The sequence below is a fragment of the Salarias fasciatus genome, chromosome 3, assembly GCF_902148845.1.
Source record: "Salarias fasciatus chromosome 3, fSalaFa1.1, whole genome shotgun sequence".
In the NCBI taxonomy this organism is placed as follows: Eukaryota; Metazoa; Chordata; class Actinopteri; order Blenniiformes; family Blenniidae; genus Salarias; species Salarias fasciatus.
The window spans coordinates 8,037,747-8,170,660 of record NC_043747.1 but is presented as its reverse complement, the minus strand read 5'-3'; the positions used below and the strand labels follow the sequence as shown (position 1 = coordinate 8,170,660).

General features: G+C 45.7%; 7 protein-coding genes and 2 non-coding genes across 12 annotated transcripts in view; 2 read left to right on the top strand and 7 right to left on the bottom strand.

Annotated features, from left to right (window-relative positions):
* Positions 1-22,206: 22,206 nt before the first annotated feature.
* LOC115385661 (protein Dok-7-like) lies at positions 22,207-46,810 on the bottom strand. Its single transcript, XM_030087740.1, has 12 exons — positions 46,720-46,810; positions 46,541-46,586; positions 45,081-45,311; positions 43,747-43,947; positions 39,475-39,594; positions 34,739-34,837; positions 33,872-34,638; positions 32,114-32,162; positions 31,056-31,144; positions 29,741-29,807; positions 24,759-24,944; positions 22,207-22,941 (listed from the first exon to the last, which is right to left on the bottom strand). Exons 1-12 carry the CDS (start codon positions 46,771-46,773, stop codon positions 22,805-22,807), a joined length of 2,046 nt encoding a protein of 681 aa, XP_029943600.1. The 5' UTR covers positions 46,774-46,810; the 3' UTR covers positions 22,207-22,804.
* Positions 46,811-47,393: 583 nt separating this feature from the next.
* Positions 47,394-59,715, bottom strand: hgfac (HGF activator). The gene is made up of 14 exons (XM_030086846.1): positions 59,470-59,715; positions 59,315-59,378; positions 58,161-58,254; positions 56,623-56,696; positions 56,410-56,523; positions 55,079-55,210; positions 53,458-53,568; positions 53,103-53,277; positions 51,896-51,993; positions 50,700-50,961; positions 50,206-50,345; positions 49,729-49,869; positions 49,490-49,632; positions 47,394-48,102 (listed from the first exon to the last, which is right to left on the bottom strand). The coding sequence occupies exons 1-14, from the start codon at positions 59,518-59,520 to the stop codon at positions 47,929-47,931; spliced, it is 1,773 nt and encodes a 590-aa protein (XP_029942706.1). The 5' UTR covers positions 59,521-59,715; the 3' UTR covers positions 47,394-47,928.
* A 1,456-nt stretch (positions 59,716-61,171) lies between these two features.
* On the bottom strand, positions 61,172-94,028 carry rgs12a (regulator of G protein signaling 12a). The gene is given in 20 exon segments (XM_030086836.1): positions 61,172-61,980; positions 66,913-67,473; positions 67,634-67,745; positions 68,330-68,388; positions 68,492-68,588; positions 68,953-69,079; positions 69,167-69,240; positions 70,169-70,360; positions 70,522-70,619; positions 71,644-71,794; positions 71,878-72,060; positions 72,480-72,623; positions 73,599-73,691; positions 74,721-74,890; positions 75,525-75,557; positions 76,371-76,392; positions 89,127-89,219; positions 90,401-90,721; positions 90,723-92,250; positions 93,950-94,028. Coding segments are annotated over 19 exon segments (4,218 nt in total). The 5' UTR covers positions 92,190-92,250; positions 93,950-94,028; the 3' UTR covers positions 61,172-61,759.
* A 1,482-nt stretch (positions 94,029-95,510) lies between these two features.
* On the bottom strand, positions 95,511-98,266 carry msantd1 (Myb/SANT-like DNA-binding domain containing 1). The gene is made up of 3 exons (XM_030087263.1): positions 97,654-98,266; positions 97,281-97,574; positions 95,511-96,135 (listed from the first exon to the last, which is right to left on the bottom strand). The coding sequence occupies exons 1-3, from the start codon at positions 97,905-97,907 to the stop codon at positions 95,841-95,843; spliced, it is 843 nt and encodes a 280-aa protein (XP_029943123.1). The 5' UTR covers positions 97,908-98,266; the 3' UTR covers positions 95,511-95,840.
* Positions 98,267-102,184: 3,918 nt separating this feature from the next.
* Positions 102,185-113,542, bottom strand: dtx4a (deltex 4, E3 ubiquitin ligase a). The gene is made up of 9 exons (XM_030087253.1): positions 113,383-113,542; positions 112,945-113,159; positions 110,705-111,920; positions 105,457-105,518; positions 105,081-105,242; positions 104,805-104,866; positions 104,112-104,432; positions 103,943-104,032; positions 102,185-103,865 (listed from the first exon to the last, which is right to left on the bottom strand). Exons 2-9 carry the CDS (start codon positions 113,150-113,152, stop codon positions 103,635-103,637), a joined length of 2,352 nt encoding a protein of 783 aa, XP_029943113.1. The 5' UTR covers positions 113,153-113,159; positions 113,383-113,542; the 3' UTR covers positions 102,185-103,634.
* Positions 113,543-114,149: 607 nt separating this feature from the next.
* trnaa-cgc (transfer RNA alanine (anticodon CGC)) lies at positions 114,150-114,221 on the bottom strand. Its single transcript has one exon. It is a non-coding gene; the product is annotated as a tRNA-Ala (tRNA).
* Positions 114,222-118,184: 3,963 nt separating this feature from the next.
* On the bottom strand, positions 118,185-124,527 carry coro1b (coronin, actin binding protein, 1B). 3 transcript variants are annotated; one of them, XM_030121019.1, is made up of 12 exons: positions 124,398-124,527; positions 124,091-124,242; positions 122,682-122,905; positions 122,478-122,600; positions 121,710-121,839; positions 120,996-121,177; positions 120,781-120,900; positions 120,573-120,677; positions 120,352-120,497; positions 120,210-120,267; positions 119,810-120,133; positions 118,185-119,731 (listed from the first exon to the last, which is right to left on the bottom strand). In XM_030121019.1, exons 3-12 carry the CDS (start codon positions 122,883-122,885, stop codon positions 119,609-119,611), a joined length of 1,515 nt encoding a protein of 504 aa, XP_029976879.1. In that variant the 5' UTR covers positions 122,886-122,905; positions 124,091-124,242; positions 124,398-124,527; the 3' UTR covers positions 118,185-119,608. The 3 variants fall into 3 exon arrangements, with proteins under 3 accessions (XP_029976879.1, XP_029976893.1, XP_029976887.1); XM_030121033.1 differs by having other exon boundaries at positions 122,682-122,887; XM_030121027.1 differs by lacking the exon at positions 124,398-124,527 and having other exon boundaries at positions 124,091-124,343.
* A 1,145-nt stretch (positions 124,528-125,672) lies between these two features.
* trnar-ucu (transfer RNA arginine (anticodon UCU)) lies at positions 125,673-125,765 on the top strand. Its single transcript has 2 exons — positions 125,673-125,709; positions 125,730-125,765. It is a non-coding gene; the product is annotated as a tRNA-Arg (tRNA).
* Positions 125,766-126,251: 486 nt separating this feature from the next.
* Positions 126,252-132,914, top strand: part of LOC115409725 (oxysterol-binding protein 1-like) — a 10,694-nt gene continuing 4,031 nt past the window's right edge. For both annotated transcript variants that reach the window (XM_030121008.1, XM_030121000.1), the window contains exons 1-9: positions 126,252-126,557; positions 127,250-127,422; positions 128,461-128,669; positions 128,749-128,932; positions 131,311-131,422; positions 131,504-131,687; positions 131,863-131,980; positions 132,235-132,292; positions 132,383-132,547. In XM_030121008.1, the coding sequence (XP_029976868.1) occupies positions 127,286-127,422; positions 128,461-128,669; positions 128,749-128,932; positions 131,311-131,422; positions 131,504-131,687; positions 131,863-131,980; positions 132,235-132,292; positions 132,383-132,547 (1,167 nt within the window). In that variant the 5' untranslated portion in view covers positions 126,252-126,557; positions 127,250-127,285. The remainder of the gene's footprint in view (positions 126,558-127,249; positions 127,423-128,460; positions 128,670-128,748; positions 128,933-131,310; positions 131,423-131,503; positions 131,688-131,862; positions 131,981-132,234; positions 132,293-132,382; positions 132,548-132,914) is intronic.

Below are 132,914 nucleotides of genomic sequence, written 5' to 3'. Positions count from 1 at the left end.
GCGTTACTTTCTCATCACTGTAACGAGAAGGCTGGACCTCTGTCTTCATGAGCTCCAATCTAAAATGAAGAACTCTTTGTTAAGTCTCTCAGCCACAGAGTTATGAATCAATATCAGAGGGAAAACAGTAACTGACTTTACCACGGTGTGAAAATGAAGCGCACTCACTGGAGGTCAGTGTTGCTGCGCCATGGGCGCATCCACGGAATTTCAGGGGTTTGGGATGAAGTCTAGTGGCACTGAAACTCAAGAAGCCAGCTCAAAGTGGCAGAAAATAAATAAACTGAACGAATCAGCCCGCCATGGACCTGTCATCTCACTGTTCTTGCTCTATCCTATTAAAGTTTAATTCCATTTAATTCAGTTTTATTGACGTGGTGCCGCCCTGGCTCACAGGTGGCTGCTCTCTGGTTTCAAAAACTTTTCCAGGCACGCTTGATAACACCCAAACACATCTGGAGACACTCTGAACGGCCACATGGATTCAAGTAAATAAATACTGCACATTTGGCATGAGGGCATTATGGAACCCGTGACAGACCGGCTCAGATTTATCCCAAATCTTCCGGTGCTGATTGGGATTTCTTCTTTCCCCTTTAGCTGTGAGCGTGCAGAGCCGATGACAGCGGCGTTCAGAGATCAGAGGGAGTGTGTTGGTGGATCGGGGTGTTTTGAGGGGAGCCGGAGACGCGAGACCGGCTGGGATTTTTGGAGGGTTTTAGCTCCTCGGCTTAGAGGCAGGCGGCGTGCGCAGACCCACCGCTGTGTAAATCGGGCATTGAGCAGGGATTTGCACCTCAGCCAGGCGGCTTCTAACACACCTTCACACACCCCTGCCTGTTTCTTGCAGCAACGCATTCTGTCTACACGCCTCCTGGGAAGATTGTGTTTCCTGCAGACTCACACTGAGCTCCTTCCCCTCACTCTGACCTTCCCCCAACCCCAAACAGATTCTGCACGTTGAGCGTGTTTTCACCTGAACTCGACTCATCCGACTGTGCTGTTTGTGGTGCGGCCTGTTCGGGCAGCCTGGGAAAGGTTGATCTTGTTTTGCTTCATTTCGGTCAGGAGTGCCAAACACATTTCCCTTCATGGGCCACATGCTGCCCAATTCCATCTCCACTGGGTCGGACCAGCACAATACTGCTGTAATTATAAGTTTGTGAAGTTTACATAATGAAAATGTAGATATTTCCATAAAAAACAAACAATTTCTACTGAAAATGACGACAGTATCAGCATAAAGCCAACTTTAAAGAAACCTTCTGGTGCAGAAGTCTCAGTGTTGAGTCCACTAATCTGAAGAAATTAGCTAAAAATGCAATAACTGTGCAGCAATTATCAACGTATCTGACATGTAGAGCAGAGTTTCAGTCCTAAATTAGTGTATTGAAAGACCAGGACAAGCAGGGATGTGCACCATGAGGGCGTCGGATCACAGCGAGGCGCTGGAGGAAACAACAAGAGCTCAACCGAGACGGAAAACTGGGTCAAGATCCTGACTGCCCGGACAGAAAACTGTGAGGCAAACAGCTAAATAACAGGCGGCGGCGGTCTGGAGACAGGAGCTTTAATAAGGAGGCCAGAGGGCGAGACGACACACCTGGAACAAGAGGAAGAGCGTGAGCAGACGTGTGAAAATATGCGACGAAAGCAAAGGACCTGAACCGAGCTGACACTCTGACGGCAGCAAACAGCTGCTTCACATGTCGACACGGCCCTTCAGTCCCGCCGGTCTCAGGCACATTACTCACTTCTTAGATACACATTTAAATATGTATGTATTGATTTTGCTCTGCCAGCTGGGGCTGCTCAATGGAAACAGTGACAGTCAATTCCAGCGCGATTCTGCCACATCAGAAGTAAGAGGTGAAGCTGAGCGTTGCATCAGTTCACCTGATTAGAGAGCCAGAGGCCTCTCCCACCGTCTGACCTCATCCCGACGGCCTCTCCGGGGAGTCGAACCGCTGACCCCCCCCAGTCACAGGGCCCTGTCCCTGTCAGCTTCCTCCAGCAGCAGGCCCAAGTTCACCTCCACAGATCAGAACCGGCCACACGCTCGGCATTTCCTGACGAATATGACAGCAGTTCACCTGCTTCACTCCTCAATTATTGACGTTATCAGTGTTTTCATGGTTGAACAAAGACAAGCAGACAAGACTTGAAGGGGAAAAAGAAAAGAAGAAGAAGAAAAAAAAGATCCACCCGCTTGATTTTCAAAACATATGACTCACACTCCACTCAAGGTGGTGTGTGTGTTATTATCTGCGCTGGAGCGGAGAGGAGGGCGACGGAGCAGCGCTGACCTGCAGGCCTGGAGATGTGCTGAGTGTATGGGCGGAGAGATGAGCTGACAGCGTGTGTGTGTGTGTGTGTGTGTGTGTGAGAGACGCCGCTGCTCTCATATATAATTACAGCTCAGCTCTGACTGATCCCGACCGTCAGGAAGCATCAACACAGGATCCCTTCAGAAAGGCCATCACAGCCATTTAAAACCTGAAATTAAGCAGAGGAGAATGTGTCTTTATCGGCCAGTGTGTCCTTGTTACTGATGTTGTTCTGAGGAGTTTCCCCGTTCTGCTCATCCGTCCCCGCCGTGCTGAGTTATTTCTACTCCAGAGGGGACAGAAGCATCACTCCATCCTGGTGTCTCCAGCCCACGGCGCCACATCAGGCCTTCTCACGCTCCCTCCAGTCCAGTGTGGCACTCTGGTTTTTCTCGTGAGCGTTATTCACACCTTTATCTGACTTTGCTGTATTCAAAGATCACATTTTCAATCAAACAAAACGTGCAAAGAAGCAGAAGCATCATCGATGCCATGAAAGTTAGAAAAATCTAATAATGGAGCAGGAAGAGCAGAAATTACAGCACAGCTCCTCAAAGTTTATTGAAAGTTCTGCTTTTTGTTCTGAAGGTCATGTAACAGAAACAAAGTGGCGTTTGCAGAGCTGCACAGGAGTCGTGCACGGCTTCTAGATGCACCACAATAACACTTTATTTCATCTCCAGAAACATTTTTCCATGACAGATGAAATAAGCGATGAAGAGAAACTTCACCTCGATGAAAATGTAATCACGGAGCAGGTCTCTCAGCCATCGTAATTTATATTCATGGCCTTATTTAGCAGAAATGTTAAAAGCTGCTGAAAGGAACAAAGGCGGCGTGCTGAAAGGATTTCTGAAGCAAGGTTATTCAGTCTGTGTCGCAGAGCGTCAGTGAAACATCGTCAAACGGAGGAAAACGTTCGCTTTTCCACGACCGGGTTCCACACATGGGAGTCCTGAGCGCATCCTCACAAACAAGCCGGGGAAACAGGTTTACTGCTGGAACAATGGCTTCCAGGGCCAAGGGTACGTCCCATCATGCTCTCTGGGGGCTTCGCGGGGCGTGGTCGGCGCCGCCGTTCGGACGTGACAGGAAGGCAGCGGCAGGAGGAGACAGGAAGTGCTCCGTGGAGAGCGCCGCTCGGGAGGCGGCGGCCGCACATTGTTAGAGGGGCGAACAAAAAAACAACTTGTGCGACAAGAAGCTGCAGGACGGAGTGAAGACTCAGCGTGATCGCTGCGGTTCTCAAGCCTCACGGGGAAAATTAGACCTTTACTCCCAGGTCGTGATTCCAAATTCCTTTCATTTGCTTGTTTGGGGTCTCAGAGGGAGTTTTGACACTCGTTGCTTCAGAATTCATCACATTAACGAAAAACTCTGGTGACTGTCGAAAGAGACGCGTCCTCCTCTGTCTCCAGCTCTTGTCTTCAGTACATCACTCGTTGTGCGGGATGTGGGTGATATAATTAATTATTAAAGCTACTAAATACTAAACACCCACACCAGAGTGGTTTTGGTCAGTAGAGCAAACACAAAAATAACACAAGCAACTAATAGTCCCTTTAAAATCTGTCCCAGCAAGCTGCTGGCTGTCCAGACTGACACTTCCTCCTGGACGGATGAGTATTAGTGTAAAAACAATTTTTCTTTTTGTATATATTTACATTTTTCTGTATGCTTTAACAGTCTGGAACACAATAAATCAGAATAAATAAAAGTAAATGTTTGGTGAGGGTGAATAATGCTGAGAGGTTGAATCACCCCTGATTTACGGTTTCATTCCTGATGATGTGTGTTTTACATCCTTCCCAAAGCGCCACTCTCTGCACCAAGGTGAACCTGCTGTGAAAACCATTTATCGGCACAAAGGACAATTTTCCATCACGTCCCGTGTTTATTGATTCCAGTCGTCTCCTTCTAGGAGTGGAGAATGTTTCTCCCAGGGCCGCTGGGAAGGTGACCACGCCGCCGCACAGCCTCCATACCCGTCTGGAGATACGGAGGAACATGTCTTCCTTTCTTCTGCGGCGCTCGGACCGGCTGGACATGCTCATTTTGGAACGTCCAAAAAAACTGGGGAATGATTTAACTGTCATTTGCTGCCACCCAGTCAGCGGCGCTGAGCGAAAGATGGCCGCTCTGCAGCGTCGTTTGGCTTCAGTGGCGCCATTTGTCGGCTCTACCTCTCGGTCAGGAGCGCAACCGTAACGTGAGAAAAACAAACGTTACGCCGGTGAAACCAGGAGAGCTCAGTGATTTCTATGCAGCGGGGTGAACTGACTGCGTTACTGTTTTTCACTCTGCAAATACACACACACAAAAAAAACCCCAGAATGCAGTGGAAAGTCTGAGATCAGGTTGTGCATGAGGTGAAGCCTGCAGGTGTGTTCATGCTGGGATTGAGAGTTTGAGACTCTGAGGCCCTTCAAGCCTCACAGCTGAGCAGAAATGTATTTTTTTTTTTAATGCAGCAGGTTCACTCAGCAAGATTCGTCATTTTGTTTTTATTTTGCGCATTACTGTAATCTTAGTCAAACACTGAAAACACGGAGTTCTCCGCGGAGTTTGTTGCCCTGCAGATGTTGAACACAGTGAGCTCGTCGCTCCGCAGTCAGACTGAAGCACATCCACTGCAAACATAATGCTGCAGATTTGAATGAAACATGAGTCCCCCAGCTGACAAAGTCCTCCTGGAAGACGCTCCATTCTCCGCTGGATGTTTACCGGCTCTATTAGCCGCTGACCCCGCACTCTGATGAAGAGCACTGCAGCTCTTCCTCTCTGAATTTCAAGCAGCCGAGTGGCGTAGGAGGCTCGGGCTCTCACTTAAAACATGATGCGAACAGGGTTTTAATCACATTCACTCATTCATATCAACACACTAATGCTCCAAAAGTCATTGAATAAAACTTTCACGCTCAAATCAGAGACATTTCCCAACATGACAGCCTGTCTTCACTTTAATCAAGTGTCTCTGGTGCCAAATAGTGTTCCGGTTTATGAAGAGCTTCAGTGACTGAGAGTCCGGTGCGTTCGACAGTAAAGCCAGCCGTAATGATCAGCGAGACCAGCAGTCTCATAAAACTAATCAGCAATGAGCAATTTACTGCGCTGTTTCAGGGCATTCAGCGTCATTCGGTATTTAACGAGACTCGTGCCAAACTTGGGCCTCGGCCAGCCCGAACCTGCTTCTGGGCTCCAGCTGTTAGACTTTAGTTTTACTGCTTCAGTCAAATATAAGTCGAGAATGAAGCCCACTTTTCTCATTTTTTTGAGTGTGAAATTTAAGATTTATTATCACCAGTCACTCATGTGGGCCTTTTTTGGTCCACGAACCTTGTGTTTGACACACCTGGTCTACCGTGAATGTTGGACACTGCTCTATTAAATTGACTGACTTCAAGCAGTCTGAATAACAGATACCTCTACTCTTCTCTGTCAGAGCTATAATAATAATAACTTTAATACAAAGTTTTTAGGAAATGCTGTGAAAAGAACATCAATTTTATTTTATATGTAATGCAACAGATTATAAGAAACAGGTTATTTTCCTCCATGGCTGCTGCTAATCACATTTTTCAGTTAATTAAACAGCTGGTTGTATGCAGGATATCAGGCCGATGCTTCGCAGCATTTAACATAAATTATAATAAATTTACAGTCTGAACTGTTCAGAGCCCAGAAATGACCATCGTGTCCAGAACTGCTGCAAAGAAAAAAAAATAATTGCTAATATGGAAGAAGTGATGTAAAACTATGACTATTCCAGGAATAATGAGCTGCTAATGAGGAGCTGGTCTGATAATGAAGTGATTAACTGTTTAATCCGCTGACTCTCACAAACAGAGCAGTTATTAACCTCTTTTTTAACGCAGCAGACTGTCTGTCAAGATATATTCTAGAGTTCTTCACTTATTTTTGAGGTTTATTTTTTATTTGTAAATAAATAATAATGACTACCTGATGGGCTGCAGATGTTTCACCTCGTCAATTTAAAGCAAATGAATTTGACATAATTTCCAAAATCATAGTTTTTTTGTATGTTGAACAAATTTTTCATTTCAACAGATGAATTTGTTGAAGGATACTAACTTGAATATTTATCATTGATTTGAATTTAATTCCCCTCAGATCTGTTTTTCTCATACGTCTATAATCTTTTGATCGTGGCGGGAATCCAGAGAACGGCGAAATCCCACCAAGGCACAGGAAGAACATGCAAGTTCAGCATCGATTAACAGATTAGAACTGTTAATCACAGCAACATGTTTCAGTGTAACTCACAGTCTAACATTCCAGCAACTCTTTCCCGAGGCCACAATGTTTAGTTTCAACTGACTTCATGACAAATCATCAAAAAAAAAAAAACTCCAACACTCTGTTTATGTTTTCAGAAAGGTTTACATAATAAGGTTCATGGCTGAGTCAGTTTTTTAATTTTCATTTCAGCTAATATGCGTACACAGAGCAATTAATCCAGCAAATTACAATGAATGCGCTCTACCACTTTAACCGTGGTTTGGACAGCTCTCTGCTTTGTTAGGATGAATTTCATCATATTTGTGAATAAATCTCATGAACAGAAGTGCTGATGGTTCGCGGCTGTGTCGGCCCGTCGTTCCTCTCGTTGTTCTGAAGTGGACCAGTTCAAGCTGGCTGAGTTGGATAAATTAATTCATGAGCTTTCCTCTCTTTCCCGGGCTCCTGTTTTTTTTTTTTTTTTTTTTTTTTAATACAAAAGATTAACCCGACCACGATCATGTGCATATTATGCATGTCTTTTCTAATTCAATCAAACAGATACAGACTGTCCTCTTCACAGTGAGTCATGCTGTGCAGTGGAGGGGAGTGGAGGGGAACCCTCGGGCCTCACTGTTCACAGGCAAAAAAAAAAAAAATCAGCTCTCACTGGGTTTTCTCGGTAATCTCCTGGATAATATCCAGAGAAATCCATTGATCAGGATGCTAAAACCTTGTTTCCTTTAATTTTTTTTGCACTAACAAAACACTCTAGCATAACTCTGTTCATTTGAAATAAATCATATTTTGGATGTTTGTTTGGATAATCTTAGTTGTATTCGACACATGAATCATTGTTCCAACCTGTTTTCATCAGCTGTGTAGACTTTCCAAGATCAACCCTCTGCTGTCGCCCAAAAAAACGTCAAACCCGAGCTTCTGTCCATCCAGATCAAACATCGACAGACTTTCACCTGCCAGATCACCGCTGGCGGACTGGTCAGTAATACTAACAGAGCTAATTTTAGCCTCATGGCTCTGACTACTGGTTCATGTTAGAATTGATCTGAAGGTCTTAGTCGTTACTTTTAAAGGTAAAGGATCGGACTGAACTCCGATTACAGTAGTAATTGTAGAAACGGTGCTGTATGTGGTGTTGCATGGCAGTTATGGAGGGTTCATGCAAGAGAGAATCAAACTCATTTCACCTTCCAGGGGAAACCAAAAAGTCCCCGTCCCAAAAGACGACAAGTTCACAAAGAGCAGCGAGAAGCTGCAAAGTACAACAAGCACAGAAACACTGAGGCGGAAAACAGAAACCAGAAAACACCAGAGCAGATCCTTACGTTCCCAAAGAAACAGGTGACGACAATCACACACTGACACACAGGTGAAAGACATCAAGGAGCAGCCATCATCAAAATCTTAGCATCATGACTCCAACCAGGCTCCTTTTGCACCATCGGTTGTAAACCAGGCTTTACACGAGCGCTGTACTAAAGAAATCAATCAGTGCGGGGTTCGACATGGAAAGATGTTGCTTGGTGAACTTCCATAATAATCCTTATTTCTCCTCAATCTGAACACATCAAACACTCCGGATTACTAATCAGCGGAGAAATCACTCCAGTAAAGTTCAGGCTCGCCCACACTCAGACCTCAGCCTCACACTCTCTGGAGTGTCGCTCCATCGGTTTCAGCTGACAGGCGGGAAAGTGATTAATGAGCTGCGGATTCTGTAAACGTTAGCATGTTAAACAGACGTAAGGTTCATTTACAGTTACACAGAGTTGACCGTCAATCCACACTACTCAGCATCAGAGAACTTCACCCGGCTGGAAATGGGAATGTCTTTGTCTTTTACTGTTTAATATACTTACTGTTACCTGTGTCAAAAGGTAATAATGGATCTGAGCATGTGAAAATGACGTGTGGGGATCCTCAGGGCTAAGTCCTGGGGCCTCGTTAATTTAACATGTACAGGCTCCCTCCAGCTCAGGTCATGTAATTTTACATTTTACATCTCCTATCTTAAATATGCAGATGACACACGAGTCTATATACCGGCATCATAATTTTAGACCAGAGATTTACACTTACATTTATGGTAATTTATAATTAAAAAAAGCTTATTTATTAAACTTTGCCACAAAATAAAGTTTAATTTCATCACCATCCGAAGGGAAGCAATCTTCAGACTCGTTTTATTTACCGAAGACATCTTAGCACATTGACCGACAAAACCGTGGCTCGAACCGCCAACCCCTGAGATTCTAATTAGAGGGAAACACGCTGTTCCAGCTGGAGCGCAGACACATTGATTCTAAAGCTGTGAGGGCGCCGAGTTCCTTCTCCTTCAGCGGCGGCCTAGAAGTGGCAAAAACACCTTGTTTACATCAGTCGCAAAAAAAGATCCTCGCTTTAAAAGTCAGTCCAAACCCTTCCAAGCTGGCTAATTAATGAACATTTCATGTGCCCTTTAAACCTTCCTCAATCATGAAAAAAATAAAAGATAGACGAGGATTAGAGGGAACATGGCGTGGCGTTCGCTGATCGCGTTCTCTGACCAGAAACATGCAAACAAGGCCGACTGCACTCATCAGTTCACTGAGCCGCGCTATACATCAGTGGATCTCCGCAACCATCTGTGTAAATAACGTCCGGCGCCCGCATGAGAATGAAGTAATGAATCACCGCCGCGCCTCTGATGTCTCACCGCTCTATCTGCTCACCCGCGGCGAGCCGCCGGCTCCCGTCACGTGCCCCCGAAAGGCCGTCCAGTCCCTCCATAAATTGAATTCCCCTTTGCAACAATAGCTCTCCATGATTATAATAAAACGGTCAGAAAGTGAAGGCTAATAGATCTCCGAGTCCGTCGCCTGGCGCCTGTTTTTAGCGGCGTTGCCGCTTCGCCGTCTAAATTTGAATTTGATTGCGTTGCGTCACTGAACAACTCACCAGTGTAGGTTAGGTTAAAAGGTCTTTTAATTGACTCCCAGAGGCTAATAAATTTGTGATTAGAGCCAGCGAGACCTATGAATCATATTTATCTGCCGTTACATCGAGAGCCATTACTGAATGGGAAGTCAGGGAGCGGAAGACGTCGTCGTTGTTGTCAGAGACGACGGGCAAAACATCAGTTCTGTCATGTGAAGGTGTTCTGGAATTACTTCAAGCCGTGTAGACAGATGCTTATTGAAGAGCTATTAAATGACTTTATGACTTGTCTTTACGTTTCCTTAGTCCTGACTTCCATTCATTGTTTTTACTAGCTAATTAATACTAGAAACTTTTTCCTTTATCTCTGAGTTCATTGAAAATTCTGAATAGAAAAGCACAGACTGCCTTGAACGTCACTAAATACATTAAATCAGGATCAGAGTGTTGACTAAAAGAGGCAAGTGGGCTCATTTCTCTTCTGATTCCATGTTTATCAAAACTCCTTGATAGCAAATGTATTCCTCGCGCCTCTGGGCTGATAAGCGCGACGCACTCGGCTGATTATGAGCTGATTAGGCCTGATATGAGTCATCACACATTCTGCACAGGATCCATCCCGTCTCCCCCGAATCTCATTTAAAAGGAAACACACCAACGAGCCCGACGGTTCAATTCCCATGTCAGCGGTGTCGTACAGTTTGCTTGATTTGCTAAAAGTGCGTGCGACCGCCCGCCGAAGGCCCTTCATGCCGGCGCAAAATGCCACCAATTGAAAAAAGTGTGGCCTTTGCGGGGCTTTGAAGCCTCGGAGGGATTTCTCGGCAGCCTTCAGGGCGAAGTCCTTAATTGAAAGAGACAAGGAGAGCGAGGAAAAGGTGGCCGCTGCAGAAGGAGGCTGGAGTGCTTCCTCTTCCTCCGCCGGTGGAGAGCGGGATAAATGTCAAGCCCGAGAAAGGCCAGGCTGAGAGACAATGACCACTGGTTCCTCCCCCGAATGTCAGCTGATGTTTGCATCGTCGGGAAAGCAGATCAAAAGAAGCCCACAGCACCAATCGCCTGTTGATCGGTGTGTCGTGTGTTTTTGGGGATGATCATGAACTCTCAGTACTTAGAAATGTAAAGAGGCTAAACGGCAGAAGCCTCTCCTGGAGAATTTAAGAAGAATCAGGAGTTTTGTCCTTCCTGTTTGCAATGAAGAATGTTCCCTTCACTACCAGGAAATTGATATTCCTGCCTGCAACTAGTGTTATTTTCAATTCTTGTCACGCAAGTTGGGTCAAGTGGTCCTAGGTAGTGTCGGAGAGGAGCCGGACCTGCAAAGGAGGACAAAAAAACTGCGAGAAACTGCAGGTAAAGAGAATCCCTCCACTGATTCACCCCACAAAACACACACATCTGAGCGAATGAACGTCCAGCAGAAATTCACATTTGAAGGTTTTATTAAACAGTTACCAGCTTGGGATCTCAAGTGTCTGTCCATCTCATGATCTCCTCTTCACTGCTCAGACCAGTTGCTAAAGGTTTGTACTCGTCTTTTAAAAAAGTATCAGTGCATTACTAATATCCACCATGTTTCTGATACCAGAGGGACAAAATATTGACTGTTGACACAGGTAGAAAAAGCGGTGTGTTCTCGCGATCGCTGACAAGCCGCCATTTATAAACTAGTGAAGATGTGTTGGAAAAATAGACGAGTGTTCGGGGTTTTCTACAAGGTATCAAAGTGTTTCTGGTGGTTCACGCTCACAGTGAGACGATCACAGGTTCAAGACCGGTTCAGGGCCTTTCTGTGTGGACTTGATGCTCCTACATATGAATGTGTGTGTGACCGTCTCCAGGGTGTGTCCTGCCTTCAGCGATGACCTTACAGGATCAGATGGAGCTATAGATAAATCCACGTGTAGAGAAGAGGATAGATTTTGAGGTTCCGTGTGCGTTTTCCCTTCAGTGATCAGTGTTCATCTCATCTTTGGCTTCAGACAGACACGCTGCTTCTCCTCGCAGGTTTTTGGCTCATATTTTCACCGACAGTCACAATTTCCAGATTAGTAAACTCCTCCAGCGAGCTTTGTGATTCCTACTAGACATCAGCTCTTCTTCTCAGTATTTTCTCCCACGTCTCTTGTCTTGACTGTGTTGCTTTCATTTCTGCCTCAAGGACTTCCCGTGAGACGGGGGGGGGGGGGGGGGGTCAAAGGCCTTTTTTTTTTAAGCGAAGGTACATCTGTGCCTGTCCGCTGATTGTCGCCTTGAAAGCTCCCCTGCTGTTTCACTGTGATCACTTCCTGCTCCACAGAGGGCAGCAGGAGGAGTCATTTCTCTGGTAATTAGTGAATTTTAAATGTGAGGAAAGATGGTGAAAAGAACTTCAAATCATTCTGGGTTTGTTAAGATTAAAGTGTGATAGTACTTAGAAAAGAAGTAATATAAACTCTCCATCCACAGCATTTGTTGTCAGGGTTTAATCAGAGGAAGACCTGCGAAGCGTTCTGATTGGACGGCAGGCGGCTGTGATGAAAGTACGTCTCCGGAAGTAAACAAACCATGTTACTGGAGATTTGTCTCTTCTTTTGCGATTAATTTTGATGCCACAGCTTTGAAAAGGCCCGCGTTGCTAAGCTCCCATCCACCCGCTCTTTTCATTCTATCCAATTCTTCTAAAGCTCCCGTTGAATAAATCGTCGCGGAGCGAGTGGAACCGCGGGCCGCCATCTTGGAATATTGCGTCATCACAACAAAACGACCAGAATGAAGTCAAGTCTTATTTACACATAATTAAACTTAATTCCAAATACATATTTCAGGTGTTTACAGTGTCATTTAACAGCAGAATTAACTGAAAATTTCCAATAAATCTGGAAACTTTCTATGGGAATTATGGGAATTGTTGGCAATTAACAGGAAACAAGGAGTAATTTAAACCAACTGTATAAAATACAAATAAAGATGTAAATATTTTATCATGAGCAAACATCCATGACAAACAATACAAATACAATTTCCAAAGATTTATTTCAGTAGAACTTTAGTTTTGATTCTTGAACGATGAAGAATCAATTATTCTAATGAGCAAAAATATAAACATGAACTCCCCCACCCAATCAGAAAAAAATATTAAAATCTGAAATGGTCAATGAAATTTAAAAAAAAAAAAAAACAAAAAACTTACATTTAGGATCTAACTTACCAGAAAACTCGCTTCTGTAGGAATACATTTTTATTTAATTTTTGCAAGTTAAACAGTATCATTATCAATCAAATATATTATAAAGTTTCCAACTTTGGAAAGTCCCAGAATTTTTTATGTGTTCTTATTATCCCCCAGTTTTTTCTTTCTCTCCCTTCATCTCCTGGTGACAAAGGAGAGCCTGAACTCTTCATTCCGTTGGTGACCTCCGGTCGGCCCGGCTGCAGTCAGACGGCTCATTATCAGCGATCGCTAACCGACCGGCTCAAGCTGTGATTATGACAACGAGAACCAGTAATGAGAGCAGCCGATCATTATAATCACGGACGCTGAACCGAGGGGGCTGACGTAGATGGCTGGAAATTCCTTTGTATTTTTGATGGTAAATCTGTATATTCAGAAGTTTCAAAGTAGTAAAAGTAAAACATAGATATATGAAAAGACTCGCTAGAGAGGATATGGCGGGTTGAGTACAGTCTGCGATCGCTGGCGGTCTCTGCGCCCGGAGTGGGGACGGCCCTATTGATCCCGTCCAACTCTTCAATCCATTATCAGGCCTGGATGAAGACAGTCGGGAAGCCTGCGGTCGTCTGGCTTCGCTTTTTCATAAGAATATCAGGAAACAGCCGGAAAAATTTCACAATTATTACACAGCAGCAGTTGCCTCACACACACTCACACACACACACACCTCATGAGGAGGCTCTGATACTGGTGGAGCTGCCGGCTGATGGTGGACAGCGGTAGCTGAGTCCTGTACGCCTGCAGCCTGCCGTCTTAATTACACAGCCCGGTCTGATAATTACTTTATAATGACTTTGCTTTCCCGGTGCTCTCTTTGTCGTTATATTTCTCAGATGAAGAGCTTTTCAAAGCTCGCCGTTTCCCAGGAGCGTAACCAAACAAGCCTTCCTGAACCCTTGTTTCCACCGCCGTCACACACTCCGCCGCTGCGCTTTATTTAAGCCGGAGACACGCTTCCTTTGTGTTTCGCGCTCAGCTATCAGAGACATAAAAGAAACCGGCACTTCTTGTGAGAGTGTGTTAAATATCGGCCTTGCGCGCCATTAACTCGTCCATTATTTCCAGCGCTGATAGGTAACGGCGTGTGTTATTGAAGGGACAGGAATAGAAGCAAACTCGCGCCGAAGCAAGGCTGCAGCGGCGCCGCCATGCTGCCGGCTGCATGAACACGGTCTGAAAAACGCCGCTTGAGAGTCAAGGAGACGCCGCTCGGCCGTCAGCGACGCTCTCAGACAAAAGCAGAGCGTGAAGCGGTGACGTCTGACGTGACGTAGCTCCGAGCAGGGGTTTTATTCTGCCATTCACTGCTTCGCGTCAAGGACTGGTTTGTTGACTGCATCTTCTTTAAATTGGTTTCAATGAGCTGCTCGTCTTTTTTTAGAAAAGGCTGAATTTCATCAAACGCCCATTTCGCATGAGAGGCGACATCGTGCTCGATTGCTCTCCTACTTTATTAAAAACAACAGAGAAATTCAATTTAAAAGAAAAGCTATGTTTTGGAAGTTTTGGCCTTTAGGAAGGTTCACATTTCTAAAATCTGTCTTTCAGCACAGCATCGCCTTGGTTGGTTTTTTTTTCTAGGGATGCATCGATACTAACTGGTGTCTCTAATTTACCTGTAGGTCTGAATACTGCTGTCTTTCTCTGTGTTTGTCCTGTAAAGACAGAAGTTCATTTCTGTCGATTTAAGGTTTTAACTCTGATAATAAGTTGTTTTCTCTGCTGAAATGTAACATCAGGGTCGTCTGCTCTGCTGTCCCAAGTTTACTTCCATAACTACGTCTTTCAACCGGCAGACGAGTTTAAATTGCTGCAGATTAAGGCCCAATCCTATTTGTCTTTCTAGCCCTCCCCCTTGGCCCTACCCCTTTGAAACGGAGTGCTAAGGGGTAGGGCCGAAAGTAAACCCCTCCGAATTGGAACACCCCTTCCACAATCGCTTACGTCATCAGTAGTTGCCGCTGCCGATGACATAGACAGATGCGACAATTGTCTGCCGAAGAAGAAAGTTTTTCTTACATTTTAAAACTTTATTAATTGAGAAAATACTGACATTTATGAACTTCTTTGGTTGCGGACGCCGCCATCTTGCCGATCTTGGAAGGCTTTCTGGGAAATCTGTCATCCAGTGGCGCCGGTGGTGAGGGGCGCTTGTTTTGTCCGCCTACACCGTGAGTTGCGGGTGGGGTTAGTTCACTTCCACATTGGCGGGAGCGCTCGTTTCCCACCCGCGCATTCCAGGCGGGCGGTGTTGAAGAAACCAGTTTATTGAAAATGGTCATCTATCAGTTGTGTTTGGAATGCGCCTGGAATGCGCGGGTGTGGAAACGAGCGCCCCCGCCAATGTGGAAGTGAATTAACCCCGCCCACCACTCACGGTGTAGCCGGACAAAACAAGCGCCCCCGCCACCGGCCGCCACTGGATCATACCCCTCCGTTTGGAGTGTGATTCGGGAGAATCTCTTTTTGGAGGGGTGACTGGTCCTCCCCCTTGGCCCTACCCCTCCGTCATAATGACAACTGGGACGCTCCTACCCCTCCACGTGAACGCACAAAATGGAGTGGCAGGGCCAAGGGGGAGGGCTAAGGGGTGAAATGGGATTCAGCGTAAAACTCAGACATCTTGTGTGAAAGTTTTTTTTTTTTTTTTTTTTTGAGAAATTCAAGCACTGCAGGAGCGGAAGCCAAAAGAGGCGAGATAAAACGAAACCCGTCTCGCCAACGACCTGTCTTTAGTTCAGGGTTAAGAAGTCTGGCTTGAGAAGCGCAGAGAGTCCATATGGAAATGATTCAACAGCACAAAGGACACGTTAAATAATCCTGGATTACTGTGACAATAACAGAGGAGTATCAGAGTATTAAAGTGTGTCGATATGCAGTAAAGCAGCAAGCTGTGGTTCAGACAGACAGTGGAAGGATCTCTCTTGTAATTCCCATCTGCTGTTATTCTGTCCGTCCACACCTTCACAATCTGCCACAAACAAAACACTAAAACGGTACCCGTCTCTCTTCGGCACGAGTCCAAATAATAAAATTTCACTTTCCAGAGGAAGGTGACTTCCAAAAGTGTCTTTTATTGCGTTATGTATTCCCTTCCATTAAATTTTAATAACACAACATTCCCAGAAAACATGATCATGACTTGCATAAGTATTATAAAGTTATTCTACTGATCCTGGCATCGCTGCTGTGAGGGCCAGAGGTTCTCTCAGAGTAAAATCCCACAGTTGTCCCTAATTTTCAGGCCATCCGGCCCGGGAGTTTCCTTTTTGGTGAAGTCTTCGCAAAAGTCTTCAAGCTAAACTTTTTGAAGACACTCCTGCCTGCAGGAAAGACGGATAATTACGTGGAATTATTTTAATGCTGCTGCTGATCCTGATGACTGGATGCAGCTGACATTAAAATAAAGATGCAGTAATATCAGTCAGCGCATAAAAGGAAGTGAAGGAATGAGACGCTGTGCATCACACTTCCGATTTGGATGCCAGCAAATTAAAAAAAAAAAAAAAAAAGATCCCAATAACTTTCCCAAAAATCAGCAAGTCATTTGCGGGACCATTTGCGTCCCGCTGGGTTGAGTCACACTGTGTCGCACAGCGATGACTGTGATAACTACTTTGCATTAAAGCAACTTTTCTGTCACATTTCCAGAAAAAAGAAAACCCACAGAGAGAGTTCAGCTCAGCTGAGGAGGAGACGAGGACGAGCGAGTTCAAGGAAATCTACGCAAATGTGAAATAATAGGTGTTAAAAATAAAAGCCGTTGGACGCCGTGTCGCCGAGCACACTGCTGTTTGTCGTCCATCGGCAGGCATCGATGGGAAGGTGTTTGTGTTTCGGCTGGACGTCGGCCACCGTCATGGGCGAGCAGATAAAAGAACAGCCTTGCGTAACAAAACTCACACCCAAACAGAGCTTCACGAGCAACGAGCCGCGGAGAGGTCGGCCGCCGAGCTGCTTCTCCACTCTCACCGCAAAAATCAGAGTTTAAATGCTAAAATGTGTCGGCCATGAAACGCTTGGCCGTCATCCCTCCTCTTTTGTTTTGTTTTTTTTTTCTTTTTGAGAGTGAATCATAACCACGAGCTCGTGACACAGCCGGCGGCGGCCGGGGCCGGCGATGTGAAATCGAGGACTGACAGATGAAATCTGTCGGCTGGAGTGATTACACCCAAATGTGCTTCACGCCACATCGCGTTATCCGACACGGCGCGGAGCGTTCAGCCCCGCGGAGACGCTCCTCGAACGCTTTTCTGACCCGACGTCAGTCGTGACGCTTAATTCAACAATTAAAGAACTTTATGGATTGATTTTTATGTAAACCGAGCAGTCTCTGGCTGTGAATGGACACATTATCAGAGCTGCTGTGTGTGCAGAGATAATAATGATGTTTGTATCCTTAAAACCGTCTGGATTATTGGAGTCTTATTAAATTACGGAGTCATCACAGCAGAACGGGACGAAAACCCCGAGAAAGGATGGGGGCGTCAGGAAGCTAGAGAGGGAAGAGAGAGGGTGAGAAAGAAAGAAAAAACACAGATTAAGGCGTTTCCTCTCGTGGGCAGCGGCTGCAGGAGGCTCTCGGCGTGTTTGTGTGAGGCATTAGGAGGTCGTAATCGAGTTGGGCCGAACGAGGCCGGCGACCGGAGCAGAAAGGTCAGCGCTCGCACTTTATTGGGTTGGCGTTTGGAAATGCTACCGAACCCTGGAGGCTCGGACCATTTGCAACAAATCTCTTCCGACAGATAGACCCATCGGCCGCTATTTGCGGATGCATAACATTTACTTAGGAGCTGTGAGGTTGTCGGTTCAGGCATCGGGGATGTTTTGGATCGGTGCTTTATATTTTCCACTACACTTTGTGTCTTTATCTTTGTGTGTTTATGACTGAAGCTGCCCTCTGTGTGGTTTCACATCAGCACCCGCTAGTGGTCCAACATCAGAACTACATCAGCATTTCTGCTGTTTCCATGTAAACAAGTGCAAACGTAAAGCTTTTATAAACCATGTTATCGTGTAAATGAAGCCTTAAACTTTCAAAGATTTCACTATTTAGGTGCTTACGCTCATTTTCTGTTCTCAGAAATCCTTTTCTAAACTATATCGTTAATCATTTCAAAACTTAGCTACGTTGTTCATTGTGATTAATCACAGTTTCCAGTTGTTGCAACAAACAAAACTGAGATTAATCCCAATTTATTGCTGAAGAAGCTAAAACATAATTCAACTTTCACAACGTTTTGAAGCGTCCAGTTGGCCATCATCTGAAGTCAGATCAAATTATTCATTATATAGGTTGGTCCAGTCTTCTCCCCACCCTTCGACTCCTTCATCAGTCATTCACACAGATGGCATATGACAGGAAGAACATGCAAATTCTCACAAACCTGACCTGGAGTGAAACTTGGGGTCACTTCCTGTGAGGCAGCACTGCTACCAGCCTGCAGCCCAGATCAAACCGAGCACATCGTGTCTCAAGGTTAAAACAAAGAAAATAGAAACAAACAACTAATTTAACCTACAATGAGTAATTCCAGTGTCCTTTTACCCGCCTGACACATCTGAGGAGCACGTGAGCTGGAATCTAATCTGCTGCTGTGCAACATCCAAGGAGAACTGGTCGAAACAAAAGAGGGAGAATCGAAAAACCCCCATGAATAAGAACATTATGCAGCGAGAAGGACGATTAGCAGGTGCAGAGTTGGTGGGAAATTACATTTGTATGAACAGATGACATGCTGGAGAGAGATTCATTTATTCCTCTGGTCAATACTGCAAACAATGCAGAGGCGGAGCCGTTTATACCGGTGTTGTTATGGCTGTGGGAAAAAATAAGAGGGATGGCTGCAAAACGGACAAAACCTGATGATTTAGCAACACCAGAGAGAGAAAGACAGCGAGGGAGTCTGGATGGAGACGATGTGCAGATATCAAAGGTCAGAGGACCAGAAGGACAGCTCGAGGCTGCTTTAGTGGTAGAAATTCACTTTACAAGTAAAGTCCATTTAACATTTATAAGATGTTGAACCTTGGCCCAGATGGGTTGTTCCTCCGGTCTCATAAGGAAAGAAAGTAAAATATGCAATCGCATCCAAAAACTGGGCATTAGAGAAATGTGGGGAAAATAAACCACTGTATTTTTCCTTTTTCCCACTGCGTCTGTCTTTGTTTTCTCTTATTGTGAAGGAACTGGTCATTAATGATGAATGAGTGTTGGTAAAGGCTGCAGAGGAGCTGAGCGAAGCTTCCCACAGAGATATAAGGAACTGATTTGTCGTGAAAACACAAATTCAACCGAGCAAAGAGTTCCTACCACATGAACCAGGGTTCGAATTCCTATTGAAATTTAATGTAAAATATAAAACATCACACCTTTTAAAACCTCGAAGTTCTGTCTTCAGTGAAATAAATGAACTCCAGTTGCTCAGACTGTCTCAGCAGAACGGCCCGTGGCTCTAAACGTCGACTGAAAACAGTCGTCATCGGTCTTAATGACATGTAAATAATTTTTACTGGCTCTGGATGGTAATTTACCATCCGCCGCCGCTCGGCGGACCGACGCACCAGAGTCACTTTTATCCGAACCAACAATAATGTATTTAATGTTCCTGGAGAATTATTAATGCACTTTGGGGCAGCAGTTTCCTGTTTGGCCTTAAAGTGCTATTGCCTGAGCATCACCCTTTCTCACAGTTCCTGCATAATTTATGACATCTGAGTCGTTATTTCTTCCGAGTCCTTTGGAAGGCGAGGCGACGTCGCTGATGAGGGACCAGAGGAGTGAGGGGGGGGGGGGGGGGATTACCTCACATGAATAATGGAACACATGGAGTTGTGTGAATTTGTTTTCTGACACCTAAGTGTAAGATTGACAAAGCAAAGCAGACAGTTTGATTTAGAAGTACCAATTACTTATTCACTGGATGTAATTTTCTTTGCGGCGGAGAAGGAGATTTCAGATAATTGAAGCAGTACAGGGCAGATTCCTGTACTCAGCCTTTGTTCCTGCAATGAGAGCATTAGTTTGTACCTAAATATGCTTTTTGCAGACTCTATTTAGATATATTGTGTACTGTTTAATACAGTCCTCCTTCTACAAGCAAAGCGTTGAAATACACAAGCATTAAGTTTCTTAATGCCATCAAAGCTGATTCATCTAAACCATCATAACTTTGAATCATAATAATTTTCATGCATATTTTTACCTATGCATGAAGTATACCACTTTCTAAGTCACACTTCACCGCAGCATATGGCTTTGTTCCAGGTCAGCGACCGTATGACACATCAGTGTGGTGAACGGTTGGCAGATTAAACATTTCCATCTCCAAAAACGCGCCAAACAAGAACAATGCCTATTAATAACCCCGCCGTATGGACGGTTCTGTCTGAAAGCATCATGTTTGAGCTCAAATATAATTCACAGCGAAGATGTTTTCAACACACGTACAGTATTATCTCCATGAATTATAGAAGTACAGACTGTACACACTCTGCATTCACGACCTGCATACTGAGCGGCGCCACTGACGACCTGTAAAATAACAAAGACGACAACGGAACTTGGAAGGAAACCAATAAAAAAACGATGTCTTCGAGGAAAGACTTTCAACTGCGAGCATGAATTCAAGCATATCTACAACCCTGAACATCACCCGTGCATTTCCTTTATTTTATTATTGTATTATCATAATCATGGATCATATGCAGAATTAGGCCATTTTTAGTGTACGATTTGCGCATCACTATTTCACTTTAATAATGATGTAGTACTTGTCTCCACCATTGAAGCGTGGGGGCGCTATGCCTTATACGTCACTTTAAGTCAGACATCAGCTAGCCTGTTCCGAATGAGGTTCATAGAGGATTGGAAATGTTGCCCCACAGGAAAACCAACAACATGCTCTGCCCTCTACTGGTCGAATTTATAAGCAACCGAAAGAAGAACCTCTATTCAGGAAAACCTCATCTGCGCTGTTGCGGAGGGAAACCGCACAGCAGCCGATCGGAACACCGGCGTGTCGTTACGGTGCCGCCGATTCAACGTTGGAAAGCTCTGCAGCCATGTTGCTTTGCTTACAAGTTAGCAGTTAACAAGATATCAGTCGTCTGCCGCGCCACAGCGAGCGGCTTTTAGCAGTCATTTCCATTCAGAGGAAGGCAACAGTATAAATTATGCAGGGACTTGAGAAGCCGTGGCTGAATTGACCATCGTGTGCAGCAGCACAAGTGGAGGAGGTTTCTGAAGCAACTGGCATGAAGGATTATCACATATAATCTGAAGAATTCCCCAGTTTTGATGGTAAAAATCTTTGATTTACCAGATTAAGACCCCATATAATGATGCTTTCAAGTGAAAATTTAACATTTTTAGCATCTGTTTACACGATAACGGCGCTCAGAGCCACTGAAAAGTCCACTTTTTGAAAATCTTTTCCAATGAGGAACTTTTTAGAAACGCTCTGACTTCATAGAAATGGAAGAAAATGCAACTTCGAACGCGGAGGTCTGCACACTGAATAAAAAACCAACACGTCTGAGGTAAGGCTGCTTTATATAGTCTGGTACCAAACTGGTTTCCAACTGTACACAGGGGAAAAGTCCCTTATATCAGCTACCGTCGTTCTAAAAAAGAAATAAACACATCAAAGCAACAGTTATAAATAATTTACTGGAAAAAAAAAAATAGGATAACGAGCAAAAAAAAATATATATATATATATAGTGCCCGAGGAAACAGGCGCTTGAATTCTTTCCATACATCGCTGTGTTTACATACACGTCCCCACATGTATAGTTTATGACAGTCCACATCAGCTGCATACACAGAAAGACGTATTTACAGGGAACCAAAACAAAGTCGGACTATACGACACGAAACAAGATGTTAGAGTTTTTAAATAAATGCGATAAAAAAACTGATGTGCACACACACAACGTGGAATAATATAAATCCATTTTAACATCTTCACAAAGTTGTTTGAAAAAACAATCCTCAGATGTTTTTTTATTCCATATTTTTAAAATCGATGAACAAAAGTCTCTTATTTGAAACAGAATTCAGAGAACTCTCTGCTCAGCTCTGCATTATTTATGAACCCTAGAATAAACTGTTGTGTGTGAACTCGGAGGCAGATAAATATGATGCAAAACACTTGATCATTAAAAGCCAGTATGCTCTTAAAGTCCCACTTCCTGGTTGGTATGACCTCCTCTTCCTCCATGCGAGTCTCAGGACGGCGGGTTTGAAACGCCACCTCTGGACAATGTGGGTGAAAGCTATTCAACCTCAAAGGAGTTGTGGACGATAAACTCACGGCGAGTCTGAGGCCCCGTTTCCAAAAACAAAACAAAAAAGAAAACAAAACACATTTTCAAGTATTATTAGAAAACTTTTGTCTTTTAGTTGTCCGTTTACACGACAGCATTGCCACTGAAAACGCAACTTTTTGAAACCATTATAAAAACAGCCTGCAGCACCCTCTAGTGGCCCAACATGAAAACCACATCATCATCAGCGTTTCTGCTGTTTCCGTGTAGACGGACACTAAATGAAAACACTAAAAACAGTGCGTTGTCATGGAAACGGGGCCTGAAAGCATGACTGATGCTCTCAGTAAGTGAATAACCAACACCCAAACTGACGAAAGCACAAAGTCTCAATGTGTTCTCCGATATATGGCTTTTCCGAGACAGCTGTTGCCGTGGCGAGCTGTGAAATGCCGCCGCTCCGGGCTTCAGCGGCAGCCGGTGACTCAGCTCGGGACTGGCACGTCTCCGTCCCGGTTCGCCCGGGGGCCCCGGCGCTGACATGATGCCATTTAATGAGACGGCGGGGTTCGCAGAGCGCGGCGAGGCTGAAATGCCGTCCCTGATCACGTGCCGAGGCTTTTCTGAAGAGTGACTACAGGACGGCGAGCAGATGGCGCGGTGTGAGATACTTCAAAACTTAAAAAAAACTAAAAAGAATAATAAGAAACGATCTGTATTCAGACAGGAATCCCACAGTTTGAATCTTCTGCGGTTTACATTCTGGGAAAATTCCCCCCCCCCCCCTCCTGAGTTCAGGGTTCCGCTGACGGACGACTCAGTGCGGCGTCGCCTTCCTCCTCAGCTCCAGCGTGTGCAGGCCCTCCTGCCGGCCCAGCGCGTGCTGAGCGCCCACCTTGTGGGCCGTCTCCGTGGCGGCGATGTCGATCTGGACATATTTGGTGGAGCTCTTCCCTGTCAGGACACAAGGAAGACTTTGAACTTCAAGGTCAAGTGTTTAAGCAGACTTTTCTTTAAACTGTAACGGCATGTGGAACAACAGTCTCTGACATTTGATTTAAATAAAAAAAAAATATTGATCAAAAGAGCTAAAGGAGCAAGAGAAAAAAAGCAACATTTATCCAGATATTTGATTCTTTCAGTTTTTAAAAAAGCCAGAATCATGTATTCCAGTGATTCCCAGGCTGAAGAACAGGGTGAGGAGCGGATACAACATAACATAAAAATTTGGGTCCCTAAAGAAAAAAGATGGGAATCTCATCTATTCAATTGCTTTTTATCCCATTTCCACATTATGATCACCATTGAACCCATGCTGATTGTCAAACTGATTAGATAACCCAGAAACTACCAACCGGCTTGATTATTTCAATATCGTCTCATCTCACATTTCCAATATCATTTTCTATCATAAGCAACACGTATGTTCATGTTACTTCATTATTTCAGAAAGAGCATCACTTTTTGATACAGTTTTCATGGACTATGAATGGAGGAACTTGTCTTAGTTGGTCAGATGTTCCACCCGGAAGGAGAAACTAAGCTGCTGAGGCGAGGTCCAGGTACGGATGTTTGGAAAGATGAAGAGAGTTTAATGGAAGCTGAACATTTTGAATGTCAATAAAGGAGGAAGGTGTTTGAATGGAAATCGGCAGTATCTTAGGTTTGAAGCATCATCGCAGCATCTACGGTCATATATAGTCTCAAAATGTTCATGTTATTGCATCTTCAGTTTAATAAAAATCTAAAACGCTAAGGCTATTTTCATTGGACAAGATAAACTAATAAAAAAAAAAAAAAGGAAAATCTGACATGAAAATGAAAACTTCTGTTGAGTTCAGGGTCCAGGTGCAGCCCGATTTCATCTTGACAGGACTGGTAAAGTAGTGCCAAAATAACCTTTAAATTATAGTACACACCATAAAATTGACAATATTTTTGCTGAACAAATACTACAGAAAATTAAATGCATGTTTCACAAACTCACCCTGACAGCGTGACGTTCAGGTTAATGCTAATTTCTTTGCGATGATCTTAGAGTTTTAGCGTTGCATCTGCTCCTCTCAAGGCTTTTTATTTTATTTCATTTTTATTAAGTATGTTTCCTTTGAAATCTTTTACAGTTTGTTTTTTGGGCCAAACCGGAGCCTCTCGCGGGCCGGTTTCGGCCCACGAGCCTCATTTTTGACACCCCTGCTCTACATCAACGGCGTTCAGACAATGTGTGGCTGAGAATCACAACAGAAACCATAAAGACATGCAAATAACTCCCCGGAGCCCTTTAAGACTCCGCTCACGCGTCGCCCTCCACCTGCACATCAGTGAAATTATCATAATTTGGTCGCTCTCCTTTCGCGAAAATCAAATAAGCGAAATGTCAACGGGTTCAATCTGAAAATCAGCCGGCGAACGCATGCAATTGTTTATTTTGAGATCTCATAAGAGGAGACGGGGAGAGGGGACCCCGCCGCCGAGCCGAGGCGTGAGCGACCCCTGACCTCCACGGGCCGGCGCTCCTCCCCGGTGACGGATTAATGAGGACGTGAACTGTACCGCTGACGTGACACATTAACCTCGGCCCGGGTTTTCCGGACGCTAATGGCCCGCTCGCCCGTCAATTACGGCCCACTCCTGCGTCTCCGATGACGAGGACTCAGCTGTCTTTCAGGAAATCATCACGAGGGGGCTTGAGAAGCGATTCCCGTAACTGTTGATGAGGTTAAATACAATTATAGACCAATCAAGAAGCGACGGCGGCGGCGGCGGCTCACTCTGGGCCGGCAGGTGCGCCGCCGTCCCCCTGGCGGCGCCGTGCGGCGGCGGCTCCTGCAGCTCCAGCTCCATGTAGTTCAGCTGCTTCTTGGACGTGGGGCTGATGGGAATATTCACGTAGGTCACGCAGTCGGATCGCGGCCTGTCGAGCAGCGGCGCCTCCGGGGGGAAGACGAACACCGACCCTGAAAGAAAGGAGATACTTGCAACCATCCCTGACTTTATTTTGATATAGTTATGTTCGCAGCTGCGTTCTGAAGACCTTGTGGCCGTGCAGATGGAAATGATCTGCTGGACCTTGCAGGGTTTCTTCAGAATTCTTAGAGAGTTATTCCAACTAATCTTGTTAATTCGGGAAAAAAAACAGGACTTACATCTTAATTACAATATGCAAATATTACTGTTAAGCAGTTTTTAAAATATTCCCCCATTCGGTTAATCTGCCAGACGGAGAAAAGGATTAAAATGAAGCTATGGAGAAATGTCGACTTCAGCCTTTTTAACACGACGGCGTTTCACAGCTCCGATGTTACCTGATGAAGTTCTGGGTCTGATTGATAAAGCTGTCAGTGAGAAAACCCTCCTCGCTTGCTCGCTCTCTCTCTCTCTCTCTCTCTCCCTCTCTCTCTCACACACACACAGGCCGCTTGGTTCAGTGTGTTACGCACACAGTTTCGGCACAACTACTTAAAATATGTGCATATTTCAGCGTCCGTGACACCTTTTTGTCCAAAGCGCCTGTTTTTTTTCTTCTTCTTCTTTTTACGCCTGCATCTGCATTCCTGCGAAGATAGCTGCAACCTTCAGAAACAGGCCACAGTACACTCAAGGATATCTAGAAATTTGCATAACCTGAATGCCTCTCTTCCACTCTGTGAACACAGCAGACCTGTGAGGAGCTGGATAGACTATTCCTCCTGAAATATGATGTGAAGGTGTGTTACGACGCTGCCTGTATGCAAATACATTCCAGACAAAACCTTCATGCCCCTTTGGGTTTGATGGCGAAAGATACATTTCTACATTCGGGTAGCGTGAGTGTGGAGAGACAGTTTTTCAAGCAGATCCACAGACGAGCGTGAGTTGGGGATGTTAATAAAAGAGCAAAATCAGAACTCCGACTTCGTTCCCTCCAACAATCAGCGTTTCATTAAAGTGTCCCGGCTGAGCGTTTCATTGGTTTGACCTCTACAGGTGGAGCTGCAATCACAGCTGATCAGGGTAGACCCGACAGGTTCTGTCCATGTTCAGTCCATTCGGAGCTTGTGAAATATGCAACATTAGAGTTAAGAGAGAAAAAAAAAAAAAAAAATCACCTGCTATTGACTCCTTCTAAATGGCAGCAGGCAGCGGCCATTACCCGCATCCACCCCAGGGGACACTCACACAATCAGCGAGGAGCCATTAGACGCCGGCAGACTCTCGGTGGGTTCGGCCTTCGGCGGCGTCTAACCTAATTGATCAGCGGCAAGTGCACAAGTGCGGTGTTTCGTAATGGCTGCCATTACGGCGGCGGGTTCACCCGCTGCTCGGAGGCTGCGGGGAACTTTCTGATAAATACGAGCTGCAGACCCTCCGGGGGAGGAGTTACGGGTCAGACCTGGTGTCGGTCAAGTCCGAGGGGTAAAGTGCGATACAATGCAATCATTCTTTAATTTTGGAAAGTCAAAATATGAAGTTTGTTTTCCTGAAATATGGTCGTTCTCAGATTGTGTAATATTTCGCAGATGACACACAACTCTATATATCAGTGTCAATGAATGACCTCAGTGAGCTCAATAAACTAAATCAATGAGTGGATGAGTCAAAAATACTTACAATTTAACCTTGAAAAGGTCATCTTGACTCCATGTTACTCAAAACAACGGATCATACATGAAGGGTTTGTCCGCATTCCAGTAGAAATCAGTGCATTTGTATCAATACTTAAATTGTAAATCATCCAAATCGGTGTCAGACTTGTGTAACTTCTGATCTCCTCTCTACACACACATAAATATTAGTATTGATAAAACCATAACTGAAGCGTATCACCAATCTTTCACTTGACAGGCTGCTATTCTTGAGTAAGTCGTCTCCGACCCTGGACTGATTCATGCTTCGTACCCTGAAAGACACTCCCACAGTGTTTACAGTCTGCCTGCGAGGCACCGGCTCCAACACAAAGGCTGCGTCTGTGTCGAGCGTGGCGTGGGAGGAGGTGGTGGGCCGCTCGTCACTTCACATTAACGGGACACATCAGAGGTGAGATGGAGATCCAGAGATTCAGAGGGGAGCGCAGAAGAGTCTTTATATGCTGAAAATCATATTTAATGTTTTTAAATGTGGAGAAATGCCTTCATCCAAAACATAATTTAGTTAGATAATGAAATGAAACCTTTATTATCAGCACACTCGTTCTGTGGTCTCTTGGCAAACTTCATTGTGTGAATTATGGGAAGCTAAACAAATTACAAGACAGATTTAATTTTGACTGACATGAATTAACTTTTCTCTACATTTACTCCATCAAATTCAACCCCTTTCCTGCTGAACATTTTTCACATTTTGGGAGCCTCATCGCATCAAGTCGGCGATGTTTAAACGCCGTGGCCATGGATCCTTCCAGCAGAGGGATGCACCACGTCGCGCAGATCACATCACCTCAGACTGCTCTCCTGAACACCACGGCTTGTGCATCATGCATGCGCAGCTGACAAATCGACGGTAACTGTCAGATGTTTTCATGTCACCGCTGATTAAAATCTCTGAGGAGTATTTCCAGGTTTTTGTTGAATCCATGTCACCACAGTGACAAAAAAAAGAGGCTCCAGTTTGCAAGTTGCAGGATTTAGTTAGTGTGTTGGATCATATTCACATTCCTGTTACCACTACTGGTTTTATCTTCGTTTCGTTGTGGAATAGAGTTCGATGCGAGTGTGGAATTTGTTTGAGCTTTGACAATATCATGGGAAATTCCCATCATTCACAGCTGCTTCAACAAACCAGCCAACCAGAGTCAAAATCAAAAATATTTATTTAATTAAGTAATTCAGGATTATATTCATGAGTTTGGTGTTGCGTTCTGATTGGACGGGGGGGCGGCCGTGACGTACTGACGTCTCCCGGAAGTAAACGGCATTTTTCATTTCTTTCTTTCTCCATTAACTTTGACGCTACAGCTTTGAAAATGTCCGCGTTGTTAAGCGCTCGCCGATCCGCTCGTTTCATTATATCCTATGCTTTTAAAATTGCTTCAAATAAATCGTCTCCATACGAGTTAAAAGGCGGACCGCGGGGCGCCATCTTGGAAAATTGCGTCATCAGCGACGGAGCATGCGCAGATCGATCAAAATGAAGTCGCGCCTAATTAGCATATAATTCTGCTTCCAAAGGTGAATAAACCCGCGGGTCTACAGGCGTTTACATGGTCATTTTAGAGCGGAATTATGCTTTATTTGGATTGATAGAGGAATAAAAAGTCCCATGTAAACGCATGGATTTATGTGTTTATACTAACGGCCACATTCATCTTTATCTTTCCTCCACACTGTGTTAAGACTGATGAAGAAGAACAAACTTTTCCTTTCCAGTGAAACTTGTGTCCTCTGATGACCCCAGCTCCTAGATCTGGGCTCCCCCTGCACGCCACTCGTCCATTAACTGGCTGCTGGAGAAGAGGGGGGACACAAAAGAGGTGTGTGTGTGTGTGTGTGTGTGTGTGTGTGTGTGTGTGTACGTGAACAAGACTGATGGGTTAGTTGCCGCAGCGTGGCAGCTGCTGGGACTCGCCAGAGCAGGTGTGCGTTAGACTGAGGGCATGTTTCTGGGTGTGGGATGCTTAAGTGGCCAAATGTCCCCTGACAAGTGTCCCCTCACCTCACGTCAGGGCAGGTAGCCTGTCACACGCCGCCGCCGCCACCGCCGCGCTCGGCTTGGTTATTCATCTGTGCGTTTCCTCCACGCACAGTTCCTCTTATGTAACGCAACTTTAGGACGCTACTCCAAAAGGAGCAGCTGATCGGAGTGATTATATATAAGATGAAAGAGACGCGGGATAAAAGCACATGGGCTGGAGACGGCTAGTATCAGGAAGACAACAAAACCATGAAAACTACGGATGTTCCTGGCAGCTAAGTTCTCTGGCGATGGAACAAAATTTTCACTAAAGACCAGTTGACTCATGTGAAAATGGAAAACAGGTCTAAATTTAGCACAGCGTATTCCAGCTGGACAAGAAGCACCGGCTTCCTGAAACGTCGACCATCAATGGTGTTAAAAGGAAGAATGCAGTTATTTCTCAATTTTAGAATATCATGAAAATGTTCAATATTTTTTGTCCCTCATTACAGAAAATGACACGCAGTGAAATATTTCCAGGCTTCGATTCTTTAAATTTTGATAATGATGGTTTACGGATAACGAAAACTCAAAATTCAGTGTGTTATCTTTAAAATTTAAAGAAATAAAGGTTTGAAATATTTCAGCCTGTGTGTCATGAGCCGATGTGGGTTTGACTTTCTGAAAAGAGTGAAAAAAAGAATATCGTGATATTGTGAGGAAGTCGTCCTCATATTTAAGGATAAGCAACATTAAACTGGCAGTAGCGCTGCGAGCAGCCGTCCTTCACTGCAGGTCAGATATATTTTGGAGAAAAGGTGACATTTTTCAAAAAGGCTCCGAAGGTGGAGGCAGGGGGAACGTGTGTCTCCCAGCGGATGGTTTGAATGCAGCCGTTCTCGGGCCGGTTGGGGCCGTGTGTTTGACACGACTGCTTTATGGCGTCCTGCTGCTTCCTGCCTGGTGGAGACTGGCTCCTGTCACTGTCACTACCACCGCCCCTGGAATAACAGCCCACCTGTTCCCGACATCGCTCTTATGGATGCTGCGCCTCGTGCCAGTCTGGGCTCGGTTTATTGATTCGCTTCATTACACACACACACACACACACACACACACGCACACGCAAGGTGACGCTTCACAGGGACAAGAACCGACTTACCTTCAGACTCCAGCAGGAGCCTCTGCTGCCCGTAGCTGCCCATGAGCTCGTACTTCTTGTCTTCTGCCTGCAACACACACACACACACACACACACACACAGAGGACTCTGTTGTTCATAACTTCACTGCACCCGCCACATAAGTTCATTACATAAGAGGCGCGACAATAACTTTCTCCTCCAACGCTCGGTGGACACGCCGGGTATTTATAGCGAGGGACTGACGCTTGTGTCTCACATGCAGAGACCGTCTGCACTGTCTCTCCGGTGCGGACGGCCGAGTTCAGATCCCAGATCGACTGCGGCGTGAACTCTGGCGGTGGGGGACGGTCAGTGATTTAAGGCTCGCTGAGGCGGCGTTGTCGGCACAGCGCTCAGAAACACAGATTCCTCAGACGGAACGTTCTCACCATGAGAAACAGTCAGAGGAAAAAAAACATAATTAATGTGTTTCGACTCCGTTTAACACCAAGCTGCCCGACTGAGGACAAGACGAAAGTCAATATTTTACACTTCCTTTGAATATTTGAGCTTGTAATCTCATTACTTTCTGACTTATGGAGCCTTTGATGAAACGTGGAACTGAATCATTTTGAAACTAAATGTTAAGTTAATAATAGTTCTGAAAAAAAAAAATCAGCATATGTGTTGATTAGGAAGAAATAGTAGGATTGTGAATTATTCATGAAGATATCCAGTGGGAATTCAATCCTATTTATAGATTTAATTCAACTAGGAGTCATCATTTTGGTCAGTTTTACACTTTCCAACAGATTATTGTAACATTTAATGGTGTTTTTTTAAGATTTACTCTAGAAAATAGAAAAAAAGTCTTTTCTTTAACACCCCAACATTTCATAGTTTTTTTCATTCTCAGTTCTTTCTTTTGCTGCTGATTGACGCCAGCTGTGACTGACCTGTGGGCTTTTCTTTCTCGCCTCTATCGCTGCATTTTCCACCAGCGGCGTCGCAGCAGCGCTTTGGTTGACTTTGTTATTTCTTATCTCTGTGCTTCTACCTTCCGCCCTGCGGCCACCAGGTGTGAAATCATGACAGTTTTCCTTAGGTGGACTGTTTTTGTGATTTAATCACGATTAATTGCACTTTCCTTACTTTGAATTTGCAGAAACTTTGCAAAATATGCTAAAAATGCTAATTAAGCTTATTTGATTCAACAAACCCCGGGTCGCCAGCCGCTCCGATTCTCATCCACATAAATAACTCCACAAACTACGAACTGTTCATCAACAGTTGGCTGGAAATGTGAAAAACGTTGACGGCGTAAAGCGGATTATAGCGTTTGGGACCGGCCTACCTCCGAGGTCCTCTCCGGCACCCGGCTCTCCATGATCTCATACGCAGGATCCGCTCTGCGCCTCTCGTCTCGGCCGTTCAGCCGTTTGTCTGGTGGAAGAGGAGAAAACATCCACACCTGGATTTACATCCTGGTTTCTTAATGCCAACAGCTGGGAAACAATGAATAAAAGAATAACGGTGAACTCATCCAGCATTTGACAAAACCGTTAAAAATGATTCCAGTAAAGCTGCGTGAGGCACAGGCGTGTTAGCGAAGGGGTTCCAAACTCATCACTGCTGCTTTAATGTAGAAACGGCTCACATTAAAGCTGGACTCAAATCTCAAACTGAGGGTTATTTCACGATTTCGCCACGGAAGTGCTCGAGTTCAGTGAGGCAGGTCTTCCAGCAGCAGAGTGTGTTTTCAGGAGGAAAAGAAGGAAAGAAGAGGAGATCCACTTGAAAAAGGAGGTCTGGAGGCGCCGCTGAGCAGGAGTCTTACCTTCATCCTGCTGTAACCCGACACCGAGGAGCTCCTCCTCCTCATCCTCCTCTTCCTCCTCCTCGCTCCTCTTCAGGTGCGGCAGCGTCGGGAAGGCTTCCGGGGCGTAAAAGTTCCGGTTCACGAAGGTTCTGGCCGGGACGGGCCGAGGCGGAGCGCGGCACTGCGCGCCCCGACACTTGAGGCAGTTCTCATAGATGACGGGCCGGTCGTCCCGTGAAGGCGGCGCCGCCACACTGAGCTCGTCTCCCACGGCGGGGCTCATCGGCTCGTACGGGTTTGCGGTTGGAAAACCCAGCAGATCTGCTAAAAGACTGGCCAGCTTGTCTCTTCCGTTCTTGGGCAGCAGCGTCTCGGAGGCCCGGGGCTTCCCTGTCCGCATGCTTTCACTGCCTGGTGACCTTTCTGCTGGAGTGAAAACACCACGTTTTGGAGGCAAAAACCCTTCAAGAACTCCGATTTAGGCTCCAGAATTAAACCGGGATGGACTGATTTCTCTCTCATCATGCAGAAAACTCATGCAAACAGAGGATCCGAGCAGCGTGCAAACCGGAGCTCCAGCAGACGGCTCTTACCGGGGATGGCCGGGATCGCCGAGGAGCTGGAGGTCGTGTGCGGTGTTCCCTGTTCAACAGCAGAGCAAATGGAAACGCTGACATCATGCAAAATACAAGAAAATGAGGAAACAAGCCTGATTTATATCTGCTATTACCCACAAAACTGTTTCTCAGGCAGAATTTTGAAGCGGATTTGACTCGTCCTTCTGCTGATTACAGTCAAACAATGAAATGTTCACACTCCGAGTCGGAGCAGAAACACAGCAGCTCAACCAGCCACCAGGGTGCAGCAGAAATGAGGCCTTCCCTCCTGCAGCAGAGCAGTCTTCCTTCATCCATATTTCACCCTGAAGCTGCAGGAGAGTCAAACCAAACTGAGAAAACTGGCAAAAATTCAAATAAAAAAAGTGAAAAGAGAGACCCAGGCTTTAGTGCTCGATCTTGAACCTGTGTGTCAAATATATGACCCGTTGGCCCAAAATTCAGCTCATAAAAGGCGGTTTTTAAAAGCCAAAAAGAAGCCATGAGCTGAATTTTTACAGTGACGATGAGTGTGTGTTTTTTTAAATTAAAGCATGACACACACTCCCCCTCATCACAGCGGTAAAGTCTGATGTTTTCCCTTCATGCAGCTCTTCCACTGTGAAGGAATAAACGCCGCAGGGGTGGATTGTGGTGATAAATGCCCTCCCACGGCGTTAATGCCTCCTCCATCAGATAACTCGTCTTTAATTCACTTCGCAGCGGAGGTGAGAGGAAGCACAGAGCCGGTATTTCACACAGAAGGAATCAAAAGGCTGTTTTTGGGGGGATGCTCTACTATGTGCACTGCCAGCAGGTGGAGCTCTATGTTTGAAGGAAAAATGACTGAGAAGTGACCAGTCAAGAGCATCTGGTGAGTTTTTCTCTCAGTACATTCATTAATGCATGTTTGTTCTTTTTCTCACTTCTAAACTCAGAACTCAGACCAGTACATTTATAAACTGATGAACAGTCCAGACGAAATTCAAATATTCAGTATGAATAATGACAGTTACCACAAACCTCTTCAAAAGCACCTATCTTAAAATGCTAAGACTTTTCTGCACTGGCTATTAGATTACCAAGCTTCAGTATAGTCGTCTAAAAACACAATTCTGGTTTCTAACTTTAGGAATGGGACTGACTTCAAAAAATATGCATCATATTGATTATATTTAGGATTTAAATCTGTCAAAAAGTCCCATTTATATGAATGAGACCAAACAAACTCAGTCGAAATAAAACTGACACACACACACAGCAAACTCTGAAAAACAAGAGCTGCGACGATATAACGTGGACAAAAAGCACAAGAATAGACTCAACTGCAAGACTCAGCTGCAAAGCAACAGCTCAGATGTTTATCCTGCATGTCAGATAAATAAACGGACAGTTAGTTTGGAGTTTGACGCTCTGAATCATGGTGAAGTCCGCCTGAAGAGCTGGAACATATCGTAAAATCAAGCATTTCATTGCAGGTTTGTGATGAATAGACGTAGAGGTACGACAGAGACAAGATCGTGTCAAACCGGACCGGGCGGTGAAATGTGAACTTGTTAGACAGACGGGCCGTGGGACCGCTAGCTGTTCTGATAGCGAACACGGAGTGGCGTCACCGTCGCCCGGCATGATGCCGAAAAAGGTCAGGATGACAGCGAGATGCAGAACGGATGATAGCGAGAGAGCGTCTTCACGGGACCAACGAGAACAATTGCGGTTTGTTTTCTGGTAAAGGTGTACGTTTTAGGTACTTACCTTGAATCCGCCGCACACCGAACACACGGTCACTATGGTTTTGGAGACAGACGTGACGGAGCTGCAGGCATGAAAGGAGTCACTAGAGGGCGCCGCCTTGGCCCTCTTACTCTCCTCTGGAGGGTTTCGTAAAGATTTCCCGATGGACTGTCTCTCAGGGTGACCCTCGGGGGGCGCCGTACTGCCTCTGTCCTCTTCGATGGCCTCTGCCGAGACACTTGAAGGAGGAGGAGTGTGTTTGGCGGCGGCGGAGGCTTCGTCGTCCTGCAGGAGACTCCTGGGAGTGTCGTAGAGATACCGGAGGGACGTCGGCACCTGGTAGTCGTGTCCGTGAGCGGCGGGGCAGGAGCAGGGGCTCAGGTCGTGACCCGAGTGAGGGGGCAGGTTGAAGACGGAGCCGAAGTCCTCCCCGGAGGCGGTGTCCAGGCTGCCGGTGTAGGACGAGAAGCTGCCGGAGTACGAGGAATGGCTGCCGGTGGCGATGCCGCTGTCGGACGAACTCTGCCGGCCGATGTCCTGGAGCTGCCGGGGCGGCTTGGCGGCGGGGCGGCTTCCCGCCCCCTGCGCGACGGAGAGCTTCTCCGCCGTCTGCGGCGCCGCCTTGCCGCCCGCGAGGCCGGCGCCCTCGGGCGGGTTGGAGGCCGGCTCGGTCCAAATGGCCAGCCGGCTGCCGACGCTGCCGTCCGACTGGCTGGTGTCCGAAGTGTCGGAGGAACCGGAGATGCTGCGGTCGTCGCCCCCGGGGCCGGGGCAGTACGAGGACGAAGCTGGAGGACGGGAAGTGATTTAGGATGCTGACGTAATGAAGCGTTCGGATCGGGAAGATCTGCGGTTTCCTTTCGAAATGAGGTAATTTTCTCTTCTTACCCGAGCTGCTGCCGTGGGAGAGCATGCTCAGACGCTTCTCCAGCTCCTCGGCCTCGTGGTTCAGCTTCTCCTCCGACACCGTCTGGCTGGCGCTGGGGTCTGGAGAGAGAAACATCCTCGTTACAACACATCCGGGCAATGGAGCAGGAGGTAGAACTGATCTGAGACAGAACCAGGGAGGGCGTTTCTGAGATACTGGGTGTCTGAGGGTACCGGTTTGGATATCAAGATAAAGAAAAGAAACAACAAATGACTGTAGAAGACATCCTCAAAGCCATGCCAGGGTTAGCGTTAGCTGTATTTTGGGTTATCTGGTTTGACTCCAGAACCTTAGGACCAGAAGATGTACAGTCCAGGAGACTGATGGGATACCTAGACTAGAAGGTAGTCGTCCCCCATGAAGGGACATTTTAAACCCGTCTTCACCGTGACCCCACGAAAAACAGCGGCAACAAGCAATTAGCGTCAGCGGCGAGGTGCGAGCGAAGAGCCCAACAGTGAAACAACAAACGCTGTCACCCGAGCGCCGCCGGGCAGAGGGAAGGGTCACGCAGGGGAACACCTTGCAGTATTTTCGCAGCACTACAGGGTCTATTATTAGCGCGCCCACGTGGGTCTGTTGGTACGCGCTCCGCCGCCGCCGGCTCGCAGATTCTTGGTGCTGTGCAAGGATCTAATGTACCTTGAAGCGCCAAGGTCAGCGCTCAACCCACATCGGTTGTTTTTCCCTGTACTCGACCCACCAGAGCGGCAGTAACGTAGTAAATACACCCTTCATGTAGAGTCAGAACTTCAGAAAGATTCTCAAAAAGAGGGACGACTGAAGGAGGTCAACATTTCCTAGAAGTTCATTACTAGATTCTCAGTTTATTCTCCTTTCTACCGTATAATCTGGAATTTAAAACATAATTTTACAGTTTAAAATATGCCTTATCCGCTCATGTTCCAGTATCACAAGGTTTGAGGTGTGTGTGACATTTGAATATAGCTGTGATATTGTCGGTCCGCGCCATAAAAACTCCAGAAGGGACAAACAAAGGATTATATTCAGTAGGAATGTGACGAATGTGAGACCTCTGGGCTGTCTTTGTGTTTCACCTCAACTGAGATTTTATCATCCTTTCAGAGAGCATCACAAACTGCATAAATCCACGAGAGACAGGGCGTCTCACGTCAGACGCACCCTGAGGAAACAAACCCTCCCTTGATACTTACACACTATTATGTGTTTTCAAAAAACGCTGCAAAAATCTTCCAGTAAGTACAAAGTTTTCAATGGCTTGAAAAAAAGCTTCCTGTAACATTATTCCCTTGTAAGAGTGAAGATTATACATGAAACGTTAACTCCTCGTTCATCCAGTGGGATCAGAGAGAAAAGCTGCCAGACTCCAGAGATCAGTGAAACGAAGTATTTTATTACAACCCGAGTATCAAAGTCATGCTGTGGGAAACATGCAGGCGGCTGGCTTCTGAGAACATTGTCCTAAAGACAATGCCATTTCAGATCTTTGAAAGATTTCACTGTTTTTTCCAGTTTGGTCAGGTTTTGTTTAAAAGATACTTAAATAAATGTAATAAATAAATGCTGACATTTGTGTTACTTTATGTGCTATTTGTGAAACATTTGGTAAAAAACACACAGTTCTCAAAACTTACACTTGATGCCAGAGCTGAAAGTTATAGAAAATGACTAAAGTGGATATTTGAGAAAAAAAAAAAAAACCCTCCATCCTTCATTTACATGTGACCTCTGATTACATCTTGACCATTCCCAGTCGATATTGTCTTGTATTTTACTTGTGTTGGACTCTAACGTGATATTTTATAAAGTTTACCGAGTCCTCTGCTTTCTCAGTGGCCTCACTCTGAAGACGCTGGGGCCGGCGATGTATTTGTAGTTTGCGCTTAAGCTCCACGAAGGTCGACTCCCATTCGACCGAGTTTAGATTTTAAAGCCGCAGAAGCCGGTGGAGACGGCGGAGCGCTGTAAACACGTCCGCCGCTGCGCCTACAGCAACCAAAACACCACTCACACACACGCAGAGGCGTTCCAAACTCACAATAACAGACTATAAAATCCATATTTGTTGACCGGGCTTTATAAACACTCATTAACGTGCGCCCTTTACCTCTCTGATGAGGAGGAGGAGGAGGAGGAGGAGGAGGAATCCTGGGGATGAGGTTACACACATGCCCGGAGTGATCAGCAGGCTTTGGCCGCTCGGCCTGTGTGAACTGTGACTTTGAACCTTCCTTCACTGCTATTTATTCTGCGACGCACCACAATAACAGGAACATGAGCTCAACCTGCGACGTGTGAAAAGCAGAATATCCAGGAGCCCGCTCTGCATTTCCTCCTAACTCGCATACTGGGTGTTACTTCGTTTTTTTTTTTTTTTTTTTAATTTTACATAACTGCTTGTGTGGAAAATCAGAGAGTGTCCAAGTGGACAGCACGGGAACAGAAACGCTCAGCAGCTTCAATAACACCAGAACGTGTTAACAAATAGCCATTTTTTACAGGAACAAGACAATCCTTTAAGGTTTTCTGTCCCCGAGACGAACTCGCAACCAGATCAGAAATGAGAGATTTCTTTGAAAAAGTTCGTCCTCACCCGACGATTTGGTGAAAATATGCGAGTTTTTCAACAGGAAGTTAAAGTCTGCAGCTCTTATTAAATCTAACCCTGGAGTCCTAACAAGTTTATCATGAAAATGCTGATATTTTTGCAAAACCAAACAATTAGAATCAAAAATCTCAACATAAAGCCACTTTCAATTAAACCTTCTGATGCTAAAAAAAACTCTTATCACTGTTGCATTATGGGTATTTTTCCCATTTCTTACCCTGACAGCTTGGCTTTGATGCTAATGCTAGCTTTCATAGCAGCTTCCCCATTAATTCAGCTTTGGTCTCAGTGTTGTGTTTTGTCCACGACTCAGACCGGTCTCGAGCCTGTATCGGGCCACAGGCCTTATGTTTAACACCCCTGATCTAAATACATCTTTGGTCACTTGGGGGCAGCAGAAAAACCCGTGACCACATGACTGATCCATTCAGTCACTAATCTACATCAGTTCAAGGTAAATCACCGTTTTCCTGACAGTATCGAGCTTTCCTCGTCTGGATGACTAAACCGTTTTCTTCTCTTCATCTCGTCCATCGAGGCCTCCCTCTCCGACATTTCAACCTGGTGTCAGACTGACTTGTTCCTCCATCTTTCTGTCCATCTGACCCACAGAGTTAGAGCCCAGCAGAGAACCTGACATTCTTCCAGACAGCGATCATCTGTCTTCAGTCCAGCGCAGACATGTGAACACCGACACCGACCAGACCCGCAGCTTAACCAGCCTCGCCCCGCTTGGCTCCTTTGGTTTTCTGATATCAACAAGTTGAATGTTAGAATGTGCAATTCACAGTTTGTTCCTAAATGATCACCCCATAAAAGCTGCATTAACTCTGAAGACAAACGCTCACATGCTGCCTGAAATAATCCCACCAGCTAACAGATGAACAGATCATCAGAGTTCTTCCCTGTGGTCATAATGTTATGGCTGACGTCTGTATGACAAGTGGAAAACTCTCCATCCAAGGTCAACAAAGCAAATTACTGAAGTTATTAACTATTAAGTCCAAACATCCAAATGAATCCGACAGTAATCCTGAATTGGTTTAGCTGTTTGATCAGACATTATCAGTCTAAAGCAGTGTCCAACATGAGGCTCATGGGTCGACACCGGCCCAGAAGAGAGTCGAATAGGGTCAAACCACCAAGCAAACTGGGAAATATTCAAAGATTCATTTTTTTTAATTGAATTTCTGGTAGTGGACACAAACCGATATGTCAGTCATGCCGTCACGGTGAGTTTGTAAAAATCTGCATGATGCAACATCTATAGGAGAATCGTTTGACATTTTACTGTATTTTTCATCATTAAGTATCAACGAAATTGGAATTTATAGAAACACTGTAGCAATTTTTGGAAGTAAGTGTTTAGTTTTGCAAAGATATCAACATTTTCATCATATATTCTCTGCACCACAACATCATGTTTCGATTAAAAAGTTATTTTTGAAGTATTTTGCCAGTCAAGATGAAACTGGACCGTCTTCGACACCCCTGATGTAAAGAGTCGATGGTGAGTAAATATAGACGAGTTTCCATCAACAGATAGTAGCATGAAAACAGGAGTTAGTGGCGGTGTTGCAGTAATCCAGCGTATTACCCCTGAAGCTGTTCATACGGTGTATTTAGCATCCCTGACACTCTGAAACTGGCTGTAATTATAGCTGAAGAATGACCTAATGGCCGTTTGGATCCGGACCAATCCTCCTCAACTATACTTAGATTACTATTGAATTTGTCGCCACAATGAGCCGCGGTCCGTGTTTAAGGTGACCCAGTGCGCTACATCCACCACGGCGCTCCACTAAAGTTATAAACCGCTCCAGAGGATTACTCAATTACACAAAAACAGCTGTGGGATCAAAGCGAGAGATCCAAAAACGGCTGGATTCCAGGAAGGCGGCGTGCCTCGGGGGTTGAAGCGAGCCAGCAGCGGAGAGAGGAGTTTGCTGCGCTGGATCCACGCAAAAACAGAAACCACGTCGCAGCTTTAGGGTTTTTTGTTTTTTTTTCCCCTGAGTTTTAATGGTATTTCTGGCGAAGCCGCCGCCGCCGCCGCTGCCCGCTGCCCTTTCCAGCCATGCAACCGGAGCCGCGGCGGCTACTGACCTGGCAGGACGGGCCGCAGTCCAGACGGGCCCCGGCTGGGGGACAGGCCTCGCACCACGCAGTCCAGCAGAAAGCTGATCTGCTCGCCCTCGGCCGACGCCAGCAGGAACACGCCGGCCCCTGCGGAGAGCGGCGCCCGTTAGAACGCCGTCACGCTGAAAGCACTTCTACAAACCACAACATTTTCACTTCCAGTAATCCGGAGCAGCTGCTGCTCGCGTGACAGCTTTAAAAGGGTCGATTTGCGTTAAATAATTAAATTTGTTCACAGTTTCTGGATTAAAGCGTTTGATTGGGGCTTCAGGAATCAACCTGCCGGGGTTACAGAAACGCTCACCAGGAGTTAAAAAGGACATAAAAACCTACGATAATCGGTTATAAAGGAGAATTGTGAACAGAAACAGTGAGGTTCATCAGGACGACGACCTCCGGAATCTGCTTCCAATTAACTCTCAGCCTGAAGACTCAGTAACTATGGTGTTTTTTTTATATTTCAGCCTCATCAACTAGGCTTATGTCGTAGATATTACGTGAATGTACGTGCATGTGTCTTTATAAATAGTTGATATGATTCAAAAGGGGCTGCGTCTCAATAGGTTGTGGTTATTATCAATAATGCTTCCATCTGGACATTTTTCTTGAGAGCAGAGTGAAGCCACCTCCCTTCAGCTTTAATAAGGTTAATTTTAACAGCAAGGTGAAATAAAGATAATAAAAAAAAAAAAAATCTCTTTTTCTAATGGAAAAAGAGATGCTCTGCTCTGAAGTCTGCCGAGACGTTTGACTGAAGGGCAGGGTTTTTGTTATAAACGATATCAGAGGATCTCTGGCTGGATCCAACGTCACATTTTAAATCCGAGGCTGCCGACAGCAGCCAGCGCTTCCACTGAAGAAGGAATATTAAACTGCTGATCGACTTCCTGCAATGTTCCGTACCAACATGGAAACAGAAGCAGTCTGAACACATACATGTTCTAAGAAGATAAATGTATTTCCTATTAAATATAATGGAGGAGGAAGAAGCAGAGCAGGAAACATGTTAAAGCAGGAAATGAGAAATCTAAGAAAAGACCCCAGTCTGACGCCGTGGGCCCGTCGTGGCTGCCGTCAGGCGTCAGTCGTCGTCAGTTCGTCCGTCACATCAAAGAGGACGCCGATGACGCGGAGGTCAAAGGTCGTGACCTCCCGGCGTCTCCTCCGACAGTATATCTGGCCGATCGTGACAAGGTGCTAACAAAAGGGGGGTCGTCCTGAAGGAGACCACCCACGTGGGCACATACCCAGCACCACCATGAGGGGGTCAAAGGTCAGCAGCAACGCCCCGAGCAGTGGTTATTAGAGCGCCAATATGAATAATGAGTTCCGTCTCTTCCACCACCTCATTTTATTAAGTTCTGAGCGTGTTCATGCGTTCACGTCACAACAGGTGACCCCCACACACACACACACGCACACACGCGCGCACACACACACACGAAACAAAGAGGTGGCAGAGCTCATTTACTGTCTCATCTTTCTGTGTAGGAACTTAGCGGCTGGATTAAAACTCAAACTGAGAATGAGCAGGCAATTAAAAAAAAGCAAGAACTGTAATAAAAAGGTCACTTTACCGTCATTTTCCTGTACAATTTCATTTCCTGGATTTAGATTTATGACACAGGAAGTGAAATAATTCAGTTTTTTTTTTTTTTTTTTTTTTTTTTTTAAAGAAAATAAGTCATATTAGCTCATTTTAACGTCATTTTTCCGGTCTGTCAACCAAGGAGCAAATTTTAAAAATCCTTTCATATTCTAATATATATGACCAGAAGTGAAGAACCAATTATTTTACAAAAAAAAATAACATGCATTCTATGTTGGTGGTGTCAAGTACATTTTAGTTGTTTTGTGTCCAAAATTCTTCATTAAAAAAAATAAATAAAATAAATTTAAAAAAATCAATGTTTTCTTCGAGGTTGAAAGTTTGATGGACCAGACAGGAGCATCCTGCGGCCCAGTTCTGGCCCACGGGCCTTATTTTTGATACCCCTGATCTATACAGTATTTATATAAAACATGACAGAAAAACAGATTTTGATTTGAATCATTAAAACATCAGTTTGATGACTAAGAGCTAAAAAAAGTCGGTTTTTCTTTGATGAGGTGAGTAAATGAGTCACTATCAGTCTGCCTTCAGCTCGGCTCCGCTGGGAGATGAAGGAAGATTTAATTTGACTTCTTTCATCTTGTAATTCATCTAAAGCCGACGCCGTAACGTGATCGAGTGTGTGCGTCCTGGGAAGCGAAAAAGAAACATGGAGTACTGTGAGCGTCCTTCGCAGCGCTGCCGCCGCTTCAGCAACAGAAGGCGTGCAAAGCAAAACATCCACAATTAACTGTTCAAAAGTGCAGATTAAAAGGTTTCAGAGCTGGAACTGGATCTTAGTTTCCCTCATTTTGGGATTATACCCTCAAAATATGAATGTAATTAATAAGGAAAGACAATAGAACTGAGTACTGGACGCTGGATTAAGGGGAAGAAGGAAGTCTTTCAATAAACACTGATTGTTGATATTTTCATCTTATGTACTACTCAGATTGAGACTTTGTTTAAACTCTAAAAAAATATATTCTAAATAAGATTATGAAGGGAAAAAGGTTTCAGGACTAATTTAAATTGAACACGCACTCAGGAGGGACTTCTTACTTCTCTAAGTAGCAAATTCTATTAAATGTACTTGAGATTGAGTGACAGATGGAAAAGTGCACATTGAGGAGCCGAGCAATATGACCTCAGCATCACATCTGGAATTTCAGACTTACAGGAAGGGAAAAGTTCTTATTTTGCATTTGGAATGAAAATGGCGACAAACTGAAGCGAATCATCCGAGACTAAATTCTCCATCCTATGATTTCATCCGGTTTTTAGTGTTATTCAAAAATGCAAAAAAAGATGCGTTTTCACCTGAAACTTTGAATAAACTCAGACTAACGGAATCATACTTTATTTTGTAGGTGCCATGAAGTGTTGTAGTTGTTGCTTAACGTGAGGAAACATGAGGCGTAACTGTCTCCATGTGGGTTAAAGGTCAGGTTCAGGTTGACTCTTAAAGAGGTGCATGATGGGATGCTCCCTCCTCCACTGAAAGCCGTTCAAATCGATCAAGCACCAAATCAAAGAGGAACGTCTGAAAACCCCCACATCTCATTTATAACCTCTGTCTTTTCATCGCTGTGGGACGAGGAGGAGAAACGGCTCCAGCCTTCATTTCTCTGGAAACCGAGTGGATTACCCACCATGTTTCATCTGAACTGAGAACTAAATTAAAAAAGAAAAAAAAAAAAAAAAAAAAGAATCAACATCTGCTGAGTCTCGGCTCATTAGCTGCTCCATAAAGTCCCGATCGGATACGAAGCAGAGGAATAAGATTTATGGACAGAACGCTCAGTCGCTCGGCGGGACGAGCAGCTGGAGACAATCCACCTTCTGGCAGCGAATAAACACATTTCAGCTTTTTTTTTCCCTCCTATTTCTGATTCATAAAACTCCGCTGAGCGTCTTCTTTTTTTTTTTTTTTTTTTCTCCGGCTGCCTGAGGGAAGCCAGATGTACGAGCAGAAGAAACTGATATCCAGTGACCGATCCTGACGTCCTCCGGATCAAACCTGCCTCAAACATCTTTATAACTTTAGATTTACTCAACAAGTACATAAAAAAAAATAGATTTTTTTAATCTAAAAGAATGTTTTAATGATTAATAACGTGAAAAATGTGACTATTTCTAATGTAATAAAGTCAATAATAGCAGATTCTGATCTGAACAGATGAAGCGTTTATGATAACAGCCTGAATGTTTGCTCTGTTTGGGAGAGCTGAGCAGAAAATGTGGCGGCTATCAGAATTTAATGAGCCATTAGCCTTTAATGACACACGGCAGCGTTGGTATTTTATATTTTGTAGCTCTAACGCTGCTATTATTCATTCCTCTGGCGTTTTCCTGCTCACTGTGTCAAATGTCGGTTAATCTAATCTGAATAAAGCTCACTAAGTGTCCGCTGTGTCTGTCGTTCAACCAATTATCCAAACACTGGGAGCAAAAATATATATATTTTTTAAGTGCAATTACTGAAAACAAGCACATGAAAATGCAGCTGGGGGTGTCAAACATAAGGCCCGTGGGCCAAAATAAGGACGCAAGAGGCTCCAATCCAGGTAAAAACATGCTCAATTCAACACGGGAGGAAAGGTTTTCTGGACTTTTCAATACAAACTGCTAACAGGAAGTGAACTCACAGTAGCCACACCGGGTCCCGCCCTCGAACACGAAGCCGTTGGGGACGGGTCCATAGCGCCGCAGGTCCGGGAGGCTCCAGTGGCCCACCACGGCGGGCGGGACGTCCCGGGCCAGGGCCAGCAGGTTGTTGCACAGGTGGAGGGTGGCGGGGCCGCTCTCCAACTTGGTCCCCGGCAGGACCCCGACCGCGAACCTGTGGACTGAATTGTAAAAATTTCAAAATAAAGCATAGATTTATTTCTGTAGAGTCGTGACAGAACAACACTGAGACCCGACGAGTCTCACAGTCGTGCTGTTAAGTTTGTAAAAACACGTGAAATTGTTGTTTTCCATGATAATTGTGATAATAGACATTTCCATCTCATATACTCTGCAACACGACAGAGAAAACCTTTAAAATTCAGATTTAAAGGCTGCTCTTTCTCCATTTTAATGCTCTGTTAAGCCTTTTCTGTTACAAGACGTTCAGGAATGAGCAGAACTGATGTTCCTGCGATTTAAAAACCATGTTCTCCACCAAAGATTGCGTCAGCGTGGATTTGATTTCATTCACAAATTAAAATAAATAATAAGAGAGAACAGCTGCGCAGAGCAGGAATCCAGCGAGGCGAGGTGCAGATGTGGAGCACGTCACCCACATCTGGACGAGAGAGGCTTAAAAAGCAAAACAAAAATAACAGGAGGAACTGCAAATAGACGGAAAATTAAGACTTGTATTCATTCTGTGTTTGTTCATGTGTGCAGCTTCATTCGGAGCAACACAGGACTGAGAAACCCACCGAGGGGATTTAACGCCGGCAGGTGACATTCCTCCCAGGCCACACACACACACACACACACACACACACACGCCCGTAAACAAACAAACGTCCATTTTCACAGACAAACGGTCCCAAACGGGGCGGATCGCCTGCCGAGCGACTCGTCCTCGGCCTCCAACAACACGGTTTGTTCCAGCGCGGCCGCCACCTGCCGAGCAGCCCGGCGCTATTAATAACCCGAGTTTGTTCATCATGTAACTTACACAACATTATATAAGCTACAGAGGCGGAGCGTGGCCGGCTGCGCACCAGAGAATCAGGAAATTAAGAGAAACTGCAAGTAATTCCTCACAAGAAGGCCCAGAGTTAAGAAACTTACTTGTTTCTCTGTCAGCCGTCCCAAATATTTCCACTTTCTCATACATTTTGTTTTATTTGTGACAAAGTTTCTATTTTACTGCATGCTGAAGTCCATAAAAGGGACAATGACTCATGCAAAATTCAGGTTTTTCATGAAACGTGGTCTGATTCCTGTGGTTTCCGGACAGGTTCTGGGTCGTCCCTGCCCTCACCTTCTCCCAGGCTGTAGCGGAGCCGGGCGTCCCAGGCCTGCAGGGCGTCCCGGCCGTCGAAGCCCAGCAGGGCGGTGTGGCCGAGGCAGACCACGGCCAGGGTGAAGGCCACGCCCTCGTACCACTGCCCGGCCTCCAGGCCGCAGATCTCCTCCAGGGTCACGCTGGCCCGCTCCCTGCCGCCCTGAGCCTTCTCCGACTTGTCCCGAAAGACCAGCAGCACCAGGCAGTCTGGGAGGGACAGGAGACAACACGTAAACACAAACAATGGCTTCTACATGTGTTCGTGTCCGCAGTAGCAGCAGACGCTACATCTTTCAAACTAAACAGCATTCCCTGTGTGCGTGTGTGTGTGTGTGTGTGTGTGTGTGTGGATATCCATCTCTCTCCTTCCAAGTCTTAACACACACATGAGCCGGGGCAGCTGTGATAACACAACAGCAAAGATCTGAGGCTCAACCTGCTGCACAAACACACTCCTCTCAAGAAACGATACACAACTCATGAACCAGATACCAGAGAAGGACAAGTCATAGGTTAATTTAGAGAAACAAATACTTACATTCAACAAGTCAGAACATTTGTCAGCAGTGAAACAACAAAAGAGAAATCAGAACTCTTTGGTGGAAAAGTTGCTCAATCAGATTTTAGTTTGATTCATTTACCAATGCAACTGTGAGGTTAAATGTTTTTTTTAACATAAAACTGAAGTCTGTAGTAATTCCACAAAACACCTTTGAATCTGTAGAACATTCTATTGATCTGAAAAGAAGAAGAAACTCCTTCAAAAGGTTGCTGCACAAAGTAAAATGTCAATTGCATTCACAGTATTGCAGTGTCATAGGTACAATTTTGTTATATTTCAGTAACTTTTTCGCTCTTGTAGCCACTTTTAGAGACTTCTCTTTTTTAATGAATTTCCCAACTATCACTATTCTATGCATCTTTGCTATTTTGGCCTTATTCATTTGAATACTTGCTTAAAGGAGTTTTAGATTTAGGCTACTAGCTTTTTTGTTTTCTTCTTTCCACTTTCTCCTTTCGTTAAAAAGAACCTCTATACTCGCAATTTCAATCATTCTATTTGAACCATTTTTACATTAATATTATTATTTTTTATTATTTAGTGGTTTTACCTATTTTATGCAGTTCTTGAAGCAATCCCGGCTGTTTTGCTTCATTTAACATTTTAAATTTTAAACCATTTTCGAAAATCAGTGCAAAATAAAAACTAAACTGGAAGCCAAACGCTGATACTGCAGTAACTTTGTGAACGCTTCAGAGGATAAATAGACGTTCAGGAACACAAACAGGCCTCGTGAAGCTCCGGACTAACGAACACGCGCAGGACTACTTCAGAGCCTCCGGCGGCTCGTGCGTCTTTACGCACCGCCGCGCGGCAGAGAAACGTTTAAATCCGCTCGTGCTCCGTAAACAAGCCGGTGTGTGTGTGTGTTTACCTGCGACAGGCGAGGGCTTCCGCAGCACGAGCCACCTAGTCTTCCACTGCGAAACAAACACAGACCTGTTTTTAAGCACAGATTTAAAAAAAAGAAGAAGAAGAAAAAAAAGCGTGGCGAGAACTTGTGGCGTATCCGTCAGCAAGTTATATCAAAGTGAGAAAAAGAAAAAAAAGCACCTTTTTCCCGTCTCGGAGTCTGGCGTATCCCTCCACGACAACAGAATCCGTCATCTTCAGTCATGGTTCCTGACAGCTGCGCGGTCCCGGGCTCAATGAGATGAGGGGTCACTTTCAAAATAGCTAAGCTCGCCCCCAGCGAGGGAGCAAGGCACATGGAAAATGGCACGGCCAGTGTGTGCGTGTGTGTGTGTGTGTGTGTGTGTGTGTGTGTGTGTGTGTGTGTGGAGGCCGGCCCACCATGCCTCTGCCACCTGGGCCGGCCTGCACCACCTGCTGCTGCCCCGAGATCCAGTGATTAACATGCCGCAGATTCCAGGTTTCATCAACACTTCAGGACACAGAGGAGGAATCTGGACAGAATTCTCCTTATCAGCTGATTTATTTTAAAGTCAGGGGACACGGTGGACACGGTTTTGGACTGGAATGAGATTCTGTAGCACCGTTCAGACACAAGAGGAGATATAGTGAAACTAATGTATTAAAGGATTTAAAAAAAAAATCTTGTTTATTGGAAAGTCTGAGCACATAGAAGTGAGTCAGAAGGAAGTTTGTTCCACAGACAGTTCGGAAGTGTTCATTTATCAGCAGCTGAACACGAAAATCTAATGAAACTCCAGCCTGGAAGGTTATAAAATCACTGCTTTCTTCTTGATTTCACTGTAAAACGGAGCCGTTCCTGTTCTGTCCTGTAGAAAAAGAAACCTGAAATTCACACGAACCCTTTGAGTTAACTTCACCGATAAAAAAACGGAAGATGAAGGAATGAACAGACAAACTCTGGACGCTGAACCAGGGTTTGTTTGACTTCAAGTCGGATGTGACGATCTGTAAACAAAGGTTTGACTTCATTCTTGCTCACGCTGATGAAACACAGCTATGCACACACTCCCTCGTCCTGAAACTAAATGAAATAATATAATTAAACACTTTCTATTTAGGTGGAAAATCTCATAAATATATTGTGATCTATTGAAATGGTGTGAAGATATCTTCATATAATAATTAAATATAAAACATTTTAAGCAACTGTGCAAATATATTTCTGAACTTTTAGCAATATTTTTCACATTGAGCCCGTTGGAAAGCTCCTCGAATCTGCTGCAAATACAAAAGAGTTCTCAAGTCACAGACGGTTTACTCAGTCCTGGAAACTTTCACAGTGAAAAACATAAAGCTTGTGAGGAGGAAATCGTCCCGTCCGTCCGTTCAGGACGCCTTGGGTTTGCGTCGGATCTTGGCGTTGATCCAGTCGATGTAGTTGGCCACCTTGGTGTAGACGCCGGGCTTGTTGGTGCGTCCGCAGCCGTCGCCCCAGCTGACGATGCCGTACAGGAAGCTGACGTCTCCCCGGGCGCAGGCCAGCGGGCCGCCGGAGTCACCCTGCCGACGTAAACACACACTGCTGACTCACACGCTTGAAAGTAAACAGCCTGCTGTGACATTTCATTGAAGAGGAGGGGGTTTAAATCGCTGCTCAAGTGCTGTTCCATCAGTGCAGGGGTGTTCAAGCTGCGGCTCTGGAGCCACATGTGGCTCTTCAGTCGCTCTGCAGCAGCTCCATGAAGCCTTCACAACACGGAACGTTAATAAACATTTGAGTACCTTCACAAAAGGTGTGTCACTAAAAGGGATTTTAAAAAAAAAAGGTAAAAGTAAAATTTCGAAAAATAAGGCGGAAACCATGAATGGGGGAAATTTTTATAATTTCTTAAAAAAACAGAATGTTTGGAATTGTTAAAGGTAGAAAATGTAAGCAAAACTATAAGAAATGAGGTAAAATGGTTAAAGGGATACTTCAACATTTTGGCAAATTGGCCCATTTAGCGCAATTCCTTAGTCATTTCAAACAGCAGACTTACTTTTTTTGTGAGGGCGAGCTGTTGTTTATCCAGAGGTGAGTCGGGGAAGGTTTTCGGGACGGACACAATGGAAGTAGATGGTATTTTGGTTCCCCTCGTCAAACTCATCAAATACAAAATCCAACAACCCCAAAACACTTTGGTGGACACGTTATAATCCGCACATTCACTACGCTGTGGAACACCAACAAATAATATTGTAGCGTTACGACACTGAAGCAAATACTGGGAACTACTTTTTTTTTTGAAATCACTACGCCCAGACGCCATGTTTAGTAAGTAGTTCCGTCTTAGCAATCTTCGCATAAACAACTCAATCTGGTAATTTTGCGTTAATATTCCACAGCGTAGTGAATGTGCGGATTATAACGAGTCCACCAAAGTGTTTTGGGGTTGTTGGATTGTGTATTTGATGAGTTTAACGAGGGGGAACAAAAATACCATTCACCTCCATTGTGTCCGTCCCGAAAACCTTCCCCGACTCGCCTCCGAATAAACAACAGCTCACCCTCACAAAAAAAGTAAGTATGCTGTTCGAAATGACTAAGGAATTGCGCTAAATGAGCCAATTTGCCAAAATGTTGAAGTATCCCTTTAAAACCGCAAAAATTTAAAATTGTTGACAAAAAAATGCTTGAACAGAGGAATGAAACTGTTCGAATCAGGTACAAGAATACATCAAAATATCAGAAAACGTTCCTCTATCACGAAGCAAAAACCATAAAAATACATCATAAGATGTAGTTTTTGTTTGTGCATCAAAACTTTTCTGAAACTTGCTGAGCTGGATTAGCCTAATTTTAAAGGCTCAATGTGCTTTGCGGCTCCAGATCAGTTTGATTTTTGTCGATAGTCCTTCTTCTTTCCACTTTTTCCTCGTTTACGGCGCTACGGAGTGTTTTCAGTACCTGACATGCGTCCACGCAGCCTCTCAGGCCGGCGCAGACCATGTCGGCCGTCACGTGGTTTCCGTAGACCTGCGGCTTCCTGCAGTCGTCGTGGTTGACCAGCCGCACGCCGCCCTCCTGGAGGCTGGAGTACCGCTCCGCCTCTGGCAGATCAAACACAGCAGAGAAACCCGGATCTGTGTCTACGGTCTTCCTGATGGGAAGGTAAACGCCAAAGCGGCGGCGGCGGCGGCGCTCACTCTCATGGCGGTGCCCCCAGCCGCTGATGGCGCAGCAGTAGTGGTCGGGGAAGGGGGCGCTCTGGTCGGGCAGGCAGATGGGTCTGATGAACTGGGTCCGCCGGGCGCAGCGGCCGTCCTGCTTCTTCAGCTTGATCAGCACTGAAACACAAACACACACACACACACACACGCACGCAAGCACGTGAAACCGGCTCCCAGAGGCAAATGGTAGACTCCGAGGCTCCGCTGCGTCAGCGTGTGAGTGTGTGTGTGTGTGTGTGTGTGTGTGTGTTTGGCGTCGGAGACACACACAGCTGCTTTGTGACGCACAGCTGTGCACACACACAGTGAGGAGAGTGTGTGTGTGTTTCAGAATGAGGCCAGGAGGTCTTATAGTTTATGAGTCACTGATGACATGATGTGTGTGTTGGGAGTGTGTGTGTGTGTGTGTGTGTGTGTGTGTGTGTGTGTGTGTGTGTGTGTGTGTGGTGTTACCGATGTCGTGCAGCGTCGGGTTGAAGACGGAGAACTGCCGGGGGAAGACGTAGTCCTCCACCCCGAACGTCCTGCTGTTGGAGTCGGTGACGTTGAAGAGGTGCTGTCCCAGAACCACGCGGATCTGAGACTTCAGAGGGCTGTGGACACACACACACACACACACACACACACACACACCTCCAGTCAATCACACGCCGCCATCATCATCATCAATACGAGCGGTCTGGAGCGTCCAGAGGAACGCCCGGGGAGCGAGAGTCCCTGAACGCCTCGGCACAAACGTTTCTCTTGGCAGCGGTTCGCTTCGCTTCGTCCGCAGCAGTGGCTGATGGGAAACGAGAGGGAAGGAAAACAGACACGACAGGCGGGAGAGAAAGAGGCCGGCCAGATGGCGAGCCGGCCGGGCTCGCTGCCGTCATTGCGGTATTCGCTTTAAAAACAGGAGATCACCGGGTTGATAAGACGGCGGGTTCTGGAGCGGCGCCACCTACTTAGAGAAGAAGCAGTGCGCCGCGGAGACGACCCAGCAGGAGGAGATCAGGCTGCCGCCGCAGAAGTCGGAGGCCCCGATGTAGATGGCCGCCATCCAGGGGTGGGTCCCCGGCAGCGCCGAGCTGCCGCCCAGGATGCGGGCCCGGGCCACCGACAGACGCTTCTTGTGCTTGGTCCCACACGCCGGGCCTCGGCGGGGCCGGGGCGGCTTCGGCTTCCTCGCCGGAGGCACGTCCAGGGGGTTAAACCTCCGAGCAGAAGCTGGAGAAAATCAAAACCGTAGTTATCTAAAAGCTTTGTGTGTGTTTTTTTTTTTCTAAAATAAACTGGAGTTTTTCTACAGAGCAGCTAAAGCAGGGGTCTGCAACTTCCCCACTTCCCACCAAGTCCGGCTTACCTTCAGCTCCAGAACACATTTAGCCTTCAAAATGAGGCCAAAACAGCCCGTTAAAGATTCATTTACAGTTTTGACACAAAAATCTTGTGTAAAATTTATAAAGTTTCAAAGATAATTCAGGAAGGTGAACATCTCATTAGATTGTGGCCGTCTTTTAACCTGATTTTAGCAATTTTATTCTTCTTTTTCAGCATTTTTTTGTTGATATTTTAAGCATTTCCACATTTTTCCCCCTTTTTATTTATTTTTTTTCTTTTCGAAACTCAATTCATCTGAAGCCATTTTAGCATTTCTTGTGTTTTTAGCAATTTTTCCCAATTTGACTTGTACCTTTTTAAGAGTTCAACGTCCTTCTGAAAATGACTCTGCTGTATAAATATAATAAGCTGATAACCAGAGCCACGTGTTGCAGACCCCTGAGCTAAATCACCGGCACTACTCCCTCTACTCCACTAGCTTTAAATACCTCTTCTGAAATGTCTAGCTCTGGCTGCTGGTTGAAATCCCCCTGGAAGAAGTGGAGAGGTTAGGCGGCGGGGTCTCGGGGGTCTGGGGGGGGGGGGTCAACATGGTCCAATGCCTCCCGTTTGTATCACGACTGCTTGATTTTTTTAATTAAACCTGGCATTTAAGAGTCTCCGACTGTCAAATAATCAAGGCTGGCGGTGCCGGAAAGCTCTGAATATTCACCGAAGCTTTGTATAAGGCCACGCTTGAGCAATGCTTCAGTTTATGGAAACAAAAACAGGAGTTCTGAAGCAGCAGAACCGACTAACGGAAGCTGAACCGTGGACTCACACTGAGGCATCAGGCAGGACGGCACGGCGCAGTACTCCCAGGAGATGGCGCTGTCATTTAGTGTGTAGCACCACGGCTTCCTGTCCCCATCTGGGTTCCTACACACACACACACACACACACACACACACACACACACACACACACACACACACACACACACACACACACACACACACAAAACAGAGTGCAAACACGAGAAATGGATCATATTTTAGAACAACTTCACTGTTTGCAGATGATTTATTTATTAATGAGTCGAGATTTTTAATCTGCGAAGATAAAAGTGTGTGTGTGTGTGTGTGTGTGTGTGTGTGTGTGTGTGTGTGTGAGAGTTCCAAATCCCAGCTTTCCTCTGATGCTGGGGACATTTTGGGACACACACACACACACACACACACACACACACACACACACACACACACACACACACACACACACACACACACACACACACACACACACACACACACACACCGCTCGCTGTGGGCTGCAGGGTCGCCATGGAAACAGCAACAGTTGTGGGGAGTGTGAAAAGGAAGAGAGATGGACGGAGGGCGCGTGTGGCGGCGATAACGCCGGGTCGTTTTCTAATCGCCGACAGGAAGCAGTCAGCATGCCGCTGGACGCTGGACGCTCTCAGAACCACTGGGATCTCGCAGCTTGACAGACAGAATTCTAGGAAGTCTCGGCTTTTTGCGATGAGCCGACTGTTAACAGTTTCGTTTTCGTTTTCTGATATTCTGTCATGTTTGTAACAGAAAGAACAGCATAAATCTTAGTGGTAGAGCAATGCAGGGTACAGCGGGTTCTCAGCAGCTCTGATTTGATTAGTTTTTTCCTGGCATTTGGTTAGAAAATGGGTTTGATACTGATCAGGATCATAACTCTTATTTTGAAACAGTTTTTAGTTCAGGGGAGTCCAAAACTTCTAAACCTGTGGTTTTTGCCCATGGGCCTTATGTTTGGCAGCAATTAAATTTTTTTTTTTTTTTTGTTAATTTGTCAGTTATAATCAGGGCAAAAACTGTTGTAAACATGCTCCAAAAGTCATAAAACTACACAAAAGTCACATTTTTAGGACAATTAAGTAATGAAAAGCTGCGTAGGACAGGGGTCTGCTGGGTGTGTTTCATAATTTCCATCATCATGCATGACACACAATGTGCCGCAGCAGCTGTGTGGAGGATATCTGAGGACACACACACCTGCAGAAGGCGTGCTCGCCCAGGCCTCTCAGCGCGGGGTCGGCCACCGTGCCCACATGGAGCTCGTCAAACAGCAGGTCGGAGTTCCAGGCCAGGCAGCGGGCGCCGGACTCCGTGGTGTCCACCACCCCTCTGTAGCCCGCCCCCCTGCTGTTATAGCACTCCGCCTCTGGCTCTGCACACACACACACAAATACACACACATGCAAACTGTTTCTTGTTTCCACACGATACAATCAAGAAATGCCGGCGTGCCGATGACGCATCGCCTCCCCTCCTTTCTCTTCGGTAATCAGCTAGAACTGCATAGACATGCACTTTCCACGCACGAGTCCACATTCCTGCTGCGGCTCACCCAGGTTGCAGCGCGGGCCGCCGTAGCCTCCCCTACAGTGACACACTTCCTTCCCGGTGGAGGTGATCAGCCGGCACGCTCCTTCGTTCCTGCAGGGGTTTTTACGGCACACTGAGGACAGGAGAGGACAGACACAGTCCAGTATGAGCAGTTAATTCCTTAAAGGAATTCTCCAAAGATTTTGGACCCATGCCCTTTCCCTATCATTGACAAAATGAGATAAGCTCATAAATACCTTTTTTGTGTCTTTGCGTCCAGCGGCTGGATCCCAGCTGTTAGCATCGTAGTTAGCTTAGCTCAATTGCTGGAAGTGAATAGGAGACAGAGCCGGACTGACGAAAGTGGACAAAATACTCCTTCCAGTGGTCCAGGGGACGGCGTATTAGCACGTGAAGTAAATCCGAATGGTTATAAAACATTTTAAAAGACGTGTTTTCTTTTCAATCCGTTTTGATACACACGGACCTGCACAAGCATAGTGCGGAAGGATATACCGGCGCACAGCGGCTGAGTCTACGGCTTCTACTGCTGTGCTCCGGTATATCCTTCCGCGGAGCACAATGCTTGTGGATCCCCTGGACCACTGGAAGGAGTATTTTGTCCATTTTCGTCAGTCCGGCTCTGTCTCCTCTTCACCTCCAGCAATTGCGCTAAGCTAACTATGATGCTAACAGCTGGGAGCCAGCCACTGGACGCACAGACACAAAAAAGGTATTTATGAGCTTATCTCACTTTGTCAATGATAGGGATAGGGCGTGGTTCCAAAATCTTCGGAGTATTCCTTTAAAACCAAACCTTCACTTGTTAAACTTCCTGAAATAAAGAGGAAAATTAAATTCATTGACCTTATGCTTCTAGATTTGGAGCTAATCAGGAGTGATTTATGCATCCAGGATGTGTAGGATACATAGAAAACCCTGCCAGCAGCATTTCCAGCTCTGCTGGGAAACTCTTATTTCTGATGGATCTGTGGAACATGCGGCTGGGGACGATACCAGAGAGTCCGTTCAATATCTGACTGCTTTTATGACAGTTTTTTCTCTCCTCCATCAGACCTGGCGCCCCTCTCTGGAGAAGCTCCCATCTCCCCGCCGGACTTCCTCACCTCCGTATCTCTCGGCTCAATTTTTAAGTGTCGGGATCGCACTGTTTTGGTTGAGTCTCTCTGCTTACATTAGCACTGGGAGGAAAACGGCAGAAAAGGAGCACTGCAACACGTCAAGCACCCAAAGGTAAACAGAGCGAGGGACCAACAATCAACGCAAATGCAAAAACCCCTGTTAATGTGATTCTATAGGAACACATCTGCACTCGCAGGAAATAATCGATATTTACTTTATAGTTCCTTTCTCCCATGGCAAATAGGAGAGTTTCAGTGCAGACAGCCGAACGCCCCCCCATCGCGGAGATGAAAGCAGCGTATGGACACTCGGGGTGTGTCTTAAAAACGCCCCTCGTTGAGTCACGGTGAGTCATGTAATCTGTCTTTTCTTCCACGGTAAAGTTACTCAGGTAACTATGGAGCTGAGATCAGAGGCGGCGCCGCCTCTCTCATCCCCCGCCAGGAGGCGATTCTGGAGGGAGGAGAGCCGATACCGATGCTTTCTGAAGCGGGTCTCACCTGTGTATCGGACTCGCTCGCACGCCGCCTCCCCCGCCACGCACGCGCACTGCTCCACGTTCCGCAGGTGGATGCGTCCCCAGGACTCTCCGGGGTCGTAGTGGCGCAGGTGTAGGGTTTCATAGCACCTCTCTGCGGCACATGAAAAGGTCCGTAACGTGAGAGCGGGCCGAGACGCTCGGCGGAGCGGAGAGGAAACTTGTTTTCACGTTTCCCACTTCGCCCCTTCAGTGAGCTTGTTTACACTCTCCTGACTGACGCCGTGACTCAAAAATCTGCACAGAAATGTACAGCAATCCCTTTACTGTGTTTAAACCTGCACCCAACGCGACAGTATTTTAATGCGCAGTTATTACTTTAGGATGTTTTTCCACACATGTGACTGAATAAGCTTCCAGTTATCTCGGTTTAATTGAGTATTTACTTTTATTACAACTCGCTCTATTCAGTTTTGCACATATATCTACATTTTCTAGCCATAAAAATCAGGCTTACAGTCTGTTTAGATTTTAGCAAAGCTTCATTTAACCCAAGTTTTTCTGCGTATTCATCGGTTCATTTCATACGTGGGTGATTTTCAAAGAGTGTGAGGAAGATGAAAAAGAGTGAAAGTGTCTTCATTATGCAGAAAATCAGCCTGTTGGTGTTGGTAAACTGGTGCATGAATTAAAGGGTTCTGAGTTTATTTGGGATTTTATGCTTTTGTAGTGAAAGTACAGTCGAGAGGAAAATATTGCCATAATATCCTGTCATGCATGAGATGAAAATGACAAAAAACAATCAATTATTACGGGTCTGGAGCCTCTTGAGGGCCGGTTTTGGACAACGGGCCTTAAGTTTGACACCCCTGGTTTAAATTTAAAGGTTATTCCGTCACTGTTCCACTTGTCCGTCCCACTGAAGATGGATCTGAACTGAATTAGACCCCTGAACTAAATCTTCGTTTCCCCGTTTCTCAGTGTCAGATTCAATCCTCATCATGCTTTCCCTCATCAGTACGTTTTGTTCTGCATGCTGGATTGTGTTACTTCGTTCTCTTTCTCGAGTTTGACCACTTTCCTCTCGTCACTCTGACTTCTGGTTTCTTCTCCTGATTTTGTGCCTCGTTGTCATGGCAACGACCCTGACCCATAAAGTTAGTTTCCCTGCTTTTAGCCCCTTGGCTGAACTGTTCCTCATTGCGTTTTGTGGGTTTTTTTGGCGGGAAAGTTGGATCTTAAACCGTTTCCTCGACATTTAACTAAGTGGAATGAAGATTTGTCGTCCACTCTCTAAACTTGGATGGATCGATGGAGGATAAACTGCATGAAACCTTAAAATGAAACACTCACGGTTCTGGCACCGCCGGCCGCCGAAGCTCTCTGGACAGACGCACTGGAAGGAGCGGCTGTTGGGGATCGGCTTGCACGTGCCGCCGTTCTCACACGGATTCACCCGGCACGGATCTGTCGGCAACGCAGCAAAGTCAACGACTGACTAAAAAAAAAAAAAAAACCACTACAGAGGAGGAGGAGGAGGAGGAGGAGGAGGAAGGCAGCACCGACCGTCTGTCCGCCTCCTCTCCGGCACGCAGAAGCCCCACTTCCTGTCCCGGTCGAAGTTGTGCGTGAGAGAGCACCTGAGGACGAGAAGCAGAGGCCGCTCGGCTGAAAATACGGACGTGAAGAGATGGAACGAAACCGTGGGAGGATTCAGCCGCGCTCAAGCTGCTGCAGAGAAATCCAGAGAGAAACGTCGATCCGAGGAAGAGACAGAAAATACGATCTGTGGCTGATTTACTGTTCATTTATCATTATATTTTGCTCATTTTATCCTGTTTTATGCTCGTTTTCTTGGTAAATTTATCTTTTAATTTAATTTTTTGACGCACTTTCACCCCAATTTGCGTCCAAAATTCAAATCTTAATGTATTTTTTCAAAATGGCAATATACCAAATATTTTGTTTTGCTCAAAGAAATGTTACCAAAGACAATTCTGGGTCAAAGTCTTGAACAAACTGCAACACGGCCTCTATCATTAACCAGCAGCTGCACTAAGTAAACACGCCAATTCTCCAGGAAAAGGGTGAAAAAGCCAGTTGTGCTTTAAATAAACACACAGGTTAGCAGGGTTTCAGACAGCTGACATCCTTCCCCCATCACCCCCGCTTCAGCCTCTGTCGACCAGCCTCTGGATCTCGGCGGTGTAGGTGTAGGTGTAGGTGGACCGGCGCGGTTGGCCCATATATAATTGCCGTGTGCGTTGCTACAACTTGCTGGCTTCCACCCTTCCTGACGTCATGAACAGAAAGCCCTTCAGCAAGTCTTGTTTTTTTTTTTTTTTTTTTTTCAAAATAATGAAAAGGAGATCAAGCAGTGTGATGGTTTTACGGCGGCAGATGTTCACACAGCCTGAGGGCTTGATGCAAAGCAGATCCAGCAGTTTCTACACATCATCTTTAGAAACATAATAGGGCTGAACGATATGTGGAAAATACTAAACTGCGATATTTTCCCCCCAATATTGCAATTGCGATTAAATATGTGATTATTATAATAAGCTGGAACAAGTTAGAAGGGTTCAGTGTTGGATAGTCCACTTTCTATATGAACTAATTCAAACTGAGCGCCGTTCACATCTTCAGGAAAACGAAAGCAATTCCTCAGTGCCACCATGTTGTTCCTCCAGGTTTAAGTATCAGTTTTGCGTTCGATTATATTGCGATAATATTGCAAATGCAATATATCGTTCAGCCCTAAAACATAACATAAGACAGTAATGGGATCAAAGGGATGTTAAATCTTTTCAGCTGGTTTCCTCATTAAAGTCCGTGTTAGAAGGCTCTGATGAATGAATGAAAAACCCCAATCATCCTCCCTTCAACAAATCCCTCATGCGGTGGAAAAAAACTCCGCTTCTCTTCGTCTCTTATTATTTTTGGAAGATTACGCCAAAAGCACATGATGTAAGATGTGAGTGACGTCGAGGCGGAGTGTGATCTCCGAGTGTGTCAACACTTCTCCTGCCTTTATCACGCACATCAGTGATCGTGTTTGCGTAATCGAACCCGCTGAAGGAGGCGAGCCGGCCCGGAGGACTCACCAGGGCCGCGAGGACAGGACGCTGATGCAGTGGTGATGAATCCGCCCGCCCTGGCGGAACGGGAACACACACTCTCGGCCCGTCGTGGTCACGACTGGCAGGAGGAGCGGGAGAGGAGGGAAGGTCAGATATCAGACGGGGCGGTCAACATTTCACTCATCCTCACTGAGCTTCCTCCAGGAATCTAAACACACTTTAGACCTTTTACCACTTCATTCAGGCTTGTCCAAAGTTTTTATGAAAGCCACATGCAGAAAATATGCAAAGACCGAAGTTATTATCACAGCAGCTCAATCTGATGTTAAAACCCAGAGGTCTGATGTATTCGGACATGTTTGGACCACGGGCCATAGTTTGGACACTTCTGGCTGAAGCAGAGTCATACAGCTGAAATACACTGTAAAATATAACAAATTGACTTTACCTCATTTTTGGAGGCAAGTTTCCATAATATTTTAAGATTCTGTAGATTTATTAGGATAAATCAGGAAAGTTGATTATTTTAAGTAAGCATTGCTTTATATAAGAAGAGCTCACTCAATCTGAAAGTGATGCTTTGTGGTAACTTTTGGTTTTTGATTCAAGTTTAAAACTGCATTTAAGGAAAACACTGCATTAATGAATTAATGAGCACTAGATTAATTTAAATAAGATTATCTGGTGCAAGCTGCAATAAAATAGTGAGTTTATTCAAATTAAAAGCAGGGAAACGATGATCTGCTCTAACTTCTTTTTTCTTTTTCTTATTTGACCTTAAAGTGCAAAAAAACTAAATTGTCACAAGTTGACATAAAAGCTGAGTAGACTTCAGTAAAGAGTCTTTAATCAAAATGTGAATATTTACAGTCTGGAAGATGCTGGGATCATTTCCAGCTGAGTAAAGTAGAAGATATGATCAATGACAGCGGAGAGTTTGGATGAGTTTGTGCTGGAAGATGTTTTCATGAGGCCTGGACTTGTTTATCAGCTGGAAAGAAGAATAAGTGCAGCAGGAGGACAAAACGCTTCCTCACCTGAAGGGAAACCAAACAAGCGCAGAGTGGAATCGGCTCAGTGCGCATCCAGACTCCCTCCACAGCCGCTATAGTTTAAACAAACCCCCCTAAAGCTGTCCTAAACCAGCTCCAAACGCAGACATGACGCTTAAAACACACCTTTCCGGCTGTCCGCGTGCGGGTCCTCGGTGGTCGGCGCCTCAGTCGTGCGTAATGACGCGCGCTGGAATAAAGCGAGAAAAACTTCCTTCAGGAGTTTTATCTCGCGCACGGGAGAAGAAGAAAAAAAAGGGGATGGGTAGCAGTCGACTCACCGTGCCTGCAGTGAAAACGCACGGCAGGAGCAGAAGCGCGAGGAGCGTCATCCTGACGGAGCGTGGTTTCCCCCGGTTCTCGCGCGGAGCGGCGTCCCGTCACGTTATATCTGTCACTTTCACGGCGCGCGGTCCGCTTTTGGTCATCGGAAACGCGGGAAACCCTGCAACAAGTGTTGTCCTGCCGCTCGCGGCTCGGGGCCGATGCGTCATGAGGCTCGTGCGCGTCTAACTCGGAGGCTTCGTCCCACATCCATCCAGCCCGGGGCTCCCCTCACCTTCATCCCGGAGGAGGAGGAGGAGGAGGAGGAGGAGGAGAAACTTTCCAGGGTAAAGTTCAGCATGCATGTAAGATCTGTTACTAAAAATAGCTTCATGCAAGGAGGGACTCAAGGTCCAGGTTGAGAAGGAAAGTTAGTCTAGTTCATAGTTTTTGCTGTGAATGGATTGTTTAGAAGCACTGCTTACATTTCAAAGCAGGAAAGTTCTCCGATTTGATCACGTGACAGTGCCCAGACCTTCACAGATGGATGCAGCAGGCTGCTGTCAAAGGCTGTGATTGGGTCACATTTTACACCATTAGTTTGTTTATTAAAGAGTTGGAATTGAACATTTTGACTATTTATTGGATGAACTTCGTATTTGAGGACTTGTGGATGATTTTTCCTTCTAAACTGAGAAAGGAACATTGAATTAAGTCTTTGAATACAGCGAGTCAGCCATATTTTATGTGTCTTTGGCAATAGAAGATATTATTTGACAGCTGTACTCCATATGTAGGCAGTGTTTGAAGCATTATTTGCGTTTTTTTTTATCAAAATGATGAAAAACACGAGATTCTGGTCTTTTCTCTGTCCTTTTGAAAGAGATTTGATCATATAGATATAAAGTATCAAAATATTCTTCAATAATAATAATAGTCCCTTTTTCCAGTTTAGATATTAAATAAAGACATAATCATGTTTTTACAAGTAGAAATTCCGATTTTCACAGGTAATGAGCAATAAAATCAACATCATAATGCTTTTCTGAACCAAGCCTACGTAGTACACTGGTCTGTGCAACTTTCTTTATCACTTTATTAAACCTGATAGCATCAACTTTATCTATAATTATGTCATACTCTGTGCAGAATAAACTATTAGTGCTCCAGTCACTGACACAAAGAGACTGTGGCTGATCCCAGGTCAGCAGGTAACCTCACATGCAGGTTTTTGGACCGTGGGAGGAAAACGATGTTCCCTTTTCACCTGAAAACCCGACGTCGCGACTGCTTTTGTAACCCGTGTGGTCTCCAGTTTCACACCTTAATGGTTTCAAAACGCGTCTGCGTAATCCAGGTGTGTCCACCCAGCATGCATTGTGCCAGAGGTTGATCACGGTCTCAGGCGTGGCGCCGCAGCGCCCGGAGAGGCCCGGGAACTGTCAGCATTCCAGCAGTGACATGCTGCATCAAGACCAACGCTCCAGACCTGCGATCCAACCTCTAATTTCCACCAGCTGTAATAATGGCTTTCCAGATGCGCGGCTAAAAATACAACGCTACGGCACTTCCACACTCCACAACTGCATGATGGGAAACCGCTGAACTGAGGCCGGTAATTATTGACAAGTGAGAATATTCAGAATTAAAAATATGGGACATTAAAAAGGAAGAGTCAAGAGTGTCCTTCAGCTGGAATTTCAACCATTCAAAGCTTTTATCTTTTTAATAATTCATCAATTTGGACAACCTCAGACCACAGAAGCAGGAAGTACAGGTAAAACGGTACCGTCGGGTCGCAACTGCAAAACAATCAAAACAGTCAAATATCCAAGAGAAGTGTGGTTTTCTTCCTGTTTGAAAATAAAAGTCCAACAACGGCAGCTACTGTTTCCTAATAGGGCCGCGACACACAACTGGTTTGTCTTTCTTTTTTTTAACCCTGAGTCATTTTTTACACATTAAAACTTCATCATAATCATTTAAAAGCTTCGGAAATCGCTCATGGTTTCCAGCCAGTTTGTTGGCTTATTCCCTTTAAATAGCATTTGAGTCTTAAATCCGATTTTTTTCCTCCTTGTGGTTCAAAATAGAACTTTTTTTAACACATATTTATCAAACTATACCAAAAGACAAGAAAACATCACCGTCTCAAAATTACAACCGATACTAAAACTCAACCAAATATACAATATCGATGAGCGGAATGTGGAGGAAACAGACAGCTGGTGCATGCAGCTCTCAGACGGCAGTGCCTCAGGCTTCCAAAGTGCAGCAGTGGGGGGGGGGGGAACAGGGGGGACCCCTTTAGACAATCGTGGCCTTGTAGAGGTCCGCCTGGCAGCCCTGGTCCTCCGGGGCGCTGCGGCCGTTCTGGCCGGCCCTCATCCTGCTCTGGCAGTGCCGCAGCTCGGCCACGTAGCCCTGGAAGCTCAGGCTGAGCTCCGGGTCGGGGTTCCCCTCCTCCAGGTGCACCCCCTCCACGTCCATCACGTCCTGGGCCGGCCGGGCGGCGTCGGCAGGCGGATCTGAAAAAGACAGAGATTTAGAATGAGCAGAAGCATCAATTCATTCACACAGCAACACACACACACACACACACACACACACACAGTCTCGACAATGTGAAACACAACAACGTCCCGAAACCGAAGCCAGAATTTCCTGCTAGTAGCTGGATGGTGGTAAACCGAACGCTCTTCGCCTGGTTTCTGCCGTTCCTGGTCGTTCTCTTTATCGCTACGGCAACGATTCAAGAAAATCGATCAGGGTTCAATATACGTAGCAGGAGTCGTGCTGTGTTTGGTTTTTAGGCCCGCAATGGGGAAATGCACCACTGACTGAAGTATACTCTTTCCCTGAAGTCCTGTCGCTGATGTACCAATGTCGCCGCCATCTTGAATGAGGACCTGTTTCATCGAAGGACGAGGATTGATTCGAATGAATAATCAGAACTCGTTGAATTCAGTCTCTTTGTTTGCACTTTATGTCTTACAAACATGTAGTTTGAATCGAGGCTGTTTCAGTAGATTAAAAATGTAGCATTTCAGGCCTCCAAGCACAATGGAAGTGAAAGTACTGAAGGTGAAGACCCATCCAAGATGGCGGCTGCACTGAATCACGAGCATGTATCTACACACATTCAAAAAAAGTTATTTCAACAAGGATTTAGTTTCTTTTTGTACATAGCAGTATTCAAATGTTGTATTGAATCTGCACTTTTGTCAATTAATATATTTCTTTTCCTCACAAAAAGCAAAATTATGATTTAATAAAAAAGAATTGGATCATTTAACAAAATGATCAACTGATTAAACAAATCCTGATAGTGATGGTTATTGAGTTATTCTTGTCGACAGTTAAACTTGGTTTAATGAATTTAATTCACTGCTAATGTGAGTGACAGCTGCTTCCAGTGGAATAATTACAGCCGGATAAACGAAGCGCGCTGTGCGGTCAGGATCCCGGAGTCGTTTGACTTTCGAGCAGGATTTCACAAATGAAGCCATTAGTGCAAAAAAAAAAAAAAAAAACCCAGCAGCGTTCAGCTCCAATTTATCCGAGCCACACATGACGGGAAGAGGCAGCACGGTTTGAACACACGGCCCGAAAACCAAAACAGGGAGAGAGAAACGCTCTAATTAAAAATCCAGAAGCCTGGAAAAAAATAGTCACAACTGTAGATTCCATCCTTTAACACTCTTATTCTGAGTGAGATTTTAATGATGCCACCTCATTAAGAAAGTGTCAGGATTTATCAAAGTGAGAAATTTGCAAAATGTTGTCGAGTTATGATTTAACAATGAAGCCATACAAGAAAACGCTGCCTGGAGTTTTTATAAATCAGTTCAAGCTGAATTTAACGTGTTTAATTCAAATCTCCTTTTACACTGTCATGGTTACACACAAAGACCTTTAAGAAACCTTCCATTTAAACAAGTTTGCCTCATTTGACAGTTGTGTAGTTGTGTAACGTGGACAGATGTGGTCCAGTGACTTCCTCCTGAACTTCCTGGATTCACATCCCAGGTCACGGAAAAGTACCGAGACAGGTCAGGACGGGACGGCGTCCGTGTCAACGTCAGATGGTATATTTATGAAACACGCAAGGAGAAGGCTTAGGAAAGGAGGAATCGAGGTATAGGACGGGACGTAGCTCATGATACTTCAGCAGAAATCTGTCACGGGGGTTTTCCAGAGTGTGTGAAGCTTTGCTGACGCTGCAGTGAGACGGTTCTGCCAAATTAACAACACTCTCCTATTGAGTGGGCCGGACCTTTAAGACAGCGGGGGCCATCAGAAACCCTTCAGTCTGAAACTTTAAAGAGTTGATGAAGATGTCTCTATTTTCACAAGTACTCCCAAAAAAATGACTGAAATTTCAACATAAAGGCAATTTTAATGGAAACTTCTTCTCATCGTGGAGTTCAGACTATCTGCTCAGGTCTCTGTGTTGTCGTCTTTGCTGCTCTTTCAGGATTTCTTAAAATAATCAATGTTTTCTTTGAAATGTTTGAAATGTTCTTGATGATTTGATGAGCCAGATTGGTGCCTCTTGCGGGCCACTTGTAGCCCACAGGCCATATGTTGGACACCCCTGCTGTAGCTGGTTGGGTGAACAAGATAGATGCATCAGAGTAACACAACAGTAAAAAATACACACTTTAAGGCCAATAACAAGATAAAATGCACAGATTGGTGTGTTCATGTGTGACACCATCAGCGTGTTTTTAGAGATAAATATAACTGAAGTTTCACCGACCAAATTCTGAGGTTCAGCAAAATAACTACAAACACACATAAGAAAATGTGAAAACACTAAAAGTTTGCCTTAAGTATTTTTTAAATGTTGTAAGACTTGAGTTAGTTTATCCTAACAGTTGAAGTGGCTTCAACCCCAGATCATTTTTTACAGTGCAGATGAATCATTCTACGATTTAATGAGCGACCAGCGGTTAACTGTTAACTGTGCTCAGGAAGGAATGCTGTGTTTGAAAAGTGTCCCTGATCTGCCCTGATCTTCACTCACACCTGGAATTTACCTGCATGAATCCCTTTAATTCACTTTAATTATAAATTGTGCTGATAACATGACACAACAGTTCAATTCATTATGGTTTCTATGTTAAAAAAACAACAAAATCTGAGATTCTAGATACTCTGAGCAGGAAAAACAAACAATCAGTTAAAAGGAGACTATTTCATGTACGATCGTCGTTTATTTTCTGTTCTCCTTTATTACTTTGTAGACTGAATGACTTTGAGATGCAGAGTTTGAACTTGACGCTGACATTTTTACATTTTGCTTAATCCGTCTTCGGGCCTGGACACGGCCTGACTCGGGGTCAGCGGCGGACGGTGAGCCGGGCCTGGAGGATAAACCGAGAGCCACATGGTTCCTCCGGTGCTGAAAACGAGCCGTTACGAAGGTTTACTCCCAGATAAACGAACACGCCGAAGAATCCTTTCATCTCAGACTGAAGCAAATGGGCCGAGCTCACTATCAGCTACCAGTCACTGCAGGCTCAGTGCTCCTGCAAATCCTTCAACCTGCGCTGGCAGCTAGTGTACACAGTGTGATGTCGCCCCCTAGTGGACACTGAGGGCCCAACACCGCCACGCTGGAGACCTGGAGTCCGAATCTGCATTTAGATGACATTATAGTTTGAAAATCTGAATTCTTAGATGAGTTTAATCTGCGTTGCTTATAAAGAAAAAGGGATAAAGCCGAATGATGTGTATAAAAAGATATTTTCTCATCGTAAATCCTGCTGGAACAACGGTTTGTAGCGCTCCTCTCCTAAACTTTTCCAGAGTCTAAAAGCGGGCCGTGGAGGCGTGCTGCAGCAAAGGTGGCAAACGCCGTTAAAAATACGGAGCCGGCGCTGAATCACACACCGTGCTTCTATTTCAGCGAGCGGGAGAGACGGGGGGGGGGGCAAGGCAGTAGTGACAGTTTCTATCTGTAGCTCCGTCAACTGGTGGAGGAGGTTACCATGGCGCCCGGTGGTGGGAAGAATCAGCCCGACGCACTTAGCAACCGGAGGAAGGAGCTCTCTGTGTGTGTGTGTGTGTGTGTGTGTGTGTGTGTGTGTGCGTGTGTGTGTGTGTGTGTGTGTGTCAGAGGTCACGTTCACGCTCCGGAGTGAGAGACTTGAGAAGGTTTGCTGGCTTTAATTGGAGACTGTCAACCATCACCAACCAACACCATCCCACACACACAACACACACACACACAAACACACACACACACACAAACGACGGGAAAACACACAAATCAGCCCCAAGCACCATGAGCCAACAACTCAGCAAACAAAAAGACCCGCAAAAGGATTCACCGTGAACCAAAAGCTACACACAACACAGCGATGGACCCACAAAGAGATAATGAACAACTCAGGAACACCAGTACACACACACACACACACACACACACACACAGCGAGGGGGAGATGAGGAAGCTGCAGAAGACACCATGCGGCAGAGCGAAGGGAGAAACGGGAGAAGGGATGAGGAGGCGGCGGCGGCGGAGAGGAAAAAAAACGGATCTCACAAATGCTTTAAAAAGACAGACAAGAGTGATTTCCAGTTCTAACATTTATTAGATCTATTCAATCACAGGTACAGAGTTCATTGGCAGTGGTTATCTACAGACAGGCACTTCAACAATGTCACCGCCGCAGCGCCGCTCCGCCACGCTCACCACAGTTTTAGGGAATTTTGTAAGAAAAAGAAAAGTAGCTTTTTGACGCTGACATTGTTGAACTGCTCTGGACTGAACGCAGTGGGATGGAGAGAGGACTGATCATCATTCTCTTTTCGGGTCCGAGACGCCAAAAACCCCCCCTCGCTTTCAGACGTTCCGAACACGACTGCAGCTCATTAGACTGAATTATGCACGAGGGTTATCACAATACCAGAACTTCTACATGATAACCGAAGAAAGAAGCGACACGGCGACGCCTTCTTTGATACCACCGTAAAAAAAAAAAAGACATTTTAGTCGAATATTTTATTTCCACCAGATGTCGTACATCCGACTGTCGATTTGTTGTTGTTTACACGCGGTATCAAAAAAAAGGCGTGACGGTATCGACCCAGCGATGCAGAAAGTCATCAATACTCATAAGATCATGCACCAGTAACAACAACAACAACAACGCAGGAGTAGATATTAAACAGCTCGCCTGTGTGTGTGTGTGGGGCGCCGCCGCACCCGACCAAACACACACACACACACACACACACACACACACACACAGTGTATTTACAGTCCGTTTCAGTCCCGGTTGGGGCGAGAGCCGGCATCCATCCCTCAATAAAGTGCTTCAGAGTTTTCATGAGAAGTGGTCCGGACCACAGGGTTCACACACACACACACACACACACACACACACACACACACACACACACATACACACACGCATGTGGAGCAGTGGGCTGTTACGCTCTAGAAATACCTGCAGAGGGTTTTTCTTCGTCGGGCGGGGCGCAGGGCGGCGGCGGGGTGAAGTTGGCTTCCGGCAGGCTGCTCCCGAACGACGGCGCCGACGACGACGACGGCGGCGACGGCGGCAGCAGGGTGCTGTTGGGGCTGCTGATGTCGCCCTCGCCCACCAGCGTCAGGTCGCCGTGCGCGTCCTCCTCCACGGTGCGCAGCAGGCCCGGCCGGCCGTCCGCGGGCCGGGAGATGGGCGACAGGTGGGTGCCGAAGGTGGGGTGGCGGGGCGGGGGCAGCAGGCAGCGCCGGGGCCCCGGCGGCCCGGCGGCGCCGGAGCCCAGGGACGAGTCCAGGCTCTCGGAGCGCAGGCCGGAGCCGAGCAGCCCGCCCCGGTGCGGGGGGGCGCCGTTCTCCCGGCCCGGGGTGGAGCAGGCCAGGTCGGAGGAGACGGAGCGGGAGGGGGCGGCGGCGGGCGCCGCCAGGCGCAGGAAGTCGGGCAGCACCAGGTCTTCCTTGCTCAGGAGGCCGCGCTGGTCGTTGGCCCGGGTGCTCTGCGCCCGGCTCAGCAGCTCGAAGAATTCTGCAAGACAGGAAGCGGACCGGCGTGGGACATCGGCGGGACATCGCACCTGACGGAGAACGCCCTCCACCGCTGCCAGAGTTAGTCCTGACGCCAAGCAAAGCTACGAATCCACCACAAGTTAAGACAGAGAGAGAGAGAGAGAGAAGGGGGGCTTTACCTTCCGCTTCATCTATATTAATCTTTTTCTGTTTTGGCTTTTCCCCTGGGAGCGCCGAGTCCGGTCCGCTCGCTCTCACAGAAAAGTCCTTTGGTGCTGACCTCTCATCTCCCTGCAGATGCAACAATAACAATGCACTCTGTTAGGGGATGGAGGGGCGGGGGAGGGGGGGGAGGGGGAGGCTGAGCAGGGCCTGCCAGAGCGCCCCGCTGAGCCACATCGACTGAGATCTCCATGTTTCCATCTGTCCGCCGTGCGTCTTCGCCGACCTCGACGGCGTCGGGACTAAAATACGGTCTGCCTGTGTACGAAGCGGCGGAACTCGGGACTGAAAACACGAGCGAGCGAGCGAGTCAGCCGGCGGCGGCGTTAGAGGAGGAGGAGAAGAAGAAAACACACGCCGAGTGGCGGCGAGACGCCGCCTCGGTATCAGGATGAGTGGAGCGATCAGAGCGCTGCAAGGACGAGGGACTTTTGTTTTTTTTTTTGCAAACATGTGATTAAAAAACCAGGTATCACAAGAACCCAGCTTTTATTTGAAGCATTGAAGCATTTTTTTTAATCTCTAACTCTTGCAGCACTCTGCTGAAAGATACAGGACGTTGGCAGAAGCCGTGCAGGAAACAGAAGGTAAAAATCACCACCTCTGGACCGCCAAGCACCCAGTAAAGGACAAGAAACCTCAGCTGCACTTACTGTAGCAGAGAAGCTCCTGGTGGGAGGATGGCCCTTCAAGGAGGAAGACTTGGATTTGTCTGTTTGACAGGGAGAAACAAAACGGTCAGAACGAAGCGTTCCGAAGAGGAATATTAGGTTTTCTCTTGAGTTCTAAGGTGAAATGTGGCGAATCGCTCCTACCTTTCCCTGAGGACGGATCCGCTCGCTCCAGCACGACCCGCAGGCCGTCCAGACTGGAGATGGGGGCGCCGAGGTCCAGAGGCTCCGCCTCCCCGCTCTGGAAGGAAGACGACACAGGGGAAGTGGAAGTGATGAAGATCAGAGATTTTCCAGGCCGGATTGGAGCCTGGCCTTGTATGTTATCTGGTAAAGTTGGAAGTTTTCAAAGAAACCGCGGCGCTGAAATCAATGTGACGGGGGTTCAGGGGAGGGGTGGGGAGCCGGCGTGTTTGAGGAGCGTCGTCATTCGTAATTAAAGGCCGGGCTGAGTCACGGCGCTGACCGCCGCGCAGGGACGGAAAAGGGATGCGGTGGTTTTCCCTCCCCCCTGACCACGATACTCCACCCTGTGGCAATGTCGCACACTGCACGCGTCCACGCACGCCAGCTTCAAAGACGAAGCAGAAACATGAGGGACTTACTATTTTCGCCACGAGCTCGCCGAGGTGCAGGCCGTATTTAGCCACCACGGGGCGCAGGACCTCCGTGACCGGCTTGGTGGGCTTGGCCTTCAGCCCCACGGAGCGGTTGATGGGCACCAGGTCCAGCCTGACGGCAGACGCAGGGAAACACGGGCGTGAGAGAGCGGCGGCGGCGGCGGAAAGCAGACAAGTTTAGAGGGACTTCGGCTCGTACCGGAACAGGGTTCGCTTCTCCAGCCTCAGGTCTCTGGAGCTGAGGGTCAGGCAGTCCTGGTCCAGCACCAGCGGCTGGAGGGGGGAAACGGCAAGAAGACGTCAACAAGGAGATTTGCTGGTTGTAAAATCGATTTTTTTTCCAGGCTTACAGGAAAAGCATGACGCAGAAAAACAAGGCTAAAAGTACAAACTGCAATGTAAACATACCCTCTACATAGAATTTATGAATGTTTCCGTCTTTATATTAGGGCTGTCACAAGATTAATTTTTTTTTTATCACAATTTATCGCTGTATTTCCATAGTTAATCACAATTAATCACATTTTAAATGGTGTTGTTTTGCATTTGAAGGCAGGTTTCAGTCCATAAAGTGAAGCATAAAGTTGAATTTGACGTTTTTGTTGAGGTTTCAGCAAGACGACTTCCTGCAGCGGCTGACTTCTGACCAGAGCGTCTTGATCGGGAATCAAATACAGAAAGAAATTCCCCTTTGACCTGGTTGGATTTTCTTTCAAAATAAAGCACCATTTAGACCAACTTGATATAGCGTCTGTTAAAAATACAGTTTTCACATTGAAAAAAAAGCCCTAAGCTGAATGATGTGATTAATCACAACTAAAAAAATGAATGTTTAGTCATCCCTACATTAATTAATCACGATTAATGCGATTAACTCTGACAGCCCTACTTTATATGTACTTTTAGAACTTTATGCGTTACAGAAATTATTTCAGAAATTTATTTTTTATATGAAAAAAATCCAATTCAGACTGTGAATCAGAAAAAAAAAAACACTTGTTTTTTTTTTAATAGTAATAATTTGTAAAAGTGTTTTTTTTTTAAAGAGCCTGTTGAAGGCTGAAGGTCATAAAAGGACTCTGGTATTTCCAAACTCTCAGGCCAGTTTAACGGCGGGCTGCATCCATTAAGACTGATTTCCATCTGCGTTTTCTGAGATGATCGCCGTCGACGCTGCCGGCGCTTCTCGGCCTTCGCTCACCTTCTCTCCTCCCACCAGGAAGAGGTCGACGGCCGCGATGTTGACGCCGATGTTCTGACAGAGGTCCTGCAGCACCTCCCTGATGGAGGCGCCGGGCCGCAGCGTGATGGAGGAGGCGGCGCCGCCGGGCAGCAGCACGCTGCACTGCTTGGCCGATCGCTCCCACACTCCCACCGAGTGCCGGTTGTCCGCCTGGGGGGGGGGGGGGATTAACACCGGGGGGATCGGAGTGGTTAATTTAGCTGTCGTTTGCGTTGATGCGATACAAAACATGAGTGGGCTGGTAGAGAACGCCGGGGCCGTGTTGTGATGGCTCTGTGTTGCCATGGCGACCGGTCCAGAGGAATCCTTACCTCGAGTTTGCCGGCCGGGCAGGAAGTGGCCATCTCCAGGCTGGTGCCGGACGACAGCGAGCCCTGGGACTCCCTCCGGCCGTTGCTCCCCCAGTAGTCTGCGGCGGAACGAGGCAGAGGACGGCGAAGAGGCGTTCACACTCCGCTCATTTCCACTGACACGTACAATATGCAACGCCCGGAGAGTGTGGAGCTATAGCATGACTAATGATAATGTTGTGCGTTTGCAGATCTTGGCATGCGGCGAGGTGCACGGCACCGAACGCGACATGTGAATAAACAGAGGCTGTGCGATAAAAATTTTAAGTGCAACAACAGCAATATTTGGGTGCGATTCGTTACTAACATGCCGTGCCAGAAAACACATTTAGCTGGACAGCTTAACTTAGATCAGCTTTTGAGGAATGTTTACAAACAAATGTCGAGGAAAACTCATGAGGACTTAGATTAATACGTCAAGAGAAATGAAGCCGTGAAGCTGCAGCCATGATATCGAAGTAATCCAAACATTAAATCATTGTTTTGACGTTTTGCCTTAAAAAACTCTACAGAAGAAATCCTGAAAACGTCCAAATGAGGGTTTTCAATAAGTACATTTCGTGTGTGTGTGTGTGTGTGTGTGTGTGTGTGTGTGTGTGTGTGTGTGTGTGTGTGTGTGTGTGTGTGTGTGTGTGTGAACCGTTGCTTCATGCCTCCTCCTGCATGGAGCTCCAAGTAAAACTGAATCGTTTTAAGAGTTTTTGTTTCAGAGAAGTTTCATGTTCTGTTTACATGGAAATGGCAGAAATGCTGAAGGTGTAGTTTTCACTTGGGGCCACTAGTGTGTGCTGTTGGTTTTTTTTGCAGTGAAGGCACACAGCCACTCAGATGACAATACTCTCAACATTCATAGGTGGACCATGACGCTGGACAGGTATTTTGGGTGATTCTCAATAATAAAACTATTCAATTCCAGGGGAAGATGGACTGGGAGGTCTGGAAGCACACAGCAGCTTTTCCTCCTTTTCCAAAAGTTACACTATGGGAGACGTTCTCCAAAACTTTTGATTTTTAGCGGTTCCGAGGACAATAAGTCTTGATCCAGCAGCCATAAGTCAAAGGGTTTTTCATCCGTCTGCTCACCCAGGTTGATGTCTCCGATCTCCTTCTTCTTGGGACCCTTTCCGAAGCTCCTGTTCCGGGACCAGGAGAAGAAGATTCCCCGCTTCTTGTCGGCACTCTCGTCTCTGTGGTCCTCGTTCAGCGACCGGCCCGATCTCTGCTTCCTGACGTCCTGCGAGTCGGAAGACAGATTCCCTGTAACCCCTGCGAAAGGCGAATCCGGTCCTAACTCAGAGCGCGCCGCGGCAGTCGTACCTTTTTGGGCGTGGACAGGGTGGAGCGGTCGGAGCTGGCGCTGTGTTTGGACGGCGCCGGGCTGCAGGGGATCTGGTAGGGGTCCGGCAGCGGCTGGCCGTCCACCTCCGCCCGCATGCACTCCTGGTAAAGGGAGGACTTGAGGAAGCGCGAGTAGCTGTCGAACTTCATCAGGTTGAAGATCTGCAGACGTGGCGAAAGCAGGAGGAGAAGGTGGGGGAAAAAGAAAGGTAAGACGGAGGAGCAGACGGTTTGTTGAAGTGGGCAGAAGAGGCAAACCGCTGCGGGTGTTAGCATGTAGTTACGGCTAGCGTTATGACAGGAGACCCTGCAGCTAACGTTTAATCACGCTCATGAGCGAGACGGGAAAATATACAGATCTGTGACAGCACGTCTACGGCTGTGTGTGTGTGTGTGACCGCGCTCTTTGTGGGTGTGTGCCAGTTTGTGTTGATTTCCCTGGTAAAGACTCAGAGCCACTTCTGTAAACAAGCCCAGATGGCCAAAAAAAACAAAACAAAAAAACCCTCAATATGTTTGTGCGAAGTGAACAAAGCCCCCGAGCGGGGAGGAATTCCCTGCTCCATCCAGAGAACAGCTACCTGCAGCTGCTGGGTCTTGAACATGTCGGGCTGCGGGGAGGTGAGCACGTCGTCGGCCAGCTGCGCCTGGCTGTCGATGTTGACCGGCATGGTGGCCTTGCTGGACAGGAAGCTGTTGTAGATCTCTCCAGCTCTTTGGGACAGCTGAGGGAGGAGAGAGCACGGAGCAACGGGTTATGAGCCTGAGGCTGAAGGTGAACCGAAACAACAATAAGTGCAGGTCAGATTACAAGAGTCTGTTGCCTGAAGAGAAGGGTTTCTGGAGAAACCAAGCTGGTAGGGGTGTGTAAAAAAATCGATTCGGCGATATATCGCGATACTACGTCACGGGATTCTCGCATCGATTCAAAAAACGTCCATATCGATTTTTAATTATGTATTTTTTGGGTAAATGTTTGTTGCAGCGTCTTTTTGTGTGCTGCACTTTTAACTCCTGGCCACTAGTTGGCAGCGAACCACACCAGGAGCTCTGCAGAACCCTGAGTCTGGACGCACTGTGGCTTTTACAGCAAGGAAGGAGGGACTGATAAGAGCCACGCCATCTGCAACATGTACTTTGCAAAAGTCAAGTACAGCAGAAACACCACCAGCCTCCGTGCAGGCTTGACAATGATTGCACTTTATTTTCCCAAAACATGTTACATTATTGAGGTATATTTAGCCTTTATTTTTATTTACAGTTCAAATGAAAAAATAGAAAAAAAAAATAGCCTGGAACTTGTTTGCTGTTAAACATAGTTGCTTGAGTGCTGCTGTTGCATTTGGGACAAATAAAATGTGTTTCAAACAAGTTTTCTCATGAAGTGGAACTAGTTTACAAATTAGTTGTTCCTGAAGTATCGCAATAATCGTCATAAACACTGGTATCGGGATATATCGGGATCGTATCGGATCGTGACATGGATCGTATCGCCAGGTACTAGGCAACACACACCATTACCAGCTGGTGACGTATGGTTTGAAATTTCAAGCCGACACTTGGAAGGCAATAATAAAGGTGACTTTTGATTTTGGTCCATGTAGCCGAAGCCGTTTTCACCGCAGACACATTCAACACGGCCTCATCCTCATCATTCACGGTATATTCCAAAGCTCACAACCTGCAGACGTTGGACGTACCTGTTTTTTATCGGTTGCAGGGACATGACTGAAGTATTCGCAGGCCTGCCAGAACAAGATATTCTCCTCACTGAATTCCTTCTTCAGGAATTCCTGTGGAAACACACGGCACAGGAGAGGTTTTTTACTTCTTCTTCTTCTGCTTCTTCTGCTTTGCGCTCCGTAACTGGCGATGGTTTTCTCATCTCCCCAGCAGCGAGGGAAGGAGAAGTTGGGTGTAATGTGGCGAGTGTGGGCGCAGGACGGCGTGGGCGAGAGCAGCTCGCCGTGCTGAGGGAAGGTGAGGAGGGAGGTGGTTCTGGGACGCCAGGACTTAACGCTGAGCTCTGTGAAGGTGTTGTGGGCTAAATTCAAGGACGCATCTTTGGTGTGGGTGGAAGTAGTACATGATAACGTTTCAAAAAGAAGAAGCCTTTACTCGCTGAGGTTGAGTATTGACAAATGCTTTTGAACCGAAACCAGCTAGAACTTTATATCTGAGGATTTCTATGTTGTGTAAGTTCAACGTCAACATTACTGTATAAACCCTTTGACATGGCCGTGACAGTGACTCCTGGAATGTTTTTGATGTCTGAAAAAATTGAAAAGCTTTTAGAAAGCAGGAAAAAAACATGATTTTTGTGCCGGTATAACTTAAGACAGTGGCTTTAACCACTACAGAAGTAGAAGAAGAAGTTGTCTCGAGAGAAGCACTATTCCCAACAATATAAACTCAGTCGTTAAAAGGCTAACAGTTGTTGCTGTTTTTTTTTAATATCGTCACTTCTACTGAATGTGCTGCATGGTGACAATCGCGCGGCGGCTCCTGCCAGTTGGACGTGAAAGGATTACAGTTTGTCAGCATGTTTTCACTCTCGAGTTCCCAAATATTTTAGACAATGCAAATTCTTCACGTCTCGGCTTCTCTCTGCATTTTAGAGGTTTGTCGCGGTGGATCTTCTTCCCCCAACACCTTCTGTCTCGCACCGGCCATCTGCACGTCCCTGAACGTCCTCGCTCGGTTTGTTTTCTCGGCAAAAAGCAGCTCAGCCCGATTCCTCTCGCAACTTTCCAGTGTGGCGAGAGCGATTGAGTAACACTGCGCCACGACGATTTCAACTTTTTTCCCCCCTCCCGGCTTACCGAGAAGTACCGCACGCCCACCGGATCCTGCAGGAGGCGCTCGAAGCAGGCGGCCCAGCTGGCCACGCGCTGCTCCGGAAGCCCGCGGTGGCTGCCCGCTCTGGGAAGACTCCCATTGCTGTTCAGGCTGCTCTGGCTGCAGCATCCCTGCAGCTGGATCCCACTGTAGTCTGCAGGGGCCGGAGAGCAGGGTGCACAGGTCACAAGGCAGTGAATAAAAGGTGCGACAAGCAGAGGGGGAAATGCTAGTTGTAATGCTCTAAAGAACTAGACAACATGAATCTAAGGAGAAACAAACAGTCAGCTAGCTACATTTTGGATCTAGAGTCGCAGGAGGCTGGATTACTGGAAAAAATAAATAATTCAGGAGGTTGTAGTCTGGGTTACTGAAGTCGAATATTATTATGGTAGACATTTTCCAAAAGTTAAAACATAAGATCACAAGAGGATTCAACAGCATACATCGTCCACAGGTCATGTATGTGTGTGATCATTTTATGTAGCATGTCTCATGAATTAATAGAATTTCCAGTAAGATCTTGTCTTAAAATGACTACATGAGATTAAAGGTGGATTATCTCGCGGCACCTTTCAGCCGTGAACGCTGCAGAATGTATGAGCGCCGAGGCGCTCAGAGCAATACATCCGGGCAGATTGTGTAATCTCATTGCGTGCTACAGAGTGAGGCGACAGATGTTTGAGAGAGGAGCCAGCAGGATGGAAGAGAAGCAGAAGAAAGAAAGAAAGAAAGACACGGGGAGGGAAGAGGTGGGTGAGGACGGAGGAACTGCTCCTACACAGTACCTGCTAACGCGGCGGCAGATGGCCACTTTAGAGCTGCGGCCAGTGAAAACAGAAAAAAAACACAAAAGGGTCACGGCGGGATTGGTCGCAGTCGTTGTCATTCTGGAGAGAGCGGACGGGTTGGCGAGGGCGACCGGTATTCAACACGGCTGAGTGTTCAGACAGGTGTAGTCCGACTGAAACCAAAGCTCTGTCAACAGAGAACCGTCTTTTCATTCAGTCTGATGCTGAAACGGGATGCGGCCCGAGCAAAGCCATTTGTTTGCGCGGGGTTTTATTGCGCCGGGAGCCGAGGCTCTGGGATCCGGTTAATGAGACGGCCTTAAAAAGCAAACGGCCGCGTCGGTCTGATGGACACCGGCGGTGAAAGGAGACGAGCCGCGCCGCCTCGGTCAGCCTGTTAACAGTGCCGTGAAAAAGGGAAGGGCAGACAGTACACACACACACACACACACACACACACACACACTGGAACCCAAAACACACTCAACAAGCGTCCTTTGTTAATGAGGCATTCTGCCTCCGCAGACTGCATCATCCTTGCTGAAAGACTTTTTACAAGGCCATTATATTGGACGACTACAAAGTCCTGCGTGCAGGGTGGAGCGGGAAATTAGAAATAAAAACACAGACACTCCAAAAGAAAAAAAAAAAAGAAAAAAGACAGACAAAACAGAAAAAGTTGACAGAGATCAAAGGCTTTCACAGTGTTAGTAGAAAGGAAAGACTGAGGAAGATGAACAAGAACCTGGCCTGTCTCTCTTTGGTGTTTCACAGCATCATGTGGAGGTTTTTGTTTTGTCTAAAGAAACGTGTTTGAAGGCATATTAAAGGAGTCGTACTCACCGCCATCTGAGGAAGCAGCAGACTGCAAGAGAAGAGAGACAGACATGAGTGAGAGGCGGCCCTCATGAAGCCGACCCAGAGTTTCCTCTGGCGGAACGCTCCTGAGGTGTGTGTGTGTGTGTGTGTCCTTCTCCTTCAGAATGTGTTTCTGGGTCTCGGGGACCTTCAACCACATCCGTTCATTTGCAAGTGGGAGGACCCCCGCCGCCCCCCCCGCCCGCCCCGGCCTCCTCCACACACAGCTGTTCACACCTCCAGACTTCACTTTACCCCCACAGACACACATTTACATTCCTGAATATGTACATTCAACAAGTGGAGCGACTACAGGGGTCGTCTTCTCTCATGCCGGAGTAAGAAACGGATGATAGGATCAAAATAAATCCAGCTATCCCAACATCCCTGACTTGGAGCCGTAAGTGGGAGTAAACAAAGCCAGCGAATAATGCTCGATACGACACAATCCATGTCTGCTGGTAGCATGGATCGACAGTATTTACTTGGCAGTGCTTCAATGTGAATTCGCTGCCTCGGCTTGGAGCTCCTGGTTAAACCCTAATTTTGGTGAAGCTAATAAAAGGAGGGATTTAATTCCCAAATGGTGGAGCTGTTGTCAGAAATGTATTCAAACGCAGGGGGAGGATACACGTGAAGAATATCTTAGGGCTCGGTCCAAGAACACTCCAAAAAAAAAAAAAAGAAGAAAAAAAACTGGTGCGTTGGAGGATTCATCTGAAAAGGAGAGCCTATTTCCAGAAGAGTATTTTCTGAGTGTGAACACTCAAGGCTGATAAAATGTCGAAACAAGGCTCTGACGGTACACAGTTTTGCTCTTTACTGCCATTGCATAACGACAAGTTATTCTGCTCAAGCTCGACTGACATTCACATTATCCTGAAGCACACTCGGTGGGTCATAAGCATGACGTGACTCCCGGTTCCTGTTTCGGGAGAGACCACATGTAAAAGCTTCATCAGACACGCACCGCCCGGCCTCTACAACCGTCAACACCCAGCGGCCTCCTGCTTCTGCGGCGGCCAGCGTGCGCCCGGTAATCATGGGACCCAACAGAAGAAAAGCGAGGACGCCCACTCCGAAGGTCTAAAAACAGCCAAACCTCAAACCTTAAATACACGGGGTTCGTTTTTTAAAAACAGGGACGGCCGGCGACAGAAAGTTTCCAGAGGATGACAACGCTCATGAACATGGACTTTGTGTAAGAGCAGGAGTTCCAAATATTAGGTGATACACGAGTGGGAGGGCTGCGATGAGTCCTGCCGCTCTGATGCAACGTCTCATTGTTCCCTGCTCCCGTGGCACGGAGGTTCACGCTGATGACAAACGTGTTGCATGGCGCCCGGCCACACGTTAACTGATATTTTAAAGGGAAACGTGGCAAACTCACGTTCATCAAGCAAACAGACGGCACCTTCGTTTAAATTCTGGTTGGCTGATTCCGGCCTGGAACCGGGTGAGTAATGGAGCTCGCTGATGGCTGGTCTGACAGAAACGCCGGGACCAGAGTCCAAAACTCAAATTCACAGGATTTTGTTTCAACTCTCAAGATTCCTCAAAGTCAAAACATGTGAAGAGCGCGCTATGAGAGGGGGGGGTTAGACCACACAAGCCTCCTTCAGTGACCCCGGAGTGATGACCCCGGCAGATTATCGGCCCGCCTCCCTTCCTCCGTCGACACCTCTGCAGACGAACGGGTCCTCGGTGGGTGGCTGCTCTGGAGGAGAAGAGGCTCCACCAAATGGCCAGAATCGCCACTGAAGTCAGAGAGTGAGACGGAGAGCTGGCTCGGGCGCTGGAAGAGGCTTTACCGGTTGGAACGGCGGTACGGCCCCCCCCCCAACGCCACGCCGTCTGACATCTCCAGACACCACATGCTGAAGGAACGAAGGTGATCAACACTGATTCATGTGGGTGATCCAAACTCAGACATCGCAACCGAAACACGCTTCCACTGCTGAAAGAAATACAAGCCATTCCAACCTCTAGGATCTTTAATACTGGAAAAAAAGGCTTTCAGGTTCTTGTTCAGACATGCTCTAGAAGTGAAAAAAACAGGTTAAAATTCACTCTATTCATCACTGTCTGAGACGTAAGCCTCTCCGAAGAACTTTTACACAAGTTTACTTCTGATTCGAGCAGCGCCGCAAACACCCGTGAGTCCCTGCCACTTCAAACAGCTGTTCTGAGGGAAAAAAAAAAACAAAAAAACTGAGAGACGAGCGGCGGAGAACGGAGATTAATGAGGAAAACAGCTGACTGAACAAAGGCAGAGCGGAGCGCGCTCGGCCGCTGTTTACTTACAGAGTTTAAGATCCAAGTCCGCTTGAAGGAAAGTCTCTTTTTGAGACTCATTGCTCACCAGTCTGGTCCACCAGCGGCGCACCGACAGCGTGTGTGTATGTGTGTGTGTGTGTGTGTGTGTGTGTGTGTGTGTGTGTGTGTGTGTGTGTGTGCGCGTGTGTAAACGCATACCTGAACATTCCCCACCCTAAACTCCGCAAACCATGTCTGTACAAGTTGGAGAAAGGGAAAGAGAGGGAGGGAGAAGGAGGAAGAAATTTGACAAGGTACCGGACAAAAAAAGAGAAAGAGGGGGGGTTTAGAAGAGGAAAGAAAGATTTCCTCGCTCTGCAGCTGTTGCCATGGCAACTCGTCTGACAATCCATACAACCTCTGCCACAGTGGAATGAAGGAATCAGATGAATTAAAAAAGAAAAAAGACACACACTCATACACACTCAGTCAGTCCAAACCGCAGCGGCCTCCCCCCTCCTTTGTTTCCAGTCGGGGCGCTCTCGCTAAGAAATAGCCAGTCAGTCTAAATCGAGACCATATGATTCTCATTTAATCAAAATAGAAGTTGGGGAGTCCACCGGCTGAACTCCGGAGCTTCGTCTCGAGGTGTTTTCTGCTAGAAATTCAACTCGTGTGCCAAAAAAGAAGTTTTTTTTTTTCTTCTTCTCTCTTTCAGATTCTGGCATCACTTCTTCTCTCTGAGCCTCCACAGAACTGGCAAATCTCCGCGATCAGCATGTCGACTGTTTTTAGACCGACTGTCATCCTGGAAGCAGGGGTGGCTCGCTCAAGGCTTTCCCGCCGCTCTCCCGTTCGGACTTCATTTCTGCTGTGACCGATGGAGATGACGCCGTGTTTGTGAACGGATTACTGCCGTTTCATTTGGCTTTCACACGTCGTACATGCGTGGCCGCGTCGAGGATACAGAGGAGGCGATCTCATTGGCCTGGGGCATGGCGCGTGTGTGTTCGTGTGTGTGTGAAACTCGGGGGGGAAAAAAAAAAGATAAAAGGAGGGCGTTTCACATGCACAGATAAACAGCAGCACATGCTGCTTTATTCCTGAAGCTTTCATACGTCGTCCTTGATGCTTTGTGCCGGGACTTCCACGTGTCGTTGTCAAAACACTGACATTTGGAAAATCCTCCTTTTGTTATTCTATAACACCCGATTGTTGCGGGCCGCTTCAATATGTCCTTTATCTTTGCTTCGTTTACACGACAACGAAAACCAGTGAAAATCCAAAACTTGCGTTGGGAGTTTTGGGCGTCCGTTAATTTATCGTTACCGGATTACCATGCATGTGATGATATGAATATGGGGACTAATGCAATGAATGAACATATCGTAATATGATTAAAGAGACTCTGAATCGGCAACGTCAACATTAGCCGAGCTTTGCTAGCTCCCCCACTTTCTATGAGGCCCCTTAGCTGCCCTGCAAATGCCTTACAAATACTGAAAAAACAGAATAAGCACGGGAAATGTGTAATATAATATAGAAATTTGAGTCATTACGGTTTTGCAGTACTGGTGTACTAATGAAACGAAAACTTAATTGGTATAGTAGAGTAGTATTTGGTATTACTTTATAGCAGTGTTTTGGGGGCTCCAAAGACTGAGGTGGTGATAGAATAACAGTCCAAAAGGTGGAGTTTAATTAGTAATTTTTTTTATCGCAACATTTATCGTTATCGGGATAAATGCCAGAAATTATCAGGATAAATTTTTTTAGTCAATATCGCCCAACCCTAGTGTCCAAGACGTCAACCTTTTTAAATACAGCTCCCAGGGTGGAACTTTGAGGAAATGCTTGAGCTGACATACTAAATGCACCATTTTCAGAGCGTCGCCGTGTAAAAGCGGAACTCGTCTGAAATGAAAACACAAAAACAATCTGTTTTCACTGAAAACTTCACGCAAACGGGGCCTGAGTTGGCAACAAATGTGTCTTAGAAGTGGTATTTTCATACACGGCAAAACGGTTTTTGTCTTCCACATCAACCAAATGATAACTTTCACCTGAAAAAGAAAAGTGGAATCAGGTCCTCTGATTTTGTAGTGCTTTAACGCTTCCTGCAGTTATTTATTTCTTTTAAATCTCTGCAGTTATCTGAAGGCGTCATCAGTTTGCAAATTTAGACCCGGGGAAGAGTCACCAGTCAATTACGCACTTTCCACTGTGCTTAACTTTAGTAAATTACATTCAATTGTCAGACGGTTGTTACAAAGTCAGGCTCTTTTCACGCTGCACACATCAGACCGTTCAGTGATCACAGCAGGGTTTCATTGCCTCGTTTATTACCGTTTTCCTTTGTGCTTTAATTTATTTTTTTTTTAATTTTTAATTTATTTTTTGCATTAGAAGCTGAAGAATGTTTTTCCAGTCAGAATGTAACCTCAGAAGGCCCGATCAGCATATATGCATATTAAAAAATGGATTCTACAAACTATTTCTCGCTGTATTCTGAGTACATTCTGCTGTTTCAATGAGATTACAGCAGCAAAGCTTTTTATTCTTAAGTGTTTCATTTCTCAGTGTGCTTTTGTTGGACTTCATTGTCCATCACTGCAACACAAAAAAGACAGCTAGTAAAAACGTATTATTGCTCAAACCCTGGGAACCTTTAATGCGAGGAGGTTTGAGTGTGGTAGTAATAGCTCTTCTGTATATTTATGCTACAGCACAGGACTGCGACACACAAAAATCCAAATGTGTGTGCTTTCATCTAAAGATAAAAATCCGTCACGCAGTAATTGTAAGCTATTCTCGGCGCTGAGCTGAGTCATCCGTAACTGTGGTCTCTAAAATCCTACAACGGCTCGCCGTGGCCCTTTGGGCGTCCTCTTGCCCTTTTGACTTGACCTCTCCAGGGGTAAAAGCTGGGTGCAGAAACGCCTCCAGGAGTCACACTCTTCTATTTCTTGTTGAAAATCTGAAGTCTGAAGTAAATGTTGCCGCATGGGGAACTTTGAAACTTCATTCAATCAATCCGTGAAACGTGTGTTGACAGGACTTCACTGCAGCAACAAGCGCAGCTCATCACAACACTCTAATGGCAGCGGGGCAAGCTGGACCCGGGACGGAGGATTATCGTGGCCTGCTATCTGCGGAGGGACGACAAACTATTCCTGAGCATGGGGGGAATTTCCTTTTCAGGGAGGTGGGGGGTGAGGGCGCGGTGGCTGATAAGATGGAAGACGCGTTTCTTTCCCAACCGGTGTGGGGGAGAGAGGGACACAGTGAAAATATCCAAGTGAGGACAGACAACCTGGAGCGGAATGGTGCTTTTGCCGCAGGATTTTCTTGTTTGTTGCAACAAATTTGCAAGAAACTCGATCACATCAACGACGATCTGATGAGTTTGGTTTGCTTACATGATGATAAGGGAGCCAAAAAAACAGGTACAGGAGCTCGGTGTACCCTGGATGAATAGACGTGGTGTCTGCACAGACTCTATATTGAGACCTGTCAGACGATCACACGTTTCATGATATGCAGAAACTTACAGTCACGCCGTTGAGAAATCCCTTCCTTATCGTGAGAGTCCGGGAAACGGTGACAGCAATGAAATCCTTCTTGACTTATGATCAGACTGAGGTTCGCATTTGAGGTGAATAAAGCATTGGATCTCATTGATTTTGCAAGAATTGTCAAGGAAACTCCTCATCGGTATAGAGAAAAACCACTCGAAGGGGGAATTACGGCATTTATTTTGAAAAAATTACAAACTGTTGTTGCTCTATTTTCTGAGTTTTGGTGGAAAATCCACCGGACCTGTTGGACAGAACAGAGCGCATGTCTGGGGCATGCCCACACGCTGCGAGGAGTCAAGACATTGAAGTAGTTGTTTAAACCAAATCCCCCTCAGTGAACCGATGAGGCGCTCGCAGTCGTACGGGCGATTTGCATGCAGACGCGGGGCCGCCGCACCGCTTTTCATCTCTTAATCCCTTCTGGTCGTCTAGTAATCTACTAACTGCTCCCCAACCTGAACCGGTTAGCCACAGCAGATGGGTGCAGCCCTCCTCCGGTTCGGATTAAACTGGCATTACTATAATTTGCTCAGTGCTGCCCGAGTGTGAGTGTGTGTGTGTGTCACGGCATTCTTTTAAATGGATCCCTCGAGCTGTTGCAGGGTCAGCAGCGTAATGCCTTCGCCACCGACTACACCTCGGCCTGAACCTTCAGGGGCTCGTGAACTGCAACCCACACTCGCAATTTCACAGGTGCGCTTGTCGGAACAAAAGCCAAACACAAAACAAGCGTTTGATTTAGAAGCAACAGCTGGACTCTCCACAGGTGGAGCAACTTCAGAGAGGAGGCAGCAATCGCCACCCCTCCTACTGCAGTTTATTATCATAGAGAAAGGGCTCCGTTCACACGAGTCTGCAGGGCTCCAGGCGGATAAACCACATAAGATGCTGCCACACCCTGCAACTGCACCTTTTCTTTGCCATAAAAAACACAAAAAAATGGACTTTCCAACTTGAAACCTGACATGTGTAATTAAGTCTGACTGACAGGCCCCTCCTCTACTTTGGTTTTAGAAAAAAAAAAAAACTATTGCAAAAGGTAACTTCACAGTGCTTAGGGTAGTTTACATGCATGGAGATATTTGTTATGCAATGACAAGATTGAGATTTGCAATAGTTTCTGCATCCTGGAAGTGTACAAGGACAAAAATCCATAACAACAAAAGCAGCACCTAATTACCTACTGCTGAAGTACGACTGAAAACACACCCACACACTCCGCGGACTGAAGACATTTGGCTTAAATGACAAAGAGATAATTTCATACCTTTGTGCTTCAGGAAGGCATTTAATCCATATTTAAGCCTTGGTGAAACCTGAAAAACTTGGCTGTAGGTTTTTATAAATGATCTTTTCATTCAGTATAAACTCACTGTTCACAAATTCATGGATGTAAAAGAAACACCTGCAAGTCCAGGAGTTATTTTGTCTGCACTGTTTTTTTTGTCAGAAATTGCCAACAGCTTCATGAGTCGTTCATAATTTTTCAGTGTATGTTAACAGGGCCTATTTCATCATGGCTGCCATTGTTGCTATTGTTTATCCACTCATTCATGTGCATGAGAACTATTTACGATGGTCAGAGTGCACATGCTGCAAAGTAATGTTTCCTGCTGTTTACACAGAATCTGAGTGTTTTTTTTTTCAAAAAGAGACGGAGCATTTTCAAAAACCTCCGCCTTGGGACCCATTTTTAAAAAGTTGCACTGTTGTCCATAAACACAACAAACATTTTCCATTTTGACTTGAAAGCCGTATAATCCATTCAGAAATGCTCTTTTGCCAGTTTTTTTTCTAATATCTCTTATTTCAGTGCAGTCATAAGGTGAAACGGGAAAATGATCTGAACTGAGAGAAACTTGCTGAAAAGATTCAGATGAATGAAAGCTGCAGGAGTGTTTTCCATTTACAATGTTGTTTGTTAATAAGTGAGACGGACTGTTTATGAGACATTTTTCTAACTGGAAGAGTTGCACCATTTTGGGTAATCTAATCAAGACTGTGTAAACAAGCCAACAAAGGAACATTTTTTTATTTAGAAAGTATAGAAATAATTCAAAAGGGAAAGTTACAAAGACCACAAAGGTTGACGCTGGAGCCAATCCCACACAAGATCGCCGGGAGAGCGGAGCTGGCCGCCTCAAAAATCCATGTTTACGACTTCCACACACAGAGGTAGACAGGACCTTGGCCGGCTTCTGCAAGGCCAGAAAGATACCCGCTACAGGCGCTCTCTGAGCCTGCCCTCCGTCCCGTTCCGACAAGCGGGCCAGCCTTACTCAACGCCTCAGACGTGAGGCGAAGCAAAACACGCTGCGCCGTTATCTAAGCAGCGGGCGCCCGCCGCGTTTCAGACATGTCCAAACTGCAACCGGAGAGGTGATAAAAGACTTTGGCAATCCCGAAGCTGCTCCTTCTTGAGTAACCTCCACACCCTTGGCAGTCAATGAGGAATATAATAGTAGTACTAGGAGAGGAAGGTAAACAGAGAGCGAGGAGTGAATCATTTCCAGAAGTTGACATTCTGATTCAGACGGGGCCAATCGGCGCGGAGCTGTTGCGGTTAGCGGAGGAACACGCGTCGCGATGCCGAACGCCGGCGGATGATGTCACGGTGCGGGGACGGCGGAGCGGCGGGCATTTTCCATGGTTACAGTTCTAGTCAAACAGCAAACTCAGCAAACCACAGCAACATCTGGTCATCTGGTTACTGGCTCTGGCAGATTAATACGTAGAGCAGCTGGACGGTTGAAGAACTTCTGCTCAACTTTTGTTGTGCTAATGCAGTTTTTCTTTTCTCCATTTGATTGGTCTGGAGAGAGGACTTCATCCAATGGTAATAAAACATCATTTTCAAGAGGAGGAGAGAAGAAGAAGAGAAGGAATGGTACTGAAGACATTTGGATAATGTCAGGCTGCTCAGTATTTGCTCGCCTAGGGCCACGTTTCGTGAGCACAACTGTCCACCCACTCTCCAGCGCTGGCCATGTGATGCCGGGGAGATAAAAGTGCGTCGTGCTCTCCTGCTTCTGCCGCTAATCCCCGGGAACACGCCAACCCCGCTCCCCTCTTCTCGTCTCAAGTCCCGCGTCAAAAAACGGAGAATAAACCATCGAGTCTGATTCCATCAATTGATATTTTTAATTTAGCTTGGTTTCTGGTCCTTTCTGCCGCCGCATGAGGAATGAAGACCATACAGTAGCCCTCCCCAGCACACGAAATTAGGAAAAAAAAATAAATAAAAAGAGAGGATATTCCAGCAAAGATTGACTTGAGACAAATGAATAAGACGGCTGGTGAATCAGAAGGGAGACATGCCTGCACAGAGCAAAACCACAAGCCCCATTTCAAGTTCAAACCCAACCGTGGCTTGTTACACGATGCCGCCAGGAAACAATGCTACGCCTGACACTCCATGTTATTTAGATCTCTGCGTTCCAAACGCTTCAAACTTCTCAACTGACTTTGAGGAAGGTTCTAATCATGGGGCAAGAGAAAGAAAGAGAGAATGAAACCCACGGGCGATTGACCCAAACTTTCTCGGCAGAAAATCCGATCCAGAGTCAGCGTGCATCCCGGTCTGGATGCAGGAGCACTTTTTGCCGTGCACAGCCGTGCAGTGTGTGTCACGCAGCACATGGGAGTTCAGCTGGCACGGGTCAAAACATTCCTCTGACAGACCACACAAGCTAACCACTGTATGCAGCTGGAAGGGTACAACAGGAGCCACAAAGAGCCCAAAGAGGGGAGAGCACGGCTCGCAGGGAGGACAGCCCTGGAAGATGGGGATGCCACCAACCAGACGACAAGTGGGAACGGACAGCGGAGTCTTCCAGACTTACTGAGCTGAGAGTTAAAGTTTGCTCCATGTATGGCCGCTGTTGTGCCGGGCTGGTCCTCAGCGCTGCTCCACGAGCCCGGAGTGTGTGAGAGAGTCCATCCGCTGGGTCTCGGCGGCGCCTGTGCGAGTGTGTGCTGAGAGACGGCGCCGAGCGGGGGAGGAGAGAGAAGCGCGCTCGGAGAGCCGAAAAATCCTGACAGCTACTGGGAGTTCAAACGCTCCCTCTCTTCCTCTGCTGCCGGTTCTTCCCCCTCCCTCTCCCTCCCTCCCTCCCTCCCTCTCTCGCTCGCTCTCTCCTCTTTCCCTCTCTATTTACCTCCCTCCCCGTCCCTGTGTCTTCATGCCTTCTCTCGGTCTCTGCTACGCCCACAGGATGGATCTATTACCCGCAGGCATGCAAACAAGACCCGCTGATGCCTCCACACCGAGGAGAAGCGGGGGGAAACTTTACACTGGCGGCGTCGGAGAGGTACCCCCGATTTCTCAGCGGGCACCGGGGCTCGTGAGTGCGCCAGCAAACGGCTCACGTTGCCAGATGTTCTCGTTGTGCGGCGGAGTCGGTGTGAGCACAAGCACGGCAGCCATCCCCGCAAAGTCGAACACGCTCTCATCATCTCGCCAAGCATTTCTACAAACGAGGGGACGGGGATGCGCAAGGAATGGGTTCATCGGGGATGTGGGGGGGGGGGGGGGGGGGGGGGGGGGGGGGGGGCCTTAGCAAGCAAAGGCTGTGACAAGCTCGAAGAGGTACAAAGCAGAAACGTTCCTTTTCGACGAGCCCTACCATGAGGAGATCCGACAAATGCGGAGCTCAGAAAGCATCCTAACAGTCTTCAGGCGAGACAAATGAATCGGCTTGAAGACAAATACTGAAGCCGCTTTTCCCCCCCTGAACCTGAACACTTCAGGAAACGTGACCGCAGATGTGACTGTGATGCACAACGCGGTGACGGTGAAAAACGCGTCACGGCCCAACGTTTCCGAATTGTTCTGGGCTCGTGCACGACGAGCAGCAAGGCCACAGGCAGGGGTTATCCGCAGGGGTCTCCCCTCGGGGCTGATGGTCAACTTGGAAATGGTCTCACGGTGTTCTTGTGTGTCCAGATGCGAGGCCCGATGGAGGGCTCGTCACGTACTTTCGCCAGGAAGAGCAGTCCTTCACAGCAGCCTTCATAATCACTCAGGGAAGTTTTAAAAAACTGGTTTTGAGGAATCTGTGGAGGGCGAGCAGTTTGGAGCTGGGCAATTATTTGTAATTAGTTTTCAGGGTGAATAGGAGGACAGCCTTCAAAATGGAAAATAAGCTTTAGGGGCTTCTCTTTGCAGATTCTGCACAACAAGCTCAGACTGAGGATCTGCACAAAATCACAGTTCTGTAAGAAAACTACAACATACACATAAAAATCAACAGCTTCGAGCTGAACGTGACCATGAATTCTGTTAAAGGTCAGATCTCGGAATCAGAGCACACATCAGGTCTAATTGCGTTTGATCACCATCACTAATTCCCTACCGTGTCAATGGTTTGATTGTGTTATCACACCACCACTTCAGACTGCCAGGACTGAATAGAGCTCATGATTAGATGTGGTCTAAACGCACCGTGACGAGCCATTTTCTCAGTACAGATCAACTAATAACTGGATTCTGTGGAGATTAACAGTAATCAAATAGTCCAGAGAGCAGGAATAGACCAAAATATTCCGTTGTCTGTTGACCTTCAAGTTCATATCACAAGCTCAGATGCCAAGGACTATTTGGGAACTATGTTGGCATATTTTGAAACAAGGAAGAAAAAAAAAAGTTTGAATCTGGAAACTTTTTATGCAACACCGATCATTATGACCGCATTACAACCACAGAACTAAGAAAATGACGAGTTGAAATACATGAAGAAAACAGGAGATGTTTCTAGTGTTTAAGAAGATACTGTGATAAGTCCCAACATAATAAATAAAGGTTATGATTAGTAGTAAAAGAACAAACAAGGAAAATTATTTTAATCAATTTACAGTAAGCTACAACCAAGACAATGGCAGAAAAGTGTAAAAACACCCTGCACTCCTGACAGACAGCCGGACTACAGGTGTTTGGATTAAAGCACTGTGAGAAAAATTACCACGTCCATTGCTGTGCTCGATATGAAAAAGTACAAAGTCTTCTTGTACTTTCAGGATCATTTGAGGCCTCTAAAGCCACAGCAAGAAAAAAAGAAAAGGTCACTGAACCAGCAGAAACACACGGTGAGGGGATCTCCACGGAACACACAAAACTTGATGCCCAATGTTTACGTCAGTGAAAGAATCAAGAATAGCGTTCTGCAATATAAATGCTGATGAGGGACGAGCAAGACGGGAAGTTTGCAGTTCCTGTAATATTGTCTTTAATCCTCCAGCCGCACATGTGGGAAAGACCTGAGGAGAAACCTGCAGTTTTTAACTTTACGGTTTATTATGCGCTGGGACAATTATCCCAGGCAGCAGATCAGTGGTGTGGTCAGCGGGCGTGGCTGCATGTGACTAACGCAGGGCTACATTACACGGCGCACAAACCGCTTTTTGGTTTTTTTTTTTGTGCCTGTTCGCATGCATTGGGCCCATTTACGAGAGGTGGGAGGGCTGCATACGTGTGTGTCGGTGAATGTGAATCAGTGTGTGTGAGTAATACATGCAGAGAGAGAGAGAGAGAAGGAGAGAGAGAGCTCCTGATCGACACTAATATGAGAGAATGTGTGTGCAATATTCAGTTGTGCGGCAGCTCATTAGCGGGACCAAACAAGCAGGACCATGCCTCCGGCCCTCACAAAGGCAGCTTTGTGTGCCGCCGCTCGCCACAAGTGCAGAGGCAAACAGAGTTCAAGGCAAACGGAAATGAAAGGTTAAAAAGAGCTGAAGGTGGAGTGCGAAGGAGGCCGGGGGATGGCTCCACTGAATGTCCACATTAATGAAGCAAAACCAACTCGTCGGCATACAGATGAAGCAGAGCGGAAGCGCGGAAGACTCGCAAATCTCAGGTTTTTGAAAATGAGCGGCAATTAAATTTCTAAAATAAAGAAATTGCGCTCACCTCGAGATCATCCAGTGACCGAGCCAGGCTGAGACGCTTTGAGGAGCGACGTTTAGAGGCACGAACAATCCCCATTCCCCAAAACTTGGAACCCTATAGGAAAGCAAGGCGGGGTCAAATTCATTAAAAACATGTCAACATTTTAAAATGTACATTTCTCTTTCAATACAACTCAACAGATGGAGTGACTCGGATGAGATGCACGAGCCTGTGTGCAGTTTGACACTCTGACAATGAAAATGGAAGAGTGTAAACACACACGGCGAAGTGGCTTTGAGGTGAGTCAGCTGAACAGATGGTCTGGAAATGTCAGGTTTTTCTTGATCCCTCCACCAAAGCCGCTGCGCTCGTGTGTAATGGGCACTAATTTCACAGTCTGTCGAAAAGTAATGCAAGAGTTTGGAAACACCGTAGCTTCCTGCCGACCTGTGCCTAAAAACATAAAAGCCCCAGCAGTCCGGGCAGCCACGTCTATTCTTACGAGCGCAGAGCTCGTCCCTTATGCTTAAATAAGAAGTGGAGATTTGCCGATAATTGCCGCGGCATGACATGGGGGCGCTACCCTGTAATTTCCCCCGGCTTCCTGTAACTAGATTGTCTTCTTTCTGATCTAATGCGAGCGAGGGGAGAAACACACAATTCTAATCAGATTACGAAACACAGGGAAGCAGTTTGTTCGAATACATGAGGGAGCGATCCACAAATGTAGAAGTTGGAAGAAAAAAACAGGCTTTTAACACACACGGCATGCGTCTTGTAATTGCTGAGCCGTTTACACATTCGCCTACATGCTGACTAATTGGAGCCCTGTGTGCAGGAGGAGGATACTGTATAATCACTGCGCTCCGACAGGAGCATGGATACATGGGGACATCTTGTGGGCGAACAGAAAAGCAACACCATGATAAAGAAAACCACTATTTCATTGACTTTACAGCAGGTGTTTTCTGAGGTTAGAGTTAGATCACACTCAGCAATTGAAATCGCAGTATTGTGTTTCATTTGAGGTGCCACCAAAAAACAGGCTCGCCTCTGGAAACTGGATTCCTGGTGAACATTTAATACTTCCTGTGTCAGAAAGTACCCAAACAGAAGCTCTCATCTCAGCGTGAGCGCTCTTACAAAGCAGCTATTTACATTCACTGAGTGACAAGAAACCTCATTTGTACGTACGTTGTTGCGACATCTAGAAGATTAAAGTGTGAAATTCATCAAATATGAACAAAGTGTTGTAACGAAGAAGAAAATATGCATGATAGGTTTGCTGGACTTACGTTTTTGTTGCGGCCGTCTTTTTGTTGCTTCTCCCTCTGCTCCAGAAACCTCCTGGTCCATTCCTCCCTGGGAGGGAGCATCGTGACCTCTGCTGCCTGGTACCTGTCCGAGGGGATCTGGCTCATTGGGGGGGGTAGGTTGTTGGTGCTAGCGCTCAGGCTGATGGCGGGGGACCAGCTGTTCGGGGGCGTCCCTTGAGGTTCAGGATCACTGCTGAGGACTTTGGGCCACTTTGCCTTTGAGAACCACCTCTGGCTGCCTCGGAAAGGCTCCGCGAAGAAGTTTGTTTTCTTAGTCAAGGGCTGGGGAGGCGGTGGGGGGTTTAAAGTGGAACTCCAGCCGGGGCGGGGGCCCTCCATAAAAGCTGGTGAGGGAATCCGGGCCGGCTAGAGACTCTGAAAGGGAATGTGTGCTGGCACTGTTCTCTGGATTAGGTTTTCGGGCTCTCTCGGAGTGATTTATTGGGGTGAGGTCTTCGGCCGGAGGATAATCCCAGGGACAGCTGGGGAGGTGGGTCCCGGCGTGATTGTGGATTGCAGGAGGGAAATCCCTATCTGCTCTCTCCTCGGGGGGAGAAGCGGTTCCGATGCCGCTGTCCCCGTTGCTGCTGGCACTGCCTTGATTGCCGGTGCTGTCGTTCTCCTTGGCCTGCTGCTGCGCCTCTGCGTCCAGTTTAGCTCGGAGCCTTTCGACAGCCTCCCCCAGGTCGCTGTAAAGCACTGCGACGAAGTGAAGGACGTCTGGGGGAGTCTGAGGGAATTCCAGGCAGCCCAAAGCGTCTGGATCAGGAGTGCAATCAAAGCCAAAGCGCCCGGCAATCCCCACGTGGTCCTGGTGGTTTCCCAGCTGCGGGTCGATGAAGAAAACGTGGCAGGAGGACCGCAGGGGGCCGTCCTCAGGTACCCGGCCATTGATGATGTGTGCTGTGGTGACCAGGCAAAAGAAACGAGGGTCTTCAGCACACACTGCCCCTAAGACAAGGTTCTCCGTAGGAAAGGCTGCCAAAACGTCGCCGGCGTCGTCACAGAGCCGTATGCAGTCAAACATAATCTTCATCATCACCAGGGTGTGGGTGTCCTGCTCCGTGCCCAGCTTTCTGATTCTCTCACGGATGGCTTTCAGACAGTCGTCCTCCGATTCATTAGTGTTCAGAATCAGTTCTGTGGTGCTGAGGTATCCCACGACCAGGGTCATGTTCAGAAGACCCCAGTCTGGATTAGCCTCGTCTCCATCAGTACAAACAGAGTCTGCATCGCCAACTGTGGAGGGTTCCTCTTTTGGCTGCTTGGCTAAAACACTCCACTGCTGCGACCACTGAGACATGTCGGGCTCTGAAACTGGCCTCTGCTTCATGGCGGCAACATGGCGAGAGTTCTGTATTTTGCTCGAATCGTGCGAGATGGTGCGGAGAACGCCTGCCTTTTGGTAAACCCCGCTTTTCCCAACGAACTTTGCGTTGTTAAGAATGGGGTTCCCCATCCTGCGGCCTTCAGTGAGCACCACGACCGGCAGCGGCCCCTTGCAGCCGCCGATCAGCTGCACCACGGTCTCGTGCGAAGCCGCGGACACGTCCGTACCGCTGACGGCCATGATGCGATCTCCCTGCTTGAGTCCGACCAGGTCGGCGGGGCTTCCCTCCAGGATGCCGCTGAGCACGCACGGCCTCTGTCCTGAAATGGTAAAGCCGTATCCCGCACGGCCGCGGGTGATCTCCACACCCCGTAGCTCGCCGGGCGCGCTCAAATCCAGGCGTCTCCTCGCACCCTCGGGCTGCCCTTGTATCCTCATTTTTGCGACTGTGGGAACTTTAACACTTGAAAGTTGCCAACACTATTGTGTTGTTGTCATCCTAGGAACACACAAAATAAGAGAAAGTTAGATTATGAAGTGCCAACAACAGAGAACTGTGCAATGACACAATGGCTAATTGTAAGCATATTCTTATTTTCTCAATGTAATAATGTCTCAAATTTGCTTGTGGCATATTATATCTACTTTATAACTCGATCAGGATACTGGATACTGGGCATAAAGGATCCCATAAGACGTCGTCAATAAATCAAAAAGCAAAAACGGATGCATATCTCGTCGTAAAGCACTGTCTCGGAATCATTTTAGCATATTGCCTTGACAAGTATGTAGGCGACATGTGACACATTTTAAATGAATAATAATCTGACCTTCACACAGTCACCAGATTAAAGATGTTTTTATATTTCCTCAGGCTGGGAAAAATGTGACTGTCCTTACATGGCAACACGCATAACAAAATCTGGTTCAAAGAATGAAACCCCTGCTGATTTCTCAATGAAGATGGTGTGGAGCACTAACACTGTGTAATACTGCGAGAACAGCAGACATAATGAAGATCCAATGCTGTCTGGCTGAGAGCCCACTTACTGATTCTTTAATGAACTTCCCTTTCATATAATTATCCTTAGCTTCATGATTTTATGCTTTTTAATTTTTAATGATATATAATGTTATTTACGTGACTGTCTTTGCTTTTTTATGTTTGTTGGACAATTTGTGAATCCAGTTCCATGTTTTCATTATCTTGGCAATAAATGCTTTTCTTTGATATGTGATTGTAGCTCTCCGGAAAACAACAACAATATCAACAATAAACGAAGTTTGCAAAAATAATCCAGGAAAGCAATAAGATGGAGCAACGACGTTGTTGAATCAGATCATTTAAAACTATGTATTTGATGAATGCTTAAAAAGAAGAGGAAGATATGTCTTTGTTTCTCCCTTAAGAGAAAAAAATGAATGACGCTGGGAGTAATCCAAGTTACATCGTTAAAAACTCATAACTGATATGTTTTAGGTTTCTTTTTCTAATTTTTGAGGGTTTATTCCATTAAAACAAGCTCTTAGTCATCATAATCTTGTTTCTCTAGTATTTCTGCCTGAAATAACAAAGTAATCAGATAAGACAGGAGCCATTGGTGTCATCGATCTTATTTTATCAATTATCTGACAGATATAAGACAGATCCAGCCTGCCAGTTCCTAGTTACCCCTCCGCCTCCACCTCCATCTCCCCCAAAACAAAGTGCCAGCTGGCTCCATTCTCACCAACCACTATAAGATAACGACATGTTCAGGTCAAACACGGGTTTTAAATGTTACAAATTCAGAACACAACACACCAGAAGAAACACTGAAATTCGCTTTCTCTCTTAGTAGTAGAATTTAAAGCCATTTAATTGATATAATTTACCTCATACACGGAGTTATTCAGAGCCGGTGTTTCGTACTTAATGGCTTCCCGGTTAACTGGTGACCCACGCGAGTCCCTTGCTGCAAATGCAACAGCGGATTTTTAAAACCCGACAGCGCCGTAGCTGTCCCGGTGAACGCCGTTTAACAGCATCTTACAATAACGTTTCTCATTGTGGGTAATCTTTGAAACATCTACTGCGACGAGCGGCAACGACGAAGGCTGGAACGAAGTCGGTCACAAGTTAACAGGGAAACCAGTTACTCCGAAACACCACAACTATCACAACGAAGCTGTTTTTAAGGACGAAGTTTCGACATTACCCGCTCCAGAGGAGGAAAGTCCCGGAAACGCCTACAGCTCCAAAAGGTCCATACTGTTTGTGTTTTACAGATCCATTCCTTCCTCCTACTTGGTTTATTATCTCAAACCAAACTCTCGTGCCGTGATTCGGCGGTCCATATGGCCATTTGACCCCCTCCCTCCCTCCATTCACACACAAAGCGTCTTTCACCGTTACCATGACAGCGTAACGTATTTCTCGTCACGTGACGTCCGCTCTGACCAATCACAGTGTCCGCTTAGTTCAACATTCAAACGAGCGGAGGCACGCCATTGGCTGATGCAAATAAAACTGAAATAGTTTTATTGACTTGTAAAACAGATTTATTTTGTTTTTTTAATTTATTTTTTTAATTTTTTTTACATTTTTCTTTCTATTCTTTAACAGTCCTTTTCAGCATGGAAGCAGCAGATTTGCTTTTCAAAGAGGAGCTCAGGTTTAATAAACAAAGTCACTTGTAAACAAGAAATATAACCTTAATATAGACACCGGTCACTTATTACTCCTGTGCCATGAAGTAAAACAAGCAGACAAAATACTCTATGTGCTTCATATTCCAATCCAATATATCACAGACATAACACATTAAAAAAAATCAAAAGTCTTAGCTTTTTTCATTCACCAGTTTTAAGAAGTATGATGATACGCCTTTAATTTAAATACTTAAAGTTAGCAATTCTGTGACATAAATGAATTAAATGCTGACTCATCTGCTGTTAAAACATCTTTAAAACATCTCATACCCTGTATGCGACCCCTCCCGTGAATCTTTGAGCCCCCACCCCCCCCCTGGGTGTCGGGCCCCCCTGGCTGGGAATCGCTGTACAATACCTTATTCATGTCAATTGTCGAGCGGCCTCTTCCTCTCTGGTACCGCTCTCTGCAGAGCTCGGTGTGTAAATAGCAGCTCAGAGTTCAAAGTGCTGCAACGGCTCTACGGCAGGGGAGTTCACACCTTTTCTGAAAGGGCTGCTGCTGGACAATAACATGTTGCTGGGCTGACTTCAGTTTGCATTTCTCATTGTGGCATGCAATTCCCAGGTAGTTCATTATTATGTTAAAAAAAAAGAACAGACAGACTGGTGTGCAGCCCTTGCTCATTTTAATGGAGAAGTAACTTCCATTGAGCTGGTTTAGTGTGATGGAACTAACCTAATCCTTAATTTCTCCAAATCCTCTTAAAATAGCCTGAAAGGCAGAGACCTTAACGCTGCGGCTCTATCACTCTTCGCCCTCTGAGTATTTTTGCCTTTCAGCAATTACTCTGCAGATTTACATAATGCTGCCAAAAACAGGGGAAACCACAATGAAATGTAGGGCAAGAGATCTTTGCATGGTAATGAAATCAACAAAGAAAGGGGCTTCTTGAATGGTGAGCTCCTCGTCGCTGAGTTTAATCTGTGTGGTCGAAGGAAAATAAACATTTTCGGTTCATCAATCTCCCTGTTGTGGCTTTAGCTCGTACCAACATGTAATTATACCGGCAGAAAATGATGCGACAACATTTTACAAGGCCGCTGTTTTCACAGTGACTTTAATAGAGTACTTGGCAAATGATCCAGAATGATCTGATAGAACTATTTCTAAAATGAAAACTCCCATCAGAGCTAGACCTACTGGAGATGCTAAAACACTAACGTATGCCATTACAGGTGGTGAGTTCTTCTCAAACCGTTTCGCAGAACACCTTCCAAAAAGGTAAAAACATATTTTGTGCCTGTTGATAACAGGTAGAAGTTGTACACAATACACAATAAACTGTAAAATTGCCCAATTTTAAACTGAAGTAAAAAATAAATATTCTCCTTCAACAAGGTTAAATATGAGGCAATGCGACGATCTCATGATCTCTCAGAAGCGCGCTTTAAATTTCATGGGTTTTCTGGCTCTTTGGCGTCGCTCTGAGCCGACGGCGCCGAACTGCTGGCGGCGGGAGGCTGGATCATCTTTTCCAGGAGGTTCATCATCCGCTCCTGCAGCTGCAGACACTGGACCTGGAGGAGGTTCTGCTGGTGCACGGCCCGGCGGACCTCCCGGCACATCTCCTCCACGGCTCGGCCGGACCGCTTCTGCTGCACCAGCAGGGCCTGCAGGACCCGGAGCTTCTTCCTCTTCATGGAGAGGTACTTGTTGGCGTTTCTCTTCCTGGAGGACATCGGATGGGAGCTGGAAAACATAAAATCAGAGGTGATGGCATCTCATAAGAAGAAGAAATAAGAAAATTATAAGAAAAAAAGGTAAACTTCCATCAGTCCTTCCATTGTGGAGCATTGATGACCACATAAACAAATGAAGATGAAAACGCACCGTCAAAAAGTGTCAGAAGCATGTTTTTAAAAACCTACTTTCCTGAAAAGGCAAAAGCAAAATATTTTTGTTTTGTTGCAAATAGAGTTTCTGAATGAACTGGCATCTTTTGGGGGTCCGTTTACATGACAACAATGCTGGCTGAGAATGCAACTTTTTGAAGACTCTCTCATGGTGGAACCTTCTTGACATTGCTCTGACTCAGAGGAACAGGGAAAATACGGTGTTTCTGAAACTCTGCTGTGACAAATGTCCGTGTTCTCACTATAATTTGTGTTTAATGTTTCAAATGTGTGTGGAGTTTCATTCCAAAAGCAAATAACAGCATCCATTAGTGGCCAAGGTCATCTTCAGCGTTCACATGTAAATGGAAATCCGTTTCAAAATATGAAAACCTGAAAGCTTTCTCAAACTAAACTGTTGTGTAAACAGAGCACCATACCATTACTCCTTAATAGAAACTACAGCTGAACTACTAAAGACACTGCTAAACCAAAAAAGACTAATAAAATCATGAATTTGAAGGGAACCTAGATTACTAGTTAAAGCTGTATTTCTGTTTCCATAACGTGTTTCACATCTAATGAGCTACTTCAGCTGAATAAAAAAGCTTCTGAGATTCCACCGAAGCAGTTACCAGCTTTTAGAAGTTGAATTAATGCTGTTGGATATTTTGTCTTTATATTTCCTGAAGTATTCCAAAAGGTTGTAGACTATTCAAAACCCAACAATATTTTCAGAGATAATTTGAATTCTCCGCTTTTGGTATGCTCCTTTTCTGGGGAATGAAATGCAGATTATATACAAAGCCTACATTAAAGATATTCTGCAGTGAACCCGGTTCTTATTAAACGGATACAACATCAAACTCTTGCAAAATCCTTATTTCACTTGATAAAAATTCCTTTCCTTTCGAGCTGCCTAACCTGCAGTGCAAAGTGAATTTATACTATTGTTAATGACTGCACAGGCAAGAACGCCCGTCCCGCGGCACTTCCTGTTACCTGGAGCCGTGCGTGTTCTCGCTGTCGGTGCTCAGCGAGTCCAGCTCCTGCTTGATCTCCATCTCGTCCGAGGAGCCGGTGTACTCCGGCAGGAACCCGATGATGCCGTCCTCCGACTGGGCCACCAGGTCGTCGGTGGGCAGGGCCGAGGTGGAGGGCCCCGGCGTGGACACCTGGAACTCCAGCGAGTTCCCCCGCCCGTTCTCCAGCGGCATGGACAGGATCTTCTCGATGGGTTTGTAGTACGGCCAGTCCGGGACTCTGCCGGCGTCCCCGACGGTGGCTTTCAGTCTCCTGTCAGAGAGGGGAGAGTAGATGTTTTAATGCCGTACCGGAGTTCCGGTGGAGCCGTCCCGGACGCGGCGCCACTCGCCTGTACTGAAAAGACATGTTGGTGATCTTCATCTTGATCTCCTCTTTGAAGCGCTGCTCGCCGGTCAGCTGGAAGAACCTCTGGGACATCTTCTCGTACACCTTGGCGTTCCTCTTGCTGGTCTTCAGCTCGTTGTGGTGTTCCTCCCACACGTAGAGGAGGGCCTTCATTTCCCCGTCCGTCCAGTTCGGGGCCCGCCGGTGCTTCTCACTGTGGCCTGGCATCAGGTAGCTGAACCCGTCCTCTGTAGCCATTTTTTTGTTTTTTTCCCTTTCTTTCCCTGAGCAGATTCGTCCTGGCCTGCGATTGCAGAAATAGGATGAGCAGAGGTTGAATTTGAAAGTATTTTACTGTGCTCAGAGCTGTTTTCAGTCTGCAGGGAGGGAGGGAAACGTGCAAAGGAGGCACACACACACACACACACACATAAACACACACACACACACACACACCCCAGCGTCCTGCCCGTGCCCTTCCCTTTAGCCTAGCTGAAAGAGGACTCAAAATGGGGCCTAAGGCAGGAGAGGAATCCGGTTAAAAGCTTTTAGTGCTGCGTGATGTCACCGTGACATCAAGTTGCCACGGCAACGGTGGGGGGGAGGCCGCTCATTTTCCCGCCCCTCGCCTCTGACCACTCCCAGCCGCTCTGCTTTCCCCCCACTTCTCTCTCTGTGCAGGCACAAAAAGCTTTTAGCTGAAAGGCAGCAGTGTGTGCGCACACACACACACACACACACACACACACCAGAATGCTGACGGTTTTGAAATATGAGCCTCCGGGGAGGCGGGAGGGAGGGAAAAAGAGAGAGCCCGGACCACGGGTATGCGTTTCCCCGGCAACAAGGCAATGGATTTGGTAGTCAGCCAACACACTGCTCTATTTAAAAGCTTTTAATAATAGACAAGTCGTTTTGAGATTCGGGGGAGGGGGGGGGGGGAGGAGGATTTGCATGATGCAGAAGAGAAGCAAACATTTCCAGGTTGAGAAAAAAGAAAGCAAGGAAAGAGCAACGCTCTGCGAAATCCAGAGACACGCGAGGAGGAGGTCAGAAAAAGGAGAAACTGCAGTCGTCCCTACTGTCTTCCCTTCATTTCACAGACATCGAGGCGATGCAGGAGGGTTTGGGACCCCTCCCCCATTCCGGCCTCAGCCGGGGCGGATCCAGCCAGACTCCACCACCCTAATCTGCAATTTTATGAGCATTTTTCCCCCCCTCTTCCATCTGCTTCTCCTTTTTCCTCTGCCCCCCCCCCCCCCCCCCCCCCCTCCTTCCTCCTCTGCTCTCACATATCTTTCAGAAGCGCATATGCACTGAAGCCATGCTGGGCTTTTTGTTTTTTGTTTTTTTTCCTTTTCCTTCACACAAAAATAGAGAAGTAGCTCTACCGCTGCTGCATTTCGCCTCAGTCGGGTGAACAAAGAGGAGGAATAGTACCGCAGTGATACAAATCATCTCCTCTCACCCCATCGATGTGGGATCTGGTGGCTGCCGTCGGTCCGGCTTATCTCAGCTGCAGCCCGATTAGATTCTTGACCCATCTGCTCCCCGGCAGCCGGTGCATTTTCATACCGAAAATTGGCAGTTCAATGAAAGTTGATGTGAAAGGTTTTTTTTTCTTTTGTTTTGCATAAGGAAATTGGATTGATCTCTGTGGTTTAACCTAACATTATTTCTGCAAAGTGCTTGAATAAAAGGTGAAGATATACATGATCTGATACCGTCAAGGACTCTTAAGAACTCAGAATTGCTTGTCTGTAAGTGTTGGTGTTGCTCATATAGCGGATGTTTCCACTTGCTGGGGTCCTTTATAATTACCTCTGTGCATGTTTTCGTTCATTAGGATGTAAGTAATCCAGACTGCTAATCCAGGGACCAGACTAATCTACAGATAAAGTGCTCATGCACAGCGTTGGAAGTGATCTATCCATTTAGTAAAATCTACACCAATCTACTTTCCAGATCTTTTCATTCTGTCCTGCTCATAGCGGGAATTTGAAAAGAAACTGCTTGCAACATCATGAAGCACCCAATCTACAAATGTTTTCATTCTCGTAAAGAAGGTTTTTCACGTTAAAGCTTTAAAGAAGGGTTTTTACAAGCTGTTGGTGAAGGATAGACTCATTTTTCTTTATTTGATTGTGATATTTAGCAAGGATGTAGACTCTTACACACATTTATCCAGACTTACGGACAATTCAGAGACTCCCGAGGGGAAGAACATGCACGCATAAAGGAAGAACATGCAAACTACACCAAGAAAGACTCCCACTGGGGATTTTCCTGCAGTTATGTGAGAGTGCTAACAGCCACGGCACTGCGAAAAGTGTGTAAAGTAAACTAAATCTAAAGATTTTGCTATTTCAGTTTTTTTTCTCAATAATATTAACCTGAACCTTTATATTTGTTAGAACCACTCACCTCTACTGCAGCGTTTCTCATTCTGGATTGATTATCTTCACCAAGCTTGTATAAAATCCCAGTAATGAGTCCTCATGGTGATCAGGTGTGTTGGAACTGGGAGATATAGAAAAAAATCTCTGAGACGATCACAGTGTATCAGGCTTTAGCTTGCCTGTAAGTAGACTTGATCTATTTATTGAATACAAATCAAACCAACACTGGGATCACTACAAAAGAAAGTGTTAATATTTACACGATGCTTTGTTCTTAGAAAACTACCTAGAGATGAAAAGTTGTAGTTGTGTCATGATCATGATCATACTTTCCCTTCATCAGCTGTGACCTCCTGAATTTTGGAAAATTAAGCAGCAGTTGATTGACACCCCAAGCCACTAGGGGGCGTCCAAGAGCTGACAAAATTTACTCCACACTGTTGATGTGAGGGCATACACACAAACGCATTCAATATTTAGGAATACAGTTTAATTTTTCATTTGAAGAAATGTCTTACCTTCTATTGTTTAAAAGAAAATCATGGGCTCAATAAAGGATCATGAATATTTTACATCTGTTAATGAATGATGAATGTTTGCACATAATTTTAGAGTTTGAATTTGTAAATTAAGTTTTGCCATCCCATTAAAAAGAAAAAAAAACAAAAAAAAAAAAAAAAAACAGGAAGCCATCTGCTCCCTGATTGGACGTTTGCCACTATCCAATCAGACAGAGGTATCAAGACAGTTCCAAAATTCAAGATAGCAATTTCAAACTTGCAAGCAGTTTTTATACTTTGCAACTCAAAACAGGAAGCTTGCAAAGGAACTTCTATTTCTTTTCATGAATGCAAATCTTTCTTACATCCCTGCAAATACTTTTCAACACATTCACAACATTGAATTTTTCGTGCAGATTTTTTTCATAGGATGGAAAAAATTGATTTATAAATACAAACTTCAAAATTATGCACAAACATTAATTTACAGGTGCAAAATATTACTGAACCAACATTGAGCCGATGTAAGAGTTTTTTTGTTTTTTTTTAATTCTTCTTACATTCTGTGATAAAACTCCAGGGATACTCACCTCAGACATTTCCGGTTCCGGTCCGGCTGAGCACGTGCAGCAGATGGCGCAGAGATTCTCCGTTTAGAACAGACTCTGCAATTTTTACAAACAAAAAGAGCCATTTTTGTGACTTTCCATCAAGCGAAGTTGGTCTGGAGCCGCAAAGCACACTGAACTACTCTGAAGGTAACTTTATTTACCTGTTGTTTCATCTTTGTTCTTGAATGTCTTGAATGGCGCTTGGAAATTAAATGTATTATTAGTATTATCAGCCTATAAAATGAGGCTTACGAAGTTTGAAATTTAGTTTAAATGCATCTATAAAAGCCATATCTTATAAAAAATTTATAAAATTATAACTACAGTTCTGAGGAGTCAACATTTTATTATACTTAACATATTTTTGCAGCTGATTTTAACACTTTTGCTCCTCTTTTCAAGCGTTCTTTGTTGACATTTTTTTTTCCAACTGGCTTTAATCTTCTTTTAGGAATTCTACAGATGTCTTTTTTTTTTCAAACTATTCCATCATTTTTACCCCATTTCTTGTGGCTTTAGGCAATTTACTCACTTTTATTTGTACCTTTCTTTGAATCCCTTCTGATCCAAGAGTCACAAATCATTTTGAACATGTGGTGTGTCACTATAATAAATATAAATTCAATGTTTTATCACATTTCATGATGTGAAAACTTAATGGAGCCGCTATTGAGGGACTATAGAGCCACATGTGGCTCCAGAGCCACAGGTTGCAGACCCCTGGTTTAGAAATTAGATTGTATGAATATTTCACCGAACTATTGCAGAATGGAAATAATGTATATGTTTGAATTTTTGCTATAATTCTCCACTCATTTATATCCATAAATCATTTTTAGGTTTTGTGAATGTTGATTAGGGTTTTGGTTCAGCCGGAATGGAGCCAGAATGCATTAAACGCTATACTGAAATACTACAGAATAAATAGCAGAAGGTAGTCATCAGTTTAGATTCACAAGTTTAAATAAATGTAACAATCACTGCATAAAATAGACAATAATTTACAGTAAGGTTCGATTATCTCCTTGAGTCTTAGAAAAACATTTAATGCAAATTTTGTGCACATAAAACACATACATACAGTACAGTGCATACATAAAGTCTCATAAAGTATAAATGCTTTGAATGTTGGCCTACATCAGTATGTCAGGACATACTGTCGAGTATCTCTCCTCACGTATACCTCATATTAAATCTGAACTGCTTTGGCCACAACAGGATCCACATCGATAGTCTTTTGCACCTGCTCATGGTTAAAACTGAAAAAAAACGGATTTCTGCAGAGTGATTGGAGCATTTGAGGCTGGTGTGTCTGTGTGTCCTACACACAAAAGAAATAAAAAATACAGTAGATACAAGCTGTCTGTTTCCTTTACATACTAAGTAGAAAGCTTTGTGCAAATCTGAGCTCAGGCAGGTGGTCCAATCCAATCCAAGCTTTTTTTAGGAATTTGCTCCTCCTGGGCAGGGGGTGAGTTCCCCTCCATCGGCCGCAATGCAGACACCAGAAGACAAAGAAAGCTAATAAATGCACCCACGCTTTGTGGGCCCCACGATTAAGGAATGTCACTTCATGAGCGTATCAAATACAAAATACTGCAACCGATTGTTTTAAAGAAGGGAGGGTATATAAATGGCGTATAAAGTGTTGAGCAAACTCTCTCGGCTTATCTAAACTCCCCTTCATGTCTCAGTCTCTCAAGCAACATCCAAAAAAAAAAAACAAAACAAAAAAATGCAATGATATGCACCATAGAAAACTAAATGTAAAATTAACATATAAAAACATGGAATAAATGGAAACAATATCATATAATTATATATCAAGTATTCATAATATACAAGAATACGATTTAAAACTCAAACCTAAATAGGAATGTAGTTCTGGAAAAGTACCACTAGAGGTCAGCAAAGATCCATGCTCAGATATCCAGTTATACACTTGAAAGTTTCATCAGCAGTGAAAAGTTGCTTCTGCTCCTGTACTAACACTAAAGAAAAAGAAAGAAGAAAAAAAAACAGAACATTTCTTCTCAGTTTGAATTACTCTCCGTCCCACGTAGCAGCAGGAGTGGTAAACACCTCATCAGTTCAGAGAAATCCGCTTTGTTTACATTCTTGATATGAAGTCTCACAGTATAAATGACAGATTTTTTTTTCTTCTTCTTTAAACTAGCAATGACTCGTATGTGCACAGTGGTCTCAAGTGTCTCACTGAATAACGTCTGCAATCTTTTCGCAGTCACCGCATCGGGAAACGAACGGATTCCCCTCATATTGAAACTGACTCATGCAGTCAATGCACAAACTGCTGAAACTATCTCTCAAACTTTTCTAAGACTTTTCCCACCATTTTTGATGTGAAAGTTCTCTCAGTCTATTTGAAGAGAGGGAATGCATCCAGCTGTGCAGTTGTTCCCCAGAATTGCATGTTTACTGGTGTTGTTGACTCTTCTGTGCCTGGAAGGTCTCTGCTCAGTCTCTGGGTAGACACTCCTCCTCCGTGATGCCCTGAGCCTTCAGCTCCTCCAGGACGTTGTCCAGGTGGCTGGGGTCGGGGTAGCCGTGGCCCGTCAGGTTGGACCCGAACTCGGTCTTGTGGTGCACCTCGTTCCAGATCACCGTGTCGGACTCCCCGGTAGTGCTGGATGTTCCCACGGAGAAAATGAGCCTGCGGTCCCAGGCAACCAGGAGCAGCCTCAGAATCTGGAAATAGAGATAATCCTGTTAGTATCCCTGACACTCCTCATGAAATCACCAAAAACAAATGCTCCTTTTCTTACCTTGCGCCCCTTTTCACTGTCGGGGAGGTAGCAGTGCCTGGGGAAGCCTCGTGCCGTGAAGGGTTTCCCTGGATTTGGGTGCTCAGGGCCCTATGAGCAAGGGTACATGCTGTCAGTCCATCCAAAAAAATAATATCTGTATCAACCATTCTGTCAGAACTGACTGTACCTGGATGCCTGGGGGGATGTTGTAGATGATCCGGATGGTCTTGCAGTCGGGGTGGCCAGGCAGCGAGTGGGGGATGACGTGGTACTCCATCTTGCCGGGGGGCTGGTTGCCCGTCTTGACCCCGTAAATGGTCTTACAGGTGGGGCACTGCAGGCTACCGTCCTTGTTGCCGTTGTTGTACATGGCGACGAGGCACTGGAGGTGGTACTGGTGACCACACTGCGCCAGGCGGCCCACGGACTCGGCCCGGGAGATTCCGCCCACGCCGGGGCCCTTGTAGCCCGATGGTCCTGCCAGGGCCTCCATGCAGATGGTGCAGTCCTGGAATGGGAAGACAAAATCTTCAGTCGTCTACAGAGTCAACCACCTGAACAGATGTATTTCTCCCTGTTTCTGAATCAAAAAGGAGAATATCTTGACCGGGTAAGTGTCGGTGTACCGAGTCACAACAGTACAGTGTGAAACAGTCACAACAAATGGCTAAAGCTTTAGGTAATGGGCAGGATTGAGGTCAGGCTGGACCCTACAGCGACTCGCAAACCCCACCTGAAGGCACCACGGTGGCCTGAAGCCAAGCTGGTATTAGCTCTAACCATAATCTCAAACAGAAAAAGAAAATAACACAGCTACTCTGAAAATAGATGTGACACATCAGAAAACGTTTTAAACTCGACCCAAACCAGATCGACTCACCTCTTCAGGGGGGTTGCGGACTTTCTGAAGGTAACGCTTCACCACCTCCTCCGGGGTCTTACCTAAACCAAGTAAACAACATTTCTTTATCAGTTTAGGAAGTTTAATGGCATACAGAGAAAATGATCACTTTTTAAAAAATTAATGAATAAAATCATAAAGATTAAGACAGAACTGTCCAATGTAGAGATAGTAGTACGTCAACTTATGACTTGGCCGTCAATATCAGTCCTAATCTCTGCCAGACTGCCTCGTTGGAGGCGTCAGGAGTCGCACCTTTCCGGGCTTGTTTCTTCGTGGTCTTGCGGCAGCAGTGACCCAGGCCCGGCACGGGTTTGATGTCGCTCTTGCTGACAGGTGGGGGATGAAGCACCAGCTTGGGAGGCCGGGTCAGGCAGACAGGAAGTCCTGCTGCACTCATCAGGATGCCTGTAATACCTGGTAACAGACAGCAGGGGGAGCAAAGCAGCACAGCATGTCAGTTGTTATTGTTTACTCCTGCATGATCCAGACAAATATCTATTAACAGATCGATGCATTAATTAAAATGTACTTTAATAGATTTGATTTCGAAGGTAAAATAACTTAAGAAGAAATGTACAACAATATAAAAGATGACTTTTATAAGTCAGAAATAAGGGTTTCTGCATACCTGCCAGTGCAGGATGTACAGGGCTGGATCCATTCAGATTCTTCACTGGAACTGTTGGCACACTGAAACACAAGAAAGACAAACATCAGCGTACGAATCGCAGACCCACCCAAAGCAAACACGCCATCCGAGCCGGCTGGGTCACGTCCGCATAAAGCGGGGGAGGGGGGTCAGAATCTGACCAGTCACCTGCTGGCAGGTGGGATTACACACAGCTGCTAGTAACATATGCCTGTTTCCAATTCGGTCCGTGTCAGCAGGTTAAGGAGCTTCTGCCGAGTCATATGAAGAAACAAACAGACGTTTGACATACTGCTCTATAACCGCCACATGCGGCTGAGCCAATATATGAGGTCAGGTGTTCGGTCCAGTTTGCATTGTCTCCCTGTGCGCGGCTGGATTTTGGTTCTACATTTTCCTCACAGACGGAAAAACGTTTGAGATGATAATGTGTGTGTTTGTGACTTGTCCAGGATGTAACATGGCCAGAAGTCAGCTGGAAAACTACAATCCTAAATTAATGAATATGCAATAGACCATCGGTGTCAAACATATTTCAGTTAAAAATAGTGAGATAATAAGTCTAAATTTGAACTTGAAGGCTTTTTTCCGATGTGGCGCAGAGTTTAAGTGATGAAAATGTCTATATTTTTTCCAAAACCAAACAATTAGAGCCAAAAATGTCAATATAAACCTGAAATGAAATGTACACAAAACAGACAGCATGGCTTTGAGGCAGAATTACAAGAAGAAAAAAAAAAATCAACGTTTCTTGAAAATTTTTTTCAAATTTGATTCTTGGAGGGCCATATTAGAGTTTCTTGTGGGCCTGTCTTTGGCCCACGGGTCTTATGTTCAACACCCCTACAATAAAATATATCATGTAAGTTCTGCTAGAAATGAAAACCACAACTTTAGACTCAGTGTGTGTGCAGTCAGAGGTGGTTACTTACGGTCTGCCCGTTTTAATAACCGTCATCTTTGTGGCTTGAAGACAACAGATACGAGTCAAAATAATCCACTCTTGGCGGCGTCTGACGGAGCCTCGCTGTCCTGCCTGCCTGCCGGTTGGTGACTGGGGATGTCTGTGTGCCGGTGTCACGTCTCCCTCCTCTTTTATAGCGCTAATCCACCTGTTTCCATCTGCTGCCGGCTGGTTGGACGAGGGGATTACCTGTCAGGGAACCGCGTCACGCCGCCAGGCTGCCATCAGGCCGGTCAGCAGGTGTGTGGATATTACACCACGCTGATGATACCAGCTTATGCTGTTTCAGAAATTTTCTACCTTGTTTATTAGTGAAAAAAGCTGCAAAAGAACAAAGAATTGGTTTTATCCTACGTAACACTTACTACAGGGGTGTCAAATATAAGGCCTATGGGCCAAAAACTGGCCGACATGAAGCTCCAATCCGATTTACCACACCACCAAGCAAATATTGATCTTTTAAACACTGAAGAGGGGACGTCACTTTAGGATCATTTTACAACCTCAATGAATCCAGGAACGAACTAGTGACGGAAAATCCCACTGAAAAACATAAACATAATGGTTTCTGCTTGAAAATGTGTAGTGTCTGCTTTTATTCCATGTATTTTGCTATTCTACGATTAGTTTGAGTAATGTCAAACATGACATTAAACATGATTTATATATTCTTATAAGTTCTTCTATTTGATCTGACGCGTAACATCATTATGAATCTATGTGATTAATGCATTGATGCACCTGAACTCTTTGTGTTTTTAGAGAATATAATTCAAAGTTTTGTGGAAGACAATCAAAAATATCAGTTCATGTTGATTATTTTGCAGCCAGTCAGTATTCTTTGAGCAAAATATGAATAAATGCTTTAAGAAAAGCACATAAGCAGCTCCACTGTCTGTGAGAAGGAATGTAAGTGACGCTCTTCATCTCTAGGATGAATTTCTGATGTTGAAATAAATATCAAAGCCAAACAGAATTATTCCTAATAAATCCTTCTTAAAATTAGCTTTTCTACCTGACGCTGATAACAGGTTTTGTTGAGATATTTTTCTCTTGTTTTGTGTCTATTGCGAATATTTTCATAGAAAAACTTAATAAAAACATTCACATTCATGATAATAAAGTTTCTTATCTTAAAACGTTCGGTTTGATTTATTACACATCATCAGCCATGCCGTCTCTAAATAGATGGCATGATGGCGTTACGGGGAGTGTTCGTACCGTTCAGTTCCTGTACCCATCAATCTGATTACGCCGTATTGTGTCACTATATTTGTTTGTTTACCAACTATCACGGTGTTCCCGCCGAGGTATTAACTCCCTGGTGTGATCCCCGCAAGCCTCGGAGTTGAAAAGAAAAGGGGGAAGGCGGGAGAAACCTGACCTTTGTGTGAAAAAAACAAAAAAAACAAAAAAAAAAAACAAAAAAACAAAAAGCAGGTTGGGGAGAAAAGCAGGGAAAGGCTGAGAAACGAGAGGAGAAGACGAGTGTCAAGCAGTCACGTTTCCTCGATCCCGGCTAAGCCGGCGGCATTAGGGTGGCCTCCATCTGGAGACGTGCGAGCTGGCGCGTATGGCGGCCTGCAGGTGCGAGTTCACACCTTGAATGAAGCCCGCTTGAAGAAAACGCAAGCTCTTAACGAAAGAGTAAAAAGTAAAAAAAAAAAACAACCTAAAATAAAATGAAAACTGAGTGTAAAGAAACAGACACCTGGTCCAGCCATGAGGGGAAAGGACCTCCGACAGGTGTGGAGGCCAAACGCAGCGGTGGTCACGGAGATAATCGGTGACGTTGGGGACCCATCAGACTCTTAACACTTCCCTCTGAAACCATCTGCTCCTTTTCTCCAAAACAACGGCCAAATGTGAGCATTGTACTCACGGGTTCCTTTAAAAGCGTGTTTTCTCACAACGCAACAAAAACACACGTCAGGTAAAAGCTATCGGGCTTCAGGGCGCATGATTAATAACGTATCGAATAACATCACAAGATTGTGCAATGAATCACTGTTTAGTTCAGGGGTGTCAAACGTAAGGCTTGTGGGCCAAAATTGGTCTACAAGAGGCCAAACCGCTAAGAAAAATTTGAAATTTTCTACAAAAAAACGTGGATTTTTCAGTTCAATGAGCGCCGCTTGATGCAAAACGAATCGCTTCATTTACATGGATTTCATAGAACTCTCCGGCCGCTCCGCCAGCTTCAGGAGAGTCTTTTTCTTCGGCTGCATCGGGTGACGCTGTGAATGAGTGCGGAGCTAACGCGGCGGGCAGTGAAATCTGGAGCTGATGAGATCGAAGATCCCGGCTGATCTGTGACGTGCGTCGCATTACCGCAGCAGCAGGGGCGACCATCTGCCGGATGAAAGACCACTCTCACCTGGTGATGGGCGGCTCACGTGTGATCGCTGCAAAACTGCTAATCCTTGGCTCTTTAATAACGTGGCAGTAACAACATCTCTGCATTTCTAAAGACAGTCTTTATATAAGATCATTATCAGGGTCATCTACAATGAGGCTTAATGAATATGAGGAACCTGCTTTAAAATGAGGAGTCTAACTGTATTATATAATATATATACACACACACACACATGTGTAGATATATATATATATATATATATATATATATATATATATATGTGTGTATATATATATATGTATGTATATGTGTATATATATACATACATACATATACACACATACACATACATATATATATACATATATAATATATATATATAAACACACACACGTATATATATATATATATATATATATATATATATATATATATATATATATATATAAACACACACACGTATATATATATATATATATATATATATTGTAAAAACAGGCAAATAAGCTGAAAGAGCACAGTCAGGCAGAGATTTTAGGAAAAGAAAGAAAAACGATAAAAAGAAAAATAAAGGGAGACAACAGGGAAAATATAAAAAAACAGAAAAAAAAGAAAAAGTTTTAAAGAATAATTAAAAAAAGGTAAAATAAAGAAACAAGTGAATAGATGAAAAGACAAAGGAGCCAAAGGATTGCTAGTCTAGTCTTGCTGAAACTGCTATAACCAGTTCTAAACATAAACAGCTCCATGAAGCCTTCATGACATGATATTTGAATAAACATTTAACTTATTTTTAAATTATTATATCATTCATCACTCTTGTTTCAAAGGGGAGTCAAAAAAGATACAAGTAAAATTGGGAAAAATAGCAAAAACAACAAGAAATGGGGGGGGGGGAATGATAGAACAGCTTAAAAGACCTGAAATGTCTACAATTTGCAACATAAGAAAATGAAATGTGGCAGGAAAAAAAGCAAAAATGGCTAAAACAGCTAAAATTTCAAAACTGTCAACAAATAAAGCTTGAAAAGAGGAACAAAACTGTTAAAATCAGGTACAAAAATAGGTACAATGTAATAAAATGTTTACTATTCTGAACTGTAGTTAAAACTTAATGAATGCATCTAGTTTTTGTTTGTTCATCAAAACCAAGTATGAAACTTCATGAGCTGCATTTTAATAGTGAAATGTGCTTTATGGTTCCAGAACAACTTGACTTGATGGAAGGTCACTGGAATGTCTCTTTTGATTTGCAGAATTTGCCGACAGTTAACCAACCGGTGCCCTCTGGCTACAACAGCTGGACACTGCACCTTTATATCTCACCTGGAAACCCTCAGGATCGGTCAGACAGTGTGAGGCTTTGCATGACGATCAATTCGGATTTCCGACAATTACAACTTCTTATCTGATATGTTTCACGTGCATTCACGTGCTCTGTGGTCGTGACTTTAGCCACAGTCACAGAAGATCCTCTTTGCACTTTAACTTCATATTTTTCAGTCTTTCCTGCTTGGAAATCAGAAGTGTTTTCTCTTTCAGTGCACCAAACAATTTCAGTTCTGTGAGTTTGTACACATGATCGTCATTAAGGGTTTGCCTGACAAAATATGTGGAATGCGGCCGCAGGAGCTTGTTTGGTCTGAATGCCCGCCATTGTTTCGCCACAGAAATGAACCGACCCCGTGCACTCCGCCGCACGGATTAAAGGCTCAAAAAAACAATGCTAATGAGCAGCGATGTCAAGGCTGCTATCAGGGGTTTCAGAGTTTGGTTGTTTCTGTTGTGGGATTGTTGTTGTGGGAACTACTTTTCCTGCACAGATCAACCTCTAGGAACACATAATAAAGGTATACCTTGTGATTTGGGTACTCTTTACCATGCTCGGCTGTTGTCCTACTCACCCAGAGGCGATAAGGGCACGAGACTGAGCCATGGCGATGCGCTGCAGCGCAGGACGGCTCAGTCCCGCGAGGCTGGACCGGGGCGGCAGGGGGGCCGCGCAGGCGGCGGCACCGGACGAAGACACTGGGCCCAGGACGCGGGCCGAAGGCGACGGCGTGCAGGTGGACGCCGCCGTGGAGATGAGAGGCGGGCCCGGGGCGGGCGGCGTGGGGGCGGGGCAGGAGACGGAGAGCGAGGAGGAAGAGGAGGAGGAGGGGGGGACCGCCGAGGGGTGCGGGGCGGGGGCGGGCGCCGACGAGGGTACGGTGGAGGGCGGCGGAGGGGGCGGCGGGGGAGGCGGCAGCGGAGGAGGCGGGGGGCGGTTGGCGGAGATGGAGAGGGCGGCGGTGGCCGAGCCGAGAAGGGAAAGGGAGTGAGCGTAGCCCCCGCCGTAACCGAGGCTGGTCCCACCAAGACCGCTGGAACCAACCATCCCCAGGCCTCCTCCGCCCCCCATCCCCCCCACACTGAAGCCACCCGTCGCCCCCACCATGGACGTCCTGTGTGGGGACAGCGACCTGGACAGGGACGGAGGCCTGGGGAGGGTGAGGGAGTACGACCCCCCCGGGACGGGGAGGGTGCTCAGCTTGGGGCTGGGCGGTTTAGTCTGCGGGGGCCTTCGGCCCAGGGTGTGAGCGGCGGACATGGCGCCCGCCTTGACGCTCAGCACCAGCATGCACTGCTGGCAGGCACAGGGCTGTCCCAGCGAGGTGATGGCCGAGGCGGGCAGCGCCCCGCTGGGGTAGGCGCTCCCGTTCCCCGTCCCGCCGCTGCCGCCGCCGCCGCTCATCCGGAACCCCATGCCCACTCCGGACACGTCGACGCCCAGAAGTCCTCCGTGCCCCGGCACGGACATGGGTCCCCAGGCGTGGTGGGACTTGGGTAAGGGTCCGGACACCAGCGGGTAGGCCAGGTCGGAGCGGCGCTGGATGCGCCTGCAGCGCTGCGTCTGCCCATTGATCTGGGTCATGCTTTCAAAGTCGATGAGGTAGCAGAAGCCCAGCGGCGCCAGGTCCAGCCAGGGCTGCTGGCGGTCGCGCGCTGCCTGGATGGCGATGCCCACCTCGGTGTCGTACGCCGTCCAGCTCCCGGCGTCGTTCTCCCACTCCCACAACCAGCCCTGGCCCGGCGCCGACGTGGGGTCGTAGAAGCTGCGTCGCACCGGTCGAAGGGTACCTGCGGAAACACAAGACCCAGTCAACACGATAGCCCAACAAACTTCTCCTGGTACTCAAGAACCGAACAGATGAAGTTTGGTGCAACTCTCAAACACTTCCACGGAGCCGGATGACGAGAGGCGGCTACAAGAGAAGGTAAGTGGCTGCGCAATTATTTGCTCTCGACAGGAAGATTACAACCCTAACAAATTCAACACGTCTCTGTTTGCCTGCTAAGAATTTGGGCAAACAGGTTGCCCCTGGTAACAGCACACTGTGTTCTGATTTGTGATTGGCTGGCAGCTTTGATCCGACCCAAAGCTGGCTGTGTTTGCTTTGCCTGGGTGTCCAGAGAAACTCCGCCGAGTCTTCCTACTGTAAAGCCAAACGGGCTGTTCAGGAGTTGTCTGATGGCTGAACGCTTTCAGACGGATCTGACAAAAACATTTGTCTTTCTTTTTCTTTTTGGTTAACCGTTACAATAACAACAAAAGCATAATAAAGCTTTTCAATTTCGATTCCTTCTTATTCAAGATATTCTCAGATTGGCTTAATAACACCTCCTTTTCTGCTTAGGTTTGGAAAACACTGCAACATAAAGCAACTGGTGCTCAGACAAAGAAAGGTAATGTTATGGTGCCCTGCTGGGAAGGGTCTTGTTCCCATATTCTCCTGTAGAGAAAAAGCTGTGTGTTTAGTGTTATCTGAACCCTTATGGCACATATTCATCACATCACATCCCTCACTGTATTTACTGACTGGGTGCATTAGGAATAAACACAAACAGACAGTCTGCACTTGGACATTTAAAATGCAAATCATGCAACAAATGTCAGTGCGTGAGATGATCCATATCTGCAGTGAAACACTCCCGATCAGAACCATGATTGTATATGAACACTTATGAACAATAAAAACAGAGAAACGGCCTCCTCCACCTCGGGCCCGGCTGCACCGTTACATCCTCCGCCATGTGTCCCAGTCTCCCCTTCTTTATTTTTCTTTTTTTTTTAATTTCATTTGTGTGTGCTCTGTCTTCTTACCTGTGTCCTGTCGGAACTGGTGCATGGAATGCAGATCGATGATGTAGGGCGAGAGGCGCGAGTCCACCTGGCCGAGGACGACACTAGCGGCGCGCGGGTCGCTCCGGATGACCGCCTCGATGTGATGACAGACAGCCGGGCTGTAGGGCCGCCAGCGTCCGTGCTCGTTCAGCCATTCCCATACCACCACGGCGGACGCTAATAACATCCTACCCCTGCGAAAAGCCCCACAAATTAAAAAAAAAATGTCACAAAATCGAGGGTTTTAGAGGAGGGGGAAGCTGATGAGCACGAGCATCCCTGCGCACAGCGGCGCTGCATCCATCTTGGACAGATGTGTATGTGTGTGTGTGTGTGTGTGTGTGTGTGTTTTTTTTCCCTCCTATCTTTGGGATGTAAGTATGTTATTTTCGCGATGACAGCACATGCAAACCGTACCTTCCATGTTTGTAGTTTCGGATGTGCTGCAGGAAAGAAAAGCTCCCCCTGTCTGCCCTGCGCTCGGTCTCGCGCTCTCGCCGCACGGGAAGGGACGCGGAGCGGTTTCGGGGCGCAACAGAACCTCGCAGGATGGTTGCATTTTACTCCCTATGCAGATGAGTGACGTCTCCTGAAATCATTTTCTCGGGCACAGTCAAGTTTGGGTGCGCGGAGGAGGAGAGGATGCGCGGAGGACGGCGGTGCGGCGGATCGCGGAGCGGGCTGGCTGTGACGGCTCGGCACGCGCAGCGCGAGGAACAGCAAAAACACACACACACACACACACAAAAAAGAACAAAATCAGTGTTGGGTGTGTGACAATATTCACCAACTCAGCTCCAGTGTCTTCTGTCAAAAATCACTGCCCAGTCTTCTAAAATCCACTATTTAGGTTACATATTTTATTTTTTTTAACCTCAATTTATTATAATATAATAATTTGCAAAATGACTTATTTTCTCATATAAATGCCTCCATCGAAGGTTCTAATGTTAATTCAGTCCCGGAATAGATAAATAAATGTTTGACATCCGTGTGCGTGAAAACTCCCACGCCTCTGAAACGGACAGCGTCCAATCAGTTTGTCTCGTGAAGCTCGGTGCGGACCAACCACTTCACACCGGACGGCTTTTCTCTTTAATTGCCACCGTGCGCGTCCTATCATGCTTACTCATTATAAAAATAAAATAATTATTTTTAAAAAAAATTAAATGTTTTAAAAGGTGTGGAGATGCCGGGGATTGAACCCGGGACCTCATACATGCGAAGCATGCGCTCTACCACTGAGCTACATCCCCATTGGATAAGGACAATAGTCATTCTCTAAGACGTATTTATAGCCGTGACACTGTCCTTTTTAATTCCAGTCTATCTGTAAAATGATGCGGTTTCCTTATGAAAATTATTTAAAGCTGGCGAAGAACAGTCTACTTTGCATTTATCAACGGCGGGTCATCCAGGATCTGTCTCTCTGGGGAAGCTGTGGTTCAGGTCACATGACCATGGAAAAGCCACTCAGATGCATGAAGAGCAGCAAAGAGGCTGGTGTCAAATTACGAGAAATGAAAAAAACACTAAAACCTAAAACAAAGATTATACTTAAAAAAAGTATTCTCAAGATGTGTTTTTTATGTATGAAACTCTAATTTTTTTATTATCACCTCAATACCAAACATGTAGCCACAACAGAACATTGAAAGATAGTTGCGTGTAAATTTTCTTTGCTTCAAACTGAAGTGAAAAGACTTTGTATTCACTTAATAACACTTTAATTTCAAACAAATCCGAGAAATCATGAGGTCGTGAGAATGTTTCTTATGATTGAACGTTTATATACAATGAACAGAACAGAAACAGAACCTGTTGTAGTCAACAACTGGAAAAACAGAATAGAATAGAACAGAAAAACTTTATTATTCTCAGAGGGAAATTATTTAGAGCGGTTGCTGGATTAGAAGTTGTGAAATGTCTTCACATTCCTTTAAGCAGGGTTGTAAAAGTTTAGGTCTGTGAGTCAAACCATTGAGCAAATTGTGAAAATTTCAAAGAAAACACAGATGTATATATATATATATATATATATATATATATATATATATATATATATATATATATATATATATATATATATATATGTATATATGTATATGTAAACCTTGTATTTTGCACCGTTACAGTTAGCATTACATAGCAGGCCAGCAAGATAAGTAGGAAATGTAAAGAACTTCTTTTGTGTATTAGTTCAACTCTATGTTAATACAAACACAATATAATGTAATTTTCTCTTCCTTTAATTGTTTTATTTTATGTAAAACAAAAGTTGCCATTTACATTGTCAAAACTTACAAAACTCTTACACAAGAAGATACAAACCAAAGGAGTCAATCAGTCACAGTTACAACAGAACTCAGAGTCGTACTCTCAAGTCCTTTTACATGGAAAAAGTGAGAATTATTTTTCAAAGTAGAAAAAGTTTATTTTTTTTATTTTTTTTTTTATCAATCTTCTGAGGTCTTTATCTATCCGTCAATTAACCTCGACATGCATGTTTGTGAATGTGGTTGAGGAAATCCCGTGCAGGGCCCAGGGAAAACATGCAAACTGGAACAGGGGTCTTCCTGTTTGTGAGCACTTTCAGTAGGTGAATTCACTTTCAGGTCAGCTCGGGGTCACTTGGGATGCTCCGACCTACGTCAGGGTTTCCGTACCGTCTCTCACAGCGCGGTGCCTGTCACACTCTCCTCCACGTCTCCTTGCTCCCCGGACCAGATGGCGCTGCCAGAGAAGTGGTTCAGGTCTATGAGCAGTCCTGCTCCTCCTCCTCCTCCGCCGCTGTCTCCAGCCTTGCTCTGCGTTTCCTGGTCTTCCTCCGGCTCCTCCACCAGCCTGGCCCTCTCCTCGTCGTCCCCCTCCAGACTCGACCCGTCGTCCGTTCGCTCCCTCCCGCTGGAGCTGGAGTGCTCTTCCTCCTCGTCCTCCTCCGGCTCTCTGTTGGCCTCCACGTCCCGGACGTCCCGCATCTCCTGCCCGCCGTCGTCGTCGTCGTCCACGCCGCCGTGGGGCCACAGTTGGATCCCCAGCCGGGCCTCCAGGGCCTGGGCAGCCCCCCTCAGCTGGTCCCGGAGCCCCCCTTCCCTGTACACCATGCGCTGGATGGAGTACTGCCCGTTGGACTCCTTGTTCAGCTTCTTGTAGAGAAAGATCAGCAAGGCCACGAGGACGATCAGGCAGGCGAGGAGCGCCAGCACGGTCGGAGTGGACGGTTCCGATTCGTTCATGGCTACGGCACAAAAGAAGAGACACAAGTGAAGCGTGAGTGGCTCGCACTGGGCATCAGTGCCGAACGTCTGGATTTCAGAACATGCTTGGCTTGGGCGAGCTAGGAAGCCAAACACTCTATTCTAACAAATTGTGCCGAGATGTTTTCACACCTCATGGGTGTGGCTGTCGCACCACACGGTGTTGTCTTCAGGTGAATCACAGTTTTTATCAATTCAAGCTTAAAGATAATGAACTCCAAACTTTTTTTGTTCTTTTTTTTAGCACAATTTCAATCGTTTATCTAAAGCAAAGTGACAAAATGTCAAAAAAATAACGCTGGAAGAGGAACAGTTACATTGCACTTGTTTTAAAACAATATACGCTTCGTTTGCACTTTTTGAAAGCTTCCATTCCAGTCTCTAATTTATTAAATGTAAAAGTTTTAGTTTAATGAAGACTCACTTGAGAGATGCAGCAGGAAGTGTCGCCTTGCTGTGGTAGACTGATGTGACAGGAAGCCGAGCAGACCGCCCGCTCTACGCCTGGCTTCCTGTCACACTCATAATTGAATTTTTTTTTTTTTTTTTCAAATGTTTCTTCCTGGTAAGAAAGACAACTTCCACTCTGCAATAAAGTCATAATGAGGGTTCATAAAACCGAGAGGAGGCAGTAAGAAATGCAAATATCTTCAAGACACCAACAACATGACCATGAATATATTAAATGTTGATCACTGAACTGTGAATTATATAAAATAAATTAGAGGTAGGCAAGAAGAAAGTCTCATTTAGGGATGATTTGAGTACTGTGATAGCGATGGTGTGGTGGAGTGTGTGTGTGTGCTGTGAAAAGATAATAGTTTATTTATAGAAAGAGGAAGACTGAATTCAGAATTGTCCATCAGCTGTCAAGGTGCAACAGATAGTTTGGTTTTTTTTATTCACATTTCAATGTATTTTGGGCCAGATTAAAACAAGGTTTATGTTGAGGTTGCCGTCATTCTGGGCAGTAATTGTTTGGTTTTGTGAAAATATTCACATTTTCATCACAGATATTCTTCACAACAAATACAAATTCTGAGGATTTTAAGGTTATTATGACACAACTTTACCACTCCAGATGAAATTAGGCTTTTTTCAACTCCTGCACTAAAATAAGTTTGATTAGTTTAACGACTTTATTACCGGAACCTTCTAATGCTGCATAAATGTGACTCATTGATCACAATTTGAGAATTTGTTAATGTATAATGTACAGAAAGGTACAAATTTCTCCTGGAAATGAACAAAATCACAAACCTTGTACTCAACCGTTCAGAGCCAGGAACACTTGCACCTCAGAGTGTGCATGTTTGAGAGCTTTGCTTCAGCAGCCGGCTCTTCAGTCCACAAACAGGATGTGGCTGGGTTTCTCTTTCAAGTCTTTTGAATCTGAAACACTCCTTTGATTGGTTGACTTCTTAAATTTAGAACTTGTTGATTGCATTACTTAGATTTTACAAAGTAAAATTACACCACTGTTAAATCTCTATAGTTTTTGTGACAGATTGTTTTCTAATTGACTTTCTGATTAAAACAATCTCGCCAATAATTTTCCACTTTTAAAAAACAGACTAAAGTTGTTTCAGTTCTTCCTGAATTTCACTGTCACAGTGAGGAGTTCTTGTGGTATTCATAGATTCAACAGGTGTGTGTGTGTGTGTGTGTGTGTGTGAGAGAGAGAGAGGGAGGAAATAAATACACACTGCAAAAAAAAAAAAGATTTGCGGGTTCAGAAACATTGGTTCATTTCCCTGTAAGTCAGTGTACTTGAAAATATCACACTTGTCTGGACGCAACTTTTTAAAAATAAAGATGTTTGAATTTTGCTAATAAACCAAATAAAATCTGTCTTTAGAACTGCAGATCAAAGATTTAGATCACACTTTAATTCTTTGAAATGATTCCAGTCACAAGGAAAAGAATAAAGGAAATGAATGTCTTGGAATAAATAACAAAAGCCATTTTGTACAAAGAAGGAATGAATGTTTATTGAGTTTTGACAATGCAGTATCAGTTTATCTGCTACTTAATGTTACAAGAGGTCAGTGCACAGAGAAAGTCATGACGGGACGATAATGAGGAATGTACCATTTATTATACTAAAAATAATAGATTAATACTTCTAAGACAGCGATGGTAAAGACAAAATTGAAAAAAAAAGTCAAAAGGTGCTTGTTATTGTCTTTTTTTTTAATATGAATGCAACTACAAATGTAAAAAAAAAAAAACCTTTCATATTGTGTTACTTCCTTTTTTCATGTGGGTGCAAACAGTCAAATGCAGTTCTGATCAGAGCACTCAGGCTGACTTTGCAGCATGGTCGCTCCCGTTTCAGATACAACATGTATTTTTATTTTATTTTTTTTACATGTAGTGTATATAGCACAAGTCGTGTTTCTATTTTTTTTCTCCCTCCTCTACTCAAGAGAACTGACAACCATCAAGAGTGCAGGGAATGCTCTGATTCACAATAAGTCATCCTTTTCACATAATTAATAATAAAAAAAAAGAAGACTAGAGTCTGATCTGACATCACAGTTTAGCAGCTTAAACTACCTGATTAAATAGCCCTAATGGTTATGTAACCCACATGGAATTTATGGTTACTAAACCCAGTGACTGATCTAGAGGGTGCAATTCCCCGGCCGGCCAGAGGGGGCGCGAACCCTCTCTGAAGAGCCACGCGGAACCAGCTAGAAACCACGACATAGAAGCAATAAAACACGATGAAACACTCCATATCAACCACGATTTCAGTCGTTTATCATCAGGAACTTGAACCTTGGGTATTGTTTTGAAACTCGGGTTAGCCAGATAGCTACCTGTTGCTAAAAGGTTAACCTGTCAGCTTGTTAGCGTTGGATAATTACACAGTCTATTTACAGTTACCATTATGAGTGCTTCAGAGAAAAATGAAAATAAAAAAAGGACATTGGAGGTACTTAATTCCGTTGCTATAGTTAGCTAACCTTTGTTCAGCATGCTTGTTTTGAGTTACCAATAGTGCATTAGCTTGAGGCAACGCCGCCACTGCAACTCAGAGTTCCTCTAAATTAAAGCATGAGTACCGCGAGGCTGCGCAGTACCGCCGCCCGGTAGTGGCGGCAGCAGCAGCTGCAGCATCGTCCTGATGGGAAGTAAATTTCTTTACGCTACTCTATGCAGATGACGCCCAATTCTACACCATGACCGAAGGATTGCGGTCTTAATCACTTCGGTTTACCATAAATTCAATCACTGTGATTCACAGTCAGGTGCTACACTTCACTACATCCTTCCACTCACACAGCTTAAGGTACTCTTGATTCTAGTAAGGCTATGGTCTATGAGATTTAGTAGGATCGCTGTCTGAATGTAGTGAGTCCTCTGCCGTCCCCCCCGCCTCATACGTCTCCGTCTTCGATCCGAGCCAGCTGTCTCTCCAGCAACTCGATCCTCTGGCTTTGCGCAAGTACGACTGCCCGTAAAGCCTTCATCTCCGCTAACAGCTCGTTCAACAGGTCGTCCTGAGAGAAGACAAGATGGGAATGTCAGATTTACGGCATTTGGGAGATGTAAAGTACGCTCCGTTTGTCTTGACGCACCTCTCTCTTCGGCCGTTCGGCATTTCCGTCCGTCTCTCTGGCCGGAGCTCGTGGTTGTGGCGTCTCTTCTTCCGGCTCCCTGGTGGTGGAGGTAGGCGTGGCAACGGGCGCCGAGGACGTGACGGTCCCGGTGCCGGAGTCCTGAGAGGCCAGCTTGGGCTTGCTTCTGAGGGTGTCCCTGTGCTTGGATGGAGGGGCCGAGTATCCGCCGCTCAGGGAGACCAGCAGCGGCGCTGCATCCTGGCCGGCGATCCACTCGTCCGCCAGGAGGGCCGGCTCCAAGCCGGCCGTGTCCGGGTAGAGGTCGCCCTGGAACAGATCTGACTGAGGAGGCAAAAAAGAGGAAGAGTCAGTAAGACAAACCTCCTTTCGAGGTTTTAAAAGCTGTTCTAGGTTTTACCTTCCGTGGTACAGTCATAGAAATGGGCTCCACCTTCCTTTCATGAAGTTTATAGAACCTATAAAGAAGCATGAAATGGTCAATTAATCAATTAAAGACTACATTTGTGTCCTTAGTTCACAGCTAAAGCCACTGCACTCACCTGGCAATTTCACATTTGTTGACGTCCACCCCTCTTTTACTGAGGAAGCCCGCTCCCCTCTGTGGCTCCTTGCTGCTGTATAAGCTCAGAAAGTGAACGTATGGCGATTCGTCCGTCACCTCGAAATACCGGATGGTGCAGTCGCCCTGAGAACACGTAAAAATGACGACTGAAGAAATGATGCGATGGAGTAAAGCCTGAAAGTGTGGGAAGTGTCTTACCTTTCCACACAGGTACACCATGTTTGTGTCGGGGTCGTAGAATGGTAAGAGAACGCCGTTGCTAGTATCCATTTCCTGCACAGCCATCGGCTCGGACAGGTCTTTCTAAAAGTCAGAAGCTTGTTTTATTGTTTTTCACTGATTGATTTTATGGATAATTATTTAAAGATTCAACAATATTCAGGAAGGAACGTAAAGAAAGACTCACTGTGTCCCACAAAGCCAGCTGTCTTTCACTCATTCGGCTGAAACCTGTGGTCAGGATCTTCCCATCGGAGAGGAACACGGCCCTCATGGGCCTGGTCCCATCATGGACTTTCTCTCTGACCTGGAGAGAATAAGTTATAGCCTCAGAAATAAACAACCAGGAAGCAGTGTGAGTGTTATCAGGACTGGGCGATGGAGACGGGGCCGGGAGGTAACCTTGAGCACGGTGCCTCTCCGAGGGTCGATCACGCGCAGGGCCTTGTCTTTGCAGACCGTGCAGACGGCGCTGCCGTCCCGGTTCCAGCTGACGCTGTAGATGAGGTCCGGGTGGGCGTCGGGGAGCTGGTACACCAGCTCGCCGGTGCACACGTTCCACACGCACATCAAGTTGTCACAACCTGCAGCGGGGGGGATTTGTTTTAATCTACTAATAGAATAATGTCATCTGCATAGAGATCAACACTTTGGATGTTTGAGAGGAAAGCTTTGCCCAAAGCAGTGTTTTGAATCTATGCAAAGTGTCTTAGATGGTGACTGAACACCTGTCGGACTAAAGAACCAACGTTTCCTCATCTCCTTCGATCAGCTGATGTGGTGCTCGGCTTACATCAGGCACGTCTCCAATTAAAGCTAATCTGCGGCAAAGTGTGATTATTTTTCAGGTTAATCGCACCCTCTTTGAAAGTCGCATCGCCTGCCGAGGAGGGAAATCCTATTCCGTGCTTGTATTATGCAACAGAAAGTGAACTGGCTGTCACTGAACACCGACGGTCCCTCCACTCTCGCCGGGGATGTGTCATCCTGTCAGGATAATGTGAAATGCTTAGCGCCACGCCTCCAGTAACACTACTTACTGCTGGTTAAAAAGGGAAACCCGGCCGGATCTTTGGTTTCTTTGGGTGTAAATGACGGGATGAGATGTCGTCTCACCTGCTGTCAGGAGGATGTTTAAGGCACTGGGGTGCCAGGCCAGGATCCCCACTCGTTTGCTGTGACCCTCCAGGGTCACGATGGCCTCGGTCATCGGGCTCGTCAGCCCGGAGTCTGGGATCTGCCACACCTGAGAGGAAGAGAGAGGGCTGATCAGCCACTGGAATACACTCTCAATTATTTTATCACTTAAAACTTTATAAGAAAACTTCTTTTATGAAATACAAAACATTAATACAAACGAAAATCGTCCCTTTCAGTCCATGGGTGTGGTTTCTTTACCTTAATTTCTACTGATTGCCTTCTTGCTTGCAAATAGCAATTTTTTTCTTTTACCAGATATGGATCATTCTGCAAGATAATCCCTTCCAGGATTTCACAAAGATGTAGGACCAAAGATTTCTCGCTCGCATTTCCCCCTAAAAAGCTGTTATTTTCTCAGAAAATATTGTAATATTTAAAGAAAAACTGTAAAATAATGTCAGGTTAGAGGTTTCTGTCTTCTCTCATGGTAAGAAAATTCAGTTTGCATGTTCTTCCTTTTTCTTCAATCCAAAAACAATCATTTAAAGTTGACTGGAAACTGTAAATTGCCTTTTCTTGTCAATGTGAGCGTGTGTGATCGTCTCATTTACTCTTGAAATGCAAAAGAGAAAAAGAAAAAAAAATTTAACCACATCCAGGCCGTTGTGGCCGCACTGTGGCTGCGTGATAACATCCTGAAAATGAAGAAAAAAAGGTGACGTAATGAGGAAACCCGTGAGCCACCTTGACTGTGCAGTCCTCCGAGGCACTTGCGATGATGTTGTCGTCGTGGGGCGACCACTGGATGTCGAGCACGGGTGCGGCGTGGCCGCACACCATGGGACAGGACTGGTCCACCCTGCCGCTCTGCGGGCGCAATCAGAAAAAAAAAAAAAACTTACTCACAATCGGAGGAAACGTTTTGGAAACATGGACCTGGTGCCTCACCTTGCTGAGGGGGAGCACCAGGAAGGCCCCGCCCCCGCCCGACTCCACGATGACGGCGATGAACTTGGGGTTGACGGCGCAGAGCGGGCTGTCCCACGTCACCCGCGACACCCGCACGTCGTCGATGCAGTGCTCCGCCTTCCACGCCTGGGCGAAGACGTGGCGGAACTTGCTCTGGCGGACCACGCCTCGCCGGAAAGACATGTCTGCGGAGGGACGGAGGACTGGAGAGGAAACCAAGATCAGTGTTTGCTGTTTAATCATTATCTGGAGCGTTTTTTTTTTTCTACATGCAGCTTCATGGATTTTTATCTAATGATTGATCCAAGCTTTAAACAGAGGCTGATTCTTTCAGTTTCACCGTGTGAAACAGTCAAATTCTACTGAATGAACCAACATGTTTTGAAGTGTGTTGAGGATTCTGTTTATTTTATTGTATAATTCGGGATCTCCATTTAGTTTAGTCCAACAGGAAGTACAGCTGAAAACAGTTCAAACCACAGCTTTCAAACTATTTAGTTGCAATGCAAGATGCAAAAATTGATTTTTTAAAAGGTTTAGTACAGCGGTGTCTAACATAAGGCCCGTGGGCCAAAACTGGTCCCCAAAGAGAATCAAATTGTTAAATATATTTATCATGCAACAGCTGTAGAAGTTACATTTTATAATTAAAGGTTATTTATGGTACTATTTTTTTTTTTTAAATTTTAAACCAGTCTAGCACTCTCAAGATGAATTAAAAATGTGACACACCTGCTTTAGTATTATTTTGTATTTGAATCCACTTCTAAATTAAATAGTTTGGTTTCATGTACAAGTTGTAAAACTTCAGTAAATTTATTGTAACACAATGAATGGATGTTTTCCAGGTTATTAGAACAGTTTCAGATGGAATATTTAGCATTCAAATAGAATTTCTTCCAGATCTGACCCAGTTTAAGTCTGAGAAAATGTTGAAACAATAGCAGTATCTAATTCAGCGCGTGTTCTAGGTGAGAGAGAGAGATGGAGTGACTGTCAAAAAAAAAAAAAAAAAAAAAAACAGCATGCAAATTCTTTCCTAGTGGCAGTCTGTCCTGAAAAGTCCAGGCAGGCTCCAGTGGACAAAAGGGCATGATCCGCCTGGAACCAAAACACGGGGAAGGGGAAGGGGAAGGGGGTTGGGCGGACTGTAACTCTACCCACCATCCTCCTCGCGCTGCAGGTATGAGACAAAAAAACCCCCCAAAATCCCCACGCTTCATTGTTTTAAACACCAGCTTTCTATTGTTGTCTGCCCACTGCAACAGTTTTATTTATTTATTTTTACATGCGAAACAAAGGACGCGCACTGGCGCATAAATAACCCCGCGAGATGACAGGTTTTATTGAAGCGCGAGGGTTACGATCAGTCAACAGCGTTGCCTTACCTGGCTTATGCCGCGAGACCTCTGTTAATTGGAAAAAGGATCACCAAGGACTCGGGCGTGACAGGAGCAGGCCAATAAAATAATCCCCCGCCAGCAGCAGTAACTTAATCCGCTCGTGCGTCCAGGCGGCCGATCGCGTCGATGGCGCAGATCTACGGAGAATAAGAAGGTTTTAAAGAGAAATTACAGAAAAGCGATCATCCGGTTGTCTTATTCTGTCCCCGTCATCGGCTCCTCCTCCTCGGTTTAGGTTTGATAGTAATTACGCATGTGTGTGTGTGTGTGTGTGTGCGCGCGTGTGTCGGACCTGATGGCGCATGTTCCGCGCTGACAAACGGAGCGCGGCGGCGACGGCGGCGGAGACGCAGAGACTCCTCCAGGCTCTCCCTCCACGATCCACCGTTTCTGCAGAATCCCAGACACTTCCGCTCATGGCAGGATGTGAGAGAGACGCGCAGGGATCAGGAGAGGAGAGGAGGAAAAAAAAAAAAAAAAAAAAAAAAAAAAAAAAAAAAAAAAGAAAAGAAAAAAGACCCGGATCTGCGCGTGTGGATGTGCGCGCACCTGCGGCCGCTGACTGCGGCACGTCGCGTGATAAAGCAGAAATATACGCGCAGGAAAACACATACTAAAGTAGGAAAAACCGTAAAAACATCGTGTAGTCCCTTCTGCGCATGCGCAAAAAAAAGCAGGTTATTTAGCATACACTGTCTCAAAACTATTCACAAAGAAATATAAAACCATAAAAGAAGTAAGTGCAACTGTTATACGTTTTGATTAACAAAACCCCTTTCAGTAATGTACTTAAAAGTCAGATGGTCTGAATTTCTACTTTTTGAAAGTGAGCTTCATTGTTAATTCTACACGGTCAAGTGGAAGTTTCGGTTCGCTTTCCCCCGACCGTGTGTATCGATAAGAGTTTAGAAACACAAAGTAGACAAAATATATCACCTCAAATAAAATACAATATATAAAAATGGCAAAATAGGTAAGAAAAACACAGCAAATAGACGCAAATTTAACAGAATTGTTTATATCGAATACAATACAGACTTAAATGTTCTGGAAATAATGCAATGTACACTGAAAGGCAATATTTTCTACAATATAACATGAACTATGCGACCTATTAAACAATCTAAACTGAATGGGGAAAATATAACGCAGTATGAACGAGAAAAAAATCCTAGAATTACATTTTTTTATCGCAACAAATTTTGACCTAATTTTCTATTTTATATTATTTTGCTATTCCTGTTATCTTTTGTTATTGTTGTGCGATCAATTGTTTAAAGTGAATTAATTAGGATGGATCTTTTCTATCAGGATGTTTGGAAACGACAGTCATGTTGTATCTTTTGTTGGGCTGTACATTGGCGCCATCTAGTGGTGAAATACAGGAGATGCGCGTTAGCCGTAACTTTCCAAAGTTGTTTCAAGTTAGAAACATTAGTTATAGCGACTGACGGAAGTACAAAACCGTAAAATACGTAAACATCATTGTCAACAATGAAATATGTATTTTACAGTGAATTTATGCAGATTACTTCCAAATTACGAGCGGATATGGTATGCAACAGGTGGCTCCGTGGCGCAATGGATAGCGCATTGGACTTCTAGGCAAATCGCAGGCGAAGTGATTCAAAGGTTGTGGGTTCGAGTCCCACCGGAGTCGCGTTTTTCCTCCTTCTTTCACAGTAATAAGCCGCGTGAAGCCATCTCCTCTGACCTTAGCCCCGCTGATCGATACGTGTACCCGCTACTTCCTGCGTTTTATGCCACACACGCTAACTTCATCGAGAGTAGGACGCACTGGTGAAATAGATCCTTCAAAAACTGTGAAATTTAAACTTTAATTTGCTACGGCGTAGAGCAGATCTGATGAAAAAGTATATATTTAAAAAAAAAAAAAATCTAATTATCATAATCAAAAACTACTACAGTATCAACATAAAACCATTTTAATGACACCTTCGGGTCAAAATACAGTGAAATATCCCCAAAACTAACAACAACAATAACAATAACAATAATAATAATAATAATATGCTCTTTTATGCACATTTCAATTGACATGACCAACTTACACTGAAGGCAAAAAAAAAGTGTGTTTTCTCGGGTAGCTTTATCTGGAAGGCGCTAAAAGGGAACTCGCTGTGTTTCCACACGGAACGCCGCGATGTTGCACCGGGTGTAACCAACGAGCTAACGCTGGGCTAGTTAGATGTAGCCAGCTAGCTTTAGATAAAAATCTCCGAGGGAACATGGTACTCCCTCTCGCCGAGGGACAGTGTTAACACCGGGTCGGCGGTAGGTCGTTTCGCAGTCGCCGCGCCGCCGCAGACCCCGCGCCCGGCTCGGTTTGTTCCCGGGTGGAGGCTAGTTAGCCCGTTAGCCGCCGCGGCTAGCAGCGGATGGGTGTCAAAGTTAGCCGTGACTCCTGATCTCGCAGTTTGGACACGTCAAGGTAAACATCCAGCCGTCGACGCGTTCGCAGTTAGCGACGCTTTATCGTCGCGTCTCTCTTTTCACCGTGGCGTTAAAATGCAGGAAACAGTAAACGTGTCATTTTTATTTTTTATGGACTTGGGCTGTTTAGCAGCGAGTTGTTTTTACCGAGACTCTGTGTTTCAAAACATTTAATTTAGGCTAACTTCTGCTGTCAACCTTTTATTTTCATTTATTTTTTCTGTTTTCTCTCATTACTCGCTTCTCGCGATGAGAAAATTCACCGTGTGAAATGTACAATGTTGTCTTTTCTTAAACTCGTCTGTTTGTTGTTCTTATTTTGCAAAGTTCTACCTCTTACATTAATTATATCAATTAAATATATAAATTTAAGTATCGCTGATTTGACCTTTGACCTGTGACAAAGTAACCAAAGATCATCAGCTGCAGTAGTCCTCGGAAGTGCCGTTTCTCTTATTTTTGCTCCCATTTTGTTTTTGCCACATCAGCAGAAGTTTTTTTGTGGAAGTTTCTGTGAACTTAGTCCTAAAAAGTGAACAGACAACCACAGATTTCAGATTATATATGCTGCAGTAATTCCGTTCTTATCATTTTTTTCATCCTCAGATTAACTGCTAAGTTTACATTAAATGCAAAGCCCTGCGTTTTACTTGTAAAGATTTGTGTTTCTCGTTTCTCCCCTTTTTTAAGGTTCCTAAAACCCATATCTTGCATTTCGGGGGTGTGATGTCGGAACCCAAGACCCCCACTCCCACCCCGGCTGGAGACACGTACAAAGGATGGGTGTTCAAATGGACCAACTACATCAAGGGCTATCAGCGGAGGTGGTTCGTCCTGAGCAATGGCCTCCTGTCGTATTACAGGTATACACATAATGACAAATGATTTGTTTGTTTTTTTTATTTAATTAAAATTATTTTAAAATAAAATTCAGTCAGTTTGTTTTCTCTTGTCCAAATAGACATGTCATGTTTCCAAATTTGTATATTCATTTATTGTTTTAGGCAGTGGTTTTTTTTTTAATTTTTAAATTTTTTTAGTTTTACAGTTTATTTCCCGTAATCTTTCTATTTAAACTTTTTAATCAGCTATTAATCGTACAACGCTGTTTCTTCATTCTTAAAAAAACTAATACTGGACAGCCTTGCTCCCTTTTTTTTTTAATCTGGTGTCAACTAGAGGGGCGCGGATGGCTCCTTTTTCCATCCGCAACCGCTTCTTAAAATCTCCATCCGCCCGCAAGAAAGATTTTTTTATCAATTTTCAAAACCAAACCCGCCCGCCATCCGCGGAATAGTGTTTTGGCTATTAAAATGTTGCTTTTTTTTTTTTGCTTCAACCGCATCCTGCCCAAATGTAATTAAAATCTTAATTTTTCGACATGTCATCCGCGGGTGCAACCGCAATCCGCGCATCTCTAGCGTCAACCCGGATTAGATTAAACAGTAATTGAGAATATGGATCCACTTAGAAGAGAACAAAGCTCGGAACTGGAGAATCAATTCACACACCTCCAAGACAAAACATCAAGACATCAGTCAGTGAGTGAATAACTCAAATGCAGCACAAAAAAAAAAAAAAACACAAAAGTTCAGTCATTTCTCTTATCAGTTATCTCTAAATCGATCTCACTAATAGTAAGGTTAACATTCCCTTTATCTCTTGCTTGGTAGTTGATCTAAAATTTGATTTTTGTAGCAATGTCATAAATGTCCCCTTCTTTTAATTGATTATTCTGAGCAAGAAAAGTTTGGAATCCACTAAAATCTGTTTCCAGATAAGTTATTTTTACGTTTCAGCAGGAATATTTTAGTTTTCCTCCATTAACAGTGATCCTTTGCCTTCGGTACATTTTCTCTTCATGTGTCCGTGGAGTTAACCCGTTGTGCTGCCACCTGCAGGACGCAGGCGGAAATGGGCCACACGTGCCGGGGCACCATCAACCTGGCCACGGCGACCATCACGGTGGACGACGCCTGCAACTTCGTCATCTCCAACGGCGGCGCGCAGACGTACCACCTGAAGGCCAGCTGCGAGGTGGAGCGGCAGCGCTGGATCACCGCCCTGGAGCTCGCCAAGGCCAAGGCGGCCCGCATGCAGGCCGAGTCGGGTACCAACGCACACCAGGGAGGGCGTTAATGTGTTTTTCTTGATTTTACACTGATCTCTCTCTATCTCTTCAACTCCAGACGACTCGGGCGACGACTTCTCTCCGTCCTCGCCGCCCGCAGCGCCCGGACAAGGCGGCGGCGGCGGCGGAGGAGCGGCGCAGAACTCGGAGGTCCAGTCGGCCCTCAGGACGCTGGGCAGCAAGGTGGAGGACCTCAGCACGTGCAACGACCTGATCTCCAAGCACGGCTCCGCCCTGCAGAGGTCAGACTGCTCTCAGTGCCGCGGCCGGTATTTGAACCCGGATCTCCTCGCGGTGCGGTGGCGAGAGCGCTCGCCACTGCACCGCCACATACCGAGTGACTCAGCAGCCACATGCCTGCTGCAGGCGTGGCGGGGTTTTTTTTTTTTTTTTCTCCGTGTGAAACAAATGAGATCCTCAAGTCAATACAGAAGCTGTCACATGGAACAATGCTTATTATTATTATTTCTTTATTGCTGTGAAAACGAGCCGGTTGTGTTGAACACGTGTGAATCGCTGAGGACACACTCGCTCCATCAGCTGACTGTTTACACTGACTGATGCTGGCAGGTAAAAAAAAAAACAAAAAAAAAAACTAGTGCTGTCATGCGATCAAAAAAATGTATCTAATTAATTACAGGATTTGTAATTAATTAATCTAATTAATTACATTTTGATCTCATATCTGCTTCAGGTCCCAAGTTAAACCAGCAAACCAGTTCGGTGTGGTGCATTATTCAAAAATGCAGTACAAATATAGATTAAAAAAAATTCTGAAATGATTAATTAATCTAATTAATGCATTAAAGTGACAGCCGTAAAAAAACCCAAAGAAAACCTTGCATTTTATCAGCATTCCTTTTCTGATGCAGGAGGTCTGGGCGTTCTTTCATCTGGATAACAGCTGTGGTTTTGTTCAGTCTGCCTTTACATGAACTTCCCTCTTCTATCTTAGTCTGAGTGCCGCGATACGCTCTCAGCTGTGCTGATTACCATCGGTTTGTATTTGTCTTTATTTTGTTGTTCTTGTGCAGCACTTTGGAGACATTTTGTCTGTTTTAAAAATGTGCTTTAAAGTGGATTGGATTAAAACCACCCTAATTTGAGCACGGATTGTCGTCATGGCTCAGGTTAAACTCTTCGTGAAACATGAATCAATACAGCAAATTCAAGCCATTTATTTTTAAATAGAACAGTATAAAAACAGTAGTGCAAATTAGGGCTGCAACTATTTCTCAAGTAACTCGAGTACCTCGAGTACAAAAAATGATCGAGGCAAATTTTCGAGGTGCGCGCACACGTTTGTGTGTGAGGGAGAGAGAGACAGATGTGGTGTGCGCGTGTGTCACCCGGATTGTTGTGATTGGCTGACATACCCAAGCGATGCCGGACCGGGTACTGACACCTGTCCCGTCATGAATTCCTGTCCGCTGGGGTCCGCGATCAGCCCTACGCGTGACCGCGGTGCGTGTACGTGCCGGTCGCGCCGGTGTACGCTTGCATCAGAGCGCCACAGCAAACAAACCATGCAGTAAAGTGACTCTGAAGCCATCAGGCTGTTGCTCCGTCTACAGAAACTTCCAGAGAATGAAAGCTGGTGGACATAGAGAGCAGCCTCTGTCGGGAGGGACGAGAAGGAGATAGAAGTGAAAGTGTAATCGCTCGGGTGCCGCTCCGCGATTCAGAAACAGAAAAGGCTAAATAAACTCTAAATACTGAATGATAATAGACTAACAATGTATGTGCTTCATTTTCTATAAATAATCTGTAATAAAAGAGCAGATAAACAGTCTGGAGCAACAGAAAAGCTCCCTGAGGATGCGTGGATCAGTGCGCATGCGTGGAACGCGCACCATGTGACCCAAAATGTAGAGTACTCGATTACTCGAAGAAATAATCAACAGAGTACTCAATTCCAAAAATACTCGATAGTTGCAGCTCCAGTGCATACGCAATTGAACTAAATAACTCTAGGAATAATTATTTTCAGTAACTTAAAGTGCAGCCACAATATGTTTAAATTAAAAGGCATTTTAAATGGAACAGTATAAGACAGTAGTGCTACGACAACTTAATAAATAAATCTAGTAATATTTTTTTGTTAATTAAGGTGCAAACATAATATAGTAAAATGAACAGGGCATTTAAATAGAACAGTAAATAAAATGATTTCAACAGCAACTTTAAAGACTTCTTTCGGTCCAAAACCAACCTGTAAAGTTACATTCAGAAAATAGTAGCACAGTGACACCGTTTCAGATCGCCATAGACTAACGACCAGCAGATGGCGGTAATGCAACCAATGGGATGCATGCTGCCGTAAAACATCAGAGAAGAAGATGATGGGTCAGAGAGATCACTAATTTAATAAATGATCCGTGCCTGGACTCCAGGACTCGCCGATACCGATGCCAGCATTTTTGGCAGTATTGGCGAAATTTCCGATACTGGTATCGGAATCGGAACAACTCGGTTAGGCACACTTTGACTTTGTGAATTAAAGACTGTATTGGCATTTAAAAAAGAAACTCTTTCTCCTCATTCTTTCACATCTGTTTTGAAGGAAGTAACTCTGATTGGACGCTGTTGACGCGTGTCGTTGATGAATGGTGTGTTTCAGGTCTCTGTCGGAGCTGGACAGCCTGCGTCTGACCGGCGAGGCCGGCGATAAGATCCGTCAGGTGACGGAGCGGGCCACGCTGTTCCGCATCACCTCCAACGCCATGATCAACGTAAGTGTTAACGCTTAGCGAGGCTCCCGGGAGCGGCGGCCGATCACCGGAGTGACGGCCCGCCGCTCGGCCCCCCCGCAGGCCTGCAGGGACTTCCTGGCGCTGGCGCAGGCGCACAGCAAGCGGTGGCAGAAGGCGCTGCAGGCGGAGCGGGACCAGCGGGTGAGGCTGGAGGACACCCTGGAGCAGCTGGCCAAGCAGCACAACCACCTGGAGCGGGCGTTCCGGGGCGCCGCGCAGGCCAACGCCAGCCCCGACAGCAAGGGTGAGGCCCAGAAAGAACGTGAATTTCATTCCTCCAGCGCCGCATCTACCGAGCTAATCCTGATTTTATCGCCTCGGTGATACGAGTGAAGGAACAGAACGTAACGTCTCGATCAAATCTTCATCTTATTTGCTCGCTGGCCGCTGAAACGCTTGTGTGATTGTTTCCCGCGAAGGCGCCGCCGGCCCGGGGAAAGGCGAGGCCAGCGACGAGGACGACGACAACGAGTTCTTCGACGCCATGGAGGAAGCCCCCGAGTTCATCACCGTGCCGGCGGACCCGCAGTTCCACAAGTCAGTCGCCGGCAGAGCCACGTGCACACCGCATATCCAAACCCTGATGTGACAAAAACCCGTTAGTCTTTAGTTCTTCTGCTGGAGGATTTTCACCACAGACTCACAGCTTTATCAGCCGCATGGGCTGCTCAGGGTCAAACCAACTCTCAGGTCATGGAGGACTCTGATAATCTGATTGCAGATTGGAGCTTGGTATTTGAAGCATGTGGAGTTGAAGTTTTTCTGATTCTAACCTGCATGGTGTCTTCCAGACGCTCCAGCAGCAACGTCAGTGGTTTCAACAGTGAAATGTGTCCGGACGATCAGTCGGTACGTCCTGCTCCAGCTCAGCTCTCACCACTCCTCAGCTGAACGCCTCCAGTGAGTGTTTGTGTGTGTGTGTGTGTGTGTGTGTTCCAGCTGAACGAGGAGCCACTGGCCATGAACCAGGAGTCACCGTCCCAGGAGCTGCTGCCGCTGAGGAAGAGGCGGACCCGCATCCCCGACAAGCCCAACTACTCCCTCAACCTGTGGAGCATCATGAAGAACTGCATCGGCAAGGAGCTGTCCAAGATCCCCATGCCGGTGAGAGAGAGAGGGAGAGAGAGAGAGAGAGAGTGCCCCCTGTAGCATCCTGGTGTGAACTGATGGTTCACAACCAGCCGTGGAAGCTGTAGCATTTAGCATCTCTTCACGGTATTTTTTTAACCGCAATTCCCCTTTATCTGATTAAATCTCATCAATTATCTTGTCCTTTAAATATATTCTGTGAGTCCTTTAACATTGTTGCCTTTTCTTAACCATGAACTAAAATGTACAAGTTACAACAATTAAATCAATACTAAACGTTAATGTTCCCTTCTTCCCTCATCGGCCGGGTGCCAAGGAACCGTATGCAGCCTTCTTCTATACTTTTTACAGCCGTTTTTGTCTGTTTTAACCATGGAGCTGC

What these genes read in the sequence shown, in the direction of transcription:
- dtx4a (XM_030087253.1), bottom strand. Translation starts at nt 113,152, where the DNA reads ATGTTATTAGCGTCCGCCGTGGTGGTATGGGAATGGCTGAACGAGCAC. An exon ending in TGTACATCCTGCACTGGCAG is followed by an intron (nt 105,243 to 105,456) that starts GTATGCAGAAAC and finishes GTCTGTTACCAG; the next exon opens with GTATTACAGGCATCCTGATG. An exon ending in ACAGTGAAAAGGGGCGCAAG is followed by an intron (nt 103,866 to 103,942) that starts GTAAGAAAAGGA and finishes CTCTATTTCCAG; the next exon opens with ATTCTGAGGCTGCTCCTGGT.
- msantd1 (XM_030087263.1), bottom strand. Translation starts at nt 97,907, where the DNA reads ATGGCTACAGAGGACGGGTTCAGCTACCTGATGCCAGGCCACAGTGAG. An exon ending in AACATGTCTTTTCAGTACAG is followed by an intron (nt 97,575 to 97,653) that starts GCGAGTGGCGCC and finishes CCTCTCTGACAG; the next exon opens with GAGACTGAAAGCCACCGTCG. An exon ending in GAGAACACGCACGGCTCCAG is followed by an intron (nt 96,136 to 97,280) that starts GTAACAGGAAGT and finishes TATGTTTTCCAG; the next exon opens with CTCCCATCCGATGTCCTCCA.
- LOC115385661 (XM_030087740.1), bottom strand. Translation starts at nt 46,773, where the DNA reads ATGACGGATTCTGTTGTCGTGGAGGGATACGCCAGACTCCGAGACGGG. An exon ending in GGCGATCCCGGCCATCCCCG is followed by an intron (nt 31,145 to 32,113) that starts GTAAGAGCCGTC and finishes CTCTTCCACCAG; the next exon opens with ACAAACGGCTGAACGGCCGA. An exon ending in GCTCCTGCTGGAGTCTGAAG is followed by an intron (nt 24,945 to 29,740) that starts GTAAGTCGGTTC and finishes CCTTTCTTTCAG; the next exon opens with GGTCGGTGTTCGTCTTCCCC.
- hgfac (XM_030086846.1), bottom strand. Translation starts at nt 59,520, where the DNA reads ATGACGCTCCTCGCGCTTCTGCTCCTGCCGTGCGTTTTCACTGCAGGC. An exon ending in CGGCCGGCGGTGCCAGAACC is followed by an intron (nt 55,211 to 56,409) that starts GTGAGTGTTTCA and finishes CATGTGCCGCAG; the next exon opens with AGAGGTGCTATGAAACCCTA. An exon ending in GTCCTGCCTGATGCCTCAGT is followed by an intron (nt 50,962 to 51,895) that starts GTGAGTCCACGG and finishes GATTTTCTCCAG; the next exon opens with CTTCTGCTCGGAGGTTTAAC.
- coro1b (XM_030121019.1), bottom strand. Translation starts at nt 122,885, where the DNA reads ATGTCTTTCCGGCGAGGCGTGGTCCGCCAGAGCAAGTTCCGCCACGTC. An exon ending in TGGTGCTCCCCCTCAGCAAG is followed by an intron (nt 122,601 to 122,681) that starts GTGAGGCACCAG and finishes TTGCGCCCGCAG; the next exon opens with AGCGGCAGGGTGGACCAGTC. An exon ending in CGGAGGACTGCACAGTCAAG is followed by an intron (nt 121,840 to 122,477) that starts GTGGCTCACGGG and finishes TCTTCCTCTCAG; the next exon opens with GTGTGGCAGATCCCAGACTC.